Source organism: Bombina bombina, chromosome 8 (genome assembly GCF_027579735.1).
Source record: "Bombina bombina isolate aBomBom1 chromosome 8, aBomBom1.pri, whole genome shotgun sequence".
In the NCBI taxonomy this organism is placed as follows: domain Eukaryota; kingdom Metazoa; phylum Chordata; class Amphibia; order Anura; family Bombinatoridae; genus Bombina; species Bombina bombina.
Window position 1 is genome coordinate 177,645,127 of NC_069506.1, and position 144,179 is coordinate 177,789,305.

Below are 144,179 nucleotides of genomic sequence, written 5' to 3' on the forward strand. Positions count from 1 at the left end.
AATTTGGCTTATTCTACAAATAACGAACTTGGGAGTAACATGATCTATCCATTCTCAATGGTTGCAGTGTTCCACTGTCAAAATAATATGATGTTGAAGAAGGTAAAGCAAATTAAAACAGTATTATACACCAATTTTAGCTTGGTGGAAGTTATGCTCAATACTTGGGATCAATACCAGTATTTCCAAATTTCAAACAATTTTGAGGAACCCAGCTTTTTAACAAGGTACACAGTCTGCCTTGTTTCAAAGATCGAATAATCTTGGTTTGAACTGGGTCTCCCAAATTTTGGACTATGAGGTTCGAGCAGTTAAGACTTTCTCTGCACTTAGCTAAGAATTTCAAATCCCAAACAAAGATTTTTTTGCTTATTTGCAAGTCAGGCATTATGTTTCTAAGTTAATTGCTGAACATGGTTGGAGCTGGTCCTGGGGCAAAATTGGCTGCTACTGGCTAAAAATGGGCATTTATCTATATCCCCTGGGTATCACTTGTGTACCTCCTATAGGGTGAATTAAACTTACAAGATATATCTCAAAACTGGAAAAATTTGATCCCCTTGGAGGTTCTACATGTGCTTGGTTCAGAAGTCTATCCAACTGGTCTCACAGACTTCACTGTCCTCAACTTGGACAGACTCCCATTTTAGATTGCTTTATAGGACATATTATACACCAGAAAAAGGAGCTAGGTGGAGCAATCCTAGCTTTAATAAATGCCCAAATGTTCGTATCCTTCGGCTAATTTGCTTCATATGATTTGGGAGTGTCCTAAAATTAGTCAACTCTGGCAAAAAGTAGCTTATTGGACCTCTAATACAATAAAAATAACCTATCAGGAACTTTTCTTTGTTTCAAGTAATTTTTAGGTGGGAAGAAACTCAGAACCAACAACACAAAAAAATATCAATATGATTATCCTTGCGGTTAGATATTTAATTTTTAGAAAGTGGAAAGAAACAAACAATACTAGTATCTCAGAAAATTATTGAAAAAAACAATGCATTTTGGAACAACTCAATACAGATATGAATAATGAACGGGACATTTGTAAGCTCTTTAAGAAATGGTCTTTTTTTATTAAAAGCTTTTCCCCCAACGAAATTGATCAGTTGATTTACCCATTCAGAAACTCAGAATTGGTTTTGCTAGGGATTTGGTAGAAAAAAAATTACTTCCCTCCTTTACCCTTTTTTCTCCCTCTTTTTTTTCTCTCACCTTGAAGATTGCAAGGTGTACTCAGTCATTATGGTGTTTATTGATGTTTGAATAATTTTTATTATTGATATAAAAGCGGGTGCTGGAATCAGGAAGGGGAAAAGAGGTATAGGGGAATAATGTAAAAACCCTGACAATGTAGATATTTAATTTATTGTGCAGGACTTTATTGTGTTTTGAAACAAGGAAACTGTTATTTTATTCTTATTTTTCTTTGTTTTTTTTATTTTTTCTGTATTTGATTGTTGTGCCAATGTTTGCCCTGCATTGCTTGATGCTATTTGTGAATTTATCTACACTGTCAGATTTAAATAAAATATTTTAAAACAAATTGCATGCTCTATCTGAATCATGAAAGAAGAAATTTAGATTTAGTATCCCTTTATAGGCATGAGGCCAATAAGCTTATATAGGACTGAGCTTGCAGTTCTCTATTTTTATGCTCAGCCTCTTTTCTACATAAATCAGTTGCAAGCTTAGCAAAGACTATTGTAAATGAATTACTAGAGTGTGCAACCAATGACTGGAGTACAGCATTGAGCATTCTGAAATTTGGAGACTTTACTTCCACTTCTAACAGGAACTAGAAAAAAAAACAGTTTTCAGAATTAAATGACAGAAAAGGAGCAAAGTAAAAAATAAATAAAAAAAATAAATTATATTGCAACGTTTCTTTTTTACTACATATAGATAAACATTTTATATGACAAACTCAGACGATTAAAATTCCCTTAGAGAAAAAAAGTTTTTTTGTTTTTTTTTTAACTGTAAATATAACGGTCCTCAAGGTACAACTCTTGAGTTGCTTCAAACTTCTGTTTCTTTTTGCGCTTATTGTAGCAGAAATATTCCATTAGAACAGCAATTATAAACAAAAACAAAACGGCAGCTATTGTGACGCGAATTATGTTTATAGTGGTGTAATCAACATCTTGTGTGATGGTTCCATTGTTCTCTGCAAATGTTAAGAACATGAAAGTTAGCAAATTATAACAAAATATAATATAATAAACTAATAAAAGAAAGATAATTATTTTACTTGCTAATGTAATGAGAGCAATAAACTGACTTTAAAAAGGAAAATGAATGTATATTTTTTATCCTTGAATATGCAGTGTAATGTTAGGCACCAGTGTCAAGGAGGACATGATAGAAATGGGATATGCGAAGAGATGGGTGATAAAAATGATACGGGGAATGCAATATTTGAGTTATGAAGAAAAGCTGGAAATATTGTAGTTATTTACACTGGAAAAGAAGCTTCTCTGTAGCGTATGATTACATCAGGGCTCAGAATTTTCACTCTTTACTAGCCATTGGCGAGTGGAAATTTAATGGTGGAGAATGAAAGTTAGTGAGTGAATGTTGAAAGATAAGGGAGAGGGTAAAAAGAGAGATTGAAGAGAGGAGGGAGTGGAGAAAGATAGTTAAGAAATAGAAGGGAGAGATGATAAATATTAAAAGAAAATCTCCAGGTCTGCTATGACCTTCCATGACTATCAGCTCTCTCTTCCACCACTCTCTCACTTCAACAACGTCTTATTTATATCCAGCTGTTGTCTTACCCAGAACTACTAGGTTGATGTTGCTAACTGCTATGCACTTATTTATATATCTATTACAGTATGTAGCATTATTTAATTTGTTATGATATAAAATGAAAAATATTAAAAATGACTGCACAAAAAGGTGTTTCACAATGGCTAAACATATGCAAAGAAGGGGTGGAGTAGTTGGTGTGGTGTTGGCAGGTAGTTTGTAGGATAAGAAATGACGAGTAACATTTTGGCATGGTTAGTAGCTTACGAACTGAAATTTTGAGCCCTGATTACATTATAAAAATATTTACAGTATGATTACATTACAAATATATACAGGGCCAAAATAAGCAATAATTAGCTAAGCTGTTTATCAATAGAACTGTACAAAGGACGAGAGGTCATCCATTGAAACCTGAGGAAAGGAGATTTCACATACAGCAGTTTATGGTATGGGCTTCTTCCCAAGAACAAAATAAGTATGGCATTCTCAACCAAATGAGGTTGTGTTAGAAATTCTGTATTATTTTTTTAAAGGACTGGATTTACATTTTCTTTGGCCAGCAGTATATATAAGGATGAATCAGTACTCACAGAATAGTAGCTTCTTCATACAAGGGGAAATCTTATTGTCACTTTTTAGTAGATAAATCTTTTTTAAGGTACAATTTACTGCATTAAAGGTTGGGTTTGAGGGACATGATGGCCCATTTTTAACCCATAACCCATAGTCTCTGCGCTAAAGGGTATAGGCTCTTATATCTAATGGAAGCTACCTCTATGCTTCCTGAGGGGGTATTTATGGACAAAAAGATTTATAGAATAAGAGCGCTAAATAAGCTAATACCTCTTGAAGATTGAGAAGAAATTTTTTTTGTGACACAATGGCATCTACTTATCAAGCTGTCAACTTACTTGCATTCGACGGCACCAATACGCTCGCCTAAGATCGCCTAACATCGATGCCACGGACCTGAATATGTTCTCCAAAGTTACCAAAAAAGCTTTACGGCTCTTCTGTGGAATACCTGTTTTGGAAGAGGTGTCTGTAAAAAAGAATGGCAGCTGCTTGTGATTCACTGAGCAAAGCCAGCAAGGTAAGATAGGCTGGGGTTAATCAGCAGGCAGATGAGCCCAGCAAAGAGAGTCAGCCTGCTGTTTCTGGGGCCAGTATTAAACCCACAAGAACTCTCAGTTTAAGATCCAGAAATATAAATGTGACTGTGGATAAAGCTGCTACACTTGAGCAGGGTGATTCAAGTGTTCTAGGTCAGATCAATTTACCTGCTTATTGTATCTCAGTATACACAGGCTTTTAGCAGCAAAACGGCTATTGCTATATGAAAGGCTGCAGCCAGATCATTATTACACATGTTTTTCTCCACTTGAACTCTTAAGATAAACTTTTAACATGGACTTTTAAGATTAACCTTTTATATGAATTCTCTATGAATGTCTCACTTAAGACAGAGGCCTCTATTTAACAAAGTCTGGCTGACCTGATCCGATCACAAGAGCTGCTAGTGCAATGCCGCCCCCTGCAAACTCGCGGCCGATCGGCCGCCAGCAGGGAGGTGTCAATCAACCCGATCGTACTCAATCGGGTTGAATTCCGGCGATGTCTGTCCACCTGCTCAGAGCAGGCGGACAGGGTTATGGAGCAGCGGTCTTTGTGACCGCTGCTTCATAACTGCTGTTTCTGGCAAGCCTGCAGGTTCGCCAGAAACACGGGGCATCAAGCTCCATTCGGCCCCAAATATTGCATTTTACCATTATTTTATATTTGTCCCCTGTCTTACTTTTTTAGCTTTCTAGCTTGAAGTTGATGTCTGAACTATAATGACATTTTAATTTTTAGTCTCTAAACTTTAAAAGGAAAAGCACTGCTTATGAAGTTTGTATAAATACATAAAGAGAATAAAAGGTTGGCCAACCTACTACAATCATTGTATTTATTAACAATCAGTAGTGATGTCGCGAACATAAAAATTTGGGTTCGCGAACGGCGAACGCGAACTTCCGCAAATGTTCGCGAACGGGCGAACCGGGCGAACCGCCATAGACTTCAACAGGCAGGCGAATTTTAAAACACACAGGGACTCTTTCTGGCCACAATAGTGATGGAAAAGTTGTTTCAAGGGGACTAACACCTGGACTGTGGCATGCTGGAGGGGGATCCATGGCAAAGCTCCCATGGAAAATTACATAGTTGATGCAGAGTCTGGTTTTAATCCATAAAGGGCATAAATCACCTAACATTATAAAATATGAGGAAAAAATGGAAAAAAACAAACACTTTTTCTAACTTTGACCCCCAAAATCTGTTACACATCTACAACCACCAAAAAACAACCATGCTAAATAGTTTCTAAATTTTGTCCTGAGTTTAGAAATACCCAATGTTAACATGTTCTTTGCTTTTTTTGCAAGTTATAGGGAAATAAATACAAGAAGCACTTTGCTATTTAAAAAACACTTTTTTTCAAAATGAGCGCTAGTTACATTGGAACCCTGATATCTGTCAGGAATACCTGAATATCCCTTGACATGTATATATATTTTTTTAGAAGACATCCCAAAGTATTGATCTAGGCCCTTTTTGGAATATTTCATGCCACCATTTCACCGCCAAATGCAATCAAATAAAAAAAAATTGTTCACTTTTTCACAAACTTTAGGTTTCTCACAGAAATTATTTACAAACAACTTATGCAATTATGGCATAAATGGTTGTAAATGCTTCTCTGGGATCCCCTTTGTTCAGAAATAGCAGACTTATATGGCTTTGGCGTTGCTTTTTGGTAATTAGAAGGCTGCTAAATGCCACTGCGCACCACACGTGTTTTATGCCCAGCAGTGAAGGGGTTAATTAGGGAGCATGTAGGGAGCTTGTAGAGTTAATTTTAGCTTAAGTGTAGTGTAGTAGACAACCCAAAGTATTGATCTAGGCCCATTTTGGTATATTTAATGCCACCATTTCACCGCCAAATGCAATGAAATTTAAAAAAAACTTAAATTTTTTCGCAATTTTAGGTTTCTCGCTGAAATTATTTACAAACAGCTTGTGCAATTATGGCACAAATGGTTGTAAATGCTTCTCTGGAATCCCCTTTGTTCAGAAATAGCAGACATATATGACTTTGGCGTTGCTTTCTGGTAAGTAGAAGGCCGCTAAATGCTGCTGCGCATCACACATGTATTATGGCTAGCAGTGAAGGGGTTAATTAGGTAGTTTGTAGGGAGCTTGCAGGGTTAATTTTAGCTTTAGTGTAGAGATCAGCCTCCCACCTGACACACCAGACCCCCTGATCCCTCCCAAACAGCTCCCTTCCCTCCCCCACCCCACAATTGTCCCCGCCATCTTAAGTACTGGCAGAAAGTCTGCCAGTACTAAAATAAAAGGTTTTTAATTTTTTTTATTTTTTTTTAAGCATATTTACATATGCTGTGGTGTAGCATCCCCCCTTAGCCCCCAACATCCCTGATCCCCCCAAAAACAGCTCTCTAACCCTCCCCATCTGCCTTGGCGGCCATCTTGGGTACTGGCAGCTGTCTGCTATTATTTCACAGTCAAAAAAGTGTTTTTTTTTAATGTACACTACTGTTACACCAGATATGAGTGGTGGCACTGGGCAAGTGGGCACAGTATACGCTGTGAGCCTGACACACACGCTGGCAGGCAGGCAACTGCAATTAGATTACACAGGGAAAAAAAAGCAGACTGATGTTCTAGCCCTAAAAAGGGCTTTTTGGGGTGCTGTCCTTACATCAGAGATCAGATGAGTCCTTCAGGACTGTAGTGGACACTGAATACACTAGCCTAGCTATCGATTTCCCTATTAAATCAGCAGCAGCTACACTGTCCCTCCTCTCACTAAGAATGCAGCTTCTGAATGAATCTAAAATGGATGCTGTCCAGGAGGTGGGAGGGTCTGGGAGGGAGGGTCTGCTGCTGATTGACTGGAATGTGCCTGCTGACTGTGAGGTACAGGGTCAAAGTTTACTCAATGATGACGAATAGGGGGCGGATCGAACATCGCATATGTTCGCCCGCCATGGCGAACGCGAACATGCTATGTTCGCCGGGAACTATTCGCCGGCGAACTATTGGCGACATCACTAACAATCAGTTATTTGCTAGCTATATATTTGTTTTTGATAGCATGAGCTAGCTATATATTTGTTTTTGATAGCAATCAGTATATTTATGAGAAAAGTAGTTGTATAACATTTATTTTCTTTACACACAATTAGGATATAATATTGAATGTAAAAACCAGTCAATAAATGGCAGTAATAATAAAATTATTTTCTATTTTAAAAGATATTGTGTCACACAAAAAAATTCTTCTCAATCTCCAAGAGGTATTAGCTTATTTAGCACTCTTATTCTATAAAAAATTTTGTCCATATATTGACTTTGACCCAGCAAACGTAAATTACAAAACAAAGACAACTGTAGCAGAAGCAAGAGATATTTTCAACACATAATAATAAATTAATGAGTGGGTAAATACAACAAATGAAGGAAGGAATAAAAATCTACATTATTATTTACATTACTGAAGAGTGTAGTGACAGACAGGGATGGGATAGGTAATAATGAGAATTATTAAACTAATGCAAACTAACACTTATTTATTAATGTATTAATATGTATCTTCTGATATTCCAACTTTTAAAACACACTGGACTATAATACCATTACCTACAGGGTCGTATTCCATCAACGTTAAAAAATTTACTTAAAACCAACAATATGTCTGTTTTTAAAGGGACAGTCAACACCATAATTTTTTTTTATATAAAAATAGATAATCCATTTATTACTTACTAAGTGATAAGCCTGCCCAGAGGGCAGTCTATGTTTAAAAAATACAAACCCCCAAGCTAAAAAAGTAAAAATTACAGAAAAAAAATAAGCAAAGCTATCCAAAATAAATTTTTTAAACCTAAATAATACCCCTATAAAAATAAAAAAATAAACCCTAAAATAAAAACACCCCCTAATCTAATACTAAACAACCAATAGCCCGTAAAAGAGCCTTTTGTATGGCATTGCCCTAAGTTAAACAGCTCTTTTACTTAAAAAAAAATTACCAATTACCCCCTAACAGTAAAACCCCCCAACACAACATACCCCCCCCCTATTAAAAAAAAAACTAACATTTAAAAAACCTAAGCTATCCATTTCCCTTTTAAGGGCAGTAAAAGAGCTGAATGCCCTTTTAAGAGCAATGCCCATACAAATGCCCCTTTAGGGACAATGGGTAGTTTAGGTTTTTTAGTGTTAGGTTTTTATTTTGAGGGGTTTGGTGGGTGGGGGGGGTTACTGTTAGGGAGGATATAATATTTTTTAAATGTAAAAGAGCTGTTTAACTTAGGGCAATGCCCTACAAAAGGCCCATTTAAGGGCTATTAATAGTTTAGTTTAGATTAGGGGGTGTTTTTATTTTGGGGAGCTTTTTTTCCATAGGGATTAGGTTTAATTTTTTTAATTTTTGATAATTTTGTTTATTTTCTTCTCTAATTTTAGATTTTTTTTTATTTTTTTTAATTTTAGATTATTTTTTTTTGTAATGTAATGTTAGGATTTATTTAAGTGTAACTTAGTATTGGGGTTAATTTAGGGGGTGTTAGGTTAAGGGGCTTAATAATTAAATTACAGCTAGATTACAAGTAATGCACGCTAGAGGGTATTTAACGAACACAACAAAAAGTTGCGTTATTTTACCCTCCATAGTGCTGCCATTACAAAATTTGAAACAGCCAGCTTGTGCGTGCGTTATGGTTGCGGTGAGCTCCATACCGCACAAAATACAAGCGCTGTTTGACATGCTCGTGCACGCTTTCCCCATAGACATCAATGGGGAGAAAGTGTTAGAACACCTGTGATCGCGGAATGAAAAGCTCAGTAACGCAACCCCATTGATGTCTATGGGGGAAAAAAAAAATTAAGTTTCTACCTAACACCCTAACATAAACCCCACGTCTAAACACCCTTAATCTGCTGCCCCCAACATTGCCGCCACCTACATCACCGTCACCAAAATAAATCTATTAACCTCTAATCTGCCGCTCCCGATATTGCCGCCAATAAAGTTATTAACCCCTTTTCCCCTGCACTCCAGCATTGCCCACACTATAATAAATCTATTAACCCCTATTCCGCCGCTCCCCAATATCGCTGCCACTAAATCAAGTTATTAACCCCAAAACCTCGGGCCTCCCACATCACTACCACTAAATAAAACTATAAATTCCTAAACCGCCAGCCCCCCAACATCGCAACAACCCAAATAAAACTATATTAACCCCTAAACCTAAACCTAACCCCCCCTAAATTTAACATAATTAAAATAGAGCTAAACTAAAGTTACAATTATTAACTAAATTATACCTATTTAAAACTAAATACAAATGTTTCTGTGAAATAAAACCCAAGCTAGCTACAATATAACTAATAGTTATATTGTAGATAGCTTAGATTTTATTTCACAGGTAAGTTTGTATTTATTTTAACTAGGTAAGTTATTAACTATTTACTAACTACCTAGTTATAATAACTACAAACTTACCTGTGAAATAAAACCTAAACTTCTTTACACTAAAACCTAACATTACAAAAATAAAAACCTACCATTACAAAAAATAACAAACAAAATTATCCAAAACATTAAAATTATTCCTATTCTATTTAAAAAAAACAAAAAACATCCCAAAATAAAAAACCCTAATCTATAATAAACTAGGTCCTTAAAAGGGTCATTTGTAGGGCATTGCCCTAAGTTAAACAGATCTTTTACTTGTAAAAATATACAAAGACCCCACCAACAGTAAAACCCACCACTCAACCAACCCCCCAAAATAAAAAACATAACTCTAAAAAAAAAAACTAAGCTACCCATTTCCCTGAAAAGGGCATTTGTATGGGCATTGCCCAAACCCTAATCTAAAAAAAAAAACACCCCAAAAAGAAAAAAAAACATAACACAAAATAACATCCGAATTATACAAAATTTAAAAAAAAAATCCTATTCTAATACCCTGTTTTTAAAAAAAGCACCCCAAAATAAAAGAACCCTAATCTATAATAAACTACCAATAGCCCTTAATAGGGCCTTTTGTAGGGCATTGCCCTAAAGTTAACAGCTCTTTTGCTAAAAATAAAAATAAACACCCCCTAACATTACAAAACCCCCCCAACTCACAAAATTAAAACAATTATCTAAAAAAACTGAATCTACCCATTGCCCTGAAAAGGGCATTTGTATGGGCATTGCCCTTAAAGGGCATTTAGCTAATTTCTTGCCCTTAAAAGGGCATTTAGCTCTTTTAAGAAATGCCCAACCCCTAATCTAAAAACAAAAATCCACCCAAAAAACCTTAAAAAAAACTAACACTAACCCCTCTTTAGGTACTCACAGTTGCTGAAGTCCCGCTTGAAGGATCTTCATCCCGGTGGCTCCATCTTCATTCCGGCAGCTCCATCTTCATCCAGGCGGCTACATCTTCATCCCGGCGGCTCCATCTTCATCCAGGCGGCTCCATCTTCATCCAGGCGGCATCTTCTATCTTCATCCTGGCCGCACGGAGCGGGTCCATTCTGAAGACATCTGGCGAGGAGCATCCTCTTCATACGGTCGCCGCTGTATAATGAATCTTAAATGCAAGGGAGCTTTTTCAAAATGGCATCCCTTGCATTCCTATTGGCTGATTTGATTTTGGAAATTCAAATCAGCCAATAGGATGAGAGCTACTGAAATCCTATTGGCTGTTCAAAACAGCCAATAGGATGAGAGCTTCTGAAATTCTATTGGCTGTTCAAATCAGCCAATAGAATTTCAGTAGCTCTCATCCAATTTGATGATTTGGTATGAAATAATCAAATCAGCCAATGGGAAATCAAGGGATGCCATTTTGAAAAGGCTCCCTTGCATTGAAGATTCAGTATACGGCGGCGACCGTATGAAGAGGATGCTCCGCAACCAGATGTCTTCAGGATGTACCCGCTCCACACCGCCGGGATGAAGATATAAGACACTGCCGGGATGAAGATAGAAGATGCCGCCTGGATGAACATAGAAGATGCTGCCTGGATGGATGAAAACTTCTCGCCGCCTGGATGTCCAGACTTCAGAAACTGTAAGTGGATCTTCGGGGTTAGTGTAAGGATTTTTTAAACTTTTTTGGGTGTTTTGTTTTTTTTTAGTTTAGGGTTTGAGCTTTTCTTAAAAGAGCTAAATGGCCTTTTCAGGGCAATGCAAAGGAGCTAAATGCCCTTTTAACGGCAATGCCCAAACAAATGCCCTTTTCAGAGCAATGGGTAGCTTAGGTTTTTGTTAGAGTTAGGTTTTTTTTTTGTGGGGTTGGTTGGGTGGTGGGTTTTACTGTTGGGGGGTTTGTATTTTTTTTAAAGGTAAAAGAGCTGTTAAACTTAGGGCAATGCCTTTACAAAAGGCCCTTTTAAGGGCTATTGATAGTTTATTGTAGACTAGGGTTTTTTTTTTATTTTGGGTGGACTTTTTTATAGGGCTATTAGATTAGATGTAATTCTTTTTATTTTGGATAATTTCGTTTGTTATTTTTCGTAATTTAGTATTTTTTTATTTTTTGTAATTAGATTTTTTTGATGTGTATTTTAGTTTTCTTTAATTGGTAGTTAGTTTAATTTTGTTTAATAGTTATATTAGTTTATTTGTTAGTTTAAACTTAGTTTTATTAATTTGACAGGTAAGTTTTAATTTAATTTAAGATAGGGAAATTGTAATTTAATATAAAGTTAGGGGGCGTTAAGTTTAGGGGTTACTAGTTTAAACTAGTTTATTGTGATGTGGGGGGCTTTTGGTTTAGGGGTTAATAGTTTAATTTAGTATATTTCGTTGTGGGGGCTTGTGGTTTATTAGAGTTGCGGCGGTGTAGGGGTTAATAACTTCAGTATAGTGGGGGCGATGTGGGCGGACGGCAGATTAGAGGTTAATAATATTTAAATAGTGTTTGTGATGCGGGAGGGCAGCGGTTTAGGGGTTAATAACTGTATTATAGTGGTGATGATGTTGGGGAGCGACGGAATAGGGGTTAATAAGTTTAATATAGTATTTGCAATGTGGAAGGGCCTCGGTTTAGGGGTTAATGTGTAGTTTATGGGTTTTAGTGTACTTTGTAACACTTTAGTTATGAGTTTTATGTAACAGTTTTGTTGCGTAAAACTCATAACTACTGGTCACAGATGGCGGTACGGATCTTGTCATTATAGGGTGTAACACAAGCTTTTTAGCCTCACAAAACTTGTAATGGCAGCGCTATGGAAATCCCATGAAAAAACGTAATTTTTACCAGTGCGGGACAGACGTTGCTTTACAGGCTAAAAGGCTTGCGGTACAGCTATACTAATGGCTGCGTTGCTGTTTTAATGCTGAAATTATAATTTTTTCAGCATTAAAACACAAATGCACAACTCATAATCTACTTGTTAGTTATTTGCATTGTGGGGGGTTGGCGTTTTAGAAGTTAATAGGTTAATTAGGTTTATTGTGATGTGGGGGGTTGGCGGTTTAGGGGTTAATAGGTTAATTAGGTTTATTGTGATGTGGGGGGTTGGCGATTTAGGGGTTAATATTTTAATTATGTTATTTACGGATTAGGGGTTAATTACTTTATTATTTTGCGATGTTGGCGGTTTCGGTGTTTGGTAATACTTTGTGTGGGAGGTTAGTTTTTTGGTTATACTTCGTGCGGGCGGTTATTTTTTTTTTATTTCTTGTTGGCGGTTACATGTTTTTCATTGTTTCGTGCGGGCGGTTGCATTTTTTTTTTAAGGTTTTGTTTGCCTACGCTGCATCCAGGTGGATTCCGAAAATGGTGGTGGATTTTTTCACCACCCTGCCATTTTCGGAAAATGGCAGTTGATTCTTTCACCACCCTGCCATATTCGGAATCCACAGGGATGCAGCATTGCTGCATCCAGGTGGATTCTTTTGGCTACGCACGCAGCCAACATTCCCTTGAGGATGCGTGCGCAACTGGCGACAGAAGCATTACAAATGCGATTATAGTATAGATTCCCCAGGTTTGCATTACCAACACAGTTATAATAATACATGTTTTTTTTTCACCTTCTAGTGGCGAAAAACTGTCAAAATGCATTCAGATTAGAGGCGGTCTTCAACGTCTAAGAAATTAGCATATGAGCCTCCTAGGTTAAGCTTTCAACTAAGAATACCAAGAGAACAAAGCAAAATTGGTGATAAAAGTTACTTGCTCTATTTGAATAATAAACATTTATTTTGGACTTGACTGTCCATTTAAAGATTGCGATTAATGAGATATTTGTGACACTGTTATTAAAAAAAACTTGTTACATGTTTTAAGTAAATATAAAATGTCATACCTGGATAATAGGAAACTGTGAATGGATCTGAAGAGGACGGATCTACTAATGTCGTGGAAAAGATCCATATATAGTCTACAAGAAAGAAATCATATGTCAAGCAAAGTGGCAGAACAAGAAAGATACAAATGGGAACATCAAACTATCTATTATTTCCAATTATTATGATAGAATATTTTTTTAATTATTTCAAACTCTGTTTATTATGACAGTTATACAGAAAGATCACAAGAAAATGGGTGCACATAAAAATAAATAGAGTGTAACTATTGCACCTCCCTTGTAATAAACCAATAAACGTAGTTCATATATGAAAGCATTTATATGAGAGCATTTCATTTTTTTCTATATATAGCCCAGGTGTCTCCTCGAGAATATCCAGACAACTTAGCACATATGAGGGCACTCACAGGTCTTGTATAATCTACAAGTGTATCACACAGGCTTAGAACGCTGAGAATAAGATGGTCTTGATAAAGGCTATATGGAATAGTCAAAACGTCGACTTGACTGTAATGTGATGAATGTTGTATAAATAAAGAAAAAAACTTGTGAATTATACAAGACCTGTGAGTGCCTTCATATGTGATATATATATATATATATATATATATATATATATATATATATTACATACTGTATATACAACCCCAATTCTGAAACAGTTGGGACAGTATGGAAAATGCAAAAAAAACAAACAAAAAGAGTAGTTTGAAAATTCAGTTCACCCTGTACTATATTGAAAACATGTTATTAACACATTATTTGATGTTTTACTTTGTGAATTTAAAGTATTTTTGAAGATATACACTCATTTCAATTCTAATGACTGCAACACACTACAAAAAAGTTGGGACAGTTTAATGTTTACCACTGTGTCACATTGCCTTTTCTTTTAATAACACTTGCAAGCAGAATTTTCCCCCATTCATCCATTATACATATCTTCAGCTGCGCAACTTTACAGGGCCTTCTTTGCCTTATTTTGCGCTTCATAATGCGCCACAAATTCTCATTCGGAGACAGGTCAGGACTGCAGGCAGGCCATGCTAGCACCCACACTCTCTGCTTAGGCAAACATGCGCTTGTAATCCAGGCAGAGTGTGGTTTGGCGTTGTCCTGCTGGAAAATGCAGGGACATCCCTGAAAAAGATGATACGATAAGATAAGGATAATTGACAGCCCCTGCTAGCGGCCAATTGGTCGCCAGTGAGCAGGAGGCGGCATTGCACAAGCCTTTCACCAGAAATGATTGTGCAATAATAAATGCAGACAGCGCATGCTGTCTGCATTTAGCGATGTCAAGTGGACATGATTCGCAACAGCAGGCAGCAAGGTGATGAGGGAGGTAGGAGGACAGGTCCTAGAGCATCCACTGATCCAGGCAAAGAAGGAGCATCTATACTGAAAAGATGGGGTACACCTATCAGAGAAGGGTAACAATATTTTTCTGGAGGATATTAAGAGAATGGTCCAGAGCTGTGTGCACGTAAGAGTCACGGTAGGGGGTTGAAGTGGCTGAGAAAGAGGGCCCTCTATCTTTTTTCGGTGGGGGCAAAATTGAGGCCTGGCACGTGGGTTAGGTAATGCTGGGGGGGTCAGGGGGTATGGGAACCTGGAGTCTTGGTCTGTCAGTCAAACTCAAGTGGTCCTCCTAGCCTACAGATTGACTCTCCTGCCATTTGTCAAAGATGCTCCTGAGTAGCGCATGGTAATGCTTCTTGGTCACTTAAGGCCGCAGAATTACTTATTAATGCTAGTACATTGTATCTTGATGTGGTATTTAATTGGTTTATTAATTATTGATTTGTCAATTAACAAGGGTTGCTCATAATTCTGCCATAAAAGGCAATGAATTTGGCTTAATTTTATAAAACCGTTACCTTTTCAAATGCTAATTCCGGTGTCTGTCTTTCTTTTTATTTAAAGGGTAGATTTCTAACATGGGAATGAAGGCCTAAGGAATAAAATCCTTAATACGGATGCCATCCTTTCACATTTGGAATACGAGAGAAGTCCAGTTAGATATATCCATAGACATTGGGTATAATGCTGTTTACAGAGTACTGAGGGGGATAGTTGCTCATTTAACTGAGATATTTTATGGTAAGCTTAAGAGCTGAGAAGTGGAACTTGTTATACTTTTTAAAAGACTGAGTTTTCTTGTGTTAAAGACTCTACATGATTGGTATTTACTGAATCCAGTAAAAGTAATGTACCTTTAATTTTTTAAGGTTTTATCTTTGAGATTTATATTTAGGATTGTGGCCACAACCATTTTAGTATTTGTGTGATAATTGATAAACTGATATTGATTATATTACATTGTTGTTGGAGATGATCCCTAGGCTCCTTTGGAGCACCAGTCATTTTTTGAGCTTTGCATACTATTTTAAAGGTCATGTGTGAGAGGATCACAGTTTGTTTGGGTGACTACTTTAGGAATTGTGTGTACAACTAGCAGAGTTACTATTTTGTCCAATTGTAATTTTTAAGTCTATGGATGCCCATGTGTGTCTGTAAGTACCTGTATGTGTGAAAGTAAATGCCTGTCAGTGTCTGCATGTGTGTGTACATGTGGATGTCTATGGGTACAGGTGGTTGTCTGTAGATGCCTGTATGTGTGCATGGGGGTATCTATTGGTGCATATGTGGCTGCCTGTATGTGTGCCTTTGTGTATGCATTTGGATGTCTATGGATGCTTGTGTGTGTTGTTGTTGCTGTGTGCGTGTATATGGGTGTCTGTAGGTGCTTGTATGTGTGTGTATTTGGGTGCTTGCATGTGTGTGTGTGTGTGTGTATGTGGATGCCTATGGGTGATTGTGCATGTCTGCATGCCATGCAGATGTATATGGGTGTCTGTGTGTATATGCATGTTTAAATATATGGGTATGTGCATTTGGGTGTCAATAGGTGACTGTAAGTGTGCGCATGGATGTCTATGGGTACCTCTATATATGTGTGTGCGCATGTGGGTGTCTGTATACTTACACGTGGATGCTGATGGGTGCATGGTTTAAAATGATAGTGAGACGTCAAAGATCCAGGAGGAAGAATGTTGCACTGTGGAATTTATGGGGTGAGCACGCTTTGGAATTTCACCCTAGAAACTGCCCTGCCAATAGCTGTAACTAATGCTCCATTGTAAGTTTTTAGCATTGGCAGCTTCTTGTATATGAGCAAGTGCCAGCTAGTTTCTGGTTCTTTTGTTTTTTGTATATTTGCGGTAAAACTCTAGTGAGGTTTTGCTTATAGAGATAGCTTCCTGTGTCGCTGGCAGTGCACCCAGTTTTCACATGCTGTGGGAGATGCCCCCAGTTCTGAGAGTGCTGCTAACGACATTGTGTGTTTCCCCAGTCTACTCAGAGAGTAGCCCTTTACAGTTTTATATGTCTTACCGTATTACCTAACTGGAGTAATACTGACAGGTGCAATTAGCAGGCTTTAATAAATACCAGCATGGAAGGCTTATGTTAGCATGTGACTGAATGTCAGATATGCTGGTGTAGTACATATGTTTACACAATGAAAATAATACATAATGCATTGTCCGGCTGTAACATTGCAAATAAAAGTATCTTAAAGTACCTTCATTTTTGGTGGTGATGTCGAGTGGCACATTATTCGTTGTTGAGTTCTGTGGTTTTCCTTAATGAAAATGAAATATATACTGTATGTCAGGAAAGAACATAGTAAGATGTAAAAAGTTATAAAGCAAATCAAAAACAGAAAGGTTTTTTAAAGTAGTGATAAACAACTTCCTAACACATGGGGGCAGCAAATCAATGTTTTAGAAGCCTTAATTAAGGAATGCAAATAAATGTATTGCTATTAAAATGCACTGATAATAATAATTTCCCAACAACTATGTAACACTTTTCAGATTTTTCCTTGGGGCCTCAAAAACGAGTGCAGAGGGCCACATATACCCTCAGCCACCAGCTGACTATCTCTAGTTTAATGTACTGATAAAACTTTAATATCATTAAAGCTACACTGTCAGTTTCTCCATTATCTATATTACTTATAAGCAATTGCTTATGGCCGTGTTTATCCTGAAGCCTCTAATGTCTGGCTTTAGGATAATAACTATTAAAATGTCTGTTGGAAAATTACAAATATTCGCCTAGATTACGAGTTTTGCGGTAACAGGGGTGAGGTATTAACTTGCACGTTATTCTCACCGCTCACTATCCTGCAGCGCTGGTATTACGAGTTTTCAGAAACCCGACGTTAAAAGTCAAAAAGTGAACGTAGAGCAAAATTTTGCTCCAAATCTCACTTCAATACCAGCACTGCTTAAGTGAGCGGTGAGCTGGTGTAACGTGCTCGTGCACGATTTCCCCATAGGAATCAACGGGGAGAGATAGCTGAAAAAAAGTCTAACACCTGCAAAAAAGCAGCGTTTAGCTCAGTAACGCAGCCCCATTGATTCCTATATGGAAATAAAATTTATGTTTACACCTAACACCCTAACATGAACCCTAACATGAACCCCGAGTCTAAACACCCCTTATCTTAGACATATTAACCCCTAATATGCTGCCCCCGACACCTACATTATATTTATTAACCCCTAATCTTCCACTCTGGACACTGCCGCCACCTACATTATACTTATGAACCCCTAATCTGCTGCCCTTAACATTGCCGACACCTACATTATATTTATTAACCCCTAATCTGCCACCCCCTACCTACATTTATTAACCCCTAATCGCCGCCACTATAATAAACATATTAACTCCTAAACCGCCGCACTCCCGCCTCGCAAACATTAGTTAAATATTATTAACCCCTAATCTGCTGTCCCTAACATCACCGCCACATACCTACATTTATTAACCCCTAATCTGCCGCCCCCAACATCACCGCCACTATATTAAATTTATTAAGTCTAACCCTAACCCTAACACCCCCTAACTTAAATATAATTTAAATAAATCTAAATAAATATTCCTATCATTAACTAAATAATTCCTATTTAAAACTAAATACTTACCTGTAAAATAACTAATAGTTACATTGTATCTAGCTTAGGGTTTATTTTTATTTTACAGGCAAGTTTGTATTTATTTGAACTAGGTAGAATAGTTATTAAATTGTTATTAAGTATTTAATAACTACCTAGCTAAAATAAATACAGTACCTGTAAAATAAAACCTAACCTAAGTTACACTAACACCTAACACTACACTACAATTAAATAAACTAACTAAATTAAATACTATTAAATAAATTAAATTAGCTAAAGTACAAAAATTAAGGTAGAAAAAATCCTATAGGCTGATGCAATCAGCCAATAGGATTAAAGTTCAATCCTATTGGCTGATCCAATCACCCATTAGGATTGAGCTCGCATTCTATTGGTTGATTGGAACAGGATTTTTTCTACCTTAATTCCGATTGGCTGATAGAATTCTATCAGCCAATCGGAATCTAAGGGACGCCATCTTGGATGACGTCACTTAAAGGTACCTTCATTCAGCTTTAGTCATCAGAAGAAGAGCATGCTCCGCATCAGATGTCTTGAAGATGGATCCGCACTGCATCGGATGGATGAAGATAGAAGCTGCCGTCTGGATGAAGATAGAAGATGCCGTCTGGATGAAGACTTCTGCCCGTCTGGAGGACCACTTTGCCCGGCTTGGATGAAGACTTCTCCCGGCTTTGTTGAGGACCTCGGCCCAGCTTGGATGAAGACGTCTCCCGGTAAGTCGATCTTCAGGGGGTTAGTGTTAGGTTTTTTTAAGGGTTTATTGGGTGGATTTTTTTTTAGGTTAGGGTTTGGGCGGCAAAAGAGCTAACTGCCCTTTTAAGGGCAATGTCCATCCAAATACCCTTTTCAGGGCAATGGGGAGCTTAGGTTTTTTTTAGTTAGTATTTTATTTGGGGGGTTGGTTGTGTGGGTGGTGGGTTTTACTGTTGGGGGGTTGTTTGTATTTTTTTCCAGGTAAAAGAGCTGATTACTTTGGGGCAATGCCCCGCAAAAGGCCCTTTTAAGGGCTATTGATAGTTTAGTTTAGGCTAGGGTTTTTTTTTATTTTGGGGGGACATGTTTTTATTTTGATAGGGCTATTAGATTAGGTGTAATTAGTTTAAATATCTGTAATATTTTTTTTATTTTCTGTAATTTAGTGTTTGTTTTTTTGTACTTTAGCTAATTTAATTTAATTTATTTAATAGTACAGGTAGCCCTCAGTTTATGCCGGGGTTAGGTTCCAGGAGGAATGGTTGTAAATCAAAACCGTTGTAAATTGAAACCCAGTTTATAATGTAAGTCAATGGGAAGTGAGGGAGTTCAGTTCCATGCCCCTCTCAAAATTGTCATAAATAACACCTAATACATTATTTTTAAAGGTTCGAAATGAAGACTTTAAATTCTAAACAGCATTATAAACCTAATATAGATTGTATCATCATCAAACTAAGTTTAATGAACAAAAACATTTGCTAAACTTCACCTAATAAAATAATTACACAACAGATTGCATCATCATCAAACTAAGTTTAATGAACAAAAACATTTTTTACTTGCATTTTTCTGCAATCAGTTCTCTGCATTGTTAGCATGTTAGATAATATTGGGTCTGCACCTATTCTATGCATTTCAATCTCCAGTGATTAATAGGAAGTTAGGCACATTCACTTGAAGCTGCTGGACAGGAAGATAATAGGGAAGTGGCTGCAAGATCTTGCTCGATAGGTCTTGTCTGATCTGTGTACACAGATCAATTTCAGGCTGTTAAACTAGCTTAACTTTGCTAAAACACAAGCAGACAGCTCCACCTACTGGCTATTTTAATTAGTGCACTGATTTTTAATGCATTTTAATAGCAGTCCCATGACTGAAAAAAGGTTGTTATTCTGAAACGGCGCAAATTGAACCGGCGTAAACCGAGGGCCACCTGTATTTAATTTAGTTAATTTATTCTACCTAGTTAAAATAAATACAAACTTGCCTGTAAAATAAAAATAAACCCTAAACTAGATACAATGTAACTATTAGTTATATTGTAGCTATCTTAGGGTTTATTTTACAGGTAAGTATTTAGTTTTAAATAGCAATTATTTAGTTAATGATAGGAATATTTATTTAGATTTATTTAAATTATATTTAAGTTAGGAGGTGTTAGGGTTAGACTTAGGTTTAGGGGTTAATACATTTAATATAGTGGAGGAAACGTTGGGGGCCGCAGATTAGGGGTTAATAAATGTAGGTAGGTGGCGGCGATGTTAGGAACGGCAGATTAGGGGTTAATAATATTTAACTAATGTTTGCGAGGCAGGAGTGCGACAGTTTAGGGGTTAATATGTTTATTATAGTGGCGGCGATGTCGGGGGCGGCAGATTAGGCGTTAATAAGTGTAGGTAGGTTGCGGCGACATTGGGGGCGGCAGATTAGGGTTTAATAAATATAATGTAGGTGGCGGCAGTGTCCGGAGCGGCAGATTAGGGGTTAATAAATATAATGTAGGTGGCGGCGATGTCCGGAGCGGAAGATTAGGGGTAGGGATGGGCGAATGTTTCTAAAAATTTGAAATTTAAAATTAATTTTGATACATTCGTTCATTCAAATTGAATTTCGAATGTTTATATAACATTCTAACATTCTATTTTCGAATTTTCTTTTTTCAAATTTTTCAATAAAAATAGAATAATAGAATGTTTAGCTATGTATTCATTCAATTTCAAAATGTAATATTCAAATTTGAATGTGACATTCGAATTTGAAATAGTATTTCTAGTCCACAACTGTGTTTAATAAATGTAATATTCAAATTTGAATGCTACATTCGAATGTCACAATCGAATTTTAAATAGTATTTCTAGTCTAATACTGTGTTTTAAATGTGATATTCGATTTGAATGTGATATTGGATTCGAATGTGACATTCGAATTTGAAATAGTATTTCTAGTCTAATATTGTGTTTTATAAATGTAATATTCGAATTCGAATGTGACATTCGATTCAAATGTGATATTCGATTCGAATGTGACATTCGAAATAGTGTTTCTAGTCTACAATTGTGTTTTATAAATGTAATATTCGAATGTGATATTCAAATGTAACATTCGAATTTGAATGTGACATTCGAAAACTGTAAATAACATTCGAAAATCAAATTTTTAAGAATATTCGTTCTTATCAACATTCTATTATGTAAATCGAATTTCTACAATAACATTCGTTCTAACATTCGAATTCGGATATAAACACATTCGCCTATCCCTAATTAGGGGTTTAAAAATTTATTTTAGTATTTGCGATGTGGGAGGGCCTCTATTTAGGGGTTAATAGGTAGTTTATGGGTGTTAGTGTACTTTTTAGCACTTTAGTTATGAGTTTTATGCTACCGTGTTGTACCATAAAACTCATAACTACTGACTTTCAAATGCGGTAGAAATCTTGACGGTTTAGGGTGTACCGCTCACTTTTTGGCCTCCCAGGACAGACTCGTAATACTAGCGGTATGAAAAGTTGCATAGAAAATAGACTTTACGAAGTTTACGTAAGTCGTTTTGCGGTAAGTCCAAAAAAGTGTGCGGTGACCCTATACCTTCAAGACTCGTAATACCAGCGGGCGTAAAAAAGCAGCGTTAGCACCTGTTAACGCTGCTTTTTCACCTAATGCAAAACTTGTAATCTAGGCCTTTGGATGTTCACATATTACTCAGAATCCCTTTTTGCACTAGCTGCATTATCACATCCGAAGGTGGATTATTTTAGCTCAAATCACAAGGAATCCATAACTGAATGTCAGCGTCCTTAATTCTATCTTTACAATGATTTTTGCTGAATGCTATGGCTGATTTATAGACTTTTGTCAAATTATATAGTTAATTTACTTTTGGCTAAACCCAATAGGAATAAAGGGACAGAAGAAAATTTACACTTTATAAATTAGGAAATCACAACATAAATAATGAAATCGTATGATCAAGAATTATTTTTATTCTAAAATTTGAAATGAAAAAGGTACCTATAAATATGAATGATAAACTATATGAAATCCTGAAACTATGGGGGTTAGTTATCGTCTACTTTACCTGCCTTCGCAGGTTCAATACGCCCGCCTAAGCTTGCCTACCATCGCCGCCGCGGACCTTCAAAATTTCGCCTAAGTTATCAAAAAAGCTGTCAAAAAGCAGCGCACCAAGTATGGGGCGATGAGCAGCGGACTGTGAGAGTTATCACTCATCCGATCTCGCGGCTCTTTGGTTTTTGACAGCTTTATTGATACCCCTGTCACTAAGCACCCACACTATAACATACTGTTCTACCCCCTATACCGGCACCCCCGGAGCCCCCCGCAACTCAATAAAGTTATTAACCCCTAAACCGCCACTCCTAGACACCGCCGCCACCTACATTATACCTAGTAACCCCTATCCTGCCCCCCCTATACTGCCGCCACCTATAATAAAGTTATTAACCCCTATCCTGCGGATCCCGGACCTCGCCGCAACTAAATAGTTTAACCCCTAAACCGCCGCTCCCGGACCCCGCCGCAACCTATATTAAACTTATTAACCCCTAATCTGCCCCCCCTACACCGTCGCCACCTATAATAAATTTATTAACCCCTATCCTGCCCCCCCCTACACCACCGCCACTGTAATAAAATTATTAACCCCTAAACCTAAGTCTAACACTAACCCTAACACCCCCCTAACTTAAATATTAATTAAAGTGAATGTCAATTTTTCCGTTTTGTGTAATCTAGTTTTGTAGTCATTACTGAGATTAAGCATTAATTAAATAAATCTAAATAATATTTCTCTTATTAACTTAATTAATCCTATTTAAAACTAAATACTTACCTTTAAAATAAACCCTAAGATAGCTACAATGTAATTAATAATTACATTGTAGCTATTTTAGGATTTATATTTATTTTACAGGTAACTTTGTATTTATTTTAGCTAGTTAGAATAGTTATTAAATAGTTATTAACTATTTAATAACTACCTAGCTAAAAGAAATACAAAATTACCTGTAAAATTAATCCTAACCTAAGTTACAATTAAACCTAACACTACACTATCATTAAATTAATTAAATAAATTAGCTACAAATAACTACAATTAAATACAATTAAATAAACTAACTAAAGTACAAAAAATAAAAAAAATAAGTTACAAACATGTTAAAAAATATTACAACAATTTTAAGCTACTTACACCTAATCTAAGCCCCCTAATAAAATAACAAAGTCCCCCAAAATAAAAAAAATGCCCTACCCTATTCTAAATTAAAAAGTTACCAGCTCTTTTACCTTACCAGCCCTTAAAAGGGCCTTTTGCGGGGCATGCCCCAAAGAATTCTGCTCTTTTGCCTGTAAAATAAAAATACAACCCCCCCCAACATTAAAACCCACCACCCACATACCCCTAATCTAACCCAAACCCCCCTTAAATAAACCTAACACTACCCCCCTGAAGATCATCCTACCTTGAGTCGTCTTCAGCCAGCCGACCACCAATGGAACCGAAGAGGAGATCCGGAGCGGCAGAAGTTATCATCCAAGGGGCGATGAAGAAGTCTTCCAAACGATTGAAGTCATCATCCAGGCGGCGCTGAAGAGGTGTTCCAACCGGGCGATGTCATCTTCCAAGCGGCATCTTCAATCTTCTTTCTTCTGGATCCATCTTCATCCCGCCGACGCGGAACATCCTTCTCCCCCGACGGCCGACGACTGAATGAAGGTTCCTTTAAGGGACGTCATCCAAGATGGCGTCCCTTCAATTCCGATTGGCTGATAGGATTCTATCAGCCAATCGGAATTAAGGTAGGAAAAATCTGATTGGCTGATCCAATCAGCCAATCAGATTGAGCTCGCATTCTATTGGCTGTTCCAATCAGGTAGGATGATCTTCAGGGGGTTAGTGTTAGGTTTATTTAAGGGGGGTTTGGGTTAGATTAGGGGTATGTGGGTGGTGGGTTTTAATGTTGGGGGGGTTGTATTTTTATTTTACAGGCAAAAGAGTAGAATTCTTTAAGGCATGCCCCGCAAAAGGCCCTTTTAAGGGCGGGTAAGGTAAAAGAGCTGGTAACTTTTAATTTAGAATAGGGTAGGGCATTTTTTTATTTTGGGGGGCTTTGTTATTTTATTAGGGGGCTTAGATTAGGTGTAAGTAGCTTAAAATTGTTGTAATATTTTTAAATGTTTGTAACTTATTTTTTTTATTTTTTGTAACTTAGCTTTTTTTATTTTTTGTACTTTAGTTACTTTATTTAATTGTATTTAATTGTACTTATTTGTAGCTAATTTATTTAATTAATTTAATGATAGTGTAGTGTTAGGTTTAATTGTAACTAAGGTTAGGATTTATTTTGCAGGTAATTTTGTATTTCTTTTAGCTAGGTAGTTATTAAATAGTTAATAACTATTTAATAACTATTCTAACTAGCTAAAATAAATACAAAGTTACCTGTAAAATAAATATAAATCCTAAAATAGCTACAATGTAATTATTAATTATATTGTAGCTATCTTAGGGTTTATTTTACAGGTAAGTATTTAGTTTTAAATAGGAATAATTTATTAAAGTATAGTGTAGTGTTGGGTGTAATTGTAACTTAGGTTAGTTTTTATTTTACAGGTAAATTTCTCTTTATTTTAGCTAGGTAGCTATTAAATAGTTAATAACTATTTAATAGCTATTGTACCTAGTTAAAATAAATTGATAGATGCCTGTAAAATAAAAATAAATCCTAAGATAGCTACAATATAATTATTATTTATATTGTAGTTATATTAGGGTTTATTTTAAAGGTAAGTATTTAGTTTTAAATAGGATTAATTTAGTTAATAAGAGAAATATTATTTAGATTTATTTAAAGTGAATGTAAACTCAGCCTTCGTTCTAAACAGCAGTCTATCAAATATAAAAAAAAAACCTGAGTTTCATTCATCAAATTTAAATTTTCTAAATGTATACCTTTATTTTCATAAATTTATATCAATTTGCGGCTAAACCGTCCTCCGCCCGGCATTCGTGCTCTTTTGCTCATCTTTTTGATTGATTTCTTAATAGCCAATAACGGCTCTAACCACGGGGGGACCCACCCTCTTCTCATTACGTAATATGCGTTCGTCTTTGGTGCCGAGCTAATCTACTGTAAGCTCGTGCACATTTCGCGCATGCGCAATACTAATAAACACGGCTAGCGTTACATTCTTCTATGGATTCCTTTCATTTCCTATACAGCGTAAACAAGACTAACGCATGCGCAATGTAAAATAGACACGGGAGCGCGCAGTGCCTATACGTAAACAGCGGGTGGGACCGCTGTTTACGTAATATGGATGAAAAGTAGGAAGCAGTGAGTGGGAGGAGCGGGTAAGCGAATGAGCGATATGCAATATTTAAAATAAAAAATAAAATACACATTTTATTAGAAATTTATTGCGGCGGTATGCTTAATCTCAGTAATGACTACAAAACTAGATTACACAAAACGGAAAAATTGACATTCACTTTAATTAATATTTAAGTTAGGGGGGGTGTTAGGGTTAGTGTTAGACTTAGGTTTAGGGGTTAATAATTTTATTACAGTGGCGGCGGTGTAGGGGGGGCAGGATAGGGGTTAATAAATGTATTATAGGTGGCGACGGTGTAGGGGGGGCAGATTAGGGGTTAATAAGTTTAATATAGGTTGCGGCGGGGTCCGGGAGCGGCGGTTTAGGGGTTAAACTATTTATTTAGTTGCTGCGAGGTCCGGGATCCGCAGGATAGGGGTTAATAACTTTATTATAGGTGGCGACGGTATAGGGGGGCAGAATAGGGGTTAATAGGTATAATGTAGGTGGCGGTGGGCTCCGGGAGCGGCGGTTTAGGGGTTAATAGGTATTATGTAGGTGGCGGTGGGCTCCGGGAGCGGCGGTTTAGGGGTTAATAGGTATTATGAAGGTGGTGGTGGGCTCCGGGAGCGGCAGTTTAGGGGGTAATACATTTATTTAGTTGCGGTGGTGTAGGGGGGGCCGATTAGGGGTGTTTAGACTCGGGGTACATGTTAGGGTGTTAGGTGTAGACATCTCCCATAGGAATCAATGGGATGTCGGGCAGCAGCGAACATGAACTTTCGCTATGGTCAGACTCCCATTGATTTCTATGGGATCCCGTACGCTGGGCCGGAAAAGTGCCGAGCGTACCTGCTAGCTTTTTGATAACTAGCAAAAGTAGTCAGATTGTGCCGCACTTGTGTGCGGAACATCTGGAGTGACGTAAGAATCGATCTGTGTCGGACTGAGTCCGGCGGATCGAAGCTTACGTCACTAAATTCTACTTTTGACGGTGTCTAGGGCTTGATAACTAAGGTGAATCAGCCTCGCCACAAATACTCTGCGGAATTCCAGCGTATTTGAGGTTGACGGCTTGATAACTAGGGGCCTATATATTTAAGAATTCATAATTATATATGTAAGGACCTTGCCCTTACCCAAGATGGCTGCTGTAATAGTTGTATTGAGGAAGAGAAATGCCATCTGGGAAGGGGGAGGAGTTGTTAGTTCTGAGGAGATTTCTTAGGTGTTAAGAGAAGTGTGGAGCTTTGCACAGACTTTGAAATGGGGGAAGAAAGTTGCTGTTTCCAAGCTGAAAGAAGTTATTCAGACTAATGCATGGATTTCAGAGACAGTTCAGACATTGCTACATGTGGCTGCTGCAGAACCTTTTATTTGTACTGTGAGTGTCAGCCATTATCTGCTGTTTTAAGATCTCCATAACTTCATGTTAACTAAATGCAAGAGAAAAGATATACTAGTCATATCTGATGTGCTGCAGAGTTGTTGTATATTAAAGAGATAACCCAGAGAATATTCTAGAAGTTATTCTGCTTAAAAAGTTTGCATAAATACACTAAATAGATTGCACAGCTGCATTACATAAGGAAAGTAACTGAGTGTGATGTGCTGCAGAGTTGTTGTATATTAAAGAGTTATTCTGCCTAAACAGTTTGCATAAATACACTAAATGGATTGCACAGCTGCATTACATAAGGAAGTAACTGAGTGTGATGTATATTAAAGAGATAACCCAGAGAATATCCTATAAGTTATTCTGCCTGAACAGTTTGCACAAATACACTGACTGGATTTATAAAGCTGCATTACATAAGGGCATAACTGTGAGATTTTTGCAGCTGTTTGTAGTAAAAGAGTGACTGACTTTGCAGTATAAGGCAAGTGGATTGCTGAAATTCAGTAATAAGGTAGAGACTTATGTTATTCAATATTTCTGAGGAGAAGTTTTCTTGAGCACTGCATCGATCACAAGCAGCGCTCTCTAGCTTCGTTCACAAGCAGCAAGGGATAATTACCTCAACTAAATTCTATTTAGTATATGAAATTGCATTGTACAGCACCACCTCAAAGTATTTTACAACAACAGTTATGTTATTATTTCATGAGCTCATGAAGGACTTCTGAGTTAAAAAAAAGGTATACTGATGTCATAAGAAGATATTGTGATTAATATAATTATTTGTATTTGTTGCACTGTATGTTATTGGTTAAACACTTTATAATAATCAAAGCAACATTTTATTTGAAGATTTCTTGTGTGGTTATTACTTGTTTTCTTTTTGTACTAAAATCTTATAGGACCCCACACCCTATTAGTCTAGGGTGTCCCCTATAGGTGGAGGCACTGCGTCATACAGGCATCCCTTATATACCTGATTTCAACCCCCCTCCTACTCCCACTCTGCGGAGGCTTAGTTCTCATACACGAAACAGGTAGACAGCATTACACTATCACCCACCTCAGGGAAGGTCAGGAAAGGGTGTTACATATATATATATATATATATATGATATTGCATTTAAATTAATTTATAAACGAAACATAGGTGTCTGAGCTAGTTAATTAAATATTTATGTGAAATATTTTAAATATATTTGCAGTCATTCACAATTACATGTGAAATCTGCATACACAAAAAAAACAATTCTATGGCTAACACTATAGTTATTGCGCTAGATATTACTAGTGGTGAGTTAAACGGACAGTCTACTTCAGAATTGCTATTGTTTTAAAAGATAGATAATCCCTTTATTACCCATTCTCCAGTTTTGCATAACCAACACTGTTATAGTAATACACGTTTTACCTTTGTATTTACCTTGTATCTATGAGGCCCATTTATCAAGCTCCGTATGGAGCTTGTGGACCCGTGTTTCTGGCGAGTCTTTAGACTCGCCAGAAACAGCAGTTATGAAGCAGCGGTCTAAAGTCTGCTGCTCCATAACCCTATCTGCCTGCTCTGAGCAGACGGACAGACATCACCACAATTCAACCCGATCAAGTACGATCGGGTTGATTGACACCTCCCTACTGGCGGCCCATTGGCCACGATTCTGCAGGGGACGACGTTGCACCAGCAGCTCTTGTGAGCTGCTGGTGCAATGCTGAATACGGAGAGCATTTGCTCTCCGCATTCAGCGTTGTCTGTCGGTCCTGAACCGCACTGTCGGATCAGGTCTGATAGACATTTGATCATTCGGCCTCTAAGCCTCTGCAGACTGCCCGCTTATCTCAGTTCTTTTGACAGACATGCATTTTAACCAATCAAACTAGCAGAGTCAAACTGTCAAAATGCACTGAGATAAGAGGCAGTTCAACGACTTAGAAAATAGTATATGAGCCTACCTAGGTTTAGCTTTCCACAAAGAATACCAAGAGGGCAAAGCAAATTTGATGATAAAAGTAAATTGGGAAGTTTTTAAATATTTAAATATCAAAACTTTATTTAAATCTCCATGGTTCCATATTTAGCATCAATTCACTTCAAAATACCAAAATGTAGCATTATACCACCCCAATTCCGAAAAAGTTGGGACAGTGTGGAAAATGCAAAAAGAAACAAACAAAAAGAGTTATTTGAAAATTCAATTTACACCTGTTCTATATAGAAAACAAATTATTTGATGTTTAACTTTGTGAATTTAAAGTGTCAGTAAACCTTAAAAATAATGTTATATAATTCTGCACATAGTGCAGATTTATATAACATTATATTAGCCAAACTTTGTAAAACATAATATACCCTTTTAATTTAAAAAAAAAATGGCTGTTTTACAGACCCGCTCTCTGTGCTCTTCTGAGCGGGTCTGTTTGTTTCACACAGCGCATCGGGCCAGCTGTATAGTCACAGCCCGGCCGACCGCGCCATAACACTGTCTGACAGCAGGAACGAGCTGCACTTAGTGTTATGGCGAGGTTGGGCAGGGCTGTGACTATACAGCTGGCCCGATGCGCTGTGTGAAACAAACAGACCCGCTCAGAGGAGCACAGAGAGCGGGTCTGTAATACAGCCGGGTTTTTTAAAAATTAAAAGGGTATATTATGTTTTACAAAGTTTGGCTAATATAATGTTATATAATTCTGCACTATGTGCAGAATTATATAACATTATTTTTGAGGATTACTGTCCCTTTAATGTATTTTTTAAAATATACACTACTCATTTCAAATCTGATGACTGCAACACACTCCAAAAAAAGTTGGGATAGTCGGCTGTTTACAACTGTGTAACATCACCTTTTCTTTTAATAACATTTATTAAATGGACATGAAACCCAAAAATGTTATTTCATGATTCAGATAGAGAATACAACTTTCCAATTTACTTATTTAATTTAATTTGCTTCCTTCTCTTGTTATCCTTTGCTGAAATGTTTTATCTAGGAAAGCTTGGGAGCAGCAAAGAACCAAGGTTCTCTCTGCGGTGGCTGCATATATATACATCCATGTGTTCACTTATAAACTAGTAGTGCATTGAAGCTCCTTCAACAAATGATACCAAGAGAATTAAACAAATTAGATAATAGAAGTAAATTAGAAAGTTGTTTAAAATTGTGTTCTCTATCGGAATCATGAAATAAAATGTTTGTGTTTCATGTCGCTTTAAGCATTTTGGCACTGAAGACACCAGTTAGTTAAGTTTAGCAAGCAGAATTTTCCCCCATTCATCCATTATGCATGTCTTCAGCTGCGCATTTGTATTGTGCATTTGTTGCCATATTTTGCGCCTTCATAATGCGCCACACATTCTCAATTGGAGACAGGACTGCAGGCTGGCCATGCTATCACCCACACTCTCTTCTTACGCAACCATGCGCTTGTAATCCCGGCAGAATGTGGTTTGGCATTGTCCTGCTGGAAAATGCAGGAACGTCCCTGGAAAAGACGACATTTGTTGCTCCAAAATGTATACATATCTTTCTGCATTAATGGTGCCCTCACATATGTGCAAATTGCTCATGCCATGGGCACTAACACACTCCCCTACCATGACAGACGCTGGCTTTTGGACCTGATGCTGATAACAGCTTGGATGGTCCTTTTCCTCTTTGCTGAAATGTAGGGTGTGGGTGGCGCCTCTTGGCCTACTGTGTAAAAATTATATTTTATAAGTACAGATTTTAATCTTGGCCCTTATAAGATTTGCAATCAACAGTGGCACAATATATATAATACAAAAAATGTAATGGTTATAAAATTCATGAACATAAATAATTCATTTAGCAAATTCCTACAGGATAGATGCTAAATTTGACTTGATATAAAATGTACTCAATCCTGTAGAAATTTGCTATATGAGTTATTTATGTTCATGAATTTTATAACCATTACATTTTTTTGTATTATATATATTGTGCCACTATTGATTGCAAATCTTATAAGGGCCAAGATTAAAATCTGTACGTATAAAATATCATTTTTACACAGTAGGCCAAGAGGCGCCACCCACACCCTCTTGTTTTTTGATTGCACACTATGAGAAGTACGATTAGTGGGTAGGTCAAGTACTGTGTTCTTTTAGTTCAGTAGACACCACCGTCCTTTTCCTCTTTGGCCTTGAAAACACAACAAAGAACACGATGGCCACAACGGCTGTTTTTTCCCAAAAACTATTTCAAATGTTGACTCATCGGACCACAAAACACGATTCCACTGTGCTACTGTCCATCTTAGATGAGACAGAGCCCAGAGAAGTCGGCAGTGCTTTTGGACAGTGATGATGTATGGCTGCTGCTTTGCATAGTAAAGCCTTAACTTGCATCTATGGATGCAGCAGCAAATGGTGTTAACTGACAAAGGTTTACCAAAGTATTCCCGAGCCCTTGTCAGCATATCCATTACAGACTCATGATGGTTTTTGAGAAAGTGACTTCTGGATTTCATGCACATTCAGAAGTGGTTTTCGACCATGCCCTTTACGCATTGAGATTTGGCCGGATTCCTTGAATTTTTTAATTATATTGTGCACTGTAGAAGGTGAAATGCCCAAAATATTACCGATTTGTCTTTGGGGAATGTTCACAAAGTGTTATTATTCTCTGATGCATCTGTTGATAGATTTGCAGGACTCAATCCATCCTTGCTCTTGAAGATCTTTTTGGAAGCTCCTTATATACTATGATTACACAACTGCCTCACCTGTTTCACATAATCTTCTTATTTCAACTTGCCACATCACTATTAGTCCTAAATTGCCCCTGTCCCAACTTTTGTGGAACTTGTTGCAGTCATCAGATTTGAAATGAGTGTATATTTTCAAAAATAGTAAAACATCAAATAATGTGTTAATAATGTGTTTTCAATATAGTACAGGGTGAATTGAATTTTCAAGTTACTCTTTGTTTTTGTTTTTTGCATTTTCCATTTTGTCCTAACTTTTTTTGGAATTGGGGTTGTTTACCTATGTTGTTGTTCAATAAAAATTAGTAATTTAAAATTTAAAGAATTAACGTATGCACGTGTCTAGCCTTGTTCATACTCAATGTAGTTAAATTAAGTTAAAAAAACAAAACAACCCACCAATCTGCAATCCTATATAATGAATTCTCCCATTTATTTAAACATCTACAAATTCGGTTTGCTCAGAGGAACAAGCATTCATGAGGTTAATGAAAAAAAATGCAAAAATGTTTTTTTAATGATTTATCTCCAAAATTCTGCATAGACTTTAATTAGGCTAGTTATTGCAGTTTGGAGACAGTTATGGTAAAGATATCACTTGACTACTATAAGGACATGTAACCTTTTAATTAAATGGTGGTAAAGAGGTTTGGAAAATATTTTTCAGGATGAGGCATGTGAGAACTTGTTTGAATTGATTGGAAATTTTGCCAATAAGAGTTTGATGAGCTGGGAAATGTTTTAATATTACTGTATGTTTGTGGGCGAAGAGCATCTAAACTATGAATGCATAGGGTCCAGTGGACAAGGTGAAGTTGCGAACATAATAAGAAATGAGAAATCTCCTCTATGGAATGCTGGTTTCCCTGTTACTATGGCATTACATTGATTTCAATGAACAGGTTTTTATAAACTTTTGTAGCTTAAAGGGACAGGAAACCTCAAATTTTTCTTTCATGATTTGGACAGAACATACAATTTTAAACAACTTTCCAATTTACTTACATTATCAAATTTGCTTTGTTTTCTTGTTATCCTTTGCTGAAGAAACAGCATTGCACTACTGGCAGCAAGATGAAGACATCTAGTCAGCCAATCACAAAAGACAAATGTGTGCAGGCACCAATTAGCAGCAGCTCCCACTAGTGTATAATATGTGTGTATTCTTTTTCAACAAGGAATACCAAGAGAACAAATCACATTTGAAAATAGAAGTGAATTTAAAAGTGTCTTAAAATTACATGCTCTATCTGAATCATGCAAGTTTAATTTTGACTTTCCTATCCCTTTAAATGGCCATTATAATACAAAAATAAATGCTCTAATCTATTAGAGCGTGTCATTTTAAGATTATCGACTCTTGACTACTGTATATTTAACCCTTGCAAATGGGTTAAACGCACAGTAGAAGTACTGCTCGGGACTCCTAAAGCTCTTCTGGTACCAATCGGAAAATGCTAGTTGCATGACTCAGATGTGGAACTAGCACTGCTGTTTGGGTCCGCAGCATTTGGATCAGCGGGGGGTCCAGAGGAGTGCTTCTACTGTGTGTTTATCCACTTTGTCAGGGTTAACTACACAGTAGTCTGGAGTCAATAGTCTTAAAATTATAAGTTGTAATGTACTAGAGCATGTCATTTTTAAACCATAATGGCCCTTTAATTTCTGATTCACATCTAAAGTATACATAAGTTTGTGAGCATTGCCTGGGAGTTCAGAAGCCAAATAAGCTTCATATTACTGCTTGCACATGCAAGGCAGCTTTATATTACTGAGAGTAGCTAAAACACAGGGATATTAGTTGTGGAGTGTTTTAGTGGGAAGAGTGGGGAAATGTCAAGCCACATGGTATTAGTTTATGATGTCATAATGCCCTGGATCCATGTTTTCAGAACAAAAAGCCTTTGCAATTCTTTTATTTATATTTGATTAGTAAATATTATGTTAATATGGGCTCTATGTCATTGAAGTGTTCAAAACAAATCTTAATTTTGATATTAGTTCCTAACAACATGCAAATAATCTATTAAAAAAAGGTACAGTGTTGTCAAAATTAAACTTTCATGATTCAGATAGGGCATTTAATATTAAACAACTTTCCAATTAACTTTTATCATCATATTTGCTTTGTTCTCTTGGTATTCTTTGTTGAAAGCTAAATTTAGATAGGCTCATATGCTAATTTGTAAGCCCTTGAAGGCCACTAGTTCATGTGTGTCATATAGATAACATTGTGCTCAGTCCTGTGGAGTTACTTATGAGTCAGCACTGATTTGGCTAAAATGCACTCTGCAGAGGTTTAGATACAAGGTAATCACAGAGGTGAAAAGTATATTAATATAACCGTGTTGGTTATGCAAAATTGGAGAAAGGGTAATGGGAATTTCTATCTTTTTAAACAAAAAAAAATTCTTGATAATTAACAAATATGAAAATTTGTTTATTTGATCAGTTAGTTTCTACTATCTATTTAAGGGCAAATTAAATGAACAAGTTAGCTTTGGTTGGTGAACACATTTTGGAAAAAAACAAGTTAAAATTATTTTTATTTTTTTCAGTCGAATGATGACCCCCAAGTGTTTTGCACGTCTAGCTTCTACTGATTTGCTTAATTTGAATGATAGTATTTCCTATTTCCTTCTCACCTTGTACCTTAATGTAGATGCTGTCGCTTAATCTGGAATCTGATTTTCTCATGCAGAAGTAATTTGTTTGGTCTTTTAGCTTTATATTGGTTATATGAAATTCAACAGCTTGTCCATCCGATTGCTGTTCCAAGAAGGGTTTTCCATTTTTATACAGAAGTACTTTTTGGCTGTGCATTGTTTGCTCACATCGTATTGTCACATTATCTCCTGCCACTATTTTACTTGGCATAACAGATATTATTGGAGGATCATTTGTTTCTTCTGAATAGGAAAGGAAAAAATATGGTAATTTGCAATTAATTCCAAAATAATTTCACTGTGAAAATAGCAGACACTACAAAATATACTTTGGTTTTAAATGTTATTTAAAGTTTAATTAAAAAAAAAAAAAAAAAAGAATTGCAAATACAATGAACATGCAATCTAATATTAGTTATTCTATGCAGAAATTAGCATATTTGAAAAAGCCCTTGCAAAACTTGTTGCCATTGATTTTTTTGTCTCCTTTGCTCGGGCCAGTTAGGGACATATATAAATTAAAGGGACATGAAACACAACATTTTTAAACAACTTTCCAATTTTTTTAAATTGTGCTTCATTCTCTTGGTATACTTTGTTGAGAAAGCAGCAATGCACTATTGGGAGCTAGCTGAACATATCGGTAAACCAATGATGAGAGTCATATATGTGCGGCTACCAATCAGCTGCTATCTCCCATCTCTGAGCCTACCTAGGTATGTTTTTCTACAAAGGAGAACTAAGCAAATCAGATAATAGAAGTAAATTAGAAAGTTGTATAAAAGTGTATGCTCGACCTGAATCATAAAGGAAACATTTTGGTTTTTATATTTCTTTAACTTGTTCTCTGATCTAAACAATCACTGTGCTGTGTGTTGTAGGATCATTTAAATTTCACCACACTTAAAGGGACACTAAAATCAAAATTAAACTTTCATGATTGAGATAGAGTACACAAATTTAAACAACTTTCCTATTTACTTCCATTATCTAAAAGTGCACAATCTTTCTTTATGCACACTTTGAGGTACCAGCTCCTACTGACCATGTGCAAGAATTCCCAGAATATATACGTATATATGCATTTTGTGATTGGCTGATGGTTGTCACATGATGCATGGGAAGGGAAATTGAACTAACTTTGAAAATTGAAAACTATGTGCTTATGCGTTGTCTTTTATTATGCATGGGTTGATTATGCAATTGAATTGTGTTTAAGGGTCCTTCACGTAAAAGACCACCTTCTTTGATAGGATTGCAACAAGTCAAGTTTCAGAGATATTTTACACCTAAAGCATGCAGTCTCAAATGTATGTTGCAATGTTGTTTTAGTTTCCTTAACCCCTTAGTGACCAGAGCACTTTTCCATTTTCTGTCCGTTTGGGACCAAGGCTATTTTTACATTTCTGCAGTGTTTGTGTTTAGCTGAAATTTTCCTCTTACTCATTTACTGTACCCACACATATTATATACCGTTTTTCTCGCCATTAAATGGACTTTCTAAAAATACCATTATTTTCATCATATCTTATCATTTACTATAAAAAAAATTATAAAATATGAGGAAAAATGGAAAAAAACACACTTTTTCTAACTTTGAACCCCAAAATCTGTTACATATCTACAACCACCAAAAAACACCCATGCTAAATAGTTTCTAAATTTTGTCCTGAGTTTAGAAATACCCAATGTTTACATCTTCTTTGCTTTTTTTGTAACTTATAGGGCCATAAATACAAGTAGCACTTTGCTATTTTCAAAACATATTTTTTTCAAAATTAGCGCTAGTTACATTGGGACACTGATATCTTTCAGGAATCCCTGAATATCCATTGACATATATATATTTTTTTTTAGAAGACATCCCAAAGTATTGATCTAGGCCCATTTTGGTATATTTCATGCCACCATTTCACCGCCAAATGCGATCAAATACAAAAAATTGTTCACTTTTTCACAAATTTTTTCACAAACTTTCAGTTTCTCACTGAAATTATTTACAAACTGCTTGTGCAATTATGGCATAAATGGTTGTAAATTCTTCTCTGGGATCCCCTTTGTTCAGAAATAGCAGACATATATGGCTTTGGCATTGCTTTTTGGTAATTAGAAGGCCGCTAAATGCCACTGCGCACCACACGTGTATTATGCCCAGCAGTGAAGGGGTTAATTAGGGAGCATGTAAGGAGCTTTTTGGGGTATTTTTAGCTTTAGTGTAGTGTAGTAGACAACCCCAAGTATTGATCTAGGCCCATTTTGGTATATTTCATGCCACCATTTCACCGCCAAATGCGATCAAATTAAAAAAAACATTACATTTTTCACAATTTTAGGTTTGTCACTGAAATCATTTACAAACAGCTTGTGCAATTATGGCACAAATGGTTGTAAATGCTTCTCTGGGATCCCCTTTGTTCAGAAATAGCAGACATATATGACTTTGGCGTTGCTTTTTGGTAATTAGAATGCTGCTAAATGGCGCTGCGCATCACACGTGTATTATGGCTAGCAGTGAAGGGGTTAATTAGGTAGCTTGTAGGGAGCTTGCAGGGTTAATTTTAGCTTTAGTGTAGAGATCAGCCTCCCACCTGAAACATCAGACCCCCTGATCCCTCCCAAACATCTCTCTTCCCTCCCCTACCCCACAAATGTCCCCGCCATCTTAAGTACTGGCAGAAACTCTGCCAGTACTAAAATAAAAGGAAAATTTGTGCATTTTTGTGCATTTTGTTTTAGCATATTTACATATGCTTCTGTGTAGGATCCCCCTTAGCCCCCAACCTCACTGATCCCCCACCCAACAGCTCTCTAACCCTCCCCCTCTGACTTAATGTGCGCCATCTTGGGTACTGGCAGCTGTCTGCCAGTACCCATTTTAGTGAAAATATGTGTTTTTATTAAAAAAAATTCCTTTTTCTGTAGTGTAGCTTCCCCCCCCCCCAATACCAACCCCCCACCCCTTCCAGATCGCTTAAATGCTTTTTTTTTAAATGTTTATTTCATTTTTTAATACCCTTTACTCTTTACTTTTTTTCTGTAGTGTAGCGGTTCCCACCCGCTCCCGCCCCGTGCACGCGCCCGCCCGCCACCCACCGTGCACGCGCGCGCGCCCGTGCGCGCCCCCGAAGGCTCCGCCCCCGATCCCGCCCCCCTCCACCTTCCAGATCACACCGATGGCCGCCCACCCGCCTCCCAAGTCGGCTCCCACCCACCAACGATACCGGCCATCGATGTCCGGTGCAGAGAGGGCCACAGAGTGGCTCTCTCTGCATCGGATGGCCAGAAAGTGTTATTGCAGGATGCCTCGATGTCGAGGCATCACTGCAATAACCGGAAAGCAGCTGGAAGCGAGCAGGATCGCTTCCAGCTGCTTTCCAGACTGAGGACGTGCAGGGTACGTCCTCAGGCGTTAACTGCCTTTTTTTAGAGGACGTACCCTGCACGTCCTCGGTCATTAAGGGGTTAAAAGGACAGTCTACTCCAGAGAATTGTTCTTTTAACAGACGTGCATTTTAGCCAATCAGTGCTGACTCCTAGGTAACTCCACGGGTGTGAGCACAATGTTATCTATATGGCACACATGAACTAACACCCTGTAGCTGTGAAAAACTGTGAAAATACCCTGAGATAAGAGGCGGCCTTCAAGGGCTTAGAAATTAGCATAAGAGCCTATCTAGGTTTAGCTTCAACAAAAAATACCAAGGGAACAAAGAAAATGTGATGATAAAAGTAAATTGGAAAGTTATGTAAAATTGCATGCTATATTTGAATCATGAAAGTTTAACTTTGACTTTACTTTCCATTTAAATACAAAAGTTGAAGTAGATTGCATCCTGAAATCCCCCAAACCACCCCTCCAAGAATAAAATAGACCCTCATGAATAAGCCATCCACAGTCCTTGATTCCAAGAATATTAATCCTCATTGATTGACTATCCACAAACATGTGATCACTTAATTTCTTAAGTGAGCCCTTCAATCATAATCGGCTAATCACCATTACTTTAAAAGTTCTTTAAATAGGAAGGAACGTCACCTGCTCCTCAGAATGATTAAAATTAAAAGGAATATAAGGGACCCTATTAAATGGGACTGGAAAGTTACTTTAAGGGTTTTTTCATGTGTTCAGGCAATGTGGTAAGGGATCATTTCAGAAGAATATTGCATTGAATTATGTACGGGAATGGGTCAGGCTAGTGGGGCTAATTGCAATGGTTGGCTCAGTCAGCTTGGTCACAATAGAAATAGTTGTGGTTGATGAGATTCAGACTTATAAATAATAGCAGTTGGGCCACTGGATCATCCAGGACATGGCTTGAGTTGTTGACAAATTGGAAGACCCAGATGGCAAGGCCTTAGTTAGGGATAATAGTGGTTAGGGTGCCAGGTCATTCCAGTCTTGGGGATGGTATTAGCTGTGGCAGTTTTAGAGTAGTTACAGCTATGGTTTGAAGAGGTGGGGGGTGGTTATGGCTTATAGAGGTGGGAGCATTGCATAGATAGGGATAACCATGATGAGTACAGGGTCTGCTTGATCATGATTAGATATAGTTGCAGAGGGTTGCTGGGTCAAAATAATGGTTTATTGCATTAGGATCAGGTCCTCGTGGGGTGGTGTGTTAACTCAATGCGGAGGATAATTTATTTTTAGGCAACTTTAATAGCAATAACTGTCTCTATTATTTGAGAGTTGTCACAATGCTTCTGATATTACTGTCCATTCTTTTGTGCTATGACATAGATATTTTTTGTGTGATTTCTATTCTTCAAGAGAATTTATAAATATATAACTATGTACAATGTAGTAGTCTTTCGTAGAATTTATTATTTTTGTTACATAGGAGTATTTCCTAAAAAAAAAAATAAAACTCCTCATAAAATATGCCACAAATTCACTTACTTTACCAAAGAATGTACTCTCAAAAGATACTCACGGCCATGAATCAGAGTGTTCCTGTTCTGCAAAACGTCTGAAAAGCACAAATATTACATATTTTGAATAGTGCATAAACGTAACTGAGTCAACTAGAGTGATTGACAAGCCTTTCTCTCGTGCAATTGGTTGAGTGACAGCAGGGGATACGGTTGGGAAAGTACTGTGTAAACTTACTTTGATACATTTCTGTTACAATTGTGCTATACCAAATGTGTTATTAAGGAACACATTTGGTACAGTGCAATTGCAATATTAGAAATGTATCAAAGTAAGTTTACATGGTACTAAATGGATTTACTTCTAATATTGCAGCTGTTCTATAACAAATGTGTTGTTAAGTAATATATAACATGCTTGGTACAGTACAATTGTGATATTAGAGCTAAACATGAACAGTACAGTTAAAACTAGACATGTCCAACTAGTTTCCGCCGAATTAAGTTTTTTGGCCGAATTTTGGCTGATTTGGAGATTCGAATGAATCCAAATTTCTGAATCTGCACCATAACTAAAATCCTGAAAAATTCAGAAAATGAATAAATCAGTTTCCGAATTTTCAGACCCATTCTTTATTCATATTAAGAATTTTTCATTGTTCTAATCTAAACCGCAGTTCCGACATCGCCGACGCTAATGAAATCACTAAATAAAGCTATTAATCCCTAAACAGCAGTTCCCCGACATTGCCGACACTAACTAAACTTATTAAAGGAACACTAAACTGAATTTTTTCATTCATGATTAAGATAGAGCATGCAATTTTAAGCAACTTTCTAATTTACTCCTATTATCAATTTTTCTTCGTTCTCTTGCTATCTTTATTTTAAAACGCAGGAATGTGAGGCATAGGAGCCGACCCATTTTTGGTTGAGAACCTGGGTTATGCTTGCTTATTGGTGGGTAAATGTAAACCTCCAATAAGCAAGCACTATCCATGGTGCTGAACCTAAAATGGGCTGGCTGCCAAGATTTACATTCCTGCTTTTAAAATAAAGATAGCAAGAGAACGAAGAAAAATTGATAATAGGAGTAAATTAGAAAGTTGATTAAAATCTCATGTTCTATCTTAATCATGAAAGAAAAGAATTGGGTTCAGTGTCCCTTTAACCCCTAAACCGCAGTTTCCCGACATCACCAACACTAACTAAACCTATTAACCCCTAAACCGCCATTCCCAAACATCGCCAACACTAACTAAACCTAATAACCCCTAAACTGCAGTGCCGACATTGCTGACACTAACTAAACCTATTAACTCCTAAACCGCAGTTCCCCGACATCACCGACACTAACTAAACCTATTAACCCCTAAACCGCCATACACACACATCACCAACACTAACGAAAAAAACACTAAACCTATTAACTCCTAAACTGCCGCCCCCACATCTCAACAATCTAAATTAAACCTAACACCCCCCACTTTACCATAATTAAAATAGACCTAAATTAAAGTTACAATTATTAAATAACTACCTAGTTAAAAATAAATACAAAATTATCTGTGAAATAAAAATAAAACCTAAGCTAGCTACAATATAACTATTTACTAACTACCTAGTTAAAATAAATACAAAAAACTTACCTGTGAAATAAAAATAAAACCTAAATTTAAACTAAAAAAACTAACGCCTAGATTTAGAGTTCTGCGGCCAAAGGGGTGCGTTAGCTACGCTGGCTTTTTTCTGGCCGCACCTTTTAAATCCCGCTGGTATTTAGAGTTCACAGAATGGCTGCGTTAGGCTCCAAAAAAGGAGCGTATAGCATATTTACCGCAACTTCAACTCTCGATATCAGCGGTGCTTACGGACGCGGCCAGCTTCAAAAACGTGCTCGTGAACGATTCCCCCATAGAAAACAATGGGGCTGTTTGAGCTGAAAAAAAACCTAACACCTGCAAAAAAGCCGCATTCAGCTCCTAACGCAGCCCCATTGTTTTCTATGTGGAAACACTTCCTAAGTCTGCACCTAACACTCTAACATGTACCCCGAGTCTAAACACCCCTATCCTTACACTTATTAACCCCTAATCTGCCGCCCCCGCTATCGCTGACCCCTGCATATTATTTTTAACCCCTAATCTGCCACTCCGTACACCGCCGCCACCTACATTATCCCTATGTACCCCTAATATGCTGCCCTAACATCACCGACCCCTATATTATATTTATTAACCCCTAATCTGCCGCCCCCAATGTCGCCTCCACCTAACTACACTTATTAACCCCTAATCTGCCGACCGGACCTGAGCGCTACTATAATAAATGTATTAACCCCTAATCCGCCTCACTCCCGCCTCAATAACCCTATATTAAATAGTATTAACCCCTAATCTTCCCTCCCTAACATTGCCGACACCTAACTTCAAGTATTAACCCCTAATCTGCCGACAGGAGCTCACCGCTACTCTAATAAATTTATTAACCCCTAAAGCTAAGTCTAACTTTAACCCTAACACCACCCTAAATTAAATATAATTTAAATCTAACGAAATAAATTAACTCTTATTAAATAAATTATTCCTATTTAAAGCTAAATACTTACCTGTAAAATAAACCCTAATATAGCTACAATATAAATTATAATTATATTATAGCTATTTTAGGATTAATATTTATTTTACAGGCGACTTTGTATTTATTTTAACCAGGTACAATAGCTATTTAATAGTTAAGAACTATTTAATAGCTAAAATAGTTAAAATAATTACAAAATTACCTGTAAAATAAATCCTAACCTAAGTTACAATTAAACCTAACACTACAATATCAATAAATAAATTAAATAAAATACCTACAATTACCTACAATTAAACCTAACACTACACTATCAATACATTAATTAAATACAATACCTACAAATAACTACAATTAAATAAACTAACTAAAGTACAAAAAATAAAAAAGAACTAAGTTACAAAAAATAAAAAAATATTTACAAACATTAGAAAAATATTACAACAATTTTAAACTAATTACACCTACTCTAAGCCCCCTAATAAAATAACAAAGACCCCCAAAATAAAAAATGCCCTATCCTATTCTAAATTAAAAAAGTTCAAAGCTCTTTTACCTTACCAGCCCTGAACAGTGCCCTTTGCGGGGCATGCCCCAAGAAATTCAGCTCTTTTGCCTGTAAAAAAACACATACAATACCCCCCCCAACATTACAACCCACCACCTACATACCCCTAATCTAACCCAAACCCCCCTTAAATAAACCTAACACTAAGTCCCTGAAGATCTTTCTACCTTATCTTCACCTCACCGGGTATCACTGATCGGTCCTGGCTCCAAAATCTTCATCCAACCCAAGCGGGGGCTGGCGATCCATAATCCTGCGGCTGAAGAGGTCCAGAAGAGGCTCCAAAGTCTTCATCCTATCTGGGAAGAAGAGGCGATCCAGACCGGCAACCATCTTGATCCAAGCGGCATCTTATATCTTCATCCGATGAGGAACGGCTCCATCGTGAAGACCTCCAGCGTGGATCAATCTTCTTCCGACGACGTCCAACTGAAGAATGACGGTTCCTTTAAGGGACGTCATCCAAGATGGCGTCCCTCGAATTCCGATTGGCTGATAGGATTCTATCAGCCAATCGGAATTAAGGTAGGAAAATTCTGATTGGCTGATGGAATCAGCCAATCAGAATCAAGTTCAATCCGATTGGCTGATCCGATCAGCCAATCAGATTGAGCTTGCATTCTATTGGCCGATCGGAACAGCCAATAGAATCCTATCAGCCAATCGGAATTCGAGGGACGCCATCTTGGATGACGTCCCTTAAAGGAACCGTCATTCTTCAGTTGGACGTCGTCGGAAGAAGATTGATCTGCACTGGAGGTCTTCACGATGGAGCCGTTCCTCATCGGATGAAGATAGAAGATGCCGCTTGGATCAAGATGGTTGCCGGTCTGGATCGCCTCTTCTTCCCGGATAGGATGAAGACTTTGGAGCCTCTTCTGGACCTCTTCAGCCGCAGGATTATGGATCTCCAGCCCCCGCTTGGGTTGGATGAAGATTTTGGAGCCAGGACCGATCGGTGATACCCGGTGAGGTGAAGATAAGGTAAGAAGATCTTCAGGGGCTTAGTGTTAGGTTTATTTAAGGGGGGGTTGGGTTAGATTAGGGGTATGTGGGTGGTGGGTTGTAATGTTGGGGGGGGTATTGTATGTGCTTTTTTACAGGCAAAAGAGCTGAATTTCTTGGGGCATGCCCCGCAAAGGGCCCTGTTCAGGGCTGGTAAGGTAAAAGAGCTTTGAACTTTTTTAATTTAGAATAGGGTAGGGCATTTTTTTATTTTGGGGGTCTTTGTTATTTTATTAGGGGGCTTAGAGTAGGTGTAATTAGTTTAAAATTGTTGTAATATTTTTCTAATGTTTGTAAATATTTTTTTATTTTTTGTAACTTAGTTCTTTTTTATTTTTTGTACTTTAGTTAGTTTATTTAATTGTAGTTATTTGTAGGTATTGTATTTAATTAATGTATTGATAGTGTAGTGTTAGGTTTAATTGTAGGTAATTGTAGGTATTTTATTTAATTTATTTATTGATAGTGTAGTGTTAGGTTTAATTGTAACTTAGGTTAGGATTTATTTTACAGGTAATTTTGTAATTATTTTAACTATTTTAGCTATTAAATAGTTCTTAACTATTTAATAGCTATTGTACCTGGTTAAAATAAATACAAAGTTACCTGTAAAATAAATATAAATCCTAAAATAGCTATAATATAATTATAATTTATATTGTAGCTATATTAGGGTTTATTTTACAGGTAAGTATTTAGCTTTAAATAGGAATAATTTATTTAATAAGAGTTAATTTATTTCGTTAGATTTAAATTATATTTAATTTAGGGGGGTGTTAGGGTTAGGGTTAGACTTAGCTTTAGGGGTTAATCCATTTATTACAGTAGCGGCGAGATTCGGTCGGCAGATTAGGGGTTAATAATTGAAGTTAGGTGTCGGCGATGTTAGGGAGGGCAGATTAGGGGTTAATACTATTTATTATAGGGTTACTGAGGCGGGAGTGAGGCGGATTAGGGGTTAATAACTTTATTATAGTAGCGGTGCGGTCCGCTCAGCAGATTAGGGGTTAATTAGTGTAGGCAGGTGGAGGCGATGTTGAGGGGGGCAGATTAGGGGTTAATAAATATAATATAGGGGTCGGCGGTGTTAGGGGCAGCATATTAGGGGTACATAAGGATAACGTAGGTAGCGGCGCTTTGCGGTCGGCAGATTAGGGGTTAATTATTGTAGGTAGCTGGCGGCGACGTTGTGGGGGGCAGGTTAGGGGTTAATAAATATAATATAGGGGTCGGCGGTGTTAGGGGCAGCAGATTAGGGGTACATAAGTATAACATAGGTGGCGGTCGGCAGATTAGGGGTTAAAAATTTTTTATCGAGTGGCGGCGATGTGGGGGGACCTCAGTTTAGGGGTACATAGGTAGTTTATGGGTGTTAGTGTACTTTAGAGCACAGTAGTTAAGAGCTTTATAAACCGGCGTTAGCCCAGAAAGCTCTTAACTACTGACTTTTTTCTGCGGCTGGAGTTTTGTCGTTAGATTTCTAACGCTCACTTCAGCCAAGACTCTAAATACCGGCGTTAGAAAGATCCCATTGAAAAGATAGGATACGCAATTGACGTAAGGGGATCTGCGGTATGGAAAAGTCGCGGCTGAAAAGTGAGCGTTAGACCCTTTAATGACTGACTCCAAATACCAGAGGGTGGTAAAAAACAGCGTTAGGAGCCTCTAACGCTGGTTTTGACAGCTACCGCCCAACTCTAAATCTAGGCCTAACATTGCTAAAAATAAAAAACCTAACATTACTAAAACAAATGAAATTATCCAAAACAAACAAAAAAATCCTATTCTAATATACCCGTTTAAAAAAACAAAACAAAAAAACACCCCAACATAAAAAAAGTGGAGACACAAAACAGGGTCGCAATTATCAAAAATGCAGTAACCTTGTATACTACAACTTGCAGAATGCTAAGATTGTTCAGGAACTTAAACCACCTTTGTCTGTTATGACCATCAACACCCTGAAGCCAAACATAGTCCAGTGCCTACTGACTATGCCAGATTCACTAAAAGTCCCTCAGGTAAGATCAAACAGAATTTATTTTCTGAGGATAATCAACTGCACAGCAGGCATTGATTTATTGGAACTTTGCAGGGGAGTTTTTGACACAGTTGTACACACTTTATGATAATCAATATAGTTTAATCTAAACCTATGTTTGGTAACAAGTAACTAGGAGGGAGTGGGTTAAAAAAAATACAGTATTTGTGGCTACCGCTTCTGCCTTTTGTTATCCTGGCAGTCCAATAGAATTGTCTAGCAAGATAGGGTTGTTGTTTTTTTAACATCATGACCACTAGATGATGTTATTTTAAATAAATTGAACCTATTTCTGGAGTTGTTGTTTTTGCTTTTTTATTTTATTTTTTATTTAATTATTGTAATTATATCACATAAATGCATCTAGAGAATTTAATGCTTCTAACATGAAGTGAAGCTAGCCTTTTGCTCTAAGGGCTCGATTTATCAAGCCTCTATGGCTGCAAGTTCTAACAAGAACTAACTCGCCGTGATTTATCAAGCAGCGGTCACCAGACTGCTGCTTCCCTAAGAACTTCGCCACCTCTATTGTGGCGAAATTCAATCTCCTCGGTCGAGTCCGACCGAGGAGATTGACAGCTCCTGCCCGCGCGTGATTGGCTGTGCGCGGACAGGGGGCGGGATTGCACGCAAGTGCAAAATTGCGCTCGTGTGCAATGGCGAATACCAGCGGGTAATTTCGCCCCGCCACAGGCGAGCGCCTCAGCGTTAATAAATCTAGCCCATAAAGGGACACTAAACCCAAATTTTTTATTTCATGATTCAGATAGAGCATGCAATTTTAAGCAACTTTCTAACTTACTTCTATTATCAATTTTTCTTCATTCTCTTGCTATCTTTATTTGAAAAAGAAGGCATCTAAGCTAAGGAACCAGACTATTTTTGGTTCAGAACATGGACAGCACTAGTTTATTGGTGCTGTCCAATCAGCAAGGACAACCCAAGTTGTTCACCAAAAATGGGCCTGCATCTAAACTTACATTCTTGCTTTTTAAATAAAGCTACCAAGAGAATGAAGAAAATTTGATAATAGGAGTAAATTAGAAAGTTGCTTAAAATTGCATGTTCTATTTGAATCACAAAATAAAAATTTGGGTTCAGTGTCAATTTAAGAGAATTTTGAAAATACAAGGAGTATATAATTGGGCAACAGAATGATTATATAAACACAGGGCGAGATTACGAGTGGCGTACTATCGTTTGCTCGTGAGCAATGTTGGGTGTTCGCTCAAGTTAAATTCCGCTTGTATTACAAGTTGAAAGTAAAATGTGAATGCGCGAGCGCAATCACTAGTTAAGCTAGAATGATTACTGTGACTGTAGAGCTCTGATTAACTGTTACAAGAATAAAAAAGTGTCACAAAACACATAACAATTTCATTCAAAAGTGCAGTAACACTCATAACACTATCTAATAAAAAATATTTAAACAAAAAATATTGCAATAAAAGGGTGCAAAGATATGAAGTCTCAGCCAGTGTTAGAAAAAATTACCACAAAGGGCTTTAACATAGAGATACATACATATACATGTCTAAATAAATATATATTTTTGGCCGTCACGCAACATTTGTACCGCACTTTAAGAAAAGTCCTTTTTTAATGGGACTTTCATAGCACCGATATTACGAGTTTTGCGGTGACCAAAAAGTGAGCGGTACACTCTAAAATGACAAGATCCGTACCGCCATCTAAAGTCAGTAGTTATGAGTTTTACGCTACAAATCTGTTACATATAATTCATAACTAAACTGTCACAAAGTACACTAACACCCATAAACTACCTATTAACCCCTATATCGAGGCCCTCCCGCATCGCAAACACTAAAATAAAATTATTAACCCCTAATCTGGCACTCCGGACTTCGCCGCCACTATAAAAAATGTATTAACCCCTATTCCACCGCACCCCGACATCGTTGCCACTATAATAAAATTATTAACCCCTAAACCACCGTCCTCCCGCATCGCAAACACTATTTAAATATTATTAACCCCTAATCTGCCGTCCGTCCACAACGCTGCAATAATAAACCTATTAACCACTAAGCCGCAAGCCCCCAACAACGAAATATAATAAATTAAACTATTAACCCCTAAACCTCTGGCCTCCCACATCACTATATAAATATATTAACCCCTAAACCTAACCCTAACGTAACCCTAACCCTAACACCCCCTAACTTAAATATAATTAAAATAAATCTAAATAAACCTTACAATTATTACCTAAATAATTCTTATTTAAAAGTAAATATGTACTTACCTGTGAAATAAAACCTAAGCTAGCTACAAAATAACTAATAGTTATATTTTAGCTATATTATGTTTTATTTTTATTTCACAGGTAAGTTTGTATTTATTTTAACAATGTAGCCTAGTTAGTAAAAAGTTATTATCTATTTACTAACTACCTAGTTAAAATAAATACAAAGTTACCTGTAAAATAAAACCTAACCTGCCTTACACTAAAAACTAACATTACAATAAAATATAATAAATTACATTAATCAAATAGAATTATCTAAATTACAACAAAAAAATAAACACTAAATTACACAAAATAAAAAACAAAATTATCAAAAATAAAAAAGAATTACTCCTAATCTAATAGCCCTATCAAAATAAAAAAATCCCTCCAAAAATAAAAAAACCCTAGCCTACACTAAACTGCCAATGGCCCTTAAAAGGGCTTTTTGCAGGGCATTGCCCAAAACAAAATCAGCTCTTTTACCTGTAAAAAAAAATACAAACAACCCCCCAATAGTAAAACCCACCACCCACACAAGTAAACCCCCCAAATAAAAACCCTATCTAAATAAACCTAAGCTAACCATTGCCCTGAAAAGGGCATTTGGATGGGCATCGCCCTTCAAAGGGCATTTAGCTCTTTTACATTGCCCAAACCCTAAGCTAAAAATAAAACCCACCCAATAAACCCTTTAAAAACCTAACACTAACCCCAGACGATTCACTTACAGTTTCCAAAGACCGGACATCCATCCTCATCCAGGCGTGAGAAGTCCTCATCGAAGCTGGCAGAAGTCTTCATGCAAGCAGGCAGAAGTCCTCCTCGAAGCTGGCAGAAGTCTTCATCCAAGTGGGCAGAATTCTTCATCCAAGCGGCAGAAGTCTTCATCCAAGAGGCAGAAGTCTTCATCCAGACGGCATCTTCTATCTTCATCCATCCGGCGTGGAGCGGGTCCATCTTCAAGACATCCGGCGTGGAGCATCCTCTTCTTCCGATCGTCGCTGGAAAATGACCTTTCCCTTTAAGTGACGTCATCCAAGATGGCATCCCTTACATTCCGTTTGGCCAATAGGATTGAGCTTTCATCCTATTGGCTGATCCAATCAGCCAATAGGATTGAGCTTGCATTCTATTGGCTGTTCCAATCAGCCAATAGAAAACAAGCTCAATCCTGTTGGCTGATTGGATCAGCCAATAGGATAAAAGCTCAATCCTATTGGCTGATTGCAACATCCAATTCTATCAGCCAATCGGAATGTAAGGGACGCCATCTTGGATGACGTCACTTAAAGGGAAACTTCATTTTCCAGTGACGATCAGAAGAAGAGGATGCTCTGCGCCGGATGTCTTGAAGATGGACCCGCTCCGCGCCAGATAGATGAAGATAGAAGATACTGTCTGCCGCTTGGATGAAGACTTCTGCCCGCTTGGATGAATACTTCTGCCGGCTTTGATGAGGACTTCTGCCACCTGAATGAGGATGGATGTCCGGTCTTCGAAAACTGTAAGTGGATCGCCGGGAGTTTTTTTTAAAGGGTTTATTGGGTGGGTTTGATGTTTAGCTTAGGGTTTGGGCAATGTAAAAGAGCTAAAGGCCCTGTTAAGGGCAATGCCCATCCAAACACCCTTTTCAGGGCTATGGTTAGCTTAGATTGAAGGATGGATGTCCGGTCTTCAGAACAGTAAGTCGATCTTCAGGGGGTTAGTGTTAGGTTTTTTAAGGGTTTATTGGGTGGGTTTTATTTTTTAGATTAGGGTTTGGGCCACAAAAGAGCTAACTGCTATTTTAAGGGCAATGCCCATCCAAATGCCCTTTTCAGGGCAATGGGGAGCTTAGGTTTTTTTTAGATAGTATTTTATTTGGGGGGTTTGGTTGTGTGGGTGGCGGGTTTTACTGTTAGGGGGTTGTTTGTATTTTTTTTTTACAGGTAAAAGAGCTGATTTCTTTAGGGCAATGCCCCACAAAAGGCCCTTTTAAGGGGCATTGGCAGTTTAGTGTAGGCTTGAGGGGGGTCTTTTTATTATGATAGGGCTAATAGATAAGGAGTAATTCGTTTTTATTTTTGATAATTTAATTTTTTTATTTTGTGTAATTTAGTGTTTATTTTTTTTGTAATTTAGATAATTCTATTTGATTAATTTAATTTATTTTATTTTATTGTAATATTAGTTTTTAGTGTAAGGCAGGTTAGGTTTTATTTTACAGGTAACTTTGTATTTATTTTAACTAGGTAGTTAGTAAATAGTTATTAACTATTTACTAACTAGTCTACCTAGTTAAAATAAATACAAACTTACCTGTGAAATAAAAATAAAACCTAGGATAGCTACAATATAACTATTAGTTATTTTGTAGCTAATTTACGGCTAGATTACGAGTTTTGCGGTAACAGGGGTGCGGTGCTAACGAGCAGTTTTCTCTCACCGCTCACTTACATACAGCGCTGGTATTACGAGTTTTTACAAACCAGGTGTTAAAAGATAAAAAAGTGAGCGTAGAGCAAAATTTAGCTCCATATCTCACTCCAATACCAGCGCTGCTTAAGTCAGCGGTGAGCTGGTCATACGTGCTCATGCACGATTTCCCAATAGGAATCAACGGGGAGAGCCGGCTGAAAAAAAAGTCTAACACCTGCAAAAAAGCAGCATATAACTCAGTAACGCTGCCCCATTGATTCCTATGGGGAAACTAAATTTATGTTTACACCTAACACCCTAACATGAACCCTGAGTCTAAATACCCCTAATCTTACACTTATTAACCCCTAATCTGCCGCCCCCGACATTGCCGACACCTGCATTATACTTCTTAACCCCTAATCTGCCGTTCGGGACACCGCCGCCACCTACATTATATTTATTAACCCCTAATCTGCTGCCCACAATGTCGCCGCCACCTACCTACACTTATTAACCCCTAATCTGCTGCCCCCAACGTCGCCGCCACTATAATAAACATATTAACTCCTAAACCGCCGCACTCCCGCCTTGCAAACAGTTAAATATTATTAACCCCTAATCTGCCGTCCCTAACACCGCCGCCACCTACCTACATTTATTAACCCCTAATCTGCCACCCCCAACGTTGCCGCCACTATATGTATTAACCCCTAAACCTAAGTCTAACCCTAACACCCCCTAACTTAAATATAATTACAATAAATCTAAATAAAAATTAATATTATTACCTAAATAATTCATATTTAAAACTAAATACTTACCTGTAAAATAAACCCTAAGCTAGCTACAATATAACTAATAGTTAAATTGTATCTATCTTAGAGTTTATTTTTATTTTACAGGCAAGTTTGTATTTATTTTAACTAGGTAGAATAGTTATTAAATAGTTCTTAACTATTTAATAACTACCAAGCTAAAATAAATACAAATTTACCTTTAAAATGAATCCTAACCTAAGTTACAATAATACCTAACACTACACTACAATTAAATAAATTAACTACATTAACAATTAAATAAATTAAATAAAATTAGCTAAAGTACAAAAAAACCCCCACTAAATTAAGAAAATAATAATCTTACAGATCTTTAAACTAATTACACTTAATCTAATAGCCCTATCAAATTAAAAAAAGCCCCCCCAAATAAAAAAAAACCCTAGCCTAAACTAAACTCCCAATAGCCCTTAAAAGGGCCATTTGCGGGGCATTGCCCCAAAGTAATCAGCTCTTTTACCTGTAAAAAAATACAAACAACCCCAACAATAGTAAAACCCACCACCCACACAACCAACCCCCCAAATAAAATACTATCTAAAAAAACCTAAGCTCCCCATTGCCCTGAAAAGGGCATTTGGATGGGCATTGCCCTTAAAAGGGCAGTTAGCTCTTTTGCGGCCCAAACCCTAATCTAAAAAATAAAACCCACCCAATAAACCCTTAAAAAAACCTAACACTAACCCCCTGAAGATCGACTTACTGTTCTGAAGACCGGACATTTATCCTCAAGGAAACAGCAGAAGTCTTCATCCGGACGGCATCTTCTATCTTCATCCATCTGACGCAGAGCGGCTCCATCTTCAAGACATCCGACGCGGAGCATCCTCTTCATCCGGAGTCTTCTTACTGAATGACGGTTCCTTTAAGTGACGTCATCCAAGATGGCGTCCCTTAGATTCCAATTGGCTGATAGAATTCTATCAGCCAATCGGAATTAAGGTAGAAAAAAATCCTATTGGTTGATGCAATCAGCCAATAGGATTGAAGTTCAATCCTATTGGCTGATCCAATCAGCCAATTGGATTGAGCTTGCATTCTATTGGCTGTTCCATTTCCATGATTGGACAGCAGATTAGGGGTTAATAATAATTAACTAATGTTTGTGAGGCGGGAGTGTGGCAGTTTAGGGGTTAATATGTTTATTATAGTTGTGGCGATGTCCAGAGTGGCAGATTAGGGGTTAAAAAATTTATTTGAGTGTTTGCGATGCGGGAAGGCCTCGGTTTAGGGGTTAATAGGTAGTTTATGGGTGTTAGTTTACTTTTTTATGTTGTACCATAAAACTCAAAACTACTGACTTTTAAATGCGTTAGGAATCTTGTCAGTAGAGGGTGTACCGCTCACTTTTTGGCCTCCCAGGACAGACTCGTAATACCAGCGCTATGGAAGTCCCATAGAAAAAAGACTTTACAAAGTTCAGAGTAGTGTTGATTTCATCTTGAAATCCTGTTAGCATTTTTTGTTATGTCTCCACCTTCTTGTATTTCTCTTAGAACATTTGCTCCACATTTAACAACGTCTAGGTTTGCATTCAGCTGCAGTATTGATGTTGCAATGTTACAATGTTATATTTTGTAAGGCCTGGACTGTTTTATTTTATGTTTTGTGGAATGTAACACCTCTGCATTTGTTAACTCCATATGCTTTTATATTATTCTATGTACCCTTTCTTCTTTAATAAAAATAATTTAAAAAAAATAAATAACCAATTTTAAATTGAAGTCTATGGGGGAATACTATGTTGCTTTCGCGGACGCTCAAATTCTCTTTGTTTACATGACTTTGTGAATGCGAGATTGTAAACATTTTACTTTCAACTTGTAAGACGAGCGCAAAAAATTACTTCTAGCTGTGTTATTGCTCGAATGTGAGCGAAAATTTCTGCTCAACTAGTAATCTAGCCCTTATTGTATAGTGTTAACAAATTCACTTTATAACCACAAAAAAAGTGAAGAAAACAGTGCTGAATAAAAAACAAAACAAAAAAAACACCAATAAATCCAATACTATTGATTTAATAAAACAAAATGAATCACAATAAAAATGTAAAGTTTCTAAAATTGGTCAAAACAACTTGCAAATTACAAGAACTTTAAGGATATAAAACAATACTTGCATTGAAAAATTAAATAACAGTCTCAAGTAGAAAATTGGATTGAAACACAATTGAATGGTTGACCGTATCCCAGAATTCACAACATGTTTCAAGAGTAATGCTTCTTCATCAGGTGTATAGTGCATTTATTTTATCCCTCAAACACAGATAAAAGCCAATGCTTTCTGTCTAACTACAAAAAGGTCTAAAGGTCTATGGAGAAATGAAAGTTTTGTAAAAACCTAACACCCTAACACAAGCCCCTTGTCTAATAACCCCTAAACCGCCACCCCCCCCCCCACGTCGCCAACACTAAATAAAGCTTTTAACCCCTAAACTGCCATCCCCCAAATCGCCATTACTAAATAAAGCTATTAACCTCTAAACCGCCGACCTCCCACTTTGCCAAAACTAAATAAAGATATTAACCTCTAAAACGTCAACCCCCACATTGCGACTAACTAAATAAACCTATTAACCCCTAAACCACTGGCCCCCCACTTCACGACAAACTCAATTAAACTATTAACCCCTAAACCTAACACCCCCTAACTTTAAATTAAAGTTACAATATAACTACCTTAAAATAAATAAAAACTTACCTGTGAAATAAAAAAAACAACCTAATCTTAAACTATAAATAAACCTAACATTACTATTTTAAAACAATAAAAGATAGCAAAAATTTAAAACCTAAATTACAAAATTAAAAAATCCTAACATTACAAAAAATAACAAAATCTAACATTACAGAAAATAACAAACGAAATTATCCAAAATAAAAAAGATGTTCCTAATCTAATACCCTGTTTAAAATAAAAAAGTCACAAAAAATATAAAAAACGCCTAAAAAATATCAAAAAACCCTAATCTATAAATAAACTACCAATAGCAGGGGGATATTATGGCCTAGGCCAACAAGGCCAGTGCCTAGGGCAGCAGATTTGGGAGGGGCAGCACATCTGCCCTATCCTCTTTCTAAAAGCCAGCACACAGTGCAGTGAGCGATAAAGTGCAGACTTTTACAGAGAAGACAAGGCACGTGCGCTGATTAAGGTCGCTCTTCACAGGCAATGCTCCTTTAAACTATTGCCTCATTTAGAGCCACTGGCATTTTTGCAGTGGAAGCGTTCCTGGTGAGAAACTTGCCCGGGGATATGCTTACAAGGTGATGCTGGAGGAGAAGACCTTGTGCCTATATGCTTCCTCCCTTTGTCAGCTGTGGTGGGTCTGCAGGCGCAGTGCTTATTGCAGGTCTTAGTAACTAACATACTGGATGCGTCTGTGCACTGCTTAGATCAGCTTGTGATGTCTAATCATAAACTATCAGTGCTAATGTATGTCAGCTACTAATAGCTAGCTTTCTCTGCATTCATGAACCCACTGAGTAAATAGTAAATGGACACTTAAAAGGTTTCATTACTTGAATGAAAGTAATTACTGTATGTTGTTGCATGTGAAGGGCAGTGATTATTTCAAAGTGTATTCTTCTTTTCTTCCCTTCCTCTCTCCCTTTCTCCCTCCCTTCCTCAACTCCTTCCCTCCCTCAACTCACTCCCTCCCGTCCTCCAGTCTTTCCCTTTCTTCTTCCCTTCCTCCCTCAACTCCCTTCCTCCCTCAGCTCACTCCCTCCCTCAACTCCCTCCCTTCTTACTTTCCCTTCTTTCCCTCCCTTCCTTGTTTCTCTCAACTCCCTCCCTTGCTCCCTTCTTTCACTCCTTTCTTTCCGTCCCTTCTTCCCCTCCCCATTTTCTCCTCTCACTCCCCACTTTTCTCTTCTCTGTCTCTCCCTCCCTTCTTTCGTTCCTTTCTCTCCATTTTCTCCCCTCCCCTTCTTTTCACACCCTTCTCTCAGGGAGAAAATGGTATGAGATGCAAGTGTTAGCTTGCTAGCCCATTTTCTTTTAAATTGTTATGAAAAAAATTAAATCATTTTACACACTAACCAAAAAAATATTAATGGGTAAAAAGGCCTAAAACCTTTTGGGGGGGGGGGGGGGAATTTTGAGTGCCAACCCCCCAAAATAAAAATAAAAACTAACTAGAAAAAATAATAATATACCTATTGCCCCTTAAGGAGCAGTTGTATGGGCATTACCCTTAAAAGCGCAATCATCTCTTTTACTGCCCATGAAAATATAAACATCTCTAATCTTAAAAAAAACACCCCAAAAAAACAAAAACAAAACACTAACCCCAAAAAATGTACTCACCATTACTCCAAACATCTATCTTCTTCCAGGTGGAGAAAAGTCTTCATCCAGGTGGATCCATCTTCATCCATTGCTGGACCATCTTCTTGCCGGAGGTACGGATGGGTCTTCCGATGCGTGGAGTCGGAGCTGTGTCCATACAAAAAAAGGCCCCTTTAGGGGCAATGGGTAGATTCTTTTTTTTTTTAATTAGGTCTTTTATTTTGGGGGGTTCTTTGTATTTTTTTGTAAAAAAGCGCTGTTAAACATAGGACAATGCCCTACAGAAGGCCCTTTTAAGGGCTATTGGTAGTTTATTTATAGATTAGGGGGTTTGTTATTTTTGTGTGGCTTTTTATTTTAAACAGGGTATTAGATTAGGAATATCTTTTTTTGATAATTTTGTTTGTTATTTTGTGTAATGTTAGGTTTTATTATTTTGTGTGTAATATTAGAGTTTGTTATTTTTTGTAATGTTAGGTTTTTTGTTTTTTGTTTTTTAATAGAGTTAGGATTTTTGTAATTTAGGTTTTTTATTTTTGGCATCTTTTGTTGTTTTAAAATAGTAATGTTAGATTTATTTATATTTTAAGCTTAGTTTTTATTTATTTAACAGGTAGTGGGAGGGGGACAGTGTATTTTCTATATATTGTTTCTGGGCACTTAATAGCTAAATAGTAATGGTTTGTAGCCTGGGTATTATGTTACCACCCTTCTGGGAATGTATACACTTAAGGTCAGATTATGAGTGGAGAGGTAATTACTGCTCTCATTCGCACGCTAACTCCACTTGCGCGCATATTACAAGTTTGAGTTAAATCTTTTTTGCTCATGTGTTAACTTGATACTACGCACAAAGAGCAGAAGTTTCAATATTGCAACCACATTAATGTACTCTACTATAGACTTCAATAAAGAAACACCCATGCTAATCCGAATCGCCATAAGCCCCCTACTCAAATAGCCCCTAACCAACTGCATAGCCCATCACAAAGTCCCCAATACACTATTAACCCCTAAACTGCCACACCCCCACATTGTAAAGTAACCCACTACACTATTAACCCCTAAACAGCCACAACCCCCATCACAAAGTACCCCACTACACTATTAACCCCTAAACCACTACAAACACCATAGCAAAGTAACCAACTTTTAAACTCCCTAACACCCCCTAAGTTACCCCAAAACCTAACCTAACCTTTAAAAAGAAAAACACACCAATTCAAATTTAGGCACTAGGGCCCAACTCATTTATAACAAAACACAAAAAATATGAATTTAACATAAATATGAGAACAAATCTTCAAAATGATACATTGTATAAGAATCAAAGTTGTTACTATCAATTACTATCAAATAGCTAACAGAAGCCCACAAAATGTTACCAAATTCTAATGTCCAGTGAAGTCAGGAATAATGTTTTAAACTTGCAACTTTAAAGTCTGGCGCAGCGCCTTTCCACTGATGTTTCCTCTCTCCAGGAAAAAACAATAAGTCCCACACATTTTGTAAATAAAGACAAGCGCAACCCCAACCCGATAATATTTATTGACGTAGCCATTAGCCATGTGGGCCAACTGTGTAAGAGGTAAAAATGTCACCTCACAGCAAAATAGGTCTGCAAACAAATAAAGGAACTTTCAGCATGAAGTATTTTATACTTCATGACTGAAAGTCCCCTTTATTTGTTCCACTGATAAATCCTAGTGTTTCAAAAAAGCTAGGATTTACAATCACTTTAAGCACTTACACATACAATTGGAATAAACAGCATTCACCAACAGCCTATTTTCACCCGGTCTACAAGAGTTCACTGCGCTGTGTACACCACACAAACAGATCTTCACCACCGCTGGTATTGAATTCTGACGTCACGCCTGTTAAAAGCGTCCTGATGTGCGTAAAACTACACCCGGATTAGGATGTAAGGTAAGGGAGCTGACTTCCTATAGCCCCTATGCTAGGATATTGAAACTAGGGATCTTATCAAGATCTAGATATTCAGGTGCATATGTAATCCTATACATTATCTCATTTGTGTGTGGAGATGCACACATGGATATTAATTCTTTGCATCAAAGTATCTTTTGTTGCATCAATTCATTTCTTGTATCAAAGTATCTTTTGTTGTTTCAATTGGTTGTGTTTTTTTGTATCAATTCTTTTTTGTTTGTGTTCTTTTAGTATTACACACGATTAAAATATGATGCATTTTAAATATTTTATTGATATGCTATCTCTATTTATATTTAAATGTTAGCTATTTTAGGTGAAGTGTTTTTCAATCAATTTGTTTATGCTTGGATTTATTTATGACAAAAGTATGCTCACTTTTGTGCATGTTTAACAATATGATTAGCCCCCACTAGAGGGTGCTGAAACAACATGTATAAAAGAAGTAGAGAAAAGAAAATCCCTATCCATTTTTTAAAGGGTCACGCAAGTCAAAATAAAGATTTATGATTCAGAAAGATCATGCAGTTTTAAGACACTTTCCAATTTACTTCCATTATCAAATTTTTTCCAGTCTTTTTATATGCACACTTTCTGGGGAACAAGATCCTACTGAGCATGTGCACAAGCACACAGAGTATATGTATTCTAGTCTGTGATTTGCTGATGTCTGTCACATGATACAGGGGGCAGACAATGGGAGAAAAAGCCACTGCTTATTTGAAATTCAGAGTAGGTGCCATTGCATTGTCTTTTTATTACACACTTGTTAATTATGCAGTTCAACTGCATTTAAAGGGACAGTCTAGTTAAAATTAAACTTTCATGATTAAGATAGGGAATGCAATTTTAAACAACTTTCCAATTCACTTTTATCATCAAATTTGCTTTGTATTCTTTGTTAAAAGCTAAACCTAGGTAGGCTCATATGCTAATTTCTAAAACCTTGAAGGCCACCCCTTATTTCAATGTAATTTGGTAGTTTTTCACAGCTAGAGGGCGTAATTTCAGGTGTTTATATAGATAACACTGTGACCACACCCTGGATTTAAAAGTGAGAGGGCACTGATTGGCTAAATACATCTCTAACAAAAGAACTGAAATAAGGGGGCAGTCTGCAAAGGCTTAGATACAAGGTAATCACAGAGGTAAAAAGTGTATTAATATAACAGTGTTTTTTTTTATGAAAAAACAGGGGAATGGGTAATAAAGGGATTATCTATCTTTTTAAACAATAACAATTCTGGAGTAGACTGTCCTTTTAATGGTCCTTTAAATCCCCTGAAAAAGTTTGGCCGAGGACAGAACAAAATTCGTAGGGGCTATAGTAAGTCAGCTCCCTTTCTTACATCCTAAACTTGGTGTAGATTTACCCACATCAGGAAGCTTTTAACAGGGGTGACATGAGATGTCGATACCAGCGGTGGTGAAGATCTGTTTGTGTGGTGTACAGAGCGCGGTGAACTCCTACAAACCAGGGGAAAATAGGCTGTTGCTGATTATTCCAATTGTATGTGTAAATGCTTAAGTATTATTGCACTGCGTATGTCAATAAATATTATTGAGTTGGAGTTGCGCTTATTTTTACTTACAGAATGTTTGGGATTTAAAAATAAAAAACTAATCTTAAAAGGGCCTTTTACTTAGGGGGTTTAGTTGTTAGTAGGTTACTTTGCAATGGGGTTGTGGTGGTTTAGGGGTTAATAATATAGTGGGTTACTTTGCGATGGTGCTAGTGGCGGTTTTAGGGGTCAATAGTGTAGTGGGTTACTTTGCATTTGGGGGGGGCAGTTTAGGGATAAATTGTATAGTTTAGTGCAACTGTTACCTTCAGCCAAACTCTTTACACAACTTTCAAAGTCACATAAAAAAATTGCATTTACTTTCAGCAATACGAGCAGACATTTCCACTTAACACCGCCAATAGAAAATATGGGGAGCGTAAATTACTGTGAATTTGTGCAAACAAATTTCCAGTAATTTAAACAGCAAACCACTTGTTATATGGATTCAAGCATAAAGAACACTGAATGCGATCTTGTGATCGCGTTTACAATACTCACGCTAAGCATAGTGCTTCACTTGTAATCTGGCCCTTAATCAGTTCGATTTTAAGGATGCATCTTAAAGTTAAGACAGGGGGCATATTTATCAAAGTGCGAGCTGACATGATAAGATGTAGCGTATCATGTCCGCTGCACATCGATAAATGCTGACAGCATACGCTGTCGGCATTTATCGTTGCACAAGCAGTTCACCAGAACTGCTTGTGCAATACCGCCCCCTGCAGATTTGCAGCCAATTGGCCGCTAGCAGGGGGTGTCAATCAACCCGATCGTATTCGATCGGTTTGATTTCTGTCCGCCGCCTCAGAGCAGGCAGACAAGTTATGGAGCAGCGGTCTTTAGATCGCTCTTTCATAACTTCTGTTTCCAGGCTCACCAGGAAACAAGGGGCATCAAGCTCCATTCGGAGCTTGATAATTCGGCTCCAGGTACTTAAATAATACCTCTTTATGGGAAAAAACCTTTTATACTCATTGCTCCGATAATTAGTAATCAGACAGTAATACCTATAATAACTACTTTGAAGGAAAATTAGCTTTCTTTTTTTGTACTCAATGAACAGTTAGGTTGTCCTCTTCCCTTTCTATTAGACTGTGATATTCAAAACCTCGCTGCTCAAGTGAGATGATCTAAGAAGTCTCGCCGGTACAGTGAGGCCCTTAACAAAAATGTAGAAACACAAATTTAATCTTGAGAAATGTTTATGTTGCTATGTATCATTCTTTATGTGAAACAGAGACTCCTACTTCACAATATAAGGGCTAAAAACATCCCAAAGATTTTGTGTAATTTCTCTCCATGTAGACCAGGTTTTGAATATCAGGCCCTTTATGAGATTTAAGACAAGTTGTCCCATAATACAATAACAAGAGTACTTATTTAGTTTTCTTTTTATTATGCTACTAGTTGATAACCCTGCCCAGAGAGCAGTCTATGTGTTAAAAATGTAACCACCCCCCCCCAAGCTACAAAAAATAAAAAAGTAAAAATACAGAAAAAATATATAGAAAGTTATCCAAAATAATAAAATTAAACCTATAAAAATAAAAAATCCCCCCAAAATAAAACACCCCCTAATCCTCCTTTCTTGCTGTGCTTGACAATGGTGAAGGTATTGCTATCTGCGGTGCCTGCCGCTGCCAACGCAGAGATGATAGAATAATACATGGTAAAAGGGCAGCAGGAAGCACACGAGGTACCTACGCTCTGCACCGCCTTCGCTGTGGATGAAGATGATGGACCCACCTGGAAGAAGACCTTCTCCGTCGGACTTCTGAAACCGTGAGTACCTATTTGGGACTTAAGTGTTTTTTTTAATTTATTTTTGTTATTTGTTTTTTTAGATTAGGGTTTATTGGGCAATTTGCAAAAGAGCTGAATGCCCTTTTAAGTGAAATGCAATGCAATGGGGCAATGGGTAGTTTAGGTTTATTAGTGTTAGGTTTTTTTTTTATTTTGGGGGGTTTGGTGGGTTTGGTGGGTGGGGGGTTTTACTGTTAGGGGAGACTTTGTTTATTTTTAATGTAACAGAGCTGATTTCTTTAGGGCAATGCCCTACAAAAAGCCATTTAAGGGCTATTGGTAATTTATTCTTAGATTAGGGGGTGTTTTGTATTTTGAGGGGCTTTTTTATTTTCAATGGGATTAGGTTTAATTTTTTTTATTTTGGATAGTGTTGTTTATCATTATTTGTAATGTTAGCCTTTTTTATTTTCTGTAATTTAGATTAATGTAAATCTAGAATGTGTATCCAGGTGAATTCTGTTAGCTTCCTTGCACTGCCAACATTCCTTTGAGGATGCGTGCGCAACTGCTGACGGCGACGGACGTCTTACAAACGTGATTAAAGTATAGATATTTCTTAGTAGCAGTTCAACACCGTTAGAGTGGTGCTGTTCTACCAATATATTGCATAAAATGGGTCAGAGAGTGGCCCATTGATATACACCCCATCAATTATTTGAAAGTTGTTCCAGTTAAACTTATAGGCCCAAAGGCAAATATTTACCATGGAATGGATGTCTAATGACACAGTACTTAATGTTAATAAGCTCAATTTTATATGTTATATTAAAAACTGATTTCCCATGCACAATAATTTCACTGTATTGAAATCTGTTATGTGATGTATGTATGCTTGTTATATGGATTATCTCTCTCTCTCCCTCTCCACTTTTTCACCTCTCCATACACAGAGATTATATATTAGGAAAGATATGTACTTGTTTTACATGCCATGTTCCAACATCGTGGCTCCTTTGGGGTAATTACAAAGTTAAGACTTGTCATTACAATACATTTCTGCTGTCTTGCTATAGAATAACATATCATCCAATTTTAAGCATTTTTAAAACATAATAATATCTTGTTTGCTGCAACTGTTTATCAGTAGAGAAACTCCAGCCACCACTTGCCTAGGTTGGAGAAATCAATCAGAGCTTAAGTCTGCTGTTGAAAAGGCAAATATTGTTACAAATGCAACCTCTGCTGCAGCTTAGTGCTTATGACATCTGTACACTCTATGGTCTTCCTTGTTAAAGGGACATTAAACCCAAAAATGTTCTTTCATGATTCAGACAGAGAATACAATTTTAAACAACATTCCAATTTACTTCTATTATCTAATTTGCTTCATTCTCTAGATATCCTTTGTTAAAGAAATAGCAATGCACATTGGTGAGCCAATCACATAAGGCAAATATGTGCAGCCACCAATCAGAAGCTACTGAGTCTATCTAGATATGCTTTTCATGAAAGATTATCAAGAGAATGAAGCAAATTAGATAATAGAAGTAAATTAGAAAGTTGATAAAAATGGCATTCTCTATCTGAACCATTAAAGAAAAAAATTTGGGTTTAATGTTCCTTTAAGCTTTACTGGAAATAAGTGTAGAGAAAGAGAGCAAATGTTATCATGAAAGTAAAGATTGTAAGTTGTAGGCTCTACCTGTATCACAAAATGATAGTTTTTCATTTTATGTCACTTTAATTAATTAAAGAAAGCAAAAAGGAGAAAGTAACAAAAGAGTCAAAATAATTTTTAAAATACTTACAGCTTATGTATGAAGATAAAATGAAGAGCAGCATTCTTAAGGCAATTTCCTAAAAACCTACTTAGTAAACACGTAGATCAGTGCAAATGTAACTTCCCCAAAACCAAATATGTCTGTGTTTATTTCTGCTGTTGTCATTTCCTTGTTTAGTTGTTGGTTTCTAATTAATTAAAATGTGAGATCCTGGGAATGAAGGTGAAGGTTACTGATATTAACACAGGAATGTCTCACAGCTTATGTCCACCCTGCCAGAGCTTAGACTTCCATGTGACCAATCACTGACTTCCATTTATGGTTCCCCCATGGAAGAACCACAATCATTTGTCCCTACTTGAGCACAGATAGGGGTCGATTTATGAAGCAGTGGATGTTGCTTCCAACCCACTCCGCTTCAGGTCTGCCTGAAGCGGAAGTTAAGAAGCAGCGGTCTTAAGACAGCTGCTCCTTAACTCGTCCACTACCTCTGAGGCGGAGGACAGCAATCAGCCCGATCAGATACGATCGGGTTGATTGGCTGCGAATCTGCAGGGGGCGGCATTGCACAAGCATTGCACAAGCATTTCATCGATGTGCGGCGGATATAATCCGCTACAGAGGATCATGTCCGCTTGCACTATAATAAATCGGCACCTTAGAGTATGTTTAGTTAAATGCCCGATAAAGGCATCATTTTTATTTTACTTTTGATTTTATTATTGTACTGTTGCTTGTAACTATGTATTTAACCTCAGCAATGGGGCAGCAGTACACTACTGGGAGCTACCTGAACACATCTGTTGAGCTTATAACAAGAGGCTGTGGCATATGTGGGTAGCCAATTCCACCAAGACAGAGGGCCTGATGATCTAAAGCTCTCCGCACTGAGCCTGAGAGCTGTTTATCCCATTATGAGCGAGATTATGTGTGGGCTTTTGCAAGTGTCACACTGCGCTAGTATTACTAGTGTCACACTGCGCTAGTATTACAGGTTGAATTATGCTCAAGTGAAAACCTGATGCGCATAAAGAGCCGTACATCGAACATTGCGAAGACATTAACGTATTCCCCCATTTGCCCCCAAAAAATTGGGGGGGGTAATTAACACCAATACTCGCACGATAAACCAACATGAAATATGAATATGTCACATTATAATGTCTTTGCATAGCTGAATGTTATATTTATTCTTAAAGGGGCAGTCTACTCCAGAATTTTTATTGTTTAAAAAGATAGATTATCCCTTTATTACCCATTCCCCAGTTTTCAATAACCAACACGGTTATATTAAAATACTTTGTACCTCTGTGATTACCTTGTATTTAAGCTTCTGCAGATATTTTGACAGTTTATTTTAGCCAATCAGTGCTGACTCATAAATAACTCCATGGGAGTGAGCACAAGGTTATCTATGTGGCACACATGAGCTAGTGCTGCCAAGCACCCTGGATATCGCTTGCTTATTGGTGGCTACATTTAGCCACCAATAAGCAAGGACAACCCAGGTTCTGAACCAAAAATGGGCCGGTTCCTATGCTTTACATTCCTGCTTTTTAAATAAAGATAGCAAGAGAACAATGAAAAATTGATAATAGGCGTAAAATAGAAAGTTGCTTAAAATTGCATGCTCTGACTCATTAAAGAATAAAATTGGGTTTAGTATGCCTTTAAGATTGACAAAATCTGAAATAGGAAGTTTTAAATAAACTTAAAAAAAATAAGAAGCGACAGCTGCATACTTGCACAATTGGGTTCAGCATGCTGTGTGCACGTACAGTAAGATATGATTCATGTTAAACCACGTCACACCAAGGACCAAAGCTTTGCACAATGAGTTACATATTTTTAACATAAACATAAAAAAATACTCTGAAACTTGAGTAAATATTTTGCAGGCATTTCTGTTCAATTAAAGGGACAGTCAACAGTAAAATTGTTATTGTTTAAAAACATAGATAACCCCTTTTCTACCCATTGCCCAGCTTTACACAACCAATATTGTTATATTAATATACTTTATAACATTTAAACCTCTACATTTCTGCCTGTTTCTAAGCCACTAAAACAGACTCTAATCGCATGCTTATTAAATTAGCTTTTCACAACAGGAAATTGATAGTTCATGTGGGTCATATAGATAACATTGTGCCCACGCTCATGGAGTTATTTAAGAATCATCTCAACACAGCACTAATTGGCTGAAATGCAATTCAACAGATAATAAATAAAAAGTCATGTGATCAGGGGGCTGTCAGACGATGCTTAGATACAAGGTAATCACAGAGGTAAAAAGTGTATTAATATAACTGTTTTGGTAATGCAAAACTGAGTAATGGGTAATAAAAGGATTATCTATCTTTTAAAACAATAACAATTCTGGTGTAGACTGTCCCTTTAACTCAACACACTTAAAATAAATGACATATTATATCTTGTCATATGCTTGCACATGGGGTGTGCCTGGGCAACCCTAATCACCCCCTCGTGCAACAGCAGAAAAGAGCCACAATTGGGGGTGAAAGGCCCATCTGACCCCTTACAACAGGCCTTAATTTTCTCAGGCACCGGTGGGCCACTATAATTCACAGAAATGCCTTTTTAGCTATGTGCACACATTAAAAGAAGCCTGGAGTCCTTGAACAACAGGAGGAGAAGCCTGTGGGTGCAGGATCTAGTTTTTAATGATGTTTGAGCAAGGCAACTACTACAGAACCCAGCAAAGCAGAAGTTAGCAAGTGCCAGCAGTGCCCTTCACTTGCTACCAGACTTGCTGCCACTAGTGCCCCCAGCCTGGGAAAGAGAAGGATGTAGACTCACATTCAGAACTATTAAGATAATTAGAAACATAGCCACAGAAATGTGATACTCTTTTAAACCCTAATGTTACGGAGAGGGGTGGCCACCCACTACATCAGTACTACCTCTGCCTGTGACACTGTAGGGGACACGGATAACAAGGGGTTAACTATTGCCAAACTCCTTACTCCACTATCCCCTAGATGCCAGAAAGTACACTTAATTGATATCCAAATCACTATAATTAGAATCAATGGTGTAACATGCAGGGTTAACCAAAAGTAATAGTCTATTTACCCCAGGCTGTACTAAACAAAAGCCTCTGCCTCCAGTTTTACCACACACAAGACAACTTGTCCAGCTGTGACAGTGGATAGAGTGCAGGTTTGAAAGGGTTAACAGTACAGGGCGTCCAGCTGCAGTGTCCCAATTCCTTTAGGGTCTATGAATCGCCTCAATTAACCCTCAAATCTTCCCTACACCACCCCAAAACGCAATGTTCACAAATCTCTACCTCTTGCCATAAGCAGAGCTTTATGCCTGGCTATGACAACAGGGAGAGTGTTGGTACTAAAGGGTTAACCTCACAGGGTTTCCAGCTGAACCCCCAAATCCAACCTACGCTTGCCCAAACATGAACATTTGTGGCCACCACCCAAAAAATTCTTATTCAGGGCTACCCCTAAATTATAGTTGAATTAACATCTCAATAAAAACAAATATATAAAAATACTTTTAATACTTTGGTAACATTCCCAAGTTCACAGAAGCCTTGAATTCAGTTTCTAGAGCACAAAGACATATTTATAGTTTATAGTTTAATCTGAAATATGGTTCACAGTGCCAAAAAAGAAATACATGAAATCAGATGGTATAATAATCGTAATTATACAATAGACACAATTGCAAAACAAATTAGTATACACAATAAAAGGATCAAAATACACAGAAATCCTAAACGTACAATTAAAAATTAAATCTCTGTGAATTTCCAAATCCTACTGGTTTTCATTTTTGGTCTGAAGTGGAATTCTGCTTGTGTTACAATCACACACTAGTTTATAGGCAGTCCAGGTAACATGACCCATACACCCCACAGGTAATTGGATACTGCCTAGTTTATAGTATTTTGTCTACTGAGTTTGAAAATTGTATTGTAGTTAGGTGGTTCTGGCTTTCACCAGGGGTTTGTCTGGGACAATCACAACTAACTCTGACCCCCAGATGTGTAAAACCATAAAAAGGCCTAGCTGTGAACCTAAAAAAAGGTGACCATGGTTTAGCTTTGAAGCAGGATCCATCTGTTTGATAAAGCTGATCAAAAGCTACATAATTTGGTTACCTTTCTAGTCTCAAGGTTTCTGCATTAAACCCCTTAGCAGCTAGGAGAACATATCCTGCATTTTAGACACAAGATAAAAAAATGGCACTATGATAGGCAATCCACACTTGTATTGGTTTATTTATAGCACTATACAAAGTGTAGATTCACTGCTATATTACATATATTACATATTAATAAAGATATGTGGGGTGGTGCTTTGCATTAAAGATAATTGTCAAAAAAAGGTATGGATATAAAGAAATCCACAGAAAGAATGCAAATACAGCATTCTTATGCCCAGACTAACAGATAAGAAGTATTCAGGTGTAAAATTAAAATATAACTTTTATTAAAATGAGTTAAAACAAAGATACGAAAACACACACTATTTAAAAGCAACAATGTGAGGCTATATCCAAGTAAGGAAATAAATGAGGTGATTAGATAATGATATTGTGCCTTATAATATAAAGTATCAAAATCACCACACACCTAATAGTAGATATCAGAGCTTATTCCCTCTAGGGCATAAGTAAATAATCAGAGTGGATTAAATGAAAAGATCAATGTAGGGTGCGGTGGTTCCACTGGTGATCACACCATAAAGCTCAGCTAGATGTCTTCTTATGAAGTGAGAATAATTAGCAGGTAACAACAGGGCTGGGTAGTAGTTATCTATCTATAGATCCACAGTTGCTGTTAGATGATTTGAATATTTGTGGTTAGGGACACAGAATAGTAAAATGTTGATTATATATTTGTTACAACAGTGTTTGCATTGTGTTATGCTTATGCACGTGTGGTTGCAGCTCATATGTGATGAGCAGCAAGGTTGGACCAGTCTTTGCTGGATCCTGCATATATTCAACCACCTATTGATGCTTCTATTGGCCATAAACCCCAACTCACATGTGAGCAGCATAAACTGTGTAGTACCTAATGACCCTATAAGGTCACACATAAAAACAGGAAAACAGAATTGTTACACAGTCAATGCAACTATGCTGCCGTTCTGTCCTTATTCAGTATCAAATGCCTGGTAATTATAATAATGCAATAATGCCACGCTCACTGTTATAATAAAATCAGCGTAAGCTGTATTATTGCTCCTGATCGCAAAGGGTCCCACTAGGGAAAGTGGATAACTATTATAATTGTGTCAGAGTCTGTACCTTTTAGGACCCTGCAGCGCTCAGTTACCTTACCTACCTAGCTAATATAACACCTGGCCTCACAGCGCTCGGCGCTTAGTATTCTGTTTAGTTTGCAAGCTACTGCTCCATGAGCACTTCTACTTGGATTACAAGGTTTGAGATAAAGAAACTACTTATCCTCAATTCGTCTCTTTAATGTTCATTTCTGGATCACTCATATTCCTACTGGGAAGCAATCTTAACTGACGCTCATTTGTCACCTACCTGATTCCTTCCAATCGCTACTGGATTGTAAAGCTTCCTCCACATTTCCTCTTCACTGCTGTTTAGTGAACAACAGACTCTGAGCCTTATCGCTGCGCAGCGCTACAACGGAGCCGTCTCACACACAGTGACTCACCGGAACTCCGCAAGATTCAGCGTGTCTCATCTGACCCGCTCAGTTCCTACCTAAACGCTGTTGAACTGCATATGCTGCGTGGATGCTGCAGCAAAACCCAGTGTTAATCAAGCACTACAGGAGAGGTAATTGTTAAAAGCCTACCTTTGTCTGTGACATAAGAGAATCGTCTCTAAGTAAGACTTTCACATTTGACAACTTTGTTTGGAGTTCGTTCCAAATACTTAGGATCTTGTTTGTATTCCACTGCTTACCTTTACTCACAGAACTGTTTACCGCTCAGCTGTTACTACCAATTCCATAAATAAGCTTCAGAACTGTTCCTATACTAAATTCCATATACTAACTGTGAACTTATTTCTTATGAGTCCAGCTAATATCCTCTAATACCTTGAGGATTATCAAGACTAAAACTCACTTCCTTATTTGATATAACACATGCTCAGTGGTGTTATACTTAAGGAGCTGATACAAACTACTCTTACACATAAGTATCAATACCTATACGATTCTGCAGTTGAGCTCCAATAACTTCAATCTATAATCTCACTCCTTAAAAGTTTCACTGAGACGATACGTAACAAATTGCAACTATGTTGCCGTTCTTCCCCTGCGTGATATAAACTTTGAAGGCTATATATTCCCAGTTATGCGTTTCAGGAGGTTGGTGTAACTCAGGATATTAGCATATCGCGTACCCCCGTTTTCTCTATTGTATATACATTAATAATAAGATTTAGGCTTGATAAAATCTCTATGAGATCTCTACTATATGTATGTGTAGTGTGATAGGAGCGCCTAAAGGTGGATTCCTGCTGCTAAAAAAGTTCTTCCCTCAAAGAGAACTAAATGGTGGATAAGAAGAAAAAATGGGGTTTATATGTGCCCACATACACTATAAATACGTAACAATGATCTGGTCATTGACACCTATAACAGACGTCTCACTCAACGGCGCTGATAGCGCTATTTTATAAATATAGTTCTAGAGTTTGGCTCTAAGGATAAGCCTCAACATTCTTAAATTAAAAAAGCGTCCACAGATTCTGCTCTGATGCGTTTTGCCCATGCAGGCTTTTTCAAAGGCAGCGAGCCGCCCGTAATGCACAAATTTAAGTTCCATTTGGTCCAGAAATACCACCTTCTGTGATTTACAATTGGATCACTAAGATGTCAATCAAAAATGGGACAGGAAATCATATTTTAAGGTGGTGTATACCTCCTGTGTGGTTGTTCTAAAGTTAAATGGAAAGTACTGCTATATACAGTTGGATTATCTGCTCATATTCGTCAGACTCACTGATCTTATTACGTATATGTGGATAATCTACTAGTGTGTTATGCCTGTCTGACCAAATTCACACTAGATGGGTTTATGATGATTCTACAATTATACTTCCACATATTGTATTCAATGAAGAGGGGCATTGATGTGAGTAGATTCTGAAATAGTTTGTGTATACTCTCAGTCCTATAATGCATATAATTGATACATTAATGTCACTTATCTTGAAGTGACATATACATTGGGATGCTTCGCCAGGTCTATCTAGGCTGTCTTTTTAAGCCTTTTAAAGCCCTTTGGAATCAAATATTCATGCAAACATTTATTCCTCCCCTTTTCAGACATATACATCTCTCTATCTATAAATATTTATATCCATATCCATATTTATGCTGTGGGTAAATAAACCTACACTATATAATTTGATTACACCAAAACCATTTTTGGGACCTTTAGCGCTAGTTCCATAATCCTTCTATTTTATATCCATATTTATGTTTATATCTATATTTACATATTGTTTATGTTTAGGTGTACATGTACAATCAGCTAGGACTAATAGTTGTAGCATTCAGATATCATATTATTTACCTCCTCCTATGAAGATTTACGTAATAGGGTATGTATCCTTACTCCTTTAACCATTGGACAGCAGATTAGGGCATCATCGACCAATCAAATGTTAGGTTAGCCTATAATAATATGCAATAATGGAATTGCACACTATGCAGTCTATGATTAAGGCTCAGGAGGAGCTGAAACACGTAAGACAAGCCCTTTTCCAGTGCTCCTAACACAGCCCATTTACCATCTGGCCATAGCTACACTCTATGCTACATTTGCATCATTTATACATGAACAGCGCTGCTGTTTTACATTTTCGCTATTTATTTCAATAAAGTGCATTATCCGTTTTGAGCAGTGGTCCGGACTTCCTTTTTTGTCTGTACTTACCCAGCAGTGGAGATTGCTCATACGGACCTGGCTCGGCGGACTGCACATTGACATTGTTGCCCGATACGGGCTTGAAGGATTGACGGTAGCCCTGGTTCTCATTCTGGCAGCATACACAGACGCTCGCCGTAAGGATAATAGTGACGTCATCAGACTCGGACGACTGTATTAGTGCCTTTGACAATACGCCGGTCACAGACTTGCCACGGATTTCCTCGAGAGCACGGCTTTTGGAGGATAATACAAGAAGAGCAGCTTTAAGGGTAAGAGGAGTATTCACTCTTTTACTCTTTAATCTTCACCTGATTGTAAGGTTTATTGCTCATCTGTAATAGGCATTGTACCGAATTGTGAATTGGCTATCAGTATCTGTGGGACAACTGAGCATTGCCTCACCACGAACTCAGGCACTTCAAAACATTAACACAGTAATTGTCCTTAGTATTACGCAAGTATTCTTCTTACCTTATTGAGGTGGTAATTGGTTGAGGTTGATATTCTTCTCATCTGTTCACATTATTATTAATCACTTACATCAGCCTCCCAGTTATTCACCAACACCAGTTATATATTGTTCCTTCTTATAAGACATATTGTGTAAATTGGGACTCTGACTTCAACTATTGGGATCCTGTGCAGTCTCTTTTTTACAAGAATAGTGTACCAACAGCAGAGGTAGCATGGCCCAGCACTTTTATTCTATGCAATCAGTGCAATCAGTGGCTTATCTGGAGGGGAACAAACCAAGTTTAGAGGACACTTTTGAGAACAAAGTGAATTTATTGGAAATATCAGATGTCTTCATGGAAATGGAGAGGGCACTTATCAATGAATATAAACTTTGGTGGGGCAAACAAACCCTGGAGAAATATATATCACTTGATATGGTTCCCAGAGGCATACGTATCAAGAAATTGCCAGCATTTATCACCAGAGATGAAAAATTAATTTCTGAATGGAATACGGTACTGTCCGAGTGTTCCTTGAGATTAATGACACTCATCATTAAACATAAAGAAGTCAAACTGATGGAGGCTAGAGATAAAATAGAACAAGTTCAAAAAGATCTTAATACCTTGATGTAACATAAAGACTACTCTAAAATGGATGATATTCTACAAGTCACAGTTGACGAGACAAAAAGAGAATTGGATATCATCAAGTACAAAAAATATTCGCGTGATTTGGATGACTATAGAAACAACAAGGTCTATAATTGGAACACCAAGAGGAATACAAGAAATAGAAAGCAAAACAACAAAAAGATTCCACAGCCCAAAGAAACAAAAAAGGCACAAAAAGAGTGTCTTTTTCTGACACAGATCCAGAATCCAATGAAGATTATGACCTCCAAGATTTTGTGGACTTTATGTCCAGTAGACAATCCTCTGGAGATGAAGAAGATGTGTCTGCCCGGGAGTCTGGATCTAATGTGTCTCATGTGCATCCATCGTCCCCATTGTCCTCTCTACTTAGCTCTGCTCCATCTAGTACATCTACTGTAGATAATATTGAATCTAATAAATCTACTGAGACGGTGGCCCTGACAGCAATCCTAAAAAGAGCAGAAGCCCCTAAGCCTCCAAGGGGCAATAAATACAAAAAAGCTCAGGAAGCACATGTAGTAGAGGGTGTTACAGGGCAACATGTTTTTCAGTTGGTTCAGGGACAAGGAGAAGGAGGAGGAGGAAGAGGGTTCACAAGACAGGAGACACAAAGGCCCCAATATCACCTGATGAGAGGCAGGCAAGACAACAAGTACAGGGATCCAATATCATAAATTTGTCAAGTGTTATTCTACCTAAACCAGAATTGGAGGTTTTGAGCTTAGGTCTTAACTTTGTACCTACAAACTTTGTACCTACAACAAGGTTTAATGTGTTTGACACACTAATTGATATCAATAGATTTATATGAGGCCTTACACATAAAAAGTTCTTCACAATCCTTCAGTAGACAAAGAATTTTTTTGAATTTATATGCATTGGAATCAGAAAGCTCTGATAGAAGCTTAGTGGGGAGTCATACTGGCTTTAAGCCCAAATCCATCTTTTACCCCTCACAACACAGAGGTCAGATATTGGAATCCTTTCACAAAAGGATGGAGGAGGATCTCCTCAAGCTGGAGAGACAAGAGTCAGAATTACTGACCAGGAATAAGGATAATCTCACACGTGAGCAGAAATTGGCTCTCAAGAAACTCAAACAAAGGGACAATATAGTCATCAAGTAGTCCGATAAGGGGGGCTCCATTGTAGTGTTGGACCCATTATATCATGGAAGCTGAGAGACAGCTACTGGATGGAGACGTTTACTCCATATTGTCTGGGGATCCAACTCGCGGCTTTGGAGTCCTCCTCCTGGATCTGCTTGATGATGGTAGGCATATGGGACTGATTGATGATGAGACATTTGAATATCTCAATGTGAAACATCCTGTGGTTCCCATATTCCATCACCTCCCCAAGGTCCATAAGTCCTTGGAGGAGGTGAAAGGACATCCTATCGTCTCAGGAATTGGTTCCCTTTTTGAGAACCTATCTAAAACACCAAGCATCTCTTGAGATTGATGCCCACTCATACTTGGAGTGACAATATGGGTTGGCTTACCAACGGGATCGCAGCCACTAAATACATGCTTGATAAATTTAGCACCTATAATGACAACCTCAAAGAATACATCATGAGAGTGTTAGCCTTCTTGCTAACGCACAATTATTTTGAGTTTTCAGGGAGCTTTTATTTACAGAAGCGAGGGACGGCTATGGGTGCGAAATTCACACCAGCCTATGCAAATATTTTCATGGGCTGATGGGAATTGACGCAACTATACACAGATTTGAACCCATTCTTATCATCTATTATCAGCTATAAACGCTATATAGACGACCTCCTTTTTGTATGGTCAGGTACTCAGGAGGAAATAAGGGACTTTTGTTAATATTTCAATGGTAATGAGGTGGAACTGAGCTTTACTTTCTGCTCAGATAAAACCAGTATACCATACCTTGATGTCATTTTGATAGGATTGGTCTCAGAGAACAGGGTGAGCACTTCCCTTTATGTCAAACCGATATCATCTAACACTTTTCTCCATGCAAGAAGCTGCCATCCCACTCACACCAGCTATGGGATAGCTAAGGGACAGTTCCTAAGATTACGTCGGAACTGTTCAGAAGATGACAGCTTCTTTCATGAGAGCAAAATTCTTACGCAAAAGTTCCTTGAGCGAGGGTACAATAAGAACACTGTATCAAGAGCTTTCAATAATGTCTCACATAGGGATAGATCAGCCCTGCTTGAAGACATTCCAAAATTGAGGTCAAAAAGGACCAAGCCCACTTTTGTGACTACATTTAGTTCACAGTATTATGCAGTTTGCAAGATACTCATGAAAAATCAGCCAATTTTGTTGGCGGACGATATCCTGAAAGATGAAATCAAGGAAGGCTGCTTCTGTGTCCCCAAACGGAATATAACTAGTGGGAACCAAGTTTCTCCCTCATTACTTAAGAAACCAAAATCCAAAAGTAGCTGGTTATCCCAAAAAGGGCACTTTAAATGTGGAACCAGCTCATGCAAGGCTTGTGGTTTTGCAACCACAGGCAAGACCTTCCAATCAAAAGTGACCCAGAGAGTGTTTACCCACACATACTGTACGAATTGTAGATCTACATATATTATCTACATGATTACATGTGAAATTTGTGACAAACAGTATGTTGGTTGCACCTCTAGGGAGGCAAGAGAGAGAATATGTGCTCATCTAAATGATATTGAACGTGGTATTCTTACCACAGGGGCTTCCAAGCATTTCACTTCACCCCCTTGTATACCTCAGTCTCAGTCTTATGTCTGTAATATTTTGATGTTTTGTTTTTGCTTGAACGACCCTCAACTCAAATGTCCATAAATGCACCCTCCCATTCCTCTAAAACACTTTTTCAGGGCCATCATTAAACTAATATATCTCTCTCCTTCAGCTTGATTTGAAATATATCCTGCCCAGAGCTCACAGAAAATACAAAGATTTTTACACTCAGCTGTTTCAACTGCCCTCTGCTAACTTACAACAGGTGGCCTTCTGGTGTTCAGCTGATTTTCTTCATTACAAATTCATCTTGAACTCCTACTATTCTGCCCTTAATCACCACAAGCAACACTACTCTTATCTCTAATCTTTCTTCAAACCCAAAACGTCTGTTCTCCACTTTCAATACTCTCCTCCGCCCTCCCCCACTTCCTAATACAACTTCTCTGTCAGCTCAAGACTTTGTCAGTCACTTCATTAACAAAATTTACTCCATCACAAATGAAATCAGCTCTCCACATAATTCCATTCTCTCCCCCCCTCAAATGCTCTCACTCAACCACAACCCACATAACCTGAAACTTAGCTCATTCTCCCCTGTCACTGAGGAAGAAGTTTCAACACTTATACTGCGCTCTCACCTCACTACCTGTCCCCTTGGACCTATCCCCTCACAGCTTCTCCCCTCCCTCTCTGCTACCCTTACCCCTATACTAACACACATTTTCAACCTCTCCCTCAGCACTGGTACATTTCCCTCATCGATGAAACATGCACTGGTCACACCTATCCTCAAAAAACCTTACCTTGATCCTACCACAACCTACTTACAGCAAAATCAAAAGGCCACTTCTCTCTGCTTATCCTCCTTGATCTGTCCATAGCCTTTGACACTGTTGACCACCCTCTTTTGCTCCAAACCCTCCAATCCTTCGGCATCTGTGACACCAGATACTCTCCCTCCCTCCCATCTCCTTCGCTCTGCTCACGACCTCCTCCTCTCCTCCTCTCTTGTCACCTCATCACACTCCCATTTACAGGACTTCTCCAGACTGGCTCCCACCTTGTGGAACTCTCTGCCTCTCTCCACAAGACTGTCTTCTAGTTTTAAAAGCTTCAAGTGCTCCCTAAAGACTCTACTGTTCAGGGATGCATACAACCTACACTAACCTTTCTTTATACCAGTTCCTCTCCTCCATTGCTATCCCCTGAACCCCTATAGCATGTAAGCCTAAAAGTCCAGCTGTTTGTAGATCACCTTCTTAGGAGCTGACTACAACAGTGCAACTATTGGCAGGGCCCTTTACCCATTTGATCCCTATAATTGTTTTATTGAACTCCGCCTCTGTTTATAGCGCTGCGGAATCTGTTGGCGCTCTACAAATAACCGATAATAATAATAAAATAAGAAGTTTCACATGGGCAGTCATTGACCACATTCCTAAAAGGCCAAGAGGGGGTGAAAGATCCAGAGACCTCCTGAAAAAGGAGGTCTTCTGGATCTTCACCCTGGGGACCAGACAACCCACAGGTCTGAATATAGAAACCGACTTGATCAATCATTGGTAATTTCCAAAGCCAACTAAGTATTAAGTACTCTTTGATTTCTAATAAAAAATTCATATAAATTCAAAAAATTCTATATACATATACATTTCAATATTAAATATTGAATTTTACCTTTCTCATTCTAGTGATTGTCCAAACATAGATTGAGGACACAATATCTGATCAAACATTAGCTTAATTCTATTAGTTAGACTGTTTATAGCACACTATTCATAAGTCAAGTTCTGATACAGGAGATTAAATAATGTATGCCCTTTTTGGTTCCATTAGCAATGGCACAATCAGCTTTAGATCACACTGAGGTTGCATCCTTTATTGTTAGTAATTAGTTATTAATGCAGTGGTCATAAAATTGATACATTAATGTCACTTATCTTGAAGTGACATATACATTGGGATGCTTCTCCAGGTCTATCTAGACTGTCTTTTTGAAGCCTTTTAAAGCCCTTTGGAATCAAATATTCATACAAACATTTATTCCTCCCCTTTTCAGACATATACATCTCTCTATCTATAAATATTTATATCCATATCCATATTTATGTTTCAATTTATATTTATATTTACAAATTGTTTATGTTTAGGTGTACATGCACAATCAGCTAGGACTAATAGTTGTGGCATTCAGATATCATATTATTTACCTCCTCTTATGAAGATTTACGTAATAGGGTATGTATCCTTACTCCTTTAACCATTGGACAGCAGATTAGGACGTCATCGACCAATCAAATGTTAGGTTAGCCTATAATAATATGCATAATGGAATTGGACACTATGCAGTCTATGATTAAGGCTCAGGAGGAGCTGAAACGCGTAAGACAAGCCCTTTTCCAGTGCTCCTAACACAGCCCATTTACCATCTGGCCATAGCTACACTCTATGCTCGCATTTGCATCATTTATGCATGAACAGCGCTGCTGTTTTAACTTTTCGCTATTTATTTCAATAAAGTGCATTATCCGTTTTGAGCAGTGGTCCGGACTTCCTTTTTTATCTGTACTTACCCAGCAGTGGAGATTGCTCATACGGACCTGGCTCGGTGGACTGCACATTGACATTGTTGCCCGATACGGGCTTGAAGGATTGACGGTAGCTCATTCTGGCAGCATACACAGACGCTCGCCTTAAGGATAATAGTGATGTCACCAGACACGGACGACTGTATTAGTGCCTTTGACAATACGCCGGTCACAGACTTGCCACTAGAGATGGGAAGTTTGGTTCTTCTGGGTGAATCGGTTCATTTTGGACGGTTCAATTAACTGATTCACCAGTTCACCTACTGAACATGAGATAGAGGCTCTACCTCATGTTCAGTAGGTGAACTGTAGAGCAGCAGATTGCAGATTCGTTTCCTGCAGTGCTGACTCATTCCTGAATCATGAGTCACTAACTGTGAGTTGTGTGACAGACAGTCCGACTCCTGTGTACTGGGACTACAAGCTCTATATCTAAGCTAACTTTTACTTAGCAACAGCTACAAATATATATATATATATATATATATATATATATATATATTTGTAGCTGTTGCTAAGAAAAAGTTAGCTTAGATATAGTGGTAGTATATATATATATATATATATATATATATATATATATATTATATATATATATATATACACGGTGAAGGAAGGCACTCACTGGTCTTTTCATCAAAAAAACTTTATTGAACTTTATTACGCTCAATAAAGTTTTTTTGATGAAAAGACCAGTGAGTGCCTTCCTTCACCGTGTATATTTACCTGCTGGCACCCTGGCATCAGGATTTTGAAAGTGAGAGTGCTTTCTATCTACATATATATATATATATATATATATATATATATATATATATATATTTGTAGCTGTTGCTAAGAAAAAGTTAACTTAGATATAGAGGTAGTATATATATATATATGGGATGCTCAATCAGGTTTGGGGTGGGCATATAAATACATATTTATTCAGAAATAAAGGGAAAATATATATGCTATAAACACATATATATTAAGAAAATATAGAAAAAATAAAATAGTCACTATCTGACAATACAAACAGCACAGTACATAAAATAGAGTATGCTGTGTGTTGTGTGGGTCTTACACAACCTGCAGCATACTCTGTTCTATGTACTATGTTGTATTTGCCTATTGAGAACTGCTGTGTGACCTGATATTTGAATCAGTGTACTGTTATCTAAATGATTCATTGCAAAGAGTTACCATAGTTAACAGTACACTGAGTCGTTTACAAACAGTTCACTTCTAGAGTCGGTAGCTGCACTGGTAATATGATCCTAGAGTGAGGCTGTCTGATTCATTGCAAAGGAGGAGTTAGCAGAACTCACTCTAGGATCCTATTAACAGTGTTGCTGCAGACTCAGGAAGTGAACTGTTTGCAAATGAATCAGTTCAGTCTGGTGAACCGATTCACACAGTTCACTGAAAAGAACCAGTTCAAAAGAACGATTCATTCAGGTACTTGCCACAGATTTCCTTGAGAGCACGGCTTTTGGAGGATAATGCATTACGTGCTTCATTGATGCATACAATACAAAACATGACTCTAGTTTTTCAGATCCAACATTTCGTCTGTTACGTCTGCTAATGTAAATACCTTTTTGTGTGAAGTGATGTGAGTGTTTGTTGATAAACCAGTAGTGTGGGTGAAGCGCTGAATCTAATCTCCAAAGCCTCACTGTGAAACTATCCCCTTCCTGGATAGTAACAGTTTAAATATCAAAATTATTATAAAAAAGTGGGCGCTTAAAGCAAGAGATTAAGTAGATATGCTAAAAATAATTATCTCTGTAGAGAATAGATAAAACGTTGGAGAATAATATCAAATACACTATAGTCTTAAATATGTTAAAATGTATTAAAATTTTTATTTAATAAACAGATCTTAATATATTAAAATGTTTATTTGATGAACAACAATTAATAATCAAAATCTAAAACAATATACATTCACTCCCAACTATAGTTGCTCTTACAACCGTTCACACACTCCCTAAAACAAACAATACTATCTAATGCTTGAGTGTTTGTTGATAACCCACTAATAAATTATGTGTTTAGTATTAGAAAGGTGAATGCTATACTTTTAGGATGCCATATACTGTATGTACACATTCTCTTGCATGTTTCATAATAATTCATATATCTACTTAAGAATTGGTGTATATAGTGCTAATCACACATTTTGGCCTCTATTTAACAAATTCCGTATGGAGCTTGATGGCTCCTGTTTCTGGCTCCTGTTTTCTCCTCCAGACTCGCGGACAAACATCTCCGGAAATCAACCCGATCGAGTACGATCGGGTTGATTGACACCTCCCTGCTGGCGGCCGACTGGCCGCGAGTCTAGAGGGGGGGCGTTGCACCAGCAGCTCTTGTGAGATGCTGGTGCAAGGCTGAATACGGAGAGCATATTGCTCTCCGCATTCAGCGAGGTCTTGCGGACCTGATCCGCAGTGTTGGATCAGGTCGCAAGACCTTTAGTAAATAGAGGCCTTTGAATCAATTTAAATGAATTGAGAAATATGTTTATCCATGTCTAAGTGATGTATGGGTATTATTGCAGAGTGAAAATAACAGTAAAGGTGAATATCCAAAAAATAAAAAACATAAAAAATACACAAAATATGAATAAGTGAATGAACATTGTGAATCACTAATTATGTGAAGTATTCACTTACTCATAGTATTAGAACTGAGTAATATGTAAGTATCATGCTCAGGTATACTATTCCACACACACACACACACATATATATATATATATATATATATATATATATATATTTATTTAAGGCAAAGGGAATGATAAAATACTGTATGAAGATAAACCACATATAGTCTATAAAAATACATAATAATTATTATGTTCATTCATTCCATTTGGATGGACGGTGTTTAATAAATAGATATATCTTCTCTCAGATTTGAGTAGTGCTGTTTCAAGATCTCCTCCTCTTATTCCTAGAGTAACTTTCTTAATACCCCAACATTGAAGTTCGTCTCTATTAGAGTGATAGTGTGTTAAGAAATGGGATGCTACACTGGTGATGGCTTTCCCATTTTCCAGATCTTTGGCTGCATTTTTTTATATTGCGTAAATGCTCCATCAGTCTCAATCTTAATTTGTGGGTTATCATCCCTATATAGAGTAAATTACATCTGCAGCGAGCATACACCCCCCCTTCCTGTTGCAGCTAATGTATCTCTTAATAGAGTGTTTGACACCAAATCTATCTTCGATTTGGCATGTTTTCACAATATGTTTGAACATGCTGCAATTACCACACCTAAATGAGCCTGGATTAATTGCTAATTTGGTTCTTTTTGTGCATAGATGACTACTGCTTACTTAATCCTTTAGATTTTTAGTACGTCTATACCCTATTGCTGGTTTGTCTCCTAGCTTTCCTTTTAGGATTGGATCAGTGATTAAAATTCCCAATTTCTTCTTGATAATCTCAATTAGCTAAGGAGTTTGATGGTTATAGGTTAGAATTAATCTAGGAGCTTTGGAGTCAGTTTTGATCTTTTTGTGCAGTAATTCATTTCTGTTAGTATGTAGTGCTCTGTACCTTACTCTTTTTATGTGGGGTGGTGCTTTGCACTAAAGATAATTGGAAAACAAAGGCCTAGATTTAGAGTTTGGCGGTAGCCATCAAAACCAGCGTTAGGGGCTCCTAACTCTGGTTTTTACCGCCCGCTGGTATTTGGAGTCAGTCAGGAAAGGGTCTAACGCTCACTTTGCAGCCACGACTTTTCCATACCGCAGATCCCCCTACGCCATTTGCGTATCCTATCTTTTCAATGGGATCTTTCTAACGCTGGTATTTAGAGTCGTGGCTGAAGTGAGCGTTAGAAATCTAACGACAAAACACCAGCCGCAGAAAAAAGTCAGTAGTTAAGAGCTTTCTGGGCTAAAGCCGGTTTATAAAGCTCTTAACTACTGTGCACTAAAGTACACTAACACCCATAAACTACCTATGTACCCCTAAACCGAGGCCCCCCCACATCGCCGCCACTCTATTAAATTTTTTTAACCCCTAATCTACTGCTCCGTACACCGCCGCCACCTATGTTATCCCTATGTACCCCTAATCTGCTGCCCCTAATACCGCCGACACCTACATAATATTTATTAACCCCTAATCTGCCGCCCCCTACGTCGCCGCCACCTATCTACACTTATTAACCCTTAATCTGCCGACCCGACCGCACCACTACTATAATAAATGTATTAACCCCTAATCTGCCTCACTCCCGCCTCAATAACCCTATAATAAATAGTATTAACCCCTAATCTGCCCTCCCTAACATCGCCGACACCTAACTTCAAGCATTAACCCCTAATCTGCCGACCGGAGCTCACCGCTACTCTAATAAATTTTTTAACCCCTAAAGCTAATTCTAACCCTAACCCTAACACCCCCCTAAATTAAATATAATTTTTATCTAACGAAATAAATTAACTCTTATTAAATAAATTATTCCTATTTAAAGCTAAATACTTACCTGTAAAATAAACCCTAAAAGAGCTTTTCTATTTTAATTTTAGAATAGGGTAGGGCATTTTTTATTTTGGGGTCTTTCTTATTTTATTAGGGGGCTTAAAGTAGGTGTAATTAGTTTAACATTGTTGTAATATTTTTCTAATGTTTGTAAATATTTTTTATTTTTTGTAACTTAGTTCTTTTTTATTTTTTGTACTTTAGTTAGTTTATTTCATTGTATTTATTTGTAGGTATTGTATTTAATTAATTTATTGATAGTGTAGTGTTAGGTTTAATTGTAGATAATTGTAGGTATTTTATTTAATTAATTTATTGCTAGTGTAGTGTTAGGTTTAATTGTAACTTAGGTTAGGATTTATTTTACAGGTAATTTTGTAATTATTTTAATTAGGTAACTATTAAATAGTTATTAACTATTTAATAGCTATTGTACCTGGTTAAAATAATTACAAAGTTGCCTGTAAAATAAATATAAATCCTAAAATAGCTACAATATAATTATAATTTATATTGTAGCTATATTAGGGTTTATTTTACAGGTAAGTATTTAGCTTTAAATAGGAATAATTTATTTACTAAGAATTAATTTATTTCGTTAGATTTAAATTATATTTAATTTAGGGGGGTGTTAGTGTTAGGGTTAGACTTAGCTTTAGGGGTTAATACATTTATTAGAGTAGCGGCGAGATCCGGTCGTCAGATTAGGGGTTAATTATTGTAGGTAGGTGGAGGCGACGTTGGGGGCGGCCGATTAGGGGTTAATAAATATAATATAGGGGTCGGCGGTGTTAGGGGCAGCAGATTAGGGGTACAAAGGGATAACGTAGGTTGCGGCGGTGTACGGAGCGGCAGATTAGGGGTTAATAATAATATGCAGGGGTCAGCGATAGCGGGGGCGGCAGATTAGGTGTTAATAAATATAACATAGGGGTCGGCGGTGTTAGGGGCAGCAGATTAGGGGTACATAGGGATAACGTAGGTTGCGGCGGTGTACGGAGCGGCAGATTAGGGGTTAATAATAATATGCAGGGGTCAGCGATAGGGGGGCGGCAGATTAGGGGTTAATAAGTGTAAGGTTAGGGGTGTTTAGACTCGGGGTACATGTTAGAGTGTTAGGTGCAGACATAGGAAGTGTTTCCCCGTAGGAAACAATGGGGCTGCGTTAGGAGCTTAACGCTGCTTTTTTGCAGGTGTTAGGTTTTTTTTCAGTTCAAACAGCCCCATTGTTTTCTATGGGGGAATCGTGCACAAGCACGTTTTTGAAGCTGGCCGCGTCCGTAAGCAACGCTGGTATTTAGAGTTGCAGTGGCGGTAAATATGCTCTACGCTCCCTTTTTTGGAGCCTAACGTAGCCCTTCTGTGAACTCTAAATACCAGCGGTATTTAAAAGGTGTGGGGGGGAAAAAGCACGCGTAGCTAACGCACCCCTTTGGCCGCAGAACTCTAAATCTAGCCGTAAGTTAGTGGATATACAGCACTCTTATTCCCAGACTAACAGATAAGAAGTTTTTCGGTGTAAAATTAAAATATAACTTTATTATAATGAGTTAAAACAAAGCCACAAAACCACACACAATTATTTAAAAGCAACAATGTGAGGCTATATCCAACTAAGAAAATGGATGAGGTGATTAGACAATGATATCGTGCCTTATGATATAAAGTATCAAAATCACCACACACCTAATAGTAGTGTGTGGTGATTATATATATTTGAAAAATATTTAGAGAAAAAGTTAATACATAGAGGCTTGAGAATCCAGCTTTTCCCAGCCTTTGAATTCAGGGATCAGACATATACTATTGAGTGGGGAGAGGCCCTATCGGAATGTTCTACTAAACTAATGAACATCCTTATAAAGCATGATCAGTCTGCATATGATTTATTAGAGACAAAAATCACAGAATATAATGAATCACTCAAAAAAATTTAAAACGACCCTGAATTTGAAAAATTATACAAAACCTTTCAGAAGGAGTTGAATAGATATGAAGAAGAATTGAAAGCTACCTAACAGAGCAAACTTAATAGAGACATACAGGATTTATCAAGTAACAAGATATACAAATGGAGACACAGAGGTTTCTTTAGAAATCCCACAAAAAAAATCCTAAAGTAACTATAGTACAGAGTGAAGTATCCGATATTGATGGGAAGAGGGTAGCTCCATGGAGACCAGTAATCCAAGTGCAGGCCCCAGTACAGCCCCCAGTGCGATAGCCCCTCGATCCTCAAATCGTAACAAAAGGAAAGATTTTTTAGAATCAGGAGACAAGGAAGGGAACACGCAGAGCAAGGGGGAAGAAACAAAAGACCAACCAGAGGCCGGAGTCGTGCACAGACAGGGCAATAAGGGAACTGGAGACAATCAAGGAGACCCCCGATCCCATTCTCACAGATTCGTCTGAATCATTAAATGTAATAGTCAGAGATACCTTTGACTAAAGATCATATTTCAGTACTGTCTAAAGCCTGACTTTTTGCCTGACGAATAACATAGACAAATTCGAAATTATAAAGATATACAGTTGTATATGCGTAAATTGGCTCTTAATAATTTTTTCTCACAAACAGAAAATGAATGGGGGTGGAATGTTGATGAATTAGAAACCATTAAAGACTTAGAAAATTTGCTGGAAGAATCAGATCCAGCAACTATAGTTCAGTTCAGAAATATTAATACACCCCAGCTAGCCATCTAATCTAATGAGATGGTATGTAGTGATATCACTGCGTTGCAGGTATCCCCGACACATCATAACCTAACATATAGGGAACGAATGGCACTTCAAGATTTGGAGCAAAAGGATGAAATAGTAATTTGCAATGTGGATAAGGGGGGTAACATAGTAATATGGCCCCTGGACATGTATCTCAAGGAAGCCCACAAACAACTAAGAAATCAAAGCTGCTATACAAAATTATTACACAACCCAATGATGGGATATTCAAAAATCTATAACCATATGATCAACGTGAAGGAACAATATCTGAGAAAGAGAAAAAATTCTTAACAGTATTGAAACCTAAAATTGCTACATTTTATTTGATACCAAAGGTACAAAAGAATCAACAAACACCACCCGGAAGGCCTATTGTCTCAGGATTGGGTTGTCTGACGGAAAAAGCGAGCCAATATGTGGACTATCAACTTAGGTAATATGTCCAGGAGTTACCCTCTTATATACGAGACACCATGCAAATATTACAGAGATTGGAAGATGTCAACTTGAATGAAACAACTTGGTTAGTCACCACAGACGTGGAGTCTCTGTACACATTAATTGATCATAGTATGGGTGTTAAGGCAGTGCAATATTTCCTTGAACTAAAATCCGAAGAGGATGCCGATCATGATAAGTTTGTGGTTAAGTTGTTATATTTCATATTAAACTATAACTTTTTTATATTTGACAACAAATTTTACCTGCAAACTTGCGGAACAGCCATGGGGACAGCATGTGCCCCCACCTACGCCAATTTATTTCTAGGCTGTTGGGAAGCTGAATATGTCTTCACAGATGCTAATACTGGCTCACCAATATGATTCCCTTATGGCTGCACTTCATCAATGATATTTTCTTTAACTGGGAAGGAACATACAACCAATTACAAGAATAATTTAAATATTAAGTTGATGCATGAAGCCCGCCAAAATACTATTAACTTTTTAGATTTAACAATATACAAAAATGTTCAAGGGGATATCAAAACAGATCTGTACAGAAAAAACAGGCAACTAACAGTCTACTGTACAACACTAGTGCCCACGCCCCAGGAACCATCAGAGGATTACCCACTGGTATGTTCCTGAGAATATGGAGAAACTGCTCGGATGAACAGACATTGAAACTGAGAGCCACCGAACTTGAACAGAGACTAATCAATCATGGTTATAGCCAAAGGAGCATAAAAAGAGCAAGGTACAGAACAATACATATAAAACTGACTCCAAAGCTCCTAGATTAATTCTAACCTATAACCATCAAACTCCTCAGGTAATTGAGATTATCAAGAAGCATTTGGAAATTTTAGTGACTGATCCAAACCTAAAAGGAAAGCTAGGGGACAAACCAACAATTGGGTATAGATGTACTAAAAATATAAAGGATTTAGTAAGCAGTAGCCATCTATGCACAAAAAGAACCAAATCAGCATTTAATCCAGGCTCATTTAGTGGCAATTGCAGCACGTGCAAACATATTGTGAAAACATGCCAAATCGAAGATAGATTTGGTGTCAAACACTCTATTAAGAGATACATTAGCTGCAACACGGAGGGAGTGATTTATGCACTTTGCTGCAGATGTAATTTACTCTATAGAGGGATGATCAACCGCAAATTAAGATTGAGACTGATGGAGCATTTACGCAATATAAAAAATGCAGCCAAAGATCTTGAAAATGGGAAAGTTATCACCAGTGTAGCATCACTTTTAATAACACACCATCACTCTAATAGAGACGAACATTAATGTTGGGGTATTGAGAAAGTTACTCTAGGAATAGGAGGAGATGTTGAAACAACGCTACTCAAAGCTGAGAGAAGATCGATCTATTTAATAAACACTGTCCATCCAAATGGAATGAATAAATAGAATAATGATTATGTATTTTTATAGACTATATGTGGTTTATCTTCATACAGAGTTTTATCATTCCCTTTGCCTTAAATAAATATATATATGTGCAATAGTATACCTGAGCATGATACTTACATATTACTCATTTCTAATACTATGCATTGGTGAATACTTCACATAATTAGTGATTAACAATTTTCATTCACTTATTCATATTTTGTGTATTTTTTATGTTTTTATTTTTTGGATATTCACCATTACTGTTATTTTCACTCTGCAATAAAGCACATACATCATATAGACATGGATAAACACATTTCTCAATTCATTTGAAATGAATCAAAATGTGTGATTATCACTATATACACCAATTCTTAAGTGGATATATGAATTATTATGAAACATGCAAGAGCATGTGTACATATGTGGCATCCTAAATGTATAGCATTCACCTTTCTAATCCCACACACTTAAATTATTAGTGGGTTATCAACAAACACTCACATCACTTCACACAAAAAGGTATTTACTTTAGCAGACGTAACAGATGAAATGTTGGATCTGAAACATTAGAGTCATGTTTTGTATTGTATGCATCAATGATGCATGTAATGCAGATATATATATGCATTATATGACTGAGAGTATACATAAACTACTTCCGAATCTACTCACATCAATACCCCTCTTCATTGAATACAATGGGGCCTATTTATCAAGCCGTCAACCGCAAATATGCTGGAATTCCGCAGCGTAATTGTGGAGAGCTTGATTCGCCTTAGTTATCAAAGGCTACAGACCGGCAAAAGTAGAAATTTGTGACGTAACATACGATCCGCCGGTCTCAGTCCGACACAGATCGATGCTTACGTCACTACAGATGTTCCGAATGCAAATTCGGCACTATCTGACTACTTTTGCTAGTTATCAAATAACTAGCAGGTACGCTCGCCCCTATTCCGTCCCAGCGTACTTGGTTTTCAATCCACCACCCTTGAGGCAGCGGATGCTATAGGAATCAATGGGAGTCTAAAAGCAGCGAAAGCTTATGTTCGCTGCTGCCCGATATTCCATTGATTTCTATGGGAGAATAAAAGTTATGTTTACAACTAAAATCCTAACATGTACCCCGAGTCTAAACACCCCTAATCTGCCACCCCGACACCGCCGCCACCTACATTACACTTATTAACCCCTAATCTGCCGCCCCGCCACCGCCGCCACCTATATTATACTTATTAACCCCTAATCTGCCACCCCCTATACCACCGCCACCTACATAAAGTTATTTACCCCTATCCTGCCTCTTCCGGAGCCCACCGCAACTAAATAAATGTATTAACCCCTAAACCGCCTGCCCCCACATCGCAAAAAACTAAATTAACCTATTAACCCCTAAACCTAACAACCCGCTAACTTCATATTAAATATTAACTCATTCCTATCTTATAATAAATTTAAACTTACCTTTAGATTTAAAATAAACTATATTAAACTAATTATTAACCTATTCTAACTATTATACTAAAATTACATTAAACTATATTAAATTAATAATTAATCTAACCTAACTTTTATACTAAAATTACCTAAAATTACAAATTAAAATAACTATATTATATATTTAAACACCTTACCCAACTCAAATAATTAAATTCTACACTAAAAAATTACAAAGTTACAAAAAACTAAGTTACAAAAAATAACAAACACTAAGTTACACAAAAAATAAACATAAACGCCTAGATTTAGAGTTTGGCGTTAGCCGTCAAAACCAGCGTTAGAGGCTCCTAACGCTGGTTTTGGGCTACCGCTGGTATTTAGACTCAGTCAGGAAAGGGTCTAACGCTCACTTTGCAGCCGCGACTTTTCCATACCGCAGATCCCCCTACGCCATTTGCGTATCCTATCTTTTCAATGGGATCTTTCTAACGCTGGTATTTAGAGTCTTGGCTGAAGTGAGCGTTAGAAATCTAACAACAAGACTCCAGCCGCAGCAAAAAGCCAGGAGTTAAGAGCTTTCTGGGCTAACGTCGGTTCATAAAGCTCTTAACTAATGTGCTCTAAACTACACTAACACCCATAAACTACCTATGTACCACTAAACCGAGGTCCTGCCACATCGCCGCCACTCTATTAAATTTTTTTAACCCCTAATCTGCCGACCGCACACCGCCGCCACCTACATTATCCCTATGTACCCCTAATCTGCTGCCCCTAACACCGCCGACCCCTATATTATATTTAGTAACCCCTAATCTGCTGCCCCCAACGTCGCCTCCACCTACCTACAATTATTAACCCCTAATCTGCCGACCGGACCTCGCCGCTACTCTAATAAATGTATTAACCCCTAAAGCTAAGTCTAACCCTAACACCCCCCTAAGTTAAATATAATTTAAATCTAACGAAATAAATTAACTCTTATTAAATAAATTATTCCTATTTAAAGCTAAATACTTACCTGTAAAATAAATCCTAATATAGCTACAATATAAATTATAATTATATTGTAGCTATTTTAGGATTAATATTTATTTTACAGGCAACTTTGTATTTATTTTAACCAGGTACAATAGCTATTAAATAGTTAATAACTATTTAATAGTTACCTAGTTAAAATAATTACAAAATTACCTGTAAAATAAATCCTAACCTAAGTTACAATTAAACCTAACACTACACTATCAATAAATTAATTAAATAAAATACCTACAATTATCTACAATTAAACCTAACACTACACTATCAATAAATTAATAACATAAAATACCTACAAATAAATACAATTAAATAAACTAACTAAAGTACAAAAAATAAAAAAAGAACTAAGTTACAAAAAATAAAAAAATATTTACAAACATTAGAAAAATATTTCAAAAATTTTAAGCTAATTACACCTACTCTAAGCCCCCTAATAAAATAACAAAGCCCCCAAAATAAAAAAATGCCCTACCCTATTATAAAATAAAAATAGAAAAGCTCTTTTACCTTACCAGCCCTTAAAAGGGTCTTTTGCGGGGAATGCCCCAAAGAATTCAGCTATTTTGCCTGGAAAAAAAAACATACAATACCCCCCCCAACATTACAACCCACCACCCACATACCCCTAATCTAACCCAAACCCCCCTTAAATAAACCTAACACTAAGCCCCTGAAGATCTTCCTACCTTATCTTCACCACGCCGGGTATCACAGATCGGTCCAGGCTCCGATGTCTTGATCCAAGCCCAAGCGGGGGCTGAAGACGTCCATCCTCCGGCTGAAGTCTTGATCCAAGTGGTGGCTGAAGAAGTCCATCATCGGGCAGAAGTCTTCATCCTATCCGGGCAGAAGAGGAGATCCGGACCGGTAGACATCTTCATCCAAGCAGCATCTTCTATCTTCTTCCATCCGATGAGGAGCGGCTCCATATTCAAGACCTCTGGCGCGGATCCATCCTCTTCTTCCGACATCCTAAAACAGAATGAAGGTTCCTTTAAGGGACGTCATCCAAGATGGCGTCCCTCAAATTCTGATTGGCTGATAGGATTCTATCAGCCAATCGGAATTAAGGTAGGAAAATTCTGATTGCCTGATGGAATCAGCCAATCAGATTCAAGTTCAATCCGATTGGCTGATCCAATCAGCCAATCAGATTGAGCTTGCATTCTATTGGCTGATCGGAACAGCCAATAGAATGCAAGCTTAATCTGATTGGCTGATTGGATCAGCCAATCGGATTGAACTTGAATCTGATTGGCTGATTCCATCAACCAATCAGAATTTCCCTACCTTAATTCCGATTGGCTGATAGAATCCTATCAGCCAATCGGAATTTGAGGGACGCCATCTTGGATGACGTCCCTTAAAGGAACCTTCATTTTGTTTAAGATGTCGGAAGAAGAGGATGGATCCGTGCTGGAGGTCTTGAAGATGGAGCCGCTCGTCATCGGATGGAAGAAGATAGAAGATGCCGCTTGGATGAAGATGTCTACCGGACCGGATCTCCTCTTCTGCCCGGATAGGATAAAGACTTCTGCCCGATGATGGACTTCTTCAGCCGCAGCTTGGATCAAGACTTCAGCCGGAGGATGGACGTCTTCAGCCCCCGCTTGGGCTTTGATCAAGACATCGGAGCCTGGACCGATCGGTGATACCCGGCGTGGTGAAGATAAGGTAGGAAGATCTTCAGGGGCTTAGTGTTAGGTTTATTTAAGGGGGGTTTGGGTTAGATTAGGGGTATGTGGGTGGTGGGTTGTAATGTTGGGGGGGTATTGTATGTTTTTTTTTCCAGGCAAAAGAGCTGTTTTCTTTCTGGCATGCCCCGCAAAAGCCCCTTTTAAGGGCTGGTAAGGTAAAAGAGCATTTCTAGTTTAATTTTAGAATAGGGTAGGGCATTTTTTTATTTTGGGGGACTTTGTTATTTTATTAGGGGGCTTAGAGTAGGTGTAATTAGCTTAAAATTGTTGTAATATTTTTCTAATGTTTGTAAATATTTTTTTATTTTTTGTAACTTAGTTCTTTTTTTATTTTTTGTACTTTAGTTAGTTTATTTAATTGTATTTATTTGTAGGTATTGTATTTAATTAATTTATTGATAGTGTAGTGTTAGGTTTAATTGTAGATAATTGTAGGTATTTTATGTAATTAATTTATTGCTAGTGTAGTGTTAGGTTTAATTGTAACTTAGGTTAGGATTTATTTTACAGGTAAATTTGTAATTATTTTAACTAGGTAGCTATTAAATAGTTATTAACTATTTAATAGCTATTGTACCTGGTTAAAATAAATACAAAGTTGCCTGTAAAATAAATATTAATCCTAAAATAGCTACAATATAATTATAATTTATATTGTAGCTATATTAGGATTTATTTTACAGGTAAGTATTTAACTTTAAATAGGAATAATTTATTTAATAAGAGTTAATTTATTTCGTTAGATTTAAATTATATTTAAATTTATATTAGGGTTAGACTTAGCTTTAGGGGTTAATACATTTATTAGAGTAGCGGCGAGGTCCGGTCGGCAGATTAGGGGTTAATAAGTATAGGTAGGTGGAGGCGACGTTGGGGGCGGCAGATTAGGGGTACATAGGGATAATGTAGGTTGCGGCGGTGTACGGAGCAGCAGATTAGGGGTTAAAAAAATATGCAGGGGTCAGCGATAGCGGGGCGGCAGATTAGGGGTTAATAAGTGTAAGGTTAGGGGTGTTTAGACTCGGGGTACATGTTAGGGTGTTAGGTGCAGACTTAGGAAGTGTTTTCCCATAGGAAACAATGGGGCTGCGTTAGGAGCTGAACGCTGCTTTTTTGCAGGTGTTAGGGTTTTTTCAGCTCAAACTGCCCCATTGTTTCCTATGTGGGAATCGTGCACGAGCACGTTTTTGAAGCTGGCCGCGTTCGTAAGCACCGCTGGTATTGAGAGTTGCAGTGGCGGTAAATTATGCTCTACGCTCCCTTTTTGGAGCCTAACGCAGCCCTTCTGTGAACTCTAAATACCAGCGGTATTTAAAAGGTGCAGGGAAAACAAAGCCAGCGTTAGCTACGTGGGTCGTTACACACAAAACCCTAAATCTAGCCGAAAGTTATAAAAAAGAAAAGATCAAAGATCAAAGATTTAAACTAATTACACCTAATCTAAGGGCCCTATGAAAATAAACCCCCCCCAAAATAAAAAAAACCCTAACATACAATAAAATACAAATAGTCCTTAAAAGGGCCTTTTGTGGGGCATTGCCCCAAGTAATCAGCTCTTTTACATGTAAAAAAAAATACAAATACCCCCCAACAGTAAAACCAACCACCAACACAACAAACCCCCCAAATAAAATACTATCTAAAAAAACCTAAGCTCCCCATTGCCCTGAAAAGGGCATTTGTATGGGCATTGCCCTTAAAAGGGCAGTTAGCTCTATTGCAGCCCAAGTCCTAATCTAAAACTAAAACCCACCCAATAAACCCTTAAAAAATCCTAACACTAACCCCAGAAGATTTACTTACAGTTTTGAAGATCCGACATCCATCCTGAAGAAGGGAGAAGTCCTCAATGAAGCGGCCGAAGTCTTCATTCAAGCCCGCAGAAGTCTTCACCCAGATGGCATCTTCTATCTTCATCCATCGGCGTGGAGCAGCTCCATCTTCAAGACATCCGATGCGGAGCATCCTCTTCCTTCTGACGACTACTGACGAATGAAGATTCCTTTAAATGACATCATCCAAGATGGCGTCCCTTATATTCCGATTGGCTGATAGAATTCTATCAGCCAATCGGAATTAAGGTTGAAAAAATCCTATTGGCTGTTGCAATCAGCCAATAGGATTGTGCTTTCATCCTATTGGCTGATCCAATCAGCCAATAGAATGCAAGCTCAATACTATTAGCTGATTGGATCAGCCAATCGGATTGAACTTCAATCCGATTGGCTGATTGCATCAGCCAATCAGATTTTTCCTACCTTTATTCCAATTGGCTGAAACAATCCTATCAGCCAATCGGAATTCGAGGGACGCCATCTTGGATGACGTCATTTAAAGGAACCTTCATTCGTCGGGTAGTCGTCGGTCAAGCAGGATGTTCCACGTCGGAGGTCTTCAAGATGGAGCCGCGGGTGGATGAAGATAGAAGATGCCGATTGGATGAAGACTTCGGCCGGATGGTGGACCTCTTCTGCCCCGCTTGGATGAAGACTTCGGCCAGATGGAGGGTCACTTGTGCCCCACTTGGATGAAGACTTCGGCCGGATAAGGACCACTTGTGCCCGGCTTCTTGGAGGACTTCGGCCCGGCTGGGTGAAGACGGCTCAAGGTAGGGTGATCTTCAGGGGGTTAGTGTTAGGTTTTTTTAAGGGGGGTTTGGGTGGGTTTTAGAGTAGGGGTATGTGGGTGGTGGGTTTTAATGTTTTTACAGGTAAAAGAGCTGATTACTTTGGGGCAATGCCCAGCAAAAAGCACTTTTAAGGGCTGGTAAAAGAGCTGATTACTTTGTAATTTAGTATAGGGTAGGGCATCTTATTATTTTGGGGGGCTTTATTATTTTATTAGGGGGCTTAGATTAAGTGTAATTAGTTTAAACTTCTTGTAATTTTTTTATTTTCTGTAATTTAGTGTTTTTTTTGTACTATAATTTATTTTATTTAATTGTAATTAATTTTAGGGAATTGTAGTTAATTTATTTAATTTATTTAATTATAGTGTAGTGTTAGGTGTAATTGTAACTTAGGTTAGGTTTTATTTTACAGGTAATTTTGTAATTATTTTAACTAGGTAGCTATTAAATAGTTATTAACTATTTAATAGCTATTGTACCTAGTTAAAATAAATACAAACTTACCTGTAAAATAAAAAGAAATCCTGAAATAGCTACAATGTAATTATTAATTATATTGTAGCTATCTTAGGGTTTATTTTACAGGTAAGTATTTAGTTTTAAATAGGAATACTTTAGTTAATAATAGTAATATTATTTAGATTTATTTAAATAATAATTAAGTTAGGGGGGGTTAGTGTTAGACTTAGGTTTAGGGGTTAATCACTTTATTATAGTGGCGGCGACGTTGGCGGGGCAGATTAGGGGTTAATAGATTTAATAGGCTATGTGGGCTATGGCGGTTTAGGGGTTAATACTAGAATAGGTTTATTGCGGTGTGGGCTATGGCGGTTTAGAGGTTAATAATTAGGCATATTGCATTGTGGGGGGTTGTCGGTCTAGGGGTTAATACATTTATTAGTAGTAGTGAGAGGGGGGATTGCGGATATAGGGGTATACGTGTCAGGCTTATTTTTGTGAGGCATGTTAGACAGTACGGGAGATTTAACATTTTAGTACGTTTGTTTAGGCGCCGGCAGTTTCTAAAGTGCCGTAAGTCACTGGCGACTCCAGAAATTTGTACTTACGCTTATTTCTGGACATCGCTAGTTTATCCGACTTACGGCACTTAGGAAATGCCGGCAAAATAGATGTAATCGCCCGATGTGCGAGGTGAAATTACGGACGGCGCAGGTTTTCATGCGCCATATATCGGATCGCGCCAAATATTGCTAAATTGGGATCAAGGCTTAAATTAATAATTTTGCACTAAATAATATTATACTAGATTTTAGTTTAAGATGGGCAAATGCTAGTTTTGGGGATAACATTATAGAAGCCGAGAATTAGTCATAAATTGTGGCTAAATCGATTCAGTTAAATAGAAACAAACTATCAACTGATAGCAACAATTAAAGCCTGCATTAAAATCTACAAAGAATTTAGTTACTACCACTTGACAAATGTACAACTTAAAAGTGGCATAACCTCTGGTGATTTAGTATGAAAACAAAATATTTGTTAAAGTGCTGACACATACATCTCTTTACACAATCTCATGTACTATAAATAAATATTTGTTTATTATGCTGTGAAAATAGTTTAAATTTAAAATTTCTGAGATTGACACCCTATTCTCATAAACAGCAAATAAACGGAACTATGTTTTGCATTCTCTCTGTCTCTCTGTTTAAGGGGAAAATCTAGGGAAAATAGTACATGCCATTTTTGCATTACTGATCTTAGTTTAGGTAACGTCCCTGAGTAGAAAGCGGCTGTTGAGCCAATCAAGATTGTCAGTTGCACGTCCAATAGCTAGCTATGCTTAGGAGGTGCAAGACATAGTACGCCAGGGTCAGTAATGCACATGCATGCTCTAATGAATTACAACATGAAATGTGTACTTTAGAATATCTCTTTAATACAATTTTATCTTGTAGAAGTACATTCTAGCACAAATATGGAACAATTTAGCCTTCAATACATATTACATTGTCATTGCAAATGGCATTTACAAACTGAAAATCTAGACATGAGAAAATGTTAGTAAATGAAGTGTTTATTTTTATGCAAGTGACGCTTGTTAATATAACAAATACCACTATAAAATAATTTTGTAACATTGTTCCACTAATCAGCAATTTACTGAAATGTTTAATTTAGAAATTGCTTAATGTGCCAAAATATTACCAACACAACAATAATTACATAATTTTGCAAAATTCAACAATTTTATTTCCAAGCCTATATAAGAAGCTTCATGTGTTTTGGTTTCCTACCCCCATATTAAGCTTGTTATTGGGGGAGCTTAAAGGGACATTAAACTGCATTAAACTGCTGGACATAACTACTGTAGAATGGTTACTACTCACTATCAGCTACAATACAAGCACTGTTTTGACGTGTTCGTGCACGCTTTCCCCATAGACATCAATGAGGAGAGCGGGTTAGAAAAAACCTAACACCTGCGATTGCTGAATGAAAAGCTCCATTGATGACGCAGCCTCATTGATGTTATTAACACTATGTTAATAATTCTATTGGCTGTTCAAATCAGGCTGATTTGAACAGCCAATAGGATTTCAGTAGCTCTCATCCTATTGGCTGATTTGAATTTCCAAAATCAAATCATCTAATAGGAATGCAAGGGACACCATTTTGAAAAAGCTCCCTTGCACTGAAGATTCAATATACAGCGGCAACCATATGAAGAGGATGCTCCACGCCGGATGTCTTCAGGATGGACCCACTCCGCACTTCCGGGATGAAGATAGAAGACGCCGCCGGGATGAAAATAGAAGATGCCATCAGGATGAAAAAAGAAGATGCCGCCAGGATGAAGATAGAAGATGCCGACTGGATGAAGATGGAGCCGCCGGGATGAAGATCCTTCAAGCAGGACTTCAGCAACTGTGAGTACCTAAACAGGGGTTAGTGTTAGGTTTTATAGTTTTTTGTTTTTTTTTAAGTTTAGGGTTTGGGCTTTTCTTAAAAGAGCTAAATGTCTTTTTCAGGGCAATGCACAATAGCTAAATGCCCTTTTAAGGGCAATACTCATGCAAATGCCCTTTTCACAGCAATAGGTAGCTTAGGTTTTTGTTACAGTTAGGTTTTTTTTTAATTTTGGGGGGTTGGTTGGGTGGTGGGTTTTACTGTTGGGGGGGTCTTTGTATTTTTTTTACAGGTAAAAGAGCTGTTTAACTTAGGGCAATACTAAGGGCTTTTGGTAGTTTATTGTAGGCTAGGTTTTTTTTATTTTGGGTGGGCTTTTTTATTTTTATAGGGCTATTAGATTAGGTGTAATTCGTTTAAATGTTTGATCATTTCATTTGTTATTTTTCGTAATTTAGTGTTTGTTATTTTTTGCAATTTAATATTTTTTTATTTTTGTAATTAGATACTTTGTAATTTTTATAGTAGTGTTCGGATTTTTTTGTGTGTATTTTAGTTTTCTTTAATTGGTAATTAGTTTAATTTTAGTTTAATAGTTATATTAGATTAATTGTTAGTTTAAACTTAGTTTTTTTAATTTGACAGGTAAATTTTAATTTAATTTAAGATAGGGAAATTGTAATTTTAATATAAAGTTAGGGGGGCCTTAGGTTTGGGAGTTACTAGTTTAAATTAGTTTATTGCGATGTGGAGGCTTTTGGTTTAGGGGTTAATAGTTTAATTTAGTATATTTTATTTTGGGGGCTTGCAGTTTAGGGGTTAAAAAGTTTATTATAGTGGCGACGGTGTTGGGGAGCAGCAGAATAGGGGTTAATAACTTTAGTATAGTGGGGGCGATGTTGGCGGATGGGAGATTAGGGGTTAATAATATTTAAATAGTGTTTTCCATGCGGGAGGGCGGCAGTTTAGGGGTTAATAACTTTATTATAGTGGTGACGAAGTCGGGGAGCGGCGGAATAGGGGTTAATAAATGTTATTAGTGGTGGTGATGTCGGGAGCAGCAGATTATCGGCTTAATAACTTTAATATAGTATTTGCGATGTGGGAAGGCCTCGGTTTAGGGGTTAATAGGTAGTTTATGGGTGTTAGTGTACTTTGTAACACTTTAGTTATGAGTTTTGTGTAACAGTTTTGTTGCATAAAACTCATAACTACTGCTCTCAGATGGCGGTAGGGATCTTGTCGTTATAGGGTGTAACGCAAGCTTTTTAGCCTCACCGCAAAACTCGTAATGGCAGTGCTATGAGAATCCCATGCAAAAACGTAATTTTTACGAGTGCACGATTGACGTTGCATTACAGACTAAAAGGCTTGCGGTACAGCTATACCGACAAGACTCATAATGGCTGCGTTGCTGTTTTAACCCCTTAATGACAACTGACGTACCAGGTACGTCATGCATTAACAACCAGTTAATGACAATAGACGTACCTGGTACGTCAGTTGTCTAAGAGAGTGCTGGAAGCGATCGCAATCGCTTCCAGCAGCTCTCAGGGTATTGCAGTGATGCCTCCATATGGAGGCATCCTGCAATACCTTTTTAGAAGACTCCGATGCAGAGAGAGCCACTCTGTGGCCCTCTCTGCACCGGTAGCGATGGTGCCGGTTCGTTGGTGGGTGGGAGCATAACAGGGAGGCGGGTGGGCGGCCCATCGCTACCCAGCATCCGGCTCCTGTAAGTGCAATGTGCACGCCGGGTGCCGGGAGTGTGCGGGGGCGCGCGTGATTAGCTGGCCACTGACACCAATGAGGAGGGAAGAGGAGGGAAAAAAGAATTAAAAAAAATAAATATATAAGGATCTGGGAGTGGGAGGGGGTTGGGGTATTGTGGGGGGCTGCTACACTACAGAAAACATTAATAATTGCAAAAAAGATAAAAAAAAACACTTGTTTTTGGGGCAAATTGGGTACTGGCAGACAGCTGCCAGTACCCAAGATGGCGGCAATTAGGTAGGGGAGAGGGTTAGAGAGCTGGGGGGGGGGGGGATCATGGAGGTTGGGGCTAAGGCAGGGGTCCATCACAGCTAAAACATTTTATTTTTTTTTATTAAAAAAAAGAAAAACTCCTTTTATTTAGTACTGGCAGACTTTCTGCCAGTACTTAAGAAGGCGGGGACAATTGTGGGGTGGGGGAGGGAAGAGAACTGTTTGGGAGGGATCAGGGGGTGGGATGTGTCAGGTGGGAGGCTGATCTCTACCCTAAAGCTAAAATTAACCCTGCAAGCTCCCTACAACCTACCTAATTAACCCCTTCACTGCTGGGCATAATTTACGTGTGGTGCGCAGCAGCATTTAGTGGCCTTCTAATTACCAAAAAACAATGCCAAAGCCATATATGTCTGCTATTTCTGAACAAAGGGGATCCCAAAGAAGCTTTTACAACAATTTGTGCCATAATAGCACAAGCTGTTTGTAAATACTTTCAGTGAGAAACCTAAAATTGTGAAAAATGATTTTTTTTTTAATTGTTTGCTCGCATTTGGCGGTGAAATAGTGGCATAAAATATATCAAAATGGGCCTAGATCAATACTTGGGGTTGTCTACTACACTACCCTAAAGCTAAAATTAACCATGCAAGCTCCCTACAACCTACCTAATTAACCCCTTAACTGCTGGGCATAATTTACGTGTGGTGCGCAGCAGCATTTAGCGGCCTTCTACTTACCAAAAAGCAACCCCAAAGTCATATAAGTCTGCTATTTCTGAACAAAGGGGATCCCAAAGAAGCATTTACAACCATTTGTGCCTTAACCCTTTAAGGACACAGCTTTCAGTTTGCTCAATTGTTTTATGACGGAAAAATTCCGTCATATGTCCTTAAGAGGTTAATTGCAGAAGCTGTTTGTAAATAATTTCAGTGGGAAACCTAAAGTTTGTGACAAAATTTGTGAAAAAGTGAACTTTTTTTTTTATTTGATGACATTTGGCGGTGAAATGGTGGCATGAAATATACCAAAATGGGCCTAGATCAATACTTTGGGTTGTCTTCTAAAAAAAAATATATACATGTCAAGGGATATTCAGGTATTCCTGACAGATATCAGGGTTCCAATGTAACTAGCGCTAATTTTGAAAAAAAGTTGTTTGGAAATAGCAAAGTGCTACTTGTATTTATGGCCCTATAACTTGCAAAAAAAGTAAAGAACATGTAAACATTGGGTATTTCTAAACTCAGGACAAAATTTAGAAACTATTTAGCATAGGTGTTTTTTGGTGATTGTAGATGTGTAACAGATTTTGGGGGTCAAAGTTAGAAAAAGTGTGTTTTTTTAAATTTTTTCCTCATATTTTATATTTTTTTTATAGGAAATTATAAGATATGATGAAAATAATGGTATCCTTAGAAAGTCCATTTAATGGCGAGAAAAACGGTATATAATATGTGTGGGTACAGTAAATGAGTAAGAGGGAAATTACAGCTAAACACAAACACTGCAGAAATGTAAAAATAGCCATTGTCATTAAGGGTAAGAAAATTGAAAAATGGTCCGGTCATTAAGGGGTTAATGCTGAAATTGCCATTTTTTTAGCGTTAAAACACGAACGCACAACTTACACAACCTGACTGTTATTGCATTTCATCCTGTTCTTGCAGCTCTTTTTAAATTCCTTTCTCCTGTTATAACAGCTCTTTGAACAAGATAGAAAGAATAAGAGGGCGCTAAAGCTAAGATCCCACCACACTTAGTCAAAAATAATATAAACCACAGAAGGCAAATTAATAACTTTACTTCACAATATTTAAAATACAATTTATATAGCAATTGGAAATATAGACGAGAATTGATATGTAAAAAGGGACGTCTCCCTTAATAAAAAATAAAAATGAATTTGAATACCACCTTTAAAAAGATAAAAAATATATACTGGAGCTTAATAAATTATGTTCATATATTCGATGAGCGTTAGTTATCCAGCGTAATTGGCTACACTTTAGTGAGTAGCTACACTTTTGAAACAATGTTCCTTATATGGGCTGATCAAGGAAAAAACGTGTTACTGTCCATCAAATGGTTATAACATAAAGAAATTGTATTCTTATTCCTTGTGTGACTCCCTATGATGTGGTCCAAATAGTCATAATACACACCTTAGGGTAAAGATGATTGATACGATCTTATTAGACTCACACTGTCAGATATATGTCCAGGTAAGCGGTATCCTCCAATGCAATACTGCTCTTTTTACTTGCGTGGGCTGAACCCGGTCAGCGTGTATGGAAACTGCTTGTCACTCCGAATTCTTGTGTGCTTGGTTTTCGATTCCGAAGGCAAGAGGTGAAATCTGAAGGCCCGCACTTAGCGTGGAACACGCGCGGGTTGGATATTCTTGAACTAGGTACCTAGATAAGAGATAAAATAAAGTCCTTTGCAGGGAACAACTGGAAATCAATCTACGCGTTTCGCCCGTTAACAGGGCTTTTTCAAGATGCCGGTGTGTTCCCGGGACAGGGTTTAAATATTCATCGGAGTGTGCTGATTGGTGTGATGCTTCCCAATAAAAGGTGGAATTTGATCCAAATTCCTAATAGTTTTACTTAAGGTGGTATGTTTAGCTTAGACCAGGAGATCATGTTTGCTTTCCAAAAAATAGTGTTGAGTCTTATATTGGTGTGTTTTTGTTAGATAAAGAATTTATTGCGCTCAACATGAACATATAAAAAATATTAAAAATAAAGGTGATAAAACCAGAGGTGGTCTTCCATATTGGACAAAAGGATTTTTAATTTGAATTATGTGGTATATCAGATTAAACAAACAATTGATCCGTTGATAAAATTAAATAGAGATTATATAATTCATTAATTCTAAAAGATCATTGTCTCATATGTCATGAATATAAAGGATAAGAAATATAAAGGATAAAAATTAGAAAATAATAATAATAATGGAAAAATTAATTTCAATTTTGTTTCAGTTTTATTCAGAAATTAGAAAAGGAATTCTTAAATAAATCGCTCCAATCTCATAGGCGAGTTACGATCATAGACTTTTCTAGTGTGTCCCTAAAATACTTCTAAGGATATTGTCGTGAATACATAAAAAATTTTTTATATCTATTGTGTTAAATTTAAATTAGTTTATAATTTATTTCTTTTTTTAATATATCGACTTATAATAATTATTCAATGTATCATAAAACTAGGGAAAATTTTTTAAAAGAGTTTAAAATAGTTCATCTTATATTTTTCTATTTAAAAGACATTAAGAGTTAATTAAATTTTGACTCCTAGAAAGGGGGACAGGTCTATCTCAGAGTTAATGCCTCGGGGGAAGAGGGTATCGAATTTATAGATTAGTTCAGCTTCTTTTTTTAGTAGCTTACCTTCAAAATTTCCCCCTCTCCAGTCACCTCTGACCTTACATATTCCCCAAAATTTTAAATGCTGTAATTTATTTTTATGTATCTCTCTGAAGTGTTTGTATAGGTGAGTGTCTAGATTCCCCTTTTCAATATTACAGAGATGTTCTCTGATCCTGTCACGTAAAAGTCTAGTTGTTTCTCCGATGTAAAATAGATCACATGAACATTTTAAAAGATATATAATGCCCTTATTTGAACATCTTATTGTGTCTTTAATTTTAAAATTTTCATTTGTGCCTGTTATCTGGATGGAACTGATTTTGCTACTATATTTACAAGCCCTACAGGAAATACAGGGGAAAAAACCTTTCAAATTATTCCCTCTAAGATCTTGATCTACCATATTGGAGTTATCTTTTTGTAAAACACTAGGAGCAAGGATTTGTTTTAGGTTTCTAGCTTTTCTAAAGATGATTTTCGGTTTATATGCTAAGAGGTCTCCTATCAAGGGATCTTTTTTGACTATATGCCAGTGTTTTGTAATTATTTTCCGTAATGCTTGGTGGTCATCGTTATAGTTTGTTATTAGTGCTACATCATATTCATTTTTATTATCTCTTATGTCCAATGTACTTTTCTCTTTATATTGTAAGAGAGAACTTCGTTCAGTAGTCTTAGCTCTCGTCATAGCTCCTTCTAGTTCTTGTTCACTGTAACCTCTTTCATAGAATCTTTGTTGGAGAACATTTACTTGGGTTTCAAAGTCTATAAGCCTTGAACAATTTTTCTTAATTCTAAGGTACTGACCTATGGGTATATTGCCTTTCCATCTCTCATGGTGGCAACTCTTTTTGTGTACGTACCCATTACAGTCTACTTGTTTAAAGAACGTTCTGGTAGCTAGACTACTCTCATCTGCAAATATTTCTAAATCCAGAAAGGAGATGGAAGTGTTACTGTAATGATAGGTGAAATGGAGACCTTTATCATTATTATTCATTGCTTGGAAGAACAATTTTAGATTTTCCTCAGAACCTTTCCATATAATTAGTATATCGTCTATATACCTCTTGAAGAGCACGAGGTCCGCGCCAAATTCATGTGACCTAAGGAAATTTTCCTCCCAGTCTCCCATGAATATATTAACATAACTTGGCGCGAACCTCGTGCCCATCGCGGTGCCCTCTAATTGAAGATAATATTTTCCATTGAACTCAAAATAATTGTTTTCTAGTATAAATTTTATTCCCTTTAAAATAAACTGTTTAAGATGTATATCTATGTCTTTGTCTAATTCAAGGGTATTTTCGATGGCCTTAAGGCCCTGTTCATGGTCAATAATTGTGTAAAGGGATGTAACATCACTCGTGGCAAGTAGGTAATTATCTTCCCATTTAATTTTTTCTACTAATTGTAATACTTGAGTGGAATCTTTTAGATAGGTTTTTAAGTTTTTGACATATTTCTGAAGAAAAATGTCCACATATCTGGAAAGGTTAGATGTTATAGAACCTATTCCAGATATGATGGGTCTCCCCGGGGGGTTAATAAGATCTTTATGAATTTTTGGGAGGAAGTAAAAGATGGGGGTTCTGGGAAACTCAGGGTATAGATAATTAAATTCATTATCGTTAATGATGCCCCCATCTTTTCCTTCCTCCAATATACAAAGTAGACTTTTTTTGATTTTTTTGATTGGATTTAATTCTAATGTTTTATACGTCTTGGGGTCATTCAATATTCTATTTGCTTCTGCGATATAGTTTGTTCTATTCATAATGACAACCCCCCCCCACCCTTGTCAGCTGGCTTTATGATTACATCTTTGTTTTTTTGTAGTTTGTCTATGATCTCTTTGTCTTTTTTTGATAGATTGAAGTTGGGTTTCGATTTTTTGGGATTAAAGTCTTTTAGATCTTGTAGGACCATTTTTTCAAAGGTTTCTATGTTAGACCCTTTAGCATATGAAGGATAGAATTTGGAAGTCGGTCTAACAGCTCTTTGCACTGGGACGCCATCTTGCAGTTCAGGTATTCTCACCGCCTGTGACAGAAGCTGTGCACACTCACAGATCAGTAATATATCCTATTTTTATACAGCTTTATAATGTGCTTCAGGTAAAGGTGCATGATACAGAGCAGGAGCTGTACATTTTTGCTGGTGCTGCATCACTCTATATTATTTTTGAGTGCGTTTTAAATATATTTTGTATAACTGTAAAACTGTGTAAAAAATGTAGAAATTTAAAACTCACATGATGTATCATGCACACTTATCTGAAGCACATTATACAGCAAAGTGGGCAATGTTACTGATATGTGAATGTACACAGCTTCTTTCATGTTGAAAAATGTCAGCACTCTCTAGTTGAATTAAAATGTCCAAAGTTTTATTTCAAAAAAGAAAAATCTCTGAGGGCCAACTTCAATGATGATAAAACTTTCAAGTTTATTAAAGACCTTTTAAAATCACAATACCTCTATTATACAACAAGCGTGAAAGCAGGTGTTACGCGTTGCGGCGTGAGCCTTTTTCATAGACCATATTGCACTGAAGTTTAAACACACTTTTTAAAATCCTAACACCAATCTCATTGGTTAAAAACAATTACGCTCACTTTGTTAACACTTTGCTTACTAAGTTAACTTTTTAGACTTTCTACTCCTTTATTATTTATTTATACCTTATCCTATAATATAAAAAGCTAACGCCTAGATTTAGAGTTCTGCGGTAGCCGTCAAAAGCAGCGTTAAGGGGTCCTAACACTGTTTTTTACCGCCCGCTGGTATTTAGAGTCAGCCAGGAAAGGGTCTAACGCTCACTTTCCAGCCACGACTTTTCCATACGCCAATTGCGTATACTATCTTTTCAATGGGATCTTCCTAACGCCGTTATTTAGAGTCTTGGCTGAAGTGAGCATTAGACCCTCTACCGACAAGACTCCAGCCGCAGAAAAAAGTCAGTAGTTAAGAGCTTTCTGGGCTAACGTCGGTTTATAAAGCTCTTAACTACTGTGCTATAAAGTACACTAACACCCATAAACTACCTATGTACCCCTAAACCGAGGCCCCCCACATCACCGCCACTATAATAATTTTTTTAACCCCTAATCTGCCGACCGCACATCGCCGCCACCTACATTATCCCTATGAACCCCTAATATGCTGCCCCTAACATCGCCGACACCTACATAGTATTTATTAACCCCTAATCTGCCCCCCCCAACGTCGCCACTACCTACCTACACTTATTAACCCCTAATCTGCCGACCAGACCTCGCCACTACTCTAATAAATGTATTAACCCCTAAACCGCCGCACTCTCGCCTCGCAAACCCTATAATAAATAGTATTAGCCCCTAATCTGCCCTCCCTAACATCACCGCCACCTAACTTCAAGTATTAACTCCTAATCTGCCGACCGGACCTCGCCGCTACTATAATAAATGTATTAATATTAACCCCTAAACTAAGTCTAACCCTAACACCCCCCTAAGTTAAATATAATTTTAATATAACGAAATAAATTAACTCTTATTAAATAAAGTATTCCTATTTAAAACTAAATACTTACCTGTAAAATAAACCCTAATATAGCTAAAATATAACGAATAATTATATTGTAGCTATTTTAGGATTTATATTTATTTTACAGGCAACTTTGTATTTATTTTAACTAGGTACAATAGCTATTAAATAGTTATTTACTATTTAATAGCTACCTAGTTAAAATAATTACAAAATTACATGTAAAATAAATCCTAACCTAAGTCACAATTAAACCTAACACTACACTATAATTAAATAAATAAATAAAATAATTAACCTACAATTACCTACAATTAAATAAACTAAACTAAATTACAAAAAAAACCCCACTAAATTACAAAAAATAAAAAAGATTACAAGAATTTTAAGCTAATTACACCTACTCTAAGCCCCCTAATAAAATAACAAAGCCCCCCAAAATAAACAAAATTCCCTACCCTAATCTAAATTAAAAAAGTTAACAGCTCTATTACCTTACCAGCCCCTAAAAGGGCTTTTTGCGGGGCATGCCCCAAAGAAATCAGCTCTTTTGCCTGTAAAAAACCCCACAATACCACCCCCCAACATTACAACCCACCACCCACATACCCCTACTCTAACCCAAACCCCCCTTAAATAAACCTAACACTACCCCCCTGAAGATCTTCCAACCTTGAGTCGTCTTCACCCAACCGGGCACCGATGGACCAAAAGACATATGGAGCGACAGAAGTCTTCATCCTATCCGGGCAGAAGAGGACATCCGGAACGGCAGACATCTTCATCCAAGCGGCATCTTCTATCTTCATCCATCCGACGAGGAGCGGCTCCATCTTCAAGACCTCCGGCGCGGAACATCCTCCTTCCCCGATGACTACCCGATGAATGAAGGTTTCTTTAAGTGACGTCATCCAAGATGGCGTCCCTCGAATTCCGATTGGCTGATAGGATTCTATCAGCCAATCGGAATTAAGGTAGGAAAAATCTGATTGGCTGATTGAATCAGCCAATCAGATTCAAGTTCAATCCGATTGGCTGATCGGAACAGCCAATAGAATGCGAGCTCAATCTGATTGAGCTAATTATTCGTTATATTGTAGCTATATTAGGGTTTATTTTACAGGTAAGTATTTAGTTTTAAATAGGAATACTTTATTTAATAAGAGTTAATTTATTTTGTTAGAATAAAATTATATTTAACTTAGGGGGGTGTTAGGGTTAGGGTTAGACTTAGTTTAGGGGTTAATACATTTATTATAGTAGCGGCGAGGTCCGGTCGGTAGATTAGGGGTTAATACTTGAAGTTAGGTGGCGGCGATGTTAGGGAGGGCAGATTAGGGGTTAATACTATTTATTATAGGGTTTGCAAGGCGGGAGTGCGGCGGTTTAGGGGTTAATAACTTTATTAGAGTAGCGGCGAGGTCCGGTCAGCAGATTAGGGGTTAATAAGTGTAGGTAAGGTAGCGGCGATGTTGGGGGGGGCAGATTAGGGGTTAATAAATATTATGTAGGTGTCGGCGATGTTGGGGGCAGCAGATTAGTGGTTCATAGGTATAATGTAGGTTGCGGCAGTGTCCGGAGCGGCAGATTAGGGGTTAATAGTGTAATGCAGGGGTCAGCAATAGCGGGGGCGGCAGATTAGGGGTTAATAAGTGTAAGGTTAGGGGTGTTTAGACTCGGGGTTCATGTTAGGGTGTTAGGTGCAGACTTAGAAACTGTTTCCCCATAGGAAACAATGGGGCTGCGTTAGGAGCCTAACGCTGCTTTTTTGCAGGTGTTAGGTTTTTTTTCATCTCAAACTGCCCCATTGTTTCCTATGGGGGAATCGTGCATGAGCACGTGTTTCCAGCTAGCCGCTACCGTAAGCAACGCTGGTATTGAGAGTTGAAGTGGCGGTAAATTATGCTCTACGCTCCCTTTTTGGAGCCTAACGCAGCCCTTCAGAGAACTCTCAATACCAGCGTTGTTTAGAAGCAGTGCTAGAAAAAAAAGATGCGTAGCTAACGCACCCCTTTGGCCGCAAAACTCTAAATCTAGGTGTATGTGTGTTTGTCCGAAGCTGTCATGCGCAGTAGAGACAGCACGAGGACAAACACACCTGGCCTTACCTGACATGCTGCAGCGAAAGTGGGTGTGACCGACTGGAGCGTGGGCGTGGTCGGGCGTGGCCAGGTACGGTCGGTGCAAGAGAGAGGGGAGAGAAATAGAAAGAGAGGGGGAGAAACAAAAAGAGATAGGAAAGAGGTAAAGAGAGGGGGGAGAGCAGAAGAGAGGGGAAAGTACAGAAGAGAAGGGGGAGATAGAGCAAAATAGAGGGGAAAGAGCAAAAGAGAGGGGAAAGAGCAAAATAGAGGGAAGAGAGAGAAAGAGAGAGAAAAAGAGAGGGGGAGAGAGAGCAATAGAGAGGGGGAGAGAGAGAGCAAAAGAGAGGGATGGAGAGAGAGAGAGCAAAAGAGTTGGGAGAGAGACAGAGCAAAAGAGAGGGGGGAGAGAGGGGGAGAGAGAGAGCAAAAGGGAGGGGGAGAGAGAGCAAAAGAGAGGGATGGAGAGAAAGAGCCAAGAGAGGGGGGAGAGAGTGCAAAAGAGAGGGGGAGAGAGAGAGCGCAAAAGAGAGGGGGAGAGAGAGAGTGCAAAAGAGGGGAAGAGAGAGAGCGCAAAAGAGAGGGGGAGAGAGAGCATGCAAAAGAGGGGGGAGAGAGATAGCACAAAAGAGAGAGAGAACGCAAAAGTGAGGCGGGAGAGAGAGAGTGTAAAAGAAAGGGGGAGAGAGAGCAAAAGAGAGGGGGAGAGAAAGCAAAAGAGAGGGGGAGAGAAGGAGTAAAAGAGAGGGGGAGAGAGAGAGCAAAAAGAGAGGTGGAGCGAGAGAGAGCACAAAAGAGAGGGGGAGATAGCGTAAAAGAGATGGGAAGAGAGCACAAAAGAGAGGGGGAGAGAGAGCAAAAGAGAGGGGGGGAGAGCAAAAGAGAGGGGGCGAGAAAGCAAAAGAGTGGTGGAGTGAGAGAGAGCGCAAAAGAGAGGGGGAGAGAGCGCAAAAGAGATGGGAAGAGAGCACAAAAGAGATGGGAAGAGAGCACAAAAGAGAGGGGGTAGAGAGAGAGCAAAAGAAAGGGGGGAGAGAGAGAGCGCAAAAGAGATGGGGGAGAGAGCACAAAAGAGAGGGGGAGAGAGCACAAAAGAGAGGGGGAGAGAGCACAAAAGAGAGGGGGAGAGAGAAAGCAAGGGGTAGGACCGCTGTACTGCAAAAAATGGCCCGTGTGAACGGGCTTTAGGACTATTGTTATATAAATAAATTAAAAATATTCTTTCAATAATTCATTTACAATCAAATTCTATTAGTTTCCATACAAGTTCTTAATTATTTTCACATATTTATTTACTATAAATTTATACAGTGCCTCTTAGTAAATAAAAGAGATATGTACTACTTAACTCATTCGATACCAAAAATAAATATAAATATGGTTATTATTGGATATATTTACTTTGCTAATCAATACAAAGTATTCTAAGCATATCCCCTCCTCTAGGAGTACATTTTACTTATTCTATAGCTCTCCATGAGAAGGAGCTAACATTTGTTTGTGTACCTCAATAAAGTGTTTGGTTAAAGTTATTGGAAATGTATGACAGATGCTCATGTATAGGTTGTGTACCTAGAGTATGGTCATACCAATATATTAACCCTTACAAAGATTACATTCAACTAGATAAATTACATACTTAGATCAACAATTTGCACAGCCTTGTGTTTCAAAAGTTTTACCAGTTATATATGAAAAAAATAGGTTAGTGATACTTATATAGTAATGTCCAAAATTACAGCAGCACTCGCCAGGTTAACAAAACTTCCATCTTTATTGGGACATCAAAGGTAAAACAAAAGACAACGTTCGGACATCTAGTCCTTAGTCATGTTAATACACTAATGCAGGTATCACACCTTTATAAAGGGGTAGTTACATCAAACCACACCTCCAAAAAATATAACCCATTAATCGTATATTCACAATTTTGTGTGATACATAGCAATCATGGAGAATACGCCACCTAGTGGTGGAAAATGCCAGAATATACATATATACAAAATATTATTTCAAGTGTAACAAAAATAACAAAATAAAATATATAAAAAAGATATAATTTATGTACAAAATAACAGGTACATTATACAGAGAATCATATATTATTCTCAAAGCAAAAGGAAGCATCCTGTACATCAAAGAAAGACCAAAAGGTCAAATTCCTTGTTCATACCTATCGGATGACAGGTTTCTAATTTATTTATCCAAAAAAACCTCCTTTTGCTTTAAAAAAAGCTCTCTATCCTCTCCCCTCCTGGGCACAGCTATATGGTCTATAATCTGAAATCTTAATTGGCAGATATTGTGACCTGCCTGAATCAAATATTCAGCCACTGGATTTTTTATCTTTTTATTTCTAATATCCGACCTATTCTCACATATCCCATCACGGACCATTCTAGTGGTCTCTCCAATATAACACCGCCCACATGAGCATTTGATCATATATATAGCGTATGTGGTAGTGCAAGTGAACAGGCCTCTGATACTATATTTTCTACCAGTGCATGAATGAAAAAAATATTTACGTTTTGTCTTGCTGTTACAGCTAGAGCACCCCAGGCAGGGATAACAGCCTAGATTCTTATCTGTAATATAAGAGACACTTATATAGTCACACGCTCTGCATCTATTGTTACCACAATTGTATATATCATTGAATCTTAACCATGATGCACCACTATTAGATTGTGGGGTTTTCAACATACTTGGTGATAACATATTTTGTAAACTTAAAGCTTTGTTAGATATAACTTTGGAGAGTAATGAGAGTGATATTAAAATCAGCACATGTCTATATCCAAAACCAATATCAGGAAACACAATCTTGCATGCCAAATGTAATCATCTGAAACATGTTTTTGGGGGCATTGCAAAAGGTCAGCTTATGAGAGCTAAAAGATATTGCTCTAATCCAGATATATATAAAAAAAGAAAGCAGAATTATAAAAACAAACTGTTACACATAGGTTATTCATATAACACTATAGAAAAAGCAGATAGAAACTATGGAAAGAGATCAAATGCTAAAGAAAAAGGAAAAAATAAACAAAATGTTAACTCCTTCTTACGGAGAGCTATAGAATACGTAAAATGTCCTCATAGAGGAGGGGATACATTTAGAATACTTTGTACACAGGAGATATATTGAATACATAAATTGAAAAAGCATGCCCAACCAGGTTACAATTCAGATCTAGATATAATGAACTATTGGGAACAATAGGTATCGATACTCATGGATATCAGTATTTTGTATATGTTTGTATCAGGGAATAACCATTAGATATGATACACTAACCATCAACAAAGGTCTCACTATGTAGCGCAGATAGAGAACTATATTGATTAGCAAAGTAAATAAATCCAATGATAACCATATTTATATATATTTTGGTATCGAATGAAGCATTACATGTCCCTTTTATTTACAAAGAGGTCCTGTATAAATTTATAGTAAATAAACATGTAAAAATAATTAAGAACTTGTATGGAAACTATATGATTTTGATTGTAAATTAATTATTGAAAGAATATTTATTTATTTATTTATTCATTTATATAACATAAGGTATAAATAAATAATATAGGAGTAAAAAGTCTAAAAAGTTAACTGAGTAAGTATAGAGTTAACAAAGTGAGCGGAATTGTTTTTAACCAATGAGATTGGTCTTAAAATTTTAAAAAGTGTGTTTTAACATCAATGCAATATGGTCTATGAATACGGCTCACGCCGCAATGCGTAAGTCCTGCCTTAACGCTTGTTTTACAATAGAGGTATTGTGCTTCATGCTTCTAAAAGGTCTTTAATAAACATTTTAGGTTCATTGAAGTTGTCGCTTGGAGACTTTTCTTTTTTTATTTGCTTTTACGGATAAGTGAGAAATCCAGTTACTCAACAGGGCTATTGTACCGAGTAAGCTACCCAGAGAAGTAAAGTGTAGTTACAATATATTTGTCCATGATATTCCAGCAATACCTGTATCCACAGTAGTAAGCCAAAGGAAAGAGGTTAACTGAATGTCCCCCCCCTATTTGTGAAGCCTACGGTAAGAGATTTATGGTGCCTGGATACAGATAACTTCTGCGATTGATATCGCAACACGTACCAAGTGACATCACGGTCACATTGAGGAAATGCTGTTGCACAAGATTTTACTGTGAGTGTCAGTGAACGCCTGAAGATGGCTAAATGTGAGAGTATAGATGTTGGATCTCCCCTGAGAAAAGCCCCCCGATGTGTTTGACTAAGTTGTTTGTCTATAGACACCAAATTGAGACTGAGTTTAAAAGGAAGGTACGTGTATGGGAAAACCTGTATGTTTATTTGTTAAATGCATTTTTTTCCTGCTAAAGCTAATGATTTCTGACTAGAGAGAGCTACGCTGATGTTATACCTTTGTTTTGTTCAAATTTTCATTTCACTTATTTAAAACATGAATAGCGTTGTTCACCTTAACGCATTTAATGCATTTCATCAGTGGCCTTAATCATAGGTGCTCACTGCTTACTTTAATCCACTTAGTTAATACACATTTAAAAACCTAACCTTGCTGCTATTGGGTGTTCACAAATCCATGAAATGCCTAATTCACTACCTTTTAAGGTAGACTTCAATATTCAAACTAAATTGTTTATATACAGTATATTACAATGTTGTAGCTAAGTTAACACCAATTCAATTCAATAAAAGCATGTACTAATTAACCACAATACATATCATATTAGGTTACACCATAAATTACTAATATCATACGGCTAGATTACAAGTTTTGCGTTATGAGGGAAAAGGCAGCATTATGGCTCTTTTTCACTACCCCTGGTATTCCGAGTCTTGTAGGTACAGCTGTACCGCACACCTTTTTGGTCGTAACGCAACGTAACTACCGCACCTTTCAAAAAGTCCTTTTTCATTGGGACTTCCATAGCACCAGTATTACGAGTTTGCCTGTCCGGCCAAAAAGTGAGCGATACAGCCCATAACTACAAGATCTGTACCGCCACCTGAAAGTCAATAGTTATGGATTTTACGTTAAAAAGCTGTAGCATAAAACTCATAACTAAAGTGTTACAAAGTACACTAACACCCATAAACTACCTATTAACTCCTAAATTGAGGCCCTCCCACATTGCAAACACTAAAATAAAATTATGAACCCCTAATCTGCCGCTCCGAACATCAACGCCACTATAATAAACATATTAACCTCTAAATCGCCGCACTCCTGCATCGCAAACACTAGTTAAATATTATTAACCCCTAATCTGCTGTCCCTAACATCGCCGCAACCTACATTACTGTTATTAACCCCTAATCTGCTGCCCCCAAAATCACCACCAGCTAACTACACTTATTAACCCCTAATCTGCTGCCCTCAATGTCGCCGCCTCTATACTAAAGTTATTAACCCCTAAACCTAACCCTAAGTCTAACCGTAAAGTAACCCTAACACCCACTAACTTGAACCTAATTAAAAAAAATCCAAATAAAAATTACAATTAATACCTAAATTATTCCTATTTAAAACTAAATAAATACTTACCTGTAAAATAAAACCTAAGCTAGCTACAATATAACTAATAGTTACATTGTAGCTATCTTAGGTTTTATTTTTATTTCATAGAATTCTATCAGCCAATTGGAATTAAAGGGTAAAAAATCCTATTGGCTGAAGCAGTCAGCCAATAGAATTGAGCTTTGATCCTATTGGCTGATCCAATAGAATGCAAGCTCAATCCTATTGGCTGATTGGATCAGCCAATAGGATTAAAGTTCAATACTATTGGCGGATTGCATCAGCCAATAGGATTTTTTATCCTTTAATTCCGATTGGCTGATAGAATTCTTTCAGCCAATCGGAATTCAAGGGACGTCATCTTGGATGATGTCATTTAAAGGTAAACTTCATTCTTCCATAGCCATCGAAAGAAAAGGATGCTCCACGCCGGATGTCTTGAAGATGGAGCCGCTCCGCATCGGAAGGATGAAGATAGAAGATGCCATCTGGATGAAGACTTCTGCCCGCCTAGAGGATGACTTCTTGCCGCTTGGATGAAGACTTCTCCCAGCTGGATGAGGGTGGATGTCCGGTCTTCAAAAACTGTAAGTGGATCTTCGGGGGTTAGTGTTAGGTTTTTTTAAGGGTTTATTGGGTGGGCTTTATTTTTAGATTAGGGACTTTGGGCACCATAAAAGAGCTAAATGCCCTTTTAAGGGCAAAGCCCATCCAAATGCCCTTTTCAGGGCAATGGGGAGCTTAAGTTTTTAGGTAGGTTTTTATTTGGGGGGGTTGGTTGTGTGGGTGGTGGGTTTTACTGTTAAGGGGGTGTTTGTATTTTTTTTTTTTACAGGTAAAAGAGCTGATTTCTTTGGGGCAATGCCCCGCAAAAGGCCCTTTTAAGGGCCATTGGCAGTTTAGTGTAGGCTAGGGTTTTTTATTTAGGGGGGGCTTTTTTATTTTGATAGGGCTATTAGATTAGGTATAATTAGTTTAAATATTCGATAATTTCTTATTTATTTTGTGTAATTTAGCGTTTATTTTTTTGTAATTTAGTTAATTGTATTTAATTAATGTAATTTAATTTAAGTATTTAGTCTTAAAGGGACATTAAACACTTTGAGATGGTAATATAAAATGATAAATTGTATATAATAAAACAGCTCTGCAATATACTTTCATTATTTATTTTGTCCTCTTTGCCTGTAATTCCATTCTGAAATTGTGAGCTTTTCAGTTCCTGTTAGAAATGGAAGTGCAGAACACTGTTAAATCCAGCACAACCATTGGCTGCACACTCTAATGACCTATGTATAACTGTCCCTAATTGGCCACAGCAGAGAAGGTAACACAAGTTACAACATGGCAGCTCCCACTGTTTTATAGACACTAAAACTTTACACTTATTTTTTCACTTTTTAAACAACTAATGAAACTTTAAAAATACATCTACATGTTAGTCATGGACTAATCTTTTCTTTGAATGCATCATTCTATCTAGCATGTATTTAGTGTTTAATGTCCCTTTAAATAGGTATTATTTAGGTAATAATAGTAATTTTTATTTAGATTTATTTTAATTATATTAAAGTTAGGGAGGTTTGGGTTAGATTTAGGGTTAGGTTTATATTTATTTAGTGTTAGTGATATGGGAAGCCAGAGGTTTAGGGGTTAATAACTTTAGTATAGTGGCGGCGGCAATGTTGGGGGCAGCAGATTAGGGGTTAATAAGTGTAGGTAGGTGATGGCGACATTGGGGGCGGCAGATTAGGGGTTAATGAGTGTAGGTAGGTGTCGGTGATGTCAAGGGCAGCAGATTAGGGGTAAATAAGTGTAATGTAGGTGTCAGTGATGTCGGGGGCGGCAGATTAGGGGTGTTTAGACTCAGGGTTTATGTTAGGGTGTTAGGTTTATAATCACAAAGAAAAAATAGAGGGATAAATAGATGTCCTTTTTCGCTGTATGCGTAGTAGCACTCTATAAGGTGCCCTGTAGCTGCAAGATACCCTTATCCCCAGTATCAATCACTGATCAAGTTATGTTCAGGATAAACATCACCGCTGTGGTTATGTGTAGATTTACAGCTTATGTGCGGTCTAGCAGTCAGAAAGAAGTCGGAACACCGGAGTGTAGGGCTATTAGCCTGTCTCACCTGTCCTGGTGTGTCTTCGGCTGTAAAAGGACTTGTTCCAGCCACGAAAGTACTTCTGAGTTGGCGTTCTAGCTGCATGCACTCGCTGTCCCAACCTAGGGAAGGTATAGATGTGAAACACTGGACCTTGCTCCTTGTTTACCCTCTTTCACCGGTATAGGCACGTTCGATGGAGGAAACAGTGTCTCAGTCGTGGAGGTCCTCCTCCTAAGGCAGTGCTCTCACTCCGTAGTTAGGGTAGTCCAGTGCAGACGTCGGCGTGAGGGGTCAGGCAGATCACACAGGTAGGTACACGGAACTCTGCTGAGGAGTAATCAAAAAAGTCTGGATATTATATGAAGTGAAAAAAGGTGCTGGATACTCCTTGAAAGTATAAAAAGTAAACTTTATTCATCAGTTAAAAAATAACATGGAAAAGACAGAATAGACATATTGCAGGCGCAGCACCAGGGCTTACGTGTTTCGGCTAGTTAGCCGTAGTCATAGCATAAAGGTGCTGTGCCTCACAGGTGATTTTAAAACTCAAGCTCATTTTCTATTGGTTATAAAATCAAAAAACCTGCCTGCTGGGTTGAGTCTAAATTACACTGGCACTAACATAGAGATCATTAGAACGGATTAGAGGATTTCATGCCCATTTGTCGTTGTAGTATGTAAGGAATATAATTGCTATAAAATTATTTAGAGATATTATTAGCATTAACAAGCACACAATATGAACTTCACAATATAATGACATAATCATTATGAGCATAATGCTGGTAGTTATTACATATACATGCAAAGACCTATGCGTGAATAATAAACAATAAGCAGTAGTCAAAAAGGACAAGGACAAACAATGTGGTGTTGTCAAGAATGTACAAAATTAGGTAATAAATGTAGCCAAAGAAAAGAGGTGGCCAAAGGTAAAAAGGTGTATATGTGAAGATGGATAACCAAATTCCTATACATAGAAACACATAAATTAAATGTACACAAATATGTGTAAAATATGTAAGTAAAGCAAAAAAAAAATTATTCCCAGGAATTGATTAAATTAAATTTGGAGTTGAGTCCCTTGGATATCCTGGTGTCTAATTTAAACATCCAGAAAAGCTCTCGCTTTGCCAAAAGCTGGTCAAGATTGCCACCCCTGCTTGGCAACATTACTTTTTCGATTAAGCACCATCTGAAGGAATTCAGATTATTACCATGTTTATCGTGAAAATGTTGCACCAAGGGTGTAGTGGCTTTCCCTATATTGAAAGTGGACAAATGCTCCCTTATTCTAGAATTCATGTCCCTGGAAGTGAGACCTACATATTGTAGATTACACTGTATGCAGGAGATAAGATAAATCACATTGCTAGCAGTGCATTTGAGACATGCCTTGATGTCAAAAGTTTGACCAGTGACAAAGGAAACAAAACTTTTGGTAACCTGGACAAAATCACAGGGTTTGCAACGTCTACTGACACATCTATACATCCGGAGATGTCTCAGCCACGAGCTGTTGCTGCTTTCAATCTTTTTTAGTTCAGTTGGTGCAATTCTTATATGAGCATTTTAGGTCCATGTCAACAGTTTTCACTAGTCTGTCGTCTGCAGCTAAAAGTGAAAAGTGTCTCTTGACTATTTTGCAGACTTTCTGATATTGAGCACTATATTCAGTTACAAAATATACTCCTTGAGATGTTTTGGGTACAGTCGTTCCTGATTTTTCTTGTAACAAAACTTTTCTATCAATGTGCTCAAGTGACTTCCTCACTCTCACTATATCATGAGAGGGATAGCCTCTCTCCCTCAATCTTCCTGTCATTAGGTTTGCTTCCCTTTCATAAGTAGCTTGACTAGAGCAATTTCTTTTTAGCCTAGAGCAATTTCTTTTTACAGAAAATCTCATTTCTTTTGGATGGCAACTGTTGCCATGCAACAAAGTGTTGCCAGATATAGGCTTACGGTATACACACATAGATACATTACTTCCATCTGTACCTGTTAAAGTCAAGTCTAGATAATTAATCTGTGTAGGGCTCCCTTCAAAAGTGAAGCTTAAATTTATCTCATTAGAGTTTAGATAGTTTAAGAAAAGAGGGACATCAGATGTGTCCCCTGACCACACCAATAGGAGGTCATCAATGTACCTCCTATATAGTTTTATATCCTTTTTGAAGGGGTTTTCATCTCCAAAGATGCGGCACAGCTCCCACCAACCCAAATACAGGTTGGCGTATGATGGAGCAAACTTTGCTCCCATGGCTGTGCCGCACCTCTGGAGATAGAAGTCCCCCTCAAACTTGAAGAAGTTATGTAGTTAAGGTGATTGAGTTTCTTCTCACTCATAAGTCTGAAAGGCAGGAGAAAAATCACTATAGCCTTGTAGAAAGAAGGAAATGGCTTGCATACCCTTACTATGTGGTATGGAAGAGTAAAGTGCGACTGCATCTATTGTAAGCCAAACATACTCTTTCTTCCATTGGAAACCATCCAGGATGTTAATCACATGTTTGGTGTCACGAATATAGGACACCAATGTGAGTACCATAGGCTGCAGAATGGAATCAACCCACTGTGAGAGGTGCTCCAATAAGGAATTGATCCCACTCATAATGGGCCTACCCTGTACATTAAGAGTACACTTATGAACCTTAGGAAAATGGTGGAAACAGGGGGTCCTGGGAAATTGGACATCCAGATACTTAACAGTCTGGTCATCCAGGAATCCCTGTTCCCTACCATCATCCAAGATATGTTTCATTTGGGACTTAAAGGTGTTAGCCGGGTCCCTAGGCAGCATTTTATAATTGTGTGTGTTATGTAATTGGCGTTTAGCCTCCATTACATAATTCTCCCTATTCATTACAACAACTGCTCCGCCTTTATCTGCGGGGCGAATCACTATTTGGTTGTTGTCTTTTAGCTGAGCAAGGGCCTCTTTTTGTTTAAACGTTAGATTCTGTTTCTCCTTTTTTGCCTCATTGTGAAGTTTGGTTAAATCAATTTCTATCCTATGTTGAAACGTATCTAGGATACTACCTCTGCTCATTATAGGGTAAAATTTGGACTTTTCTATTAGTGTAGTGCCCTTATTGATGCTTCCTACATCTACATATGATTCTTTGGCTAAAGATTTTAAAGTAACATCACACATTTCCTCAAACGCTTGGATATTGTTAAAAGTTTGTATTGCTGTTATCCTAGGTTTCTCCGGCAAAGTTTGCATGGTACCAAAATATTTTTTTAAAGTAAGACTCCTTATTAAACGATTAACGTCAATAAGTGTTTGAAAAATGTTAAAATAACTGGTAGGGGAAAAACCTAAGCCTAGGGTAAGAACACCATATTGTTGTGATGTTAGTGTTACTGAAGAAAGGTTAATTACATTACTTCTAATTTGTACTTTGTCTGGGGTCTGTTCCCCCTGAGTGGATATCTCCCCTGACTAGTCTGTGCCTGTCCCCCACTGTTCGTGTGGTCTAGGGCCTGTGGAAAAACCTGTTCTAGATCCATTGAGACAGAGTTGGCATTCACAAGATTAGTGTTAGAGGAGGGCTGCAAAGGAGGGGCAGTGTACTGATTTGTAAGAGGAACCATTTGTACCATTGTGTGGGAATCTTTTGGTCTAACCACTCGCTCATAGTCTGGAACTACTATGTTTTTATTTTTCAATATCCCCAGAGGAACAGGAACTGAGATTTGGGCATTGAGGGGAAGAAGTGGACGTAGTGGCTTTACTTCCCTCATCCGAGGAACATTCATTATCACTGCTAGAAAAAGAGACATTTCTAGAGTTAGATCTATGCCCTCTGCGTCTTCTATTGCCCTTCCGTGTCCCTGTGGACAATTGATTTTGTCGGTATTCTCCCCTTTGTTTGCGATTCCAGATATATACAGAATTACTTTGATAATCCGATCGGTCCCTCAAAAATTTGGAATGTTTGTTCTCCATAATGACACTCTTCCCCCTGGCTACCATACCCCTGAGAATAGAATAAAATTTCCCAAATTGAGGATCATGAATGCGTTTGTCCATTTCTGTTTGTAAGTCAATAATGTCTTTTTTAATTAAATTGGAACAGCCAATAGAATGCAAGGTCAATCCTATTGGCAGATTGGATCAGCCAATCGGATTAAACTTCAATCCGATTGGCTGATTGCATCAGCCAATCAGATTTTTCCTACCTTAATTCCGATTGGCTGATAGAATCCTATCAGCCAATCGGAATTCAAGGGACGCCATCTTGGATGACGTCATTTAAAGTAGTCGTCAGTCTGGATGGATGCTCCGTGTCGGATGTCTTCAAGATGGAGCCGCTCCTCGTCGGATGGAAGAAGATAGAAGATGCCGCCTGGATGAAGACTTCTGCCCATCTGGAGGACTTCTTCTGGCCGTATTGGATGAAGACTTCTGCCCGTCTGAAGGACCTCTTCTGGCCGGATTGGATGAAGACTTCGGTCCGGTTGGGTGAAGACGGCTCAAGGTAGGGTGAGCTTCAGGGGGTTAGTGTTTGGTTTTTTTAAGGGGGGTTTGGGTGGGTTTTAGAGTAGGGTTGGGTGTGTGGGTGGTGGGTTTTAATGTTGGGGGGGTTGTATTTCTTTTTTTACAGGTAAAAGAGCTGATTACTTTGGGGCAATGCCCCGCAAAAAGCCCTTTTAAGGGCTATTTGTAATTTAGTATAGGGTAGGGAATTTTATTATTTTGGGGGGATTTTTTATTTTATTACGGGGCTTAGATTAGGTGTAATTAGTTTAAAAATCTTGTAATTTATTTTTATTTTCTGTAATTTAGTGGAGGGTTTTTGTACTTTAGTAATAGGTAATTGTAGTTAATTAATTTAATTTATTTAATTGTAGTGTAGTGTTAGGTGCAATTGTAACTTAGGTTAGGATTTATTTTACAGGTACTTTTGTATTTATTTTAGCTAGGTAGATATTAAATAGTTAATAACTATTTAATAACTATTCTACCTAGTTAAAATAAATACAAAGTTGCCTGTAAAATAAAAATAAATCCTAAAATAGCTACAATGTAACTATTAGTTATATTGTAGCTATCTTAGGGTTTATTTTATAGGTAAGTATTTAGTTTTAAATAGGAATAATTTAGTTAATAATAGTAATATTTATTTAGATGTATTTAAATTATATTTAAGTTAGGGGGGTGTTAGGGTTAGACTTAGGGTTAGAGGTTAATAAGTTTAATATAGTGGCGGCGGTGTAGGGGGGGCAGGATAGGGGTTAATATGTATAATGTAGGGGGCGGTGGGCTCCAGGAGCGGCGGTTTAGGGGTTAAACAATTTATTTAGTTGCGGCGGGGTCCGAGAGCGGCGCTTTAGTGGTTAATAAGTATAATGTAGGTGGCGGCATTGTAGGGGGGCAGATTAGGGGTTAATATATATATATAATATAGGTGGCGGTGGGCTCCGCGAGCTGCGGTTTAGGGGTTAAACAATTTATTTAGTTGCGGCGGGATCTGGGAGCGGCGGTTTAGGGGTTAATAAGTATAATGTAGGTGGCGGCGGTGTAGGGGTGCAGATTAGGGGTGTTTAGACTCAAGGTACATGTTAGGGTGTTAGGTGCAGACATTTCCCATAGGAATCAATGGGATATCGGGCAGCAGCGAAGATAAGCTTTCGCTGCTGTCAGACTCCCATTGATTCCTATAGCATCCGTCACCTCCAGGGCGGCGGATTGAAAACCAGGTACGCTGGGCCGGAATAGTGGTGAGCGTACCTGGTTGTTCTTTGATAACTTCCAAAAGTAGTCAGATTGTGCCGAACTTGCGTTTGGAACATCTGTAGTGACGTAAGCATCGATCTGTGTCGGACTGAGTCCGGCGGATCGTATGTTATGTCACTATATTCTACCTTTGCCAGTCTGTAGGGCTTGATAACTACGGCGAATCAGCCTCGCCACAAATACGCTGCGGAATTCCAGCGTATTTATGGTTGACTTCTTGATAACTAGAGGCCAGTGTGGGGATGTTTATATTGGAAAAACATAGTGTAAGCTCAAAGAAAGGATGTCTGTACATAGGGCTAGCATAAGACAAGCAATAGAGAAAGCAGAAGCTGATCAACCTGTTGCTTAACATTTTCGGTGTCATACATGAGGTGCCGCCCCATAGATCAGGTCCCATTTTTAAAAAGAGGTGGAGATCGAAAAAAAGATTTTATTACAAAGGGAAGTTAAATGGATCTAGACAGAGCTAGACACAGTATATCCAAGGGGTTTAAACACCTATCTGTCTTTTTCATATTTTCTGTAAGACAATTGGACTGGTTAATATGAATGAATGAATGAATGAATGAATGAATGCATATGAAAGAGTCTGAAACATTGTGATGATCATATATAAGATATATGTTGAACATAGATACTATGGAATTTATTGTTTTGTTTCATGATTTAGGTAGAACATACAATTTTAAATAGCTTTCCATTTTTCTTCTATAATAAAACTTGCTTCATTCTCTTGGTATCATTTGTTGAAGGAGCAGCAATGCACTATTGGTTTCTAACTGAACACATGGGTGAGCCAATGACAATCGGTATATATATGCAGCCACCAATCAGCAGCTAGAACTTAGGTTATTTGCTTCTCCTGAGCTTACCTAGATAAACCTTTCAGCAAAGGATAACAACAGAAGGAAGCAAATTAAATAATAGAAGTAAATTGGAAAGTTGTTTAAAATCACATGCTTTTTCCGAATAATGAAAGGAAAAAATTGGGTTTCATGTCCTTTTAAGATATATTTAGCTCATTTAATTTTCTCTCTCCTAGTAAGAAAAAATAAGAAAAATAAGGAAGAAAACACAGGAAATATAACTGAAGGAACAAAAGTTTGCAGTATCCATCATCTTCCACTAGATGGCAGAGATGTAATGTACCTGGGATATGGGTGTGGTTTAGTTTAACCTTTAGGGTATAAGTATTGCAAACTTAGAGGATTCTAAACTTTAACTTTGGAATCAGGAAATTTGTACCTTAGACGGGAGAAAAATTGCTGGAACAAGAAAAACACTAGAACGGATTCATTACCACTTATTCCTGTGGTATAAACAGATGAGTGGCTAATATCACTTTTATTTGTTATTATATCGCTATATCTCATGGGATACATTTGATTTGTTTTATTTAAACGCACATGAGGAAATCCACTCTGGAAGCACTGTTAAAACTACCCTTTTCAAGACTATATCTATCTATCTATCTATCTATCTATCTATCTATCTATCTATATATATATATATATATATATATATATATATATGTATATATATATATATATATAGGTATAATTTACCAAAAAATTAGATGTATATAGAAATATGTATTTACTAATAAATAGGGAACAAATGTTGCTATGTGAAGAACATTGGAATGTGAAAATATTAATATTTCATGTCGACTTAGCACACTGGAGAAAATGTGTTTGGTTTTGCGTGCAAGTAAGGTTTTTTTCCCCCCACTTTTCATGCTCCATTAAAGTCTCCATACGTTAACACGCTTGCGATATTCCAAATTTGACTTTTTGCGCATGTCTGGTTAGCATGCAAGCAAAAACTTTTACTTTCAACTTGTAATATGCTAGCAACCTGGGGTTAACAAGTGAGCGCAAATTACCGCTTTTCTTGTTATCTAGCACATGATGAGAAAAAGAACAAGGCAATATGATCTAACCCACAATCCTTAATTGTTTTTCAAATGGATAACTAGTAAGCCCTAAACAATAGAGATGTGCATTCAGACTTCGGACGAATACAAATTCATCCAAATTTTGCTAATTCGTCAAGTCGCTTGATATATGAACAGTCGAATACATTTCTGGATGAAATTTATAAAAAAAAACGAATCACTGATTGAAAAAAAATCAATTCTCTTATTTGTTTATGCTGTTTGGGGCCAAAAAAAGGTGCAGAAATGGCGGGAAGGAGTTATATTGTTTGGTTAATAAGTTTCTTTGTCTGTAATGATGTACAGGAGGTCTTACCATTCATTTGTCCATCGTCCCTTGTCCAATACTGAAATAGTATTAGTGATAACTGATGTTAAGGACAGCCGGTCATGATACTAAATACTGAATTTTAGTTAGACAGGAGTTGTAAGTTCTTTTAACATTGAAAATGGGTTCTTTTAATTATTCAAATCTTTTAATGTAATATTTTTGTAAATATTGTCTATATTATCTGTTCTGATTGGAAATAATGGCAACACATCTGAATCCAATATTAGTCTGAAACAAATGCCTGCATGGCTGTAATTCAGCCAAATCAAATGTTTTTAAAAATCCAAAAGGAATCTTTCCAATGTAATTAATTTTTCGCCTGTGCATATGTCTATTAAATAATAATAATTAACATCTGGTCAATATTTACTGTTATTTTCACAATAATTTATCGATTGAGAGGATCCTGAAGTATCTTAAAAATTACTTCACAACATTCCCTTTTTAAATCACATCCCAATTCTTTCCCATGAGTTAATGTACTATGGTAGCACCTTCATTTCATGGTCGATAAATGGTTTGTGCATTAATAATAATGAGTGCTTTGAAAAACACTTTAATTCAAAATAATTTTTTTTAAAAATGTGTTGGGTACCTCAGTATCTGAACCCTATTTTTATGTCTTGACATCGATTTTCCCCACTTGTAAAATATCGTTATACTTTTTAAGTTTATTGTTTTTGATTTCTTTGTATACCATTAATGGGATATAATCTTGACTTATTGGGTAGCTTTGTAATAATATTTGTATTATCTCTTATGGGGTTGGTGGGTTTATGTCGAGATGTTGGGATGTTTATTTAAGATTTTATGTCCGTTTTTAAAATTGGATTTATTATTGAATAATTTGTAATGACCTTCATTTTTGTCCCTATTTCTAGCCAGCATTCTGTTGCTAAACACTGCACACCCAGTATTTATGTTTTCATATTTAGGTTCAGATCTGTCTGCAAAAATACGAAAAGAGGAAGCACAACCAGTTAGTAGTGTAATATTACATAAACCAGATGGTTATCTTGTATGTTTATGAGAAAGGAAGTCACAAAGCCAGTTGTATTTTCTATGTAATAAATATTCAAACTTTAAGTAGAAGCGTATGTTCCTTTCTCATGCCTTAAGTGGTCATAAAAGTCAAGAGTACACAATTTTAATAGACTTTTCATTTACTTTTATTATCAAATGTACATTGTTCTCATACTGTCCTTTGTTGAAAAGCATAACTAGGAATGCTCAGGAGCAGCAATGTAATAATATAATGCTCAAACACATGTGTGTGGCAATAATGGATAAACAGACTCTAGATATACAGCTGGGGCCATAAATAATTGGACACTGACACAATTTTTGTTATTTTGACTGTTTACCTAAATGAATCCAAGTTACAGTTAAATAAAGAATATGGGCGTAAATTGCTGTCTCTCCAGCTTTAATTTGAGGGTATCCACATCCACATTGGTGGAAGGGTTTAGTAATTACAGCTCTTTAAAATGCAGCCTCCTCTTTTTCAAGGGACCAAAAGTAATTGGACAATTGACTCAAAAGCTGTTTCACGTACAGGTGTTGGCTATTCCTTCATTATTTCATCATCAATTAAGCAGGTAAAAGGTCTGGAGTTGATTCCAGGTGTGGCATTCGCATTTGGAAGCTGTTGCTCTGAACCTACAACATGCGTTCAAAGGAGCTCTCAATGCAAGTGAAACAGGCCATCCTTAGGCTGCAAAAAGAAAAAGAAGAAATCCATCAGAGAGATAGCAGGAACATTAGGAGTGGCCAAATCAACAGTTTGGTTCATTCTGAGAAAAAAGGAACGCACTAGTGGAACTCTGCAACACAAAAGGGCCTGGACATGCATGGAAGACAACATTGGTGGATGATCGTAGGATTCTTTCCATGGTAAATAAGAAAAAACCTTCACAACATCCAGCCACGTGAAGAACATTAACCAGGAGGTAGGCATATCATTATCCAAATCTACCATAAATAGAAGATTCCACAAGAACAAATAAGGTTCACCACAAGGTGCAAACCATTCATAAGCCTCAAGAATAGAAAGGCCAGGTTAGACTTTGCCAAAAAATATCTAAAAAAGCCAGCCCAGTTCTGGAACAGCATTCTTTGGACAGATGGAACTAAGATCAACCTGTACTACAGGGAGTGCAGAATTATTAGGCAAATGAGTATTTTGACCACATCATCCTCTTTATGCATGTTGTCTTACTCCAAGCTGTATAGGCTCGAAAGCCTACTACCAATTAAGCATATTAGGTGATGTGCATCTCTGTAATGAGAAGGGGTCTGGTCTAATGACATCAACACCCTATATCAGGTGTGCATAATTATTAGGCAACTTCCTTTCCTTTGGCAAAATGGGTCAAAAGAAGGACTTGACAGGCTCAGAAAAGTAAAAAATAGTGAGATATCTTGCAGAGGGATGCAGCACTCTTAAAATTGCAAAGCTTCTGAAGCGTGATCATCGAACAATCAAGCGTTTCACTCAAAATAGTCAACAGGGTCGCAAGAAGCGTGTGGAAAAACCAAGGCGCAAAATAACTGCCCATGAACTGAGAAAAGTCAAGCGTGCAGCTGCCAAGATGCCACTTGCCACCAGTTTGGCCATATTTCAGAGCTGCAACATCACTGGAGTGCCCAAAAGCACAAGGTGTGCAATACTCAGAGACATGGCCAAGGTAAGAAAGGCTGAAAGACGACCACCACTGAACAAGACACACAAGCTGAAACATCAAGACTGGGCCAAGAAATATCTCAAGACTGATTTTTCTAAGGTTTTATGGACTGATGAAATGAGAGTGAGTCTTGATGGGCCAGATGGATGGGCCCGTGGCTGGATTGGTAAAGGGCAGAGAGCTCCAGTCCGACTCAGACGCCAGCAAGGTGGAGGTGGAGTACTGGTTTGGGCTGGTATCATCAAAGATGAGCTTGTGGGGTCTTTTCGGGTTGAGGATGGAGTCAAGCTCAACTCCCAGTCCTACTGCCAGTTTCTGGAAGACACCTTCTTCAAGCAGTGGTACAGGAAGAAGTCTGCATCCTTCAAGAAAAACATGATTTTCATGCAGGACAATGCTCCGTCACACGCGTCCAAGTACTCCACAGCGTGGCTGGCAAGAAAGGGTATAAAAGAAGAAAATCTAATGACATGGCCTCCTTGTTCACCTGATCTGAACCCCATTGAGAACCTGTGGTCCATCATCAAATGTGAGATTTACAAGGAGGGAAAACAGTACACCTCTCTGAACAGTGTCTGGGAGGCTGTGGTTGCTGCTGCACGCAATGTTGATGGTGAACAGATCAAAACACTGACAGAATCCATGGATGGCAGGCTTTTGAGTGTCCTTGCAAAGAAAGGTGGCTATATTGGTCACTGATTTGTTTTTGTTTTGTTTTTGAATGTCAGAAATGTATATTTGTGAATGTTGAGATGTTATATTGGTTTCACTGGTAAAAATAAATAATTGAAATGGGTATATATTTATTTTTTGTTACGTTGCCTAATAATTATGCACAGTAATAGTCACCTGCACACACAGATATCCCCCTAAAATAGCTATAACTAAAAACAAACTAAAAACTACTTCCAAAACTATTCAGCTTTGATATTAATGAGTTTTTTGGGTTCATTGAGAACATGGTTGTTGTTCAATAATAAAATTAATCCTCAAAAATACAACTTGCCTAATAATTCTGCACTCCCTGTATATAAATTTAACTAATCAAGAATTTTGGAATAAATATTAATTTTTAATTGTTACTTATATACATTTTATTGGTTGCCAACTGCTAAGATAAGTTCTCCAACATTTTACTGGAGAGGAGATTACTGCTGATATAATAATAAATGATATTGTACACCTAGTATATACCGACATATTATCTGGAGGCACTGCAGGAGATTATTATCTTTATCACATTGATATAACATATTTTGTAGTAAATAAGAATTATTATCTAGCAAAAAAAAATAAAAATTGAAAGGATCAGTAAACCTATAAAATAATGTAATATAATTCTACACATAGTGCTAACTTTATACTTTAAGGTATTGCAGGCATATTTTATTAAAAAAAAAAAAATTCAGACCGCTGCTCAGTGCTCTACTGAGAGGGTCTGGCTTCTAGTCACAGCCCGGCCCCATCACGCCATTACACTCAATGTAGCTCGCTCCTGCTCTGGGATAATACTCCGGTATTACCTGAGGGAAAGGGGAGAAATATATCAAATTAAATGATAAATGTCAATAATGGTACTAATCATATTCTCTCCTTGCAGCCTAGAAACGGACGATTTAGCTGTGATGACGAAAAAACTGTCAGCTATATTACGAGTTTTAAGCGCTATAGGGAAATGAACGACCATCACCTCCCTATAGCGCTGCTATAACAAGTTTACAAAAAGCACAAGGTGTGCAATACTCAGAGACATGGCCAAGGTAAGAAAGGCTGAAAGACGACCACCACTGAACAAGACACACAAGCTGAAACGTCAAGACTGGGCCAAGAAATATCTCAAGACTGATTTTTCTAAGGTTTTATGGACTGATGAAATGAGAGTGAGTCTTGATGGGCCAGATGGATGGGCCCGTGGCTGGATTGGTAAAGGGCAGAGAACTCCAGTCCGACTCAGACGCCAGCAAGGTGGAGGTGGAGTACTGGTTTGGGCTGGTATCATCAAAGATGAGCTTGTGGGGCCTACCAGTCCTACTGCCAGTTTCTGGAAGACACCTTCTTCAAGCAGTGGTACAGGAAGAAGTCTGCATCCTTCAAGAAAAACATGATTTTCATGCAGGACAATGCTCCATCACACGCGTCCAAGTACTCCACAGCGTGGCTGGCAAGAAAGGGTATAAAAGAAGAAAATCTAATGACATGGCCTCCTTGTTCACCTGATCTGAACCCCATTGAGAACCTGTGGTCCATCATCAAATGTGAGATTTACAAGGAGGGAAAACAGTACACCTCTCTGAACAGTGTCTGGGAGGCTGTGGTTGCTGCTGCACGCAATGTTGATGGTGAACAGATCAAAACACTGACAGAATCCATGGATGGCAGGCTTTTGAGTGTCCTTGCAAAGAAAGGTGGCTATATTGGTCACTGATTTGTTTTTGTTTTGTTTTTGAATGTCAGAAATGTATATTTGTGAATGTTGAGATGTTATATTGGTTTCACTGGTAAAAATAAATAATTGAAATGGGTATATATTTGTTTTTTGTTAAGTTGCCTAATAATTATGCACAGTAATAGTCACCTGCACACACAGATATCCCCCTAAAATAGCTATAACTAAAAACAAACTAAAAACTACTTCCAAAACTATTCAGCTTTGATATTAATGAGTTTTTTGGGTTCATTGAGAACATGGTTGTTGTTCAATAATAAAATTAATCCTCAAAAATACAACTTGCCTAATAATTCTGCACTCCCTGTAGAATGAGGGGAAGAAAAACGTATGGAGAAGGCTTGGAACGGCTCATAATCTGATGCATGCATGGCTTCCAATGGCACTGGATCACTAGTGTTTATTGATGATGTGACAGAAGACAGAAGCAGCCAGATTCATTAAGTGTATAAGGATATATTGTCTGCCCATATTCAGCCAAATTCAGCAAAGTTGATCGGATGGCGCTTCATTTTACAGATGGACAATGACCCAAAAAATACTGCAAAAGCAACCCAGGAGTTTTTTTAAGGCAAAGATGTGGAATAGTCTGCAATGGCCCAGTCAATCACCTGATCTGAACCCTATCAAGCGTGCATTTTACTTGCTGAAGACAAAACTTTAGGCAGAAAGACGCAGGAACAAACAACAACTGAAGACAGCTGCAGTAATGGCCTAGCAAAGCATCACAAAGGAGGAATCCCAGAATTTGGTGATGTCCATGTGTTCCAGACTTCAAGCAGTTATTGCCTACAAAGGATTCTCAACAAAGTATTAAAAATAAATATTTTATTTATGATTGTGTTAATTTTTCTAATTAAATTTGAGCCCCTATAATAAGGGGATTGTGTATGAAAATGGTTGCAATTCCTAAATGTTTCATACAATATTTTTGTACAACCCCTTGAATTAAAGATGAAAGTCTGCTCTTTAGTGATGTTGCGAATAGTTCCCGGCAAACATAGCTTGTTCAGGTTCGCCGCGGCGGGCGAACATATGCGATGTTCGATCCGCCCCCTATTCGTCATCATTGAGTAAAACTTTGACCCTGTACCTCACAGTCAGCAGACACATTCCAGCCAATCAGCAGCAGACCCTCCCTCCCAGACCCTCCTACCTCCTGGACAGCATCCATTTTAGATTCATTCGGAAGCTGCATTCTTAGTGAGAGGAGGGACAGTGTAGCTGCTGCTGATTTAATAGGGAAATCGATAGCTAGGCTAGTGTATTCAGTGTCCACTACAGTCCTGAAGGACTCATCTGATCTCTGCTGTAAGGACAGCACCCCAAAAAGCCCTTTTTAGGGCTAGAACATCAGTCTGCTTTTTTTTTTTTTTTTCCTGTGTAATCTAATTGCAGTTGCCTGCCTGCCAGCGTGTGTGTCAGGCTCACAGCGTATACTGTGCCCACTTGCCCAGTGCCACCACTCATATCTGGTGTAACAGTAGTGTACTTTTTAAAAAAAAAACACTTTTTTGACTGTGTTAAATAATAGCAGTCAGTTTCCTTCACACGTGTGTGTTTCAGTGCCTGCCAGGGCACAGTGTCACCCCAGTGCAACTCATATCTGGTGTAACAGTAGTGTACATTTAAAAAAACAGAAAATATGTGTGAGACTGCGCCAAAATAAAACTACCACACAAACTCCAAAATAAATAGAAGTCTCTAAGATTCTATAGAAACTAGCAAATATTATAAATGGTAAAATGGAGCGCTCAAAAAGAGCTAAAGTGCGGCCGTATTGGACAGATATAAAAAGTACCGGACAATAATAGACTATAGCAAGCGCAGAAAATTAACCACAAATGCCTAATCTATAAGTCCTAGATAAATGTACTGGGATAGGCTACAAATAGATAGAATATGTAAATACAATCAAAAAGAAATATGAATATAATAGGTCTTTTATATAGTGCAATTCACATACATATTAAAAAATATATATTAAATAATAATACATAGATATGACATGAAAATTCATAAAAAATACATTTAATACAATTGATAAAAGGTCGACCTTAAAATATCAAATAGCAATGAATCAAATACAAAAACAAATACAATAAAAAATCACATCAGCAAAAACAAAATTGATTGATACTGTGTATCCAATGAACAATAGAACAAACGTCCTCAAAGTGTCAAAAAGTCTATAAGAGAGTCTTTATGTCCTTTTTGCTGAAACTGACAGGCTGAATCGCAATCTTCCTGACTGTTCAGGCTGATTGCGATTCAGCCTGTCAGTTATTCAGATAGCAGCCGTTTGTAGGATCTAAGGCTCTAGGATTGCGAGTAGACACCTTTTACTTGTAATTTTATACCACTATATGAACATATATCCAATATATCGAATGTATTATGTGGTGAACCTCTGGGACTAAGAATTACACAGTATATGCACCTGGGCAATATACTATTGCAGATATCTACTTTCTTAAACTGTGAGTACAGATTAATTAGTTCACATAAGGCTCTTCACACTGCCTTAAGGAGTTTATCCTTTGTCACTAGGAGGCTTGTCGTCTACACGGATTTTCAAGTTTGCAAGCAAAAAGGACATAAAGACTCTCTTATAGACTTTTTGACACTTTGAGGACGTTTGTTCTATTGTTCATTGGATACACAGTATCAATCAATTTTGTTTTTGCTGATGTGATTTTTTTTGTATTTGTATTTGTTTTTGTATTTGATTCATTGCTATTTGATATTTTAAGGTCGACCTTTTATCAATTGTATTAAATGTATTTTTTATGAATTTTCATGCCATATCTATGTATTATTATTTAATATATATTTTTTAATATGTATGTGAATTGCACTATATAAAAGACCTATTTTATTCGTATTTCTTTTTGATTGTATTTACATATTCTATCTATTTGTAGCCTATCCCAGTACATTTATCTAGGACTTATAGATTAGGCGTTTGTGGTTAATTTTCTGCACTTGCTATAGTCTATTATTGTCCGGTACTTTTTATATCTGTCCAATACGGCCGCACTTTAGCTCTTTTTGAGTGCTCCATTTTACCATTTATAATATTTACATTTAAAAAAAAGAACACTTTTTTGACTGTGTTAAATAATAGCAGTCAGTTTCCTTCACACGTGGGTGTTTCAGTGCCTGCCAGGGCACAGTGTCACCCCAATGCAACTCATATCTGGTGTAACAGTAGTGTACATTTAAAAAAACAACACTTTTTTGACTGTGTTAAATAATAGCAGTCAGTTTCCTTCACACATGTGTGTTTCAGTGCCTGCCAGGACACAGTGTCACCCCAGTGCAACTCATATCTGGTGTAACAGTAGTGTACATTTAAAAAAAAATACAATTTTGACTGTAATAGATTGAATAGCAGTTAGTTGTCTGCAAGCGTGTGTGTCAGGCCTACAGCGTCTACTCTGCCAACTTCTGCCAGTGCACAGTGCCACTCATATCTGTTGTCACAGTAGCTTGCACGCATAGTACCACTAATCGGAAAAAAAATGACAGACAGAGGCAGGCCACCCCGCAGGGGCTGTCGTGTTCGTGGTGCTGTGATTCCCTTTGGCCCTAGAATAATGCCCAGTGTTCAGAGGCCACATAGCCCGAACTCGAACAGTTCTGAGGACATAGTTGACTGGCTAACAAAGGACACCCAATCTTCTACAGCTTCCGCTCGGAACCTTGACGCACCATCCTCCTCCAGCTTAGCTTCGGGCACCTCTCAAGTTACCCCTTGCCCGCCTGCCGCCACCACCAACACTAGCACCACAGCCGCTTCACTTGATCTGTCAGAGAAGTTATTTACACATCAGTTGGAAGAAATGAGTGATGCGCAACCATTATTGCCAGAGGATGTAGATAACAGGGATATGTCTCAGTCAGGCAGCATTACACACATGGACGTACGGTGTGATGATGATGTTGTACCTGCTGCTGCTTCCTTTGCTGAGTTGTCAGATACAAGTGAAGTGGTTGATGATGGCGATGTGTACGTGGATGTCCCATGGGTGCCCGCAAGAAGAGAAGAAGAAGAGGGGGAAAGTTCAGATGGGGACACAGAGAGGAGGAGGAGACGAGTTGGAAGCAGGGGGAGGCCGTCGCAAGGAGCTAGTGGCACAGTCAGATAGCATACATCCCGGGGTCAGCCAGACAGCACGCCAATCAAAGCATGCTGTTGCCACCACCAGAATGCCGTCATTGCAGAGGTCAGCAGTATGGCATTTTTTTTGTGTGTCTGCCTCAGAAAACAGCGATGCCATTTGCAACCTGTGCCAAAAGAAACTGAGTCATGGGAAGTCCAACACCCACCTAGGTACAACTGCTTTGCGAAGGCACATGATCGCACATCACAAACGCCTATGGGATCAACACATGAGTACAAGCAGCACACAAACCCAAAGCCACCATCCTCCTCCTGGTCCAGCATCTTCAGCCACGTCAACCACTGCTGTCCTCCTTGCCCCCTCTCAACCATCCGCCACTCCGTGTCTCGCCTTGAGCAGTTCCTGCTCATCTGCCCACAGTCAGGTGTCTGTCAAGGACATGTTTGAGCGTAAGAAGCCAATGTCACAAAGCCACCCCCTTGCCCGGCGTCTGACAGCTGGCTTGTCTGAGTCGTTCCAAAAATTTGTAAATATTGGGACACCGCAGTGGAAGGTACCCAGCCAAACTTTCTTTGCACAAAAGGCAATCCCCAACCTGTACTCGATTGTGCAATGACGGCTGCCAAGCATGGAATGCGTGGCTCTGCAGAGGAGTTGGTGACACCGCCACGACTTGCAGGCAGGCCTGCTGCCACCTCCTCTACTCCTCCTACTCCATCCTCTTCCATAACCTCCTCGGCTGAGTCCTCTTCTGCTGCTGCGTCTTGCTCCACATCAACGGTACCCCCCCAGCTCCCCAGGTACTATTCCACATCCCGGATACGGCAGTGTCACGCCGTCTTGGGGTTGACTTGCCTGAAAACAGAGTCACACCAGACCAGCACTCCTGTCCGCCCTGAATGCACAGGTGGATCAGTGGCTGACTCCGCACCAACTGGAGATCGGCAAAGTGGTTTGTGACAACAGAAGAAATTTGGTGGCGGCATTGAATTTGGGCAAGTTGACACATGTGCCGTGCATGGCACATGTGTGTAATCTGATCATACAACGCTTTGTGCATAAATACCCAGGCTTACAGGATGTCCTGAAGCAGGCCAGGAAGGTGTGTGGCCATTTCAGGCGTTCCTACACGGCCATGGCGCACTTTTCAGATATCCAGCGGTGAAACAACATGCCAGTGAGGCGCTTGATTTGCGACAGCCCGATACGTTGGAATTCAACACTCCTAATGTTCGACCGCCTGATCCAACAAGAAAAAGTAGTTAATGACTATTTGTATGACCGAGGTGCTAGGACAGCCTCTGCGGAGCTGGGAATTTTTTTGCCACGTTACTGGATGCTCATGCGCAATGCCTGTAGGCTCATGCAACCTTTTGAGGAGGTGACAAACCTAGTCAGTCGCACCGAAGGCACCATCAGCGACATCATACCATTTGTTGGTATCAGTGCTGGATCAGGCCGTAGATGAGCGTGAAGAGGAAGAGTTGTGGTCACCATCACCACCAGAAACAGCCTTATCATCATCGCTTGCTGGACCTGCAGCAACGCTGGAAGAGGATTGTGAGGAAGAGGGGTCAGAGGAGGAATGTGGCTTTGAGGAGGAGGAGGAAGACCAACCACAACAGGCATCCCAGGGTGCTCATTGTCACCTATCTGGTACCCGTGGTGTTGTACGTGGCTGGGGGGAAGAAGATACCTTCAGTGAGATCACTGAGGATGAGGAACGGGACATAAGTAGCTCGGCATCCAACCTTGTGCAAATGGGGTCTTTCATGCTGTCGTGCCTGTTGAGGGACCCTCGTATAAAAAGGCTGAAGGCGAACGACCTGTACTGGGTGTCCACGCTACTAGATCCCCGGTATAGGCATAAAGTGCCTGAAATGTTAACGAATTACCGCAAGTCGGAAAGGATGCAGCAGTTCCAAAATAAATTAAAAAGTATGCTTTACACAGCATATAAGGGTGATGTCACAGCACAACGGAATCTAACAGGGTAAGAGGTGAAAGTAATCCTCCTCCTCCCACGACCACGCCGGCAAGGACAGGACGCTTTACAGACGTGTTGTTGATGGAGGACATGCAGAGCTTTTTAAGTCCTACGCATCGTCACAGCCCTTCAGGGTACACCCTCAGAGAATGACTCGACCGACAGGTAGCAGACTACCTCGCCTTAACTGCACATATCAACACTCTGAGGAGCGATGAACCCCTTGAGTACTGGGTGTGCAGGCTTGACCTGTGGCCTGAGCTATCCCAATTTTCAATAGAACTTCTGGCCTGCCCCGCTTTAAGCGTCCTGTCAGAAAAGACCTTCATTGCAGGAGGAGGTATTATCACTGAGAAGAGAAGTCGCCTAGGTCAAAAAAATCTAGATTACCTAACCTTTATTAAGATGAATGAGGGATGGATCCTGAAGGGACTGACAGTGGGCGATACATTCAACTAAAAATGCCTGATGAAATGAGCTGCCTTGGGCTAAAAATGGTCCACACACTGCTGTATTTTATCTCTGAATGCCGGATGACTTGCGTGACTTATCCGCCACCAACTAGGGTTCAAGCCGCAATGTTTTAGGGCACTTTCTGCCTGGGAAACAAACATCAATTTTTCTGGCCGCTGCTACAGAAGCGGCTGCAACAATACCTACATTTTCAAGGAATGTGTACATGCCTAATTTTTCTGGCCTCTGGTGCTGCACTGTGGCTTCAAAAAACAAACAAAAAAAAAGGCACATAACCGGGATTAAACAGATAGGAATAGTATTACTTAACAAATCACTCCTATCTGGTGGCACATTAGATTGCACGCGCAGTGCCCCAAATATGAAGTAGGAGGTCCGACCAAGCATCTTTTTCCATCTCTCGGTTCCTAAAATCGATGCCATATACACGTCCCCTGATAGGGGATGTAACAGGGATTAAACTGATAAGAATAGAACTACTTAACACACCACTCCTATCTGGTGGCACATTAGATTGCATGCGCAGTGCCCCAAATTTGAAGTAGGAGGACCGACCAAGCATCTTTTTCCATCTCCCGGTTCCTAAAATCGATGCCATATACACATCCCCCGATAGGGCACGTAACAGGGATTAAAGTGATAAGAATAGTACTACTTAACACACCACTCCTATCTGGTGGCACATTAGATTGCACACGCAGTGCCCCCAATTTGAAGTAGGAGGATCGACCAAGCATCTTTTTACATCTCCCGGTTCCTAAAATCAATGCCATATACACGTCCCCTGATAGGGGATGTAACAGGGATTAAACTGATAAGAATAGAACTACTTAACACACCACTCCTATCTGGTGGCACATTAGATTGCACGCGCAGTGCCCCAAATTTGAAGTAGGAGGACCGACCAAGCATCTTTTTCCATCTCCCGGTTCCTAAAATCGATGCCATATACACGTCCCCTGATAGGGGACGTAACAGGGATTAAACTGATAAGAATAGTACTACTTAACACACCACTCCTATCTGGTGGCACATTAGATTGCATGTGCAGTGCCCCAAATTTGAAGTAGGAGCACCGACCAAGCATCTTTTTCCATCTCCCGGTTCCTAAAATCGATGCCATATACACGTCCCCTGATAGGGGACATAACAGGGATTAAACTGATAGGAATAGTACTACTTAATACACCTTATAATAACGCAGAGAGAGGCAACGCAGAGAGAGGAATCTGAAGGAGTCAGAGGAGGAAGGTGGCTTTGAGGAGGTGGAAGACCGAACACAGCAGGCGTCCCAGGGGGCTTGTTGTCACCTTTCGGGGACCCTTGGTGTTGTACGTGGCTGGGTGGAGGAAGAGACCTTCAATGACATCAGTGAGGACAAGGCTAGCTTGATATTCAACCTTGTGCAAATGGGGAGTTTGCAGTTGTGCAAATGGACTGTTTGCGGTGCGTTAAACGGGGAGTTTGGTCTGTCACTGTGAAGCGGGCGTAACCCTTACACTACCTGATCGATACAACATCATACCTGATGTTTTAAAGCACGTTATTCCAAACAATTTAGGAATGTTAGTTGATTTATGCCCTTTATGGATTAAAACCATACTCTGCATCAACTATGTAATTTTCCATGGGAGTTTTGCCATGGATCCCCCTCTGGCATGCCACAGTCCAGGTGTTAGTCCCCTTGAAACAACTTTTCCATCACTATTGTGGCCAGAAAGAGTCCCTGTGGGTTTTAAAATTTGCCCGCCTATTGAAGTCTATGGCGGTTCGCCCGGTTCGCCCGTTCGCGAACAGTTATGCAAGTTCGCATTCGCCGTTCGTGAACCCAAATTTTTATGTTCGAGACATCACTACTGCTCTTCAATTGCATATTGGTTGTTGCATTTCAAATCCATTGTGGTGGCATACAGAGCAGAATTATGACAATTGTGTCTGTGTCCAATTATTCACACACCTAACTGTATATGTATTAGGAAAGATAAAATGCTTTACAATAAGTAACACATAAAGTGCCAGAGTATGAGTGGCACACTAACAGTTATGCGCAGGCAAAAATAAGTTTTAAAAAAATGCACAAAATAAAAGTTATAAGGGCTTAAAGATATACGGTCTCAGGTGTTAGAAAAAAAGCTGCAATGGGCTTTAACATTGAGATACATAAATACACATGTCTAAATATGTATATGTGTGTGTATATATATATATATATATATATATATATATATATATATATATATATATATATGTATATATATATATATATATATTTATACACACAGTCATGGACAAAATATTGGCACCCCTACATTTCTGTCAGATAATGCACCACTCTGCCCATAAAATTGTTGCAATTACAAATGTTTAGGCATTCTCATGTTTATTTATTTTGTTTGTATTGGGATGAAACAAAAAAGTTAAGAAAAAAAAGCCAAATCTGACACATTCCATGCAAAACTCCAAATATGTACTGGACACAATTATTGGCACCTTCTCAAAATTGTAAGAAATAATTGCATTCCAAGTTTGTGATGCTTTTATAATTTGTAATTAAACTCACCTGTATCAATTAACAGGTGCTGACAATATAGAAATCACACCGGCAACCAGTTAAAATGGTAAACAATTGAATCAACCATTCTGTTGTATGTCTCTGTGTGCCACACTGAGCATGGAGAAGAGAAAGAGCAGCAAAGAATTGTCTGAGCATTTCAGAACAAAAATTGTGGGAAAGCATGGACAATCTCAAAGTTACAAGTCCATCTCCAGAGATCTTAATGGTCCTGTGTCCACTGTGCGCAACATTGTCAAGAAGTTTACAGCCCATGGCACTGTAGCTAATCTCCCTGGACGTGGAGGAAAGAGATAAATTGATCAAAGATTGCAACAAAGGGATTGTTTGAATGGTGGATAAAAAACCTCAATCAACTTCCAGATAAATTCAAGCTGACCTTCAGGCACAGGGCACTAATGTGGCAGCTTGCACTATACTTCGCCATCTGAATGAAAAGGGACGCTATGGTAGGAGACCTGCTGACACAGAAACATTAAAAAGCCAGAATGGAATTTGCCAAAACTTACATGAGGAAGCCAAAATCCTTTTGGGAGCATGTGCTGTGGACAGACGAAACAAAATACAGCTTTTTGGTAAAGCCCATCATTCTACTGATTTCAGAAAAAGAAATGAGGCTTTTAAAGAAAAGAATACAGACCCTTCAGTCAAACATGGTAGAGAGTCACTGATGTTTTGGGGTTGCTTTGCTGCTTCAGGCACTGGATGTCTTGACTGTGTGCATGGCATTATGAAATCTGAAGGCTACCAAAGAATTATGTGGTGCAATGTAGGGCCCAGTGTCAGAAAGTTGAATCTCCATCAGAGGTCATGGGTCTTACAGCAGGACAATGACACAAAGCACACATCAAAAAGCACCCAAAAATGGTTTAAGACAATGTGCTGGAGAGTACTAAACTGGCCAGCAATGAGTCCAGATCTCAATCCCATAGAGCACCTGTGGAGAGATCTCAAAACAGCAGTTGGGAAAAAAGAGTGGTCCAAAATTCCAGTAGAGAGGTGTAAGAAACTCATTGATGGTTACAATTTCAGTTATTTTTTTCCAAAGGGTATGCTACCAAATATTAAATTGAGGGTATCAATAATTTTGTCTAGTTTTGCGTGGAATGTGTCAGATTTGGCTTTTTTTTCTCCACTTTCTTTGTGTCATACCAATACAAACAAAAGAAATAAACATGAGAATGTCTAAACATTTGTAATTGCAACAATTGTCTGGGTAAAGTGGTGCATTACCTCATAGAAATGCAGGGGTGCTAATATTTTTGACCATGACTGTATATATATATATATATATATATATATATATATATATATATTTATATATGGAGAGTTCAGTGAAAATTTAATTACACTTAAACCAAAGCAGGACAAGGCCACACCAAATACAAAAGTGTTTGCTTTATTGAGAGATAAAAAAAAAGACACTGAGTATGCCTTTACCTTAAAAACTGTTACATTCTGTGTGCCGTTCTTCACTTGTCAATTATATGCGTAGTGTAATCCGTTGGTCCTATTTCAGAGCCTCTATTCCAGCCTGGAAGGGGGAAGGGCAAGACGCGTAATGTTTGGAAGTGTGAAAGTTTGAAGCATTGAGCTACACACTATTGCTATCAAGCAGCTCTGAAATAGGACCGACGGATTACCCTACGCATATTATTGGCAAGTGAAGAACCACATCGGCACACAGAACGTAAGTTCCGAAGAAAGTGGTGGCCAGGAAAAGGCACCGAGTATTGGACTACAGAGTGAAGCCGTGCGGGGCCAAGTCTTGCAGTGCGAGTAGAGGTATATCTTATTCCCAGCTATAGAGTATCCATATCTAAAGAGGAGTCAATACAGGTTTACAGAGATTAATGGCACCTGAACCCAAGTCTAGGGCTATCCTGTGGGACAGTTTCGTATTCCAGTCTGACCGGAGCATTTTTGTTATTACTTAAGTGCCTGGTGTCTTATAAAACTGTTGCTCAGCCGGCTTTGGGACATGCTAGCATGTGGGGAATATTAAATGTATACCTTTGTGTTCTATATTTCATCTGCTTGAGATTTTATTGGTACAGTTTTTACTACCCCCTCTTCTCCCATGTTGCACTTGTTCTATTGCTTTAATATAAAATTCTTCCTGAGAAGTGTTTAATCAGTGGGTTCTTGAGGATACCTGCCATTATATTTTTCATATGCTCAAGGCATCTAATTTTTAAGTCCCTTTTCGTGCGCCCTATGTACCTCAGTAGTTTTTTGCATGTACATTCCAGCATATATACTACATAGTTGGATTTGCAGTTTAGCATTCTTTTGATAGGATTTTTTTCTATCCCTTTGATAAAATCTGCAAACTAGATTACGAGTTTTGCGTTATGAGTGAAAAAGCATCGTTAGGCTTCATAACGCTGCTTTTTCCCTAACGCCGCTATCACAAGTCTTGTCGGTATAGGTGTACCACACACCTTTTTGGCCGTCACGCAATGTCAGTTCCGCAGTGAGCGGTACACCCTATACTGACAAGATCCGTAACACCATCTAAAGTCAGTAGTTATGAGTTTTATGTTACAAATCTGTAACATAAAACTCATAACTAAACTGCTACAAAGTACACTAAACACCAATAAACTACCTATTAACCCCTAAACCAAGGCCCTCCCGCATCGCAAACACTATAATACATTTATTAACCCCTAATATGCGCTCCGGACATCACCGCCACTATTAAAATGTATTAACCCCTATTCCGCCACTCCCCAACATTGTTGCTGCTATAATAAAGCTATTGACCCCTAAACCGCTGCCCTCCCGCATCGCAAACAGTATTTAAATATTATTAACCCTTAATCTGCCGTCCGCCCCACACCGCCACTATAATAAACCTATTAACCACTTAACCGCAAGCGCCCCACAACGAAATATACTAAATTAACCCTTAAACCTCTGGCCTCCCACATCACTACATAGATATATTAACCTTAAACCTAACCCTAACGTAACCCTAAACCTAAGTCTAACCCTAACCCTAACACCCCCTAACTTAAATATAAATTAAAATAAATCTAAATAAACCTTACAATTATTACCTAAATAATTCCTATTTAAAACTAAATACATATTTACCTATAAAATAACACCTAACGGCTAGATTACGAGTTTTGCGTTATGAGGGGTGTGGTGCTAACTTGCACGTTATTGTCACTGCTCACTTTCCTACAGCGCTGGTATTACAGGTTTTCATAAACCCGGCGTTATCAGGCAAGAAGTGAGTGTATTGCAAAATTGTGCTCCATACCGCACTCCAATACCAGCGCTGCTGAAAGCTGCGGTAAGCTGGTTTTACGTGCTCGTGCACGATTTCCCCATAGAGATCAATGGGGAGAGCTGGCTGAAAAAAAGTCTAACACCTGCAAAAAAGCAGCGTAAAGCTCAGTTACGCCGCACCATTGATTCCTATGGGGAAACAAAATGTATGTTTACACCTAACACCCTAACATGAACCCTGTGTCTAAACACCCCTAATCTTACACTTATTAACCCCTAATCTGCCGCCCCCGACATCGCCAACACCTAGATTATACTTGTTATTAAGCCCTAATCTGCCGCTCCGGACATCGCCGCCACTATAATAAACATATTAACCCCTAAACCGCGGCACATCCGCCTTGCAAACACTAGTTAAATATTATTAACCCCTAATCTGCTGCCCCTAACATCGCCGCCACCTACCTACATTTATTAACCCCTAATCTGCCGCCCCCAACGTCGCTGCCACTATACTAAATTTATTAACCCCTAATCGTAAGTCTAACCCTAACAACCCCTAACTTAAATATAATTAAAATAAATCTAAATACAAATTCCTATCATTACCTAAATAATTCCTTTTTAAAACTAAATACTTACCTATAAAATAAACCCTAAGCTAGCTACAATATAACTAATAGTTACATTGTATCTAGCTTAGGTTTTATTTTTATTTTACAGGCAAGTTTGTATTTATTTTAACTAGGTAGAATAGTTAAAGGGCCATAATACCCAAATGTTTAAACACTTGAAAGTGATGCAGCATAGCTGTAAAAAGTTGACTAGAAAATATCACCTGAACAGCTCTATGTAAAAAAGAAAGATATTTTACCTCAAAAATTCCTCAGTAGCCACATTCCATTGTAAAGGATTTCTAAGCAGCATATTAGTATGTCTGTCCCGGGACAGCCGAAGGGATGAGCCTCGTGCACACTCATCTTATTTCCCTATTCAGTTTAAAGGAAGTTTACTATGAAATGTCATGAGAGTTAAGTCAAATCTCATGAGATCACAGTAAAAGAGTTCATGACCTCAGCACTGCTGAGCTGGGAGCAGCTGAGTATTACTTTTTACACAGAACTTACTCTGCTGAGCTGAGGAGATTGTGAGGTAAAATATCTTCCTTTTTTACATAGAGATGCTCAGGTGATATTTTCCTGTCAGATTTATACAGTTATACTGCATCAGTTTCAAGTGATTTAGCATATGAGTATTATGTCCCTTTAATAAATAGTTATTAACTATTTACTAGCTACCTAGCTAAAATAAATACAAATTTACCTGTAAAATAAAACCTAACCTGAGTTACACTAACACCTAACCTTACACTACAATTAAATCGATTACATTAATTAAATACAATTACCTAAATTACAAAAAAACCCCACTAAATTACACAAAATAAAAAAAGAAATTATCAGATATTTAAACTAATTACACCTAATCTAATAGCCCTATCAAAATAAAAAGCCCCCCCAAAAAATAAACCCCCCCAGCCTAAACTAAACTACCAATAGCCCTTAAAAGGGCCTTTTGCAAGGCATTTCCCCAAAGAATTCAGCTCTTTTACCTGTAAAAAAAATACAAACACCCCCCAACAATAAAACCCAACACCCACACACCCAACCACCCAAAGAAAATCCTAACTAAAAAAACCTAAGCTCCCCATTGCCCTGAAAAGGGCATTTGGATGGGAATTGCCCTTAAAAGGGTATTCAGCTGTTTTAAGGTGCCCAAACCCAAAGCTAAAAATAAAATCCACCCAATAAACCCTTAAAAAAAAATAACACTAACCCCCGATGATCCACTTACAGTTTTTAAAGACAGGACATCCATCCTCATCCAGGCGGCAGAAGTCTTCATCCAAGCGGGCAGAAGTCCTCATCGAAGCAAGTAGAAGTCTTCATCAAAGCAGGCAGAAGTCCTCATTGAAGCCGGCAGAAGTCTTAATCCAAGCGGGCAGAAGTCTTCATCCAGACGGCATCTTCTATCTTCATCCATCCGTCGTGGAGCGGGTTCATCTTCAAGACATTGATTAAAGCTCAATCCTATTGGCTGATTGCAACAGCCAATAAGATTTTTTCCCCTTTAATTCCTATTGGCTGATAGAATTCTATCAGCCAATCGGATGCCATTTTGGATGACTTCACTTAAAGGGAACCTTCAGTTGATGCCGACGATCGGATGAAGAGGATGCTCCTCACCGGATGTCTTGAAGATGGACATGCTCTGCACCAGATGGATTAAGATAGAAAATGCTGCCTGGATCAAGACTTCTGCCGGCTTCGATGAGGACTTCTGCCCACTTGGAGGAAGACTTCTGCTGCCTGGATGAGGATGGATGTCCGGTCTTTGAAAACTATAAGTGGATCGTCGGGGGTTAGTGTTTTTTTAAGGGTTTATTGGGTGGGTTTTATTTTTAGCTTAGGGTTTGGGCACCGTAAAAGAGCTAAATGCCATTTTAAGGGCAATGCCTATCCAAATGCCCTTTTCAGGGCAATGGTTAGCTTAGGTTTATTTAGATAGAATTTTATTTGGGGGGGTTTCGTTCTGTGTGTGGTGGGTTTTACTGTTGGGGGGTGTTTGTATTTTTTTTACAGGTAAAAGCTATTATATTTGGGGCAATGCCCTGCAAAAGGCCCTTTTAAGGGCTATTGGCAGTTTAGTGTAGGCAGGGTTTTTTATTTTGGAGGGGGCTTTTTTATTTTGATAGGGCTATTAGATTAGGAGTAATCATTTTTATTTTTGATAATTTTGTTTTTTATTTTGTGTAATGAAGTGTTTTTTTATTTAGATAATTGTATTTTATTAATTTAATTTATTTTATAGTAATGTTAGGTTTTAGTGTAAGGCAGGTTAGGTTTTATTTTACAGGTAACTTTGTATTTATTTTAAATAGGTACCTAGTAAATATTTAATAACTATTTAATAACTATTCTACCTAGTTAAAATAAATACAAACTTACCTGTGAAATAAAAATAAAACCTAAGATAGATACAATATAACTATTAGTTATTTTGTAGCTAGCTTAGGTTTTATTTTACAGGTAAGTATGTATTTAATTTTAAATAGGATTTTTTTAGGTAATAATTGTAAGTTTTATCTAGATTTATTTTAATTATATGTGTTAGGGGTTTTTAGGGTTAGGGTTACGTTAGGGTTAGGTTTAGGAGTTAATATATTTATGTAGTGTTAGTGATGTGGGAGACCAGAGGTTTAGGGGTTAATAACTTTAGTATAGTGGCAGTGACATTGGGGGTGGGAGATTAGGGGCTAATAAGTGTAGGTAGGTGGCGGCAATGTTAGAGCCAGCCAATTAGGGGTTAATAAATTTATGTAGGTGATAGCGATGTTAGGGGCAGCAGATTATGGGTTAATAACTGTAATGTAGGTGGCGGCGATGTTAGGGGCAGCAGATTAGGGGTTAATAACATTATGTAGGTGGCGGCGATGTTGGGGGTAACAGATTAGGGGTTGATAACTGTAATGTAGGTGGCGGCAATTTTAGGGGCAGCAGATTAGGGGTTAATAAATTTATGTAGGTGGCGGCAATGTTAGGGGCAGCAGATTAGGGGTTAATAACTGTAATGTAGGTGGCAGCGATGTTAGGGGCGGCAGATTAGGGTTAATAACATTATGTAGGTGGCGGCGATGTTAGGGGTGGCAGATTAGGGGTTGATAACTGTAATGTAGGTGGCGGCAATTTTAGGGGCAGCAGATTAGGGGTTAATAACATTATGTAGGTGGCGGTGATGTTGGGGGTGGCAGCTTAGGGGTTAATAACATTATGTTGGTTGCGGCGATGTTGGGGGCGGCAGATTAGGGATGTTTAGATGTGTTTTTTATGTTAGGGCGTTAGGTTTAAACATAACTTTTTCTTTCCCCGTAGACATCAATGGGGCTGTGTTACGGAGCTTTTCATTCCGCGATCGCAGGTGTTAGCCTTTTTTTTGCCAGCTCTCCCCATTGATGTCTATGGGGAAATTGTGCGCAAGCACGTCAAAGCAGCGCATGTATTTGGGTGAGGTATGGAGCTCAATGCCACCATATCACCCACACAAGCCTGCTTTTTGTAAACTTGTAATAGCAGCGCTATAGGGAGGTGATGGTCGTTCATTTCCCTATAGCGCTTAAAACTCGTAATATAGCTGACAGTTTTTTCGTCATCACAGCTAAATCGTCCGTTTCTAGGCTGCAAGGAGAGAATATGATTAGTACCATTATTGACATTTATCATTTAATTTGATATATTTCTCCCCTTTCCCTCAGGTAATACCGGAGTATTATCCCAGAGAAGGAGCGAGCTACATTGAGTGTAATGGCGTGATCGGGCCGGGCTGTGACTAGAAGCCAGACCCTCTCAGTAGAGCACTGAGCGGCGGTCTGAATTTTTTTTTTTTTTAATAAAATATGCCTGCAATACCTTAAAGTATAAAGTTAGCACTATGTGTAGAATTATATTACATTATTTTATAGGTTTACTGATCCTTTAAATTTTTATTTTTTTTTGCTAGATAATAATTCTTATTTACTACAAAATATGTTATAGCAATGTGATAAAGATAATAATCTCCTGCAGTGCCTCCAAATAATATGTCGGTATATACTAGGTGTACAATATCATTTATTATTATATCAGCAGTAATCTCCTCTCCAGTAAAATGTTGGAGAACTTATCTTAGCAGTTGGCAACCAATAAAATGTATATAAGTAACAATTAAAAATTAATATTTATTCCAAAATTCTTGATTAGTTAAATTTATATACAGGGAGTG

General features: G+C 37.9%; 1 protein-coding gene across 1 annotated transcript; it reads right to left on the minus strand.

Annotated features, from left to right (window-relative positions):
• Positions 1-1,874: 1,874 nt before the first annotated feature.
• LOC128638079 (uncharacterized) lies at positions 1,875-62,225 on the minus strand. The gene is made up of 6 exons (XM_053689943.1): positions 62,165-62,225; positions 39,181-39,216; positions 34,226-34,489; positions 16,736-16,795; positions 13,147-13,221; positions 1,875-2,173 (listed from the first exon to the last, which is right to left on the minus strand). The coding sequence occupies exons 1-6, from the start codon at positions 62,196-62,198 to the stop codon at positions 1,980-1,982; spliced, it is 663 nt and encodes a 220-aa protein (XP_053545918.1). The 5' UTR covers positions 62,199-62,225; the 3' UTR covers positions 1,875-1,979.
• Positions 62,226-144,179: the final 81,954 nt, after the last annotated feature.

What these genes read in the sequence shown, in the direction of transcription:
- LOC128638079 (XM_053689943.1), bottom strand. Translation starts at nt 62,198, where the DNA reads ATGCTGCTCTTCATTTTATCTTCATACATAAGCT. An exon ending in CATCACCACCAAAAATGAAG is followed by an intron (nt 13,222 to 16,735) that starts GTACTTTAAGAT and finishes TCTTTCTTGTAG; the next exon opens with ACTATATATGGATCTTTTCC. An exon ending in CACAGTTTCCTATTATCCAG is followed by an intron (nt 2,174 to 13,146) that starts GTATGACATTTT and finishes TAACATTTGCAG; the next exon opens with AGAACAATGGAACCATCACA.